Below are 121,896 nucleotides of genomic sequence, written 5' to 3'. Positions count from 1 at the left end.
CAGACAAGTACTTTCCTCAGAGCATTGACATCAGCAAAGTCCAGTGCCTTGTGGATTGTAACGTTCAACTTTGCAAGGTGCTTTTTTTTAAATCGTGACTGGTTTTGATCTTAAGTGCTACCTCAAAGGCCGTGAATTGGTTTTTGCACCTTGGCATGAACTTACAAAATCAATTGGCTGGTGGACGTTATTGCCACGTTGTTCGTAGCACCTCAAAGTTGACTACGAACTTCACAATTCCTAATTTTAATTTGAGAAAATAAGGGGGTAAACACAAGAATGTTGCCATTTGTGAATATATCCTGAAAATTAAGAAAGAGGCACTGCAAGAACTTCCAAAATGCGTTATGCGTTACAGTAACCTTATTGCAATCTAGTATTATTCACCTCCACCAAAAACTACAATTACATGCAACTACAAATGCCTATTTCACTCTTCTTTTGGTATTTTCGACCACGCAGTGGTAAAGGGAAAATTAAGTTTATGCGAAGTCAAAAACGGATGCCCAATTTTCAGCAGTTCAATTACGCCTTTTATTCAACAATTAAATGTTCACAACAAATGAGTATATTCTTTTACATTTACCACAACAAGATTTCATTAGTAAATCATTAACAAAGTTCTCCATAACATTAAGATAATATTGGCTAACCCCAATCAAGCAACAAATTACGCCCCTTTCGACGTTGACTAGAAACAATTTGTTTGAATCATTTTTGTACCACATTTATCACTATACTTGTATTTTGTACTTCATAAATGTTAAGCAACTATTCAACACAAAAAAAAGGAAATGTTCAAAATTTGGAAATAAGCAAAATTTGTGAAATCTGCAATTTTGTTATCATACTTTAGTATCTATGCTTCAATCATTTTCGGAGACGAAGATTAAATCCAATGATTTCAATATTTTAAAACACAGTCATCATTATCATAGACGTACAAACAGCAAAAAACCATGCCAAGAAATTGCGACAAATTCCACATCAATTTTGTACGAGGTACCCTGCTAGATGCTCATTCAAAAACCAAGTAATTTAACTACTTTGCCATATTCACCGATAATTGATGTAATCCCAAAAAGGGGGGGGGGGGGGAATGGAGAACTGCGTCGTTTAATGACGTCGCCGTGATTAGCTAAGGTAACTATTTGCGACGTGTTAAAAAAAAATGCTACAAGTCTTTTCGCAAAATAATGAACACACCACGAACGGCAATTGTCAAACAGTATTGTATGGGCATATTAAGACCACCATTTTACTTTCATCCATTTGTTCAAACTGTACTAGGTTCCTAACAAAACACGTGACGCACCATTAATTTTCACACGTGCTGCACTAAAGTTACGTCTTTGGTATCAATTACAGGATTCAATCCGATCATTTCTCTAGCAATCGAATATACATATATGCACCAAGTAAAACAGAACTTGCCCGCATAACAAAATAGTTCTTTAAGCCTTTGATGCAAACGTTGCGTAAATCTAGTAGTTTTTTGTCGAGTAACAATTCAGCATGTTTTGACACACACTACAATCCACCAAAAAGTACAATTTCACTTTCCTACCTTCGTTTTATGCATCGCAACTTATAGGTTCTGACAGGGGACGACTTCCTTCACTCTTGGGTGTACGTGCCTCGTGGTGAGAAACCGAAGTACCTCACTCTCCCATTTTCCATATCACCGGCAGCATACAAACTGTCAAATGCCGTGTTCCTTCCTATGCTTCAATTCTGCAACTGGCATCATATTCAAAATGTAAGTACGTCTATTTCGCATTGAAGACTCTTGATTAAATGTTCTACAAATCTCGGCAATTCATCAGGAGTTCCTGAAGACGACAAAGTCCAAACTACGTATTTTGAGATACATTTTTGCAGTGGAGCGTGAAAATTATGTGTATTGCCGATACCAAGCACACGATGCAACTCTTCTGTGCTCACGCACATACCCACACAACTGCCTTCATTTCCTGTAACTTCCAAGCAGCAGATGGCGTGATAACAATGAAATATTTCACAAATAGTCAGTGGTGCCATCTGGCGGAAGATCAGGGAATTAACTGATAAGTCGTTTTTTATCGCTATTCGGAGCGGAGCAATTTCCAACACAACGAGTTGGAGGTTGTAAGATTTAGCAATGTGAATTGCAGTAAATCGCTACAGGATGGCGTACTCTGCTGTATAGATGGAACAGACAGGATGTAATGAGTAATTAAAACTTTGAGAGTCTAGGACAAAGGTGCACCCAATTGATTCAACTCTCTTGGACCCATATGTATAGAACTCATTAAAATTGGGATACTTTGCATGAGGCTTCAAGTACCTGTGCTGGTATTAAACCATTGGTTGTTCTGCCTTTGGGAGGGCAATTAAAGATGTGTCTATGAAAGGTGCAGGAAACTCCCAAGTTGGGAGAGCAATAAGAGTGGAGAGACGCCTTGCAGATCATTACACTGGGGAACAAAGTCTTTGTTGCATTGATACCATCACTTATTCTAACCTAATTTGTGTGCACTGATTTCAAATCTGAGGTCAGTTTTTCTCTGTAAGCTCTTAGTGTTTTTGCAATTCAAATTTTTATTTTTCACTTTATCCATTTTTCAAAATTCAATCCAACATTTGGTGAAGATATACTTAACTTATTTACAAACACATGTAAGTGCATCACAATATGCATTATAGTTTGAAAATATGACAAGATAAAAGCACTTTTTGGAGTATTAGACATGTATTCAATATAGTAAAATATGAGTATGAAATTAAGGCTTTTTTAAAAAAACAAAATAACACATATGTCTACATGTAGGCAGAAGGCAATATAAGAAATTTGATATGGATAGCATGCAAAGTTTAAATAGGTTCTATTCAGGCAAGAATTTGTGCCTGTAGCTCTTGCTTTGTGAACTTGCTTAGGGCAATCTCCCTGGCAACTGTAGTCTACCATCATATTCTTGTCCTGTCGCCTTTGACATGATCTTTTATGTAATTATGTTCTTCTCGCAAATGCACTGAGTGACCAACTGGAACTAATCCATAGACATTCCTGTTGTGCAAGAGAACACACGATACTGTGCTTATGGCTATTGAGTAATAATCGCCATCTTTTGGACTATACGAGGTAAGACCTAATTGGGTGAGAAGGCCTGGGATATCATATCATAACAGTAAACAGAGTGCTTGTATTCTGAAAGGAAGTCCACAAAAATCTGCTCTCACTTTCGGAAATATGACACTTTTGCTTATCAGTGCAGTATAATCTTTTCTTCCAGCCTGCATGCTAATAACTCAGCTGCTTTCTTATGTCTAAGTGAAGAAACCGTGATGTGATATGAAAAAGCGAAAAAGGTGTGTTTTAGGGCCTTTCAGATTACGTAGTGGAAACGTTGTGAACTTATCATCAAGGTATCCTGGGTTCGTTACCCGGTGGAAGCACACAATGGTCAGAACCCACGTTAAGCTACAGGTCCAGTCCCGATTATTCTTTCTACACATAAACTGGACTTGAAAAAACATTCAAAGAATCTATCCAAGGTGTTTAGTGCATGGTCCGGGTAAATCTAAGTGTAGTTGTCCACCTATCCCCAATGTAAATACCAATGGGTGTCCTTTTTCGCAAAAGTAAAAGTTTCAAATTGCATGATAAGTATAGCATGTACAGGAATTTTGGTTTCATATTTGAAATCAGCGTTGAAAAATTATATAGAAACAATTGAAAAATCAAATGCAACAGGAAATGAGAAAAAGAATATTCCCCTGCGTTATCAACAGGAAGTGATTACATGACAGAATTTGGTCAGATTTCCAAGACTAGAAGTAAAATATTCTACAGAAGCGGCATGTCCAGAAACGAGACATTTGCTTACATTGTGTTGATGGTAGCCTAGGATAGAAGACTAGTGAATTCAGTCGTCAATGGTTCCACTTATATAATTTCATTGTTTGTGTAATTTTGAATGTGTTTTTATTTTTTTTCATATAAGTTTAAGTGAATTATTAAAATACTGTAATGAATAATCTCTTGCATTACAAATTTTTTGTATTCTTGAAAAAATCTTGCCACCAACATAAAATAATAAACAAATTTAGAATATCAGAATTGGTGTTGTAAGTACAGTTTATGTACTATATGTCTAGAGAGTAAGTGCTCTGTGGCTGTGGCCAAATCTTCGACTGACGTCTGTATGTGATATTATTTGGAATATGTAAAAAATGCCATGAGATTTGTCACATTAGATCAGACTGGACCCCCTCCATGTAGGACTGCCTTGACGGGGCGAGGGGGCTTAGTAGGGAGGTCAAATTCATCTCATCATTTCACCCATTCTTCATATCCATATCTCACGTTTTTCACCATTCCATCACGTCATTCATCTCCATATCTTTGACCTCCCTCTAAGAAACTAAGGTAGGGAGGTCATTTTCATCTCATCATTTCACTCATTCTTCACATCCATATCTCACGTTTTCACCATTCCATCACGTCATTCATCTCCATATCTTTGACCTCCCTATAACTAAGGGTCCTGCTAGAGGAGACAACCTCGATAAAAAACCCCTATCCCAAGGTGTGAGTTGCACGTGCTGATGGGACAGTGTTGGCTGCAGGGGTAGGTGCAGTCGCGAACGTGGCCTCGGGGATTTCGGTTTGGTCCTCGAGTAGCCTCCATTTTTGGGGGTAGGCCTTCCTCGGCATAGAGGGCATGTCGAGGCGACAATTTATGGACCCTCCACTTAAAAATCTTAGTTTATGGGAACTAAATCACCTTTTAACGGGGAGAAACCCTCAAAGCGTCGGGGGCCTTTGAGCCCGACGAGTTTATTGGAAAAGACAGGGAACGTCACGTCAGTGCCGCGTTACCTTGTAATAAGCATTGTGGAAAAGAAAGAGACGAACGATGAATGTACAAGCACGAAGAGAAATGGAGCCAAAACATTAAAGGACCTGTCACCATTCCTTATAAAGAAGCAAGTGGACTATGCCGCTGGAAGTGATGTCCCTGACATCAAAAAACTGCACAACGGAAGCCTTCTCATCCAGACCAGTACAGATCGCCAGACTAACCTCCTCCTTAAGCTTACGACCTTGGGCGACTTTCCTGTTCAGGTAGAACCACACCGTCAACTGAACAGTTGTAAAGGTGTTATACGTCACTGGGATCTTTTGAATTGCACAGAAGAAGAAATCCTTCAAGAGCTCTCCGATCAACATGTAACAGCAGTGCAGCGAATCAAGACCAAAAAATCCGGAGAACTTTTACCGACAGCTTCGCTCATTCTCACCTTTAAAACTACCACTCTCCCGGTTGAGGTACGGGCTGGTTATTACAACCTCCATGTCCAGCCGTACATCCCGAACCCGATGCGATGTTTCAAATGCCAGCACTTCGGGCACACTCAGCCTTCTTGCAAGGCCACCACTGCCATTTGTGGCAAATGTAGCGAGCCCGACCATGGGACCGAGCCTTGCTCATCCGGTCCCTCATGCGTCAATTGCAAAGGCAAGCACTCAATCTGGCATCGCGACTGCCCCTCTTTCCAAGAGGAAAAGAAGATCCGAGAGTTGGTTGTGACAGAGAAAATCTCTGCCGGCGAAGCAAAAAGACGTCTCCGTGAAAGTGTACGCACTCCTCTACCTGTGCCATTCGCTACAGCTGCTTCAAATGCTCTTGCCCGTCGCAGTATTGGCATCCAAACCAGCAACGTGTCCACTCAGACAACAAGTATTCCCGGAGCAGCTCACCCCGCTCCGAAAAAACCAGCAACCACTACTCGCTCAACAGAGAAGAAATTCAAGCAAGTGTATAATAAAGAACATTTTCTGAAGTCTACTAGCTCTCCAGTCAGGGTGACAGCCACCACCCTGAAACTTAAGGCGCAGCTGAAAGCTGCCCGGCGGGCGCTCAAAGCACCCGCGCCCACTACTCCTTCTTCATCCCCTTCGCCCTCTGTGTCCTTACCCGAGGACATGATACAGGACGAAGCCGCGGATGAAGAATTTATCAAGGTGACAAAGCCGAGAAATAGAGTACGCCTTAAAAGGTAACAATCATACCTACAGCTATGGCTTATTGTCTCCAATGGAACCTTAACGGTTTCCGTACACATCTCGAGGAACTGCAAATTCTAATATCTGAATTTGACCCTGCCATTATATGTCTCCAAGAGACACATTTTCGTCCAAATGAATCAGTGATTCTGAACGGATACACGCTTTACCGCACCGACAAGCTTCCTGAGGGTCGTCGTGCACACGGTGGTGTTGCAATCGGTGTTCGAGATAACATCCACTCAATGCCAATCTTTCTCACCACCCCCCTCCAAGCTGTCGCCGTGCGGGTCCATCTACCACAGCCAATATCTGTGTGCTGTATCTACATCACAAGGGAGGAGCGATTCTCTCTTGAGGACCTCCTTTGTATATTCGAACAACTTCCGTCTCCTGTAGTTCTTTTGGGCGATTTTAATTCCTACCATCGTTTGTGGGGCTCCGTTCGTACAGAGCCCCGGGGTCAAATTGTAGATCAATTCCGTGAGGCATCAGGTTTAACGTTGCTGAATGATGGGACTCCCACATATTTCAGTCCTTCCTCAGGCACACACTCTGCGTTGGACTTGTCCTTCTGCAGTCCCAGCCTTGCTCCTACCACATCTTGGAGCGTTCACCCTGATCTCTGTGGGAGTGATCACTTCCCACTCCTTCTAACTTTCGAACATCTTCAGCACTCACGTGAACAACACCCTCACTGGCATCTCAGTCGTGCCGACTGGGATGCCTTTGAGCGTGCAGTGGACCTTGAAGTCGATCTAGCGTCGACTTTGCCAGCCATCGACGCCTTAGACATCTTTGTGTCACGAGTGCATGATGCTGCACGCACCTCCATTCCACATCCCAGTGGACCTGCGAGGCGACGCCCAGTCCCCTGGTGGACTGCGGAGATCGGTGCAGCCATCAAGGACCGCAATCATGCTCTCGATCGATTTAATAGGAACCACACTGCCGCAAACCTCGAGCAGTTCCTCATTAAACGTGCCCGTGCCTGTCAGCTCATTCGAGCCAGTAAGAAGGCATGCTGGGTCCAATACGTGTCTTCTCTGACGAAGCAGGCTTCATCGAAAGCTGTTTGGACCAAAGTATGTCGCATCCAGGGGGGTGCATCTACTCCTCTGAGCGCTCTGGACCACGATGGGACGTTGTACACAGATTCCGGAGACATAGCTAATATCTTGGCCACGCAGTTTTCTGGTGCGTCCAGCTCTGTAAATTATGAACCACGTTTCCGCCGTGAGAAGGACCGTCAGGAACGACGCCCTCTAGTTTTTCGAAGTCATAACACCGAGCCATACAACTCTCCATTCACGGAACGGGAGTTCGATCAGGCACTTCGAGATTCTAAGAATACAGCTCCTGGAGTGGACAAGATCCACTATGACATGATTCGTCATCTGCCCATTGGAGCAAGAAATTTCCTTTTGACGGTATTCAACAGGCTTTGGTTGGAGGACTCTTTCCCCACTTCCTGGAAAGAAGGTATTATTGTTCCCATCCTGAAACCAGGTAAACAACGCACCGCAGCCTCGAGTTACAGGCCTATTGCCTTAACTAGCTGTGTGTGCAAGTTGATGGAACGCATGATCAACAAGCGTCTCACCTGGTTTTTGGAGGAAAACGCATTGATAAGTAATTTTCAATGTGGTTTTCGCTCCAACCGTTCCACACTGGACCATCTGGTTCAGCTGGAAACACACATTCAGGATGCATTCCTCAACAAGGAACATTTAGTTGCAGTTTTCTTTGACCTCCAAAAGGCGTATGACACAACGTGGCGTTTTGGCAGCCTAAAGCAGCTCCATTCTTGGGGCGTGCGTGGCCATATGGCGTACTTTATTAAAAACTTTTTATCTGATCGTTTTTTCCGCGTACGTGTTGGGAACTCCTTTTCGGATCTTCACGAACAAGAGAACGGTGTCCCGCAGGGCAGCGTATTAAGTGTGACTCTGTTTGCCATAGCAGTGAACAGTGTTATGGCAAACATTGTTGTCCCTGTACATGGTCTTCTGTATGTAGACGACCTCACGATCTTTTGTCGCTCACGGAATCTCGCGTCAGCTTCTCGTCAACTCCAACTGACGATAAACCATTTGGTTGAGTGGTCCTCCCAAACAGGTTTCACCTTCTCATCCGAGAAATCCGTGTGTGTTCACTTTTGTCGTCAGCGTACATGTCATTTAGATCCTGACCTGTACATGGGGAAATCTCCCCTGTGCTTCGTGAATGAGGTCCGCTTCCTGGGCCTCATTTTCGATAAGAAATTAACATGGCTACCTCACCTTTGCCAGTTAAAGTTCTCTTGTCTTCGAGTTCTCAACCTTTTACGCATTTTATCTCATACTTCTTGGGGTGCTGATAGGACGGTATTGCTTCGCCCATCTAGACTTCGCATCCTAGACACCGTCCACCATGCTGGTATACGTGTGTGCTCTGGTGCCTTTCGGACCAGTCCAGTCGCCAGTTTGTACGTAGAGGCATCTGAGCCGTCGCTGTCTCTGCGAAGACAGCGGCTGGTAATGAACTATTTCCTGCATCTTCGCTCGATGCCTTCACATCCCTCATTTCACACCATCTCAGACGAGAATAGGCTGGCAAGGTATCGGCTCCGCCCTAGTGCCACAAGACCATTTGGTGTTCGTGCAGACGAGATCCTGTCAGCACTTGGTGTTGACAGTGATCTTCCTGGCGTCTCTCCACTCATTCCGCCTCTCCCTACGTGGGAATTTCCTGCACCTTGTATCGACTTTTCTCTGACTGCCCTTCCAAAGTCAGAGACACCAATGGTTGTATACCAGCAAAGGTTTTTAGAACTTCGTGCGAAGCACCCCAATTTTAATGTGTTTTACACGGATGGGTCCAAGACAGTCGAATCAGTTGGTTGTGCCTTCGTCCTAGACTCTGAAAGTTCCAGTTACTCGCTACATCCTGCCTGTTCCATCTATACGGCAGAGTTGTACGCCATTCTAAAGACACTGGACTTTGCAGATGTCAACGGTCTGAAGAAGGTCCTTGTGTGCTGTGATTCGACCAGCGTGTTGCAGACTCTGGATTCGCCGTATTCCTGGCATCCAGTAGCGCAACGCATATTCAGACGGCTTGTGTCCTTATCTGCTAGTGCCGTTGTGCACTTCTGTTGGGTCCCTAGCCACGTGGGCATCCAGGGGAACGAAGCAGCTGATGCTGCCGCCAGGTCTGCTTATCCAGACGGCGATGTTCTCGTCCACCTTTTGCCAGCTGGCGACCTGCAGAACGTGTTCAGTTGTCGCCTTCTTGACACTTGGCAGACCGAGTGGGATGTGGAAACGGGGAACAAGCTTCACGCTGTTAAGCCCACCATAGGTGCTTGGCGTTCCTCGTCTTGTCCCTCTCGGCGAGAGGATGTTATTCTTACCCGCATGCGTATAGGACACAGCCGTCTCACGCATGGTCACCTACTGCAAGGGCTGGACCCTCCGTTGTGTCATGTTTGTAATGTGGTTTTAAGCATTCGTCACATTCTCGTTGAATGTGTCGATCTTGCTTACCTCCGGCAGACTTTTAACCTTTCCGGCTGTTTGTCATCCCTCTTGGGTGATGACAGCAGCATTTTATCAAATGTCTTTAGTTTTTTACGAAGAGCTGGACTCTTCTACCGCCTGTAAGGAGGTTTTTAGTTTGTTTCTTCTGACTTTTTAATGTGTTGTGTTTGTCTTGTGCAGGTCCTTTTACAACCTTGCACTTTTAATTTTTTCCCACAGGGCTATTTACACCCCTTTTTAAGAATTAAGTCAGAATTTTAGATAAGGGGCTATTTCCCCGTATACATAGAAGGGTGCAAAATGGCCTTTAGTGCCGATGCACCCAAACAATTTTTAAATCAATCAATCAATCAGATCAGACTGGAGAGAATAAGCTATCACAGAAGTCTAGTTCTGAGTTACAGACCTCAAGTCTATTCCAGGATGTAAAAATAAACTAATGAGAAACATCAGGTATGTTAACGAAGTTTGCAAGATTACTGAGGACTCTTAAGACACAATTTCAACTTCATTTGATTGAATGATAAAGTGGTAAAAAGCTGTCCCAGTTGTTTGAAGGTCGCAGGTTCAAATCTCTTGTAATACCAACCCTTTGTATTTCGTAGAATTATTGCTTTTGGACATTTATATGAGGGAGAATATGAAAACTCTTCTTCTGATAAATCTAAGTACTTGTCAATATCACTTGGGATGTGTTTTTCCACATAACTTCTCCAATACTAAATTACTTCCCACATGAGGCAATCAGATGAACAGTGAAATATTAGTGAGAATCTTAAGTGTTTGACGCCCAACTGTGAGGTAAAATAGAAGTTGATTCTTAAAAAGAAAATAAAAAAATTAAATATTTTTTTGAAAAAATAGAATTAATGAAAACCCATACTCCCCTCATTTACAAATTCCTGGGCACTCCGCTGCAAATCAACCAAGGATGATGTCATACTGCTGAGAGAAGCTTCATGTCGACTGTGGGAATTGTGGTCTCGGGCAGAGATTACAATGCTTGCCAATCGTTGAACTGTGCATGCTCAGCTCGCAGGCTTCTGTAAGTAAGACTGTTGAATCATACACGACATGGGCTATCCTGTCTGTGACGGAATTGCAAATTCCCTCGTTTTCAATATTTATGAGTTAACAAGAAAACATAATGTTTCATAGTTTCGAAAAACACCAGTTTAATTGTAATATTCTGTTTGCTGTATTTTCTATGAATATTAGATAGAATAGTGCAATATGGTTTCAAGACATGAGTACGAGCATATAAGCAATAAATCAAGAAGGATTGTGTGGTCTAGTCATTACGATACCTGCTCACCACACGAAGGGTCCCCGGTTCGATTCTCCTCGTACAGCATTTTTTTTTTAAATAATAGAATGCCAATCAATAAAAGTCTGTGAAATATTTATTGCATATTTGATGACAAATGTTTTTACATTTTAATACAAATTGCAAATAGTTTTGATACTGCTCAATACAAAACTACTTTAATAAATTTAAAACCATAAAATGAGACTAATAAAATAAATGTAATAATAAAAACAATAAACAGGGTATTATTTAAAACTAGTGTTGCACGTACTCTGCTATTAAATCTTGCCTCTAAATCCAAACACAGACAGAGTTTTTTTACAGTGCAGTGCCAGCCAACTAGTGTATACTTACGATGGAATTAATTATGCGACTGTTATTTTTAATAAAAATGTAATTGTTTTATGAGAGTAACTACATGATATATAACCTCTTACAAAATGTGGAAAGGCATGTGAACCAGACATGCAGGTCTTGCTTTGCGTTTCATGCAAGATCAAGAAACAGTGGAACGTTAATGTGTAATTCTCAGCAACCAGGTCAAAAATTCGAGCTGTTATTTAAAAAAATTAGGTTGAATTATGAATAGAATTTACACTGCATAGATTTCAATTTTTTGAAACTAAAAACAGAGTAGCTAAGAACATAGTAGGTTATATGAGTCATCTGAAGTATAACTGATCTTATCATTATAATCAGTGCTCGAAAAATTTTCTTCAAAGCTAGGTGCCAACTCTGAAAATCAGGTGCCAGGGAACCACCTACTAGCAATTGTGCATACTACAGATTGTTTTAAAAGTCACCCAACCTAAACTTTGAAAATGTATATCATGAAAACGTAAGAGATATTTACACCTGGTTTTCTGCACTAAACTGATCATGCAGGCTATCACTGGATTAATAAATTTATTTTAGCATTTATCCAAATAAAAGCAATTACATTATTTGAAAAAAAAAAACATTGTTAATTTGAAGAGAACATATGAGAATTGATTTTCAACAATAAATACCAACTCTTAACAATTTGTGGGATCATTTGTTGGTGTTTGACTTGTCGTAAAACAGTTGCTTTGTGAGGTACAGCAAAAGCAGGGTATTTTTCTTTGAAAACTTCTTGCACCTGAGTGTAAGAATAAGTAGTAAAATACTCTTCAGCAATGGACACGCACTGCTCCAATGAATATGCCATGCTGAATCAATTAAAAAAAACAGGCACAGTGAGCGAAGAGAATTCAGGATAACCAGGGCCAGTCTAGAATTCTCTCAAGAGTTCAATTTCGGCACAAAATCTTGATTTATGATTTTTCATGTAAATGTATGGCCAATACTTATGCACATGTTGCATGCATGTTTTGACAATATTTCGACCTGCTTGTGTTGCCATCTACGGAGATATGTCCCAAAAATGTCACTTTTTCACTCAAACCATAAAATCGTCAGTCAAAAATCCATCAAATATTGCTCATGACCAATATTGGTCGTAAATGATAGATTGACATGGTATCAGTCATCTAATTATGACCCTTCGATAATTTTGTAGATATTTTTCTCACTCAAAAGTTCATTTCTGGAAAAATTTTGACCCTGCCTTCCACCAGTTATTAATTTATCTAATTTTTTGTATGGTGTAAACTGATATTTTATGCAATGAAAAATATCTCAATCGACGAGGATTCATAATGCAGAAAACCCGGTGTAAATATCTGTTACGATTTTCATGATATACATTTTCAAACTTTGGGTTGTGCGACTTTTGAAACATTCTGTATAAGAAGCTGAGCATCATGGTATTCAAAACATCGCTAAATCATTTGAGAAAGCAGGAAATGTGGGACAAAGAGTAAGAAATTGTTACTGACTATGGAATGTTCACAACATTGATAAAAAAATGCTAACTTATGCTGTACTGCAATTTGAACTTAGAATCTTCAAAATTTCGTACATATTACAGCAAAAGATCACAGTCATCAGGCTGAAATTTTTAGTCGCCATGGCGACCTGGCGACCGGGATTTTTCGAGCCCTGATTATAATTGTGTTGTAAAATTGTTCTGAAGCCTACCTTTATCATATAATATCGATCAGTATTGTCCCGATTTACATTTCTAGTATCCATATGCTGTGTAAAAGTATAAACATCTGATTCGCCCGTATTTTAGGATTCCAGAACAATATATCTTTAGATACAGATTAAATTAAACATGTTTGTAAGTGACAATGCAAACTTGTCAACAAACTCGAAATCACCTTAAGTGATTAAGTTTAAGATAGAGGCATGTAATTTATAATCACAGTGAAATGTCTTACAGGACATTTGACAAATTGACTAGAAGTGCAGGTCCATGTTTGGTCCGCAAGTGTAAAAAGAATACAAATGCATATGGTATGCACTTCCGCATCCCATGTATTCGAGAATCTGTGGCTACACAATTAAAAAAAGTTTCACAGTGTAAATGCTGATTCGAACACACATATGTGGAGCCTCTTTGGCAACTAAAAAATAAAAAAACAACTCTAACCTGGATTGAACATGCATCCTTCAGAATGTGAAATTGTAACACTAACCACTCACCTACAACTTCTACTGGTAGGTCATTATTTACTTATCATGTACGTTTTTGAATTATTTCACCACTGGCAACGAGTATTTCTTCTCGCTCATTCTGTTTCAGATGTAGTTGTTTTTCCAGATCGCTACAATTTTTTACCTTCTGCATTTACTTTCTGGACATGTAGTATATATAGCCTAAGTGGAACTGGACCTACTGTTTAAAGTGAGATCCAATCCACACTGCATGGTGCCTCCAAAATTAAAATCTTATCCAGTAAATAAATAGATTAAAACAATAAAGAAAATATATAAATACAAAAACGTGAAAGAGAGGTCAAGAAGTACAAAATAAAGTAAGCATGTGAAAGAAGCTAATTAATATATGTTGTAAAAAGTAAGACATTTGACTGCTCACATAAGTGAAATAAGGGTGTGTCCCAAACGGTTAATATGCTTTTTCTGAAATATCCTGTCATAAATTTTGTTTCATAACATATCTCTGCTTTCAGGTTATTACTGGAATGCAAATTGACTAGACGTACCCTTCAGCAAGAGCCTTACTTAGCTTCAAGCAAAAACAACAAATTGAAATTACTTCCATTGAAATCTCTTACCTGCAGCTCAGTGCTGTTGACAACATCCTTCTCTGGGACAAAGCATAGTGGAAGTAATGTGGAATCTACAGGCGAAAGAGGTTACACAAAGTCTAATAACTCAGAGAGTTATACCATTTTCAGGGATGGCAGTAATTTGTTTGATAGCAAATGTGATATTATGGTTCATGTGCAAAATGAAACTAGAAAAATATCTTTTGTTTGTTCAATGTGTAACAAAATATTTGCTCGAAAGGATACTCTTAGAGTACATTCAAGAATTCATAGTGGAGTGAAACCCTATGAGTGTACAATATGTAACAAATCATTTGCTCACAAAATAATTCTTACAAGACATTCAAGAATTCATACTGGAGAAAAGCCATATGTGTGTTCAACATGTAACAAAGCATTTGCATGCAAGGAAAATCTTATGATACATTCAAAAATTCATACTGGAGAGAAGCCCTATATATGTTCAGTGTGTAACAAATCATTTGCACGCAATGATGATCTAAAAAGACATACAAGAATTCATAGTGGAGAGAAGCCATATGTATGTTCAGCATGTAACAAAGCATTTTTATGGAAGGAAAATCTTAGACAACATTCAAGAATTCATAGTGGAGAGAAACCCTATGTGTGTACAACATGTAACAAATCATTTGCTTGCAAGCAAACTCTTAGAGGACATTCAAGAATTCATACTGGAGAGAAGCCTTATGTATGTACAGTTTGTGATAAAGCCTTTGCTTGCCACGGAAATCTTAGTAGACATTCAAGAATTCATAGTGGAGAGAAGCCCTATGTATGTTCAGCATGTAACAAAGCATTTGCACGCAAGGAATATCTTAGAGTACATTCAAGAATTCATACTGGAGAGAAGCCCTATATATGTTCAGTGTGCTACAAATCATTTGCACACAATGATGATCTAAAAAGACATAAGAGAATTCATAGTGAGGCCTCCCCGATGGCACAGTTGTAGCATCGTTGCCTTTTAATCAAGGGGTCCCGGGTTCGATACCCGGTGGAGGCACATTGTAGTTCGGATCCCACATTAAAGTGTAGGTCCAGTCCCGATTAGCCTTACTATGCATAAAGTAAAGTTAAAACACCAAGTCAATCAATCAAGAATTGATAGTGTTCAGCATGTAACAAATAATTTTTACGGAAGGAAAATCTTATACAACTTTCAAGAATTTATAGTGGAGAGAAACCTTATGTGTGTATAACATGTAACAAATCATTTGCTTACAAGCAAAATCTTACAGGACATTCAAAAATTCATACTGGAGAGGAGCCTTATGTATGGGCAGTGTGTGACAAAGCCTTTGCCTGCCACCAAGATCTTAGTAGACATTCAGGAATTCATAGTGGAGACAAACCCTAAGCGCGCTTGCACATGTACCGTTCTTTTGCCAGGGAAGTTTTCCGTGACAACACCGACTTCGACCGTGTTTTTTCACGCACAGACACACCATGGGGTTCTCACCATGACCTTGATTAGTAACAGTAATTTTTTATTGATTATTTTTAGGATGCTTGTAATTTTAGGTGATGCATCTATTTTTCGAGATGAATTCGATGTTTAAGTAGAAAAAGTTTGAGATGATTCATTGATTATAGAGCGGAACATTTCCTTTATTTATGCCCCAGATCTTTCTACTGGTTCTTTCCATGAAATGTTCCTTACAAGGTAAACAGGAGAATAAAGAAAAGATGAATAGGAGAGAGTGTGTTTGGAAAGGCATGTTTGGATTTAAGATCTGTATGTCATTTTATTTTTAATTTCTCAAAAGATCGTTCTTTGAAGTTAATTTCTCCTTCCCAGAGGAGCAAGTTAGCAAATTATGTTAGATTTTCCCATTATGCAAATGCAGAGTGCTAGGTGTCAATAAAACTCAATTTGTGATAGGTCTAGCATCATTATGGAAGGGTTTGGATCGCTGCCTTGCTTCAAAATAACTTCAAGCTAAATTTTATAACTTGGGTCTGTGTCCTCTTTTTCATTGCCTGAGGTGCAGGGGCCTGGTATTGACTCTTGATGTGTCAAGGGGAGCTCCGATGCATTCAACCATCAAAAGGTCCTTCCAGGAAATTTGTCAAACGGAGCTACGTGTGCGCCTTTGCCATTTAGCCCCATTGTTTCTTGGTGCACTCGATGTCGAAGTAGGATATGCCATCGATCTTATCGGTACGTGTGCAAACGTGCTAAGTTTGTACAACATGTAAAATATCATTTTATCACGTAACTTTTTAGAGGACATTCAAGAATCCATACTGGACAGAGCCCTGTGGGTCATTCCATGTTAGATCGACCAATTCCAAAAATGTTTGCAGGTCACAATTGTGGATTTGGATGACACTGTCTCATTATCCTCCAAATTATGGAAAATTCAAAGCTTCTTCTTGGTTTGAACTATTTGTGTGTGAAAAAATTAAATTTTGTAATAACATAACATGTAATTTAATATTCTTATGTGATTCTTGAATATATTAAAGTAAAAATGTTGTTAAATTGATGAATATTATAGGGGAATACATACCCTCTAATACATATTATTCAATATTTTTGAATAACTTTTAATTATTACAATTTTCAAGTATCAGTATTGGTATTGGTGGGAATTGGTGATCAGCATCTATGTCAGTTCTACAGGGTGTCTACCAATCAAGAATGTCAAGAAAAAGTCAGGAAATGAACAGGTAGATCAAGAAAGTCAAGATAATAAGGTTAAGAAATTATGTTTGTTGTCAAGAATTTGGGCTATTTTTTTTTTTACAGCATAGTGAATTTACCTTGTTACATTCTTGTACTGGGATTTAATAAAATTGAATTTTTGGAAATCTAAAATTGTATTGAGTTGTGGTTAAGATTTGTTTCTTAAATGCATAAAGTTTTGTAAAAATATCAAATAAAGTAATGTGGCCATTCTCCATCCAAGATGAAGTCTGATGCATTATTTTTTACATGGATTAAAGCAAGTCTAAATTTCTTGTTAAAGTGCAGCTTCAGTTTTTATCTTACCTGTCCTGTGGTAGGGATCTTTCATTGAATAAGAATATACATTTTTTTTTACTTCCAACTATACCTAAGTAGTGGGTAATTAAATAAATGTTAAGAGAAAGGTGGTGGGAAGTCAAGAAAATGGAATGAAAGGTCAAGAAAAAGTCATTAAAAAGTCAAAATTTTTTTTTTGTTATTTTGGTAGACAACCTGTTCTAGTTGGTATCAGCTCAGCTCTAAATAAATCCAAAATTTGCCTTAAGAAACATTTCATATCCAAACATGCATATTTTGTGTACCTGAAAATCCACCCAGGAAAGTGGCGTTATATTTTCTAGTAACCCTGATGTACGCTCATGAGACACATTAGGTTGCCTCCATATCTAGCACAGAACTTGTAATCGATTGTTTACATAAAGGTAAAAGGAGTCAAGGCATCCCTTTTGAGAGAATAGACTGTCTCAAAGACAATGGGGAATAAGCTCTCGTACATTTTTCGTGTGGGGAGGTTAGAGCAGTTGGCACAGAGATTTTGACTGGAAGGTGTCGCAGTAGTGTGCTCTGTCTGTTTAGTTTTAGCAGACCTTCAAGGACATTATATTTTATCGTTAAGTTTCTGATGATAAAACGCCAAGTTTGCGAGTGATAAGCCGAAGTGAGTTGGCAAAGACTGAACGTGTAAACAGAACTTGTGATTCCGGACTCATTGTTGTAACAACTATGGAAAATGGCTCAGCCAGTGCGATCCTAGATTGACATTCTTAATTGTATCCATGGGGAAAGAAACCCATCAGTCGCAGCAAAGCACACCAGGGCTGATCGTGAAGCCGAGGTTGCAAAGAGGGAATTTCTTCAACTTCGAGACATCGAGGAACCACCAGGAAAAGAAGAGAACTTTCAGTGAACAACAAAGATTTTTGGATAAGGGATAACTATTGTCGAGAGCTCTCATGTGTTAAACCCCACAAGTCTAGTTCTGATAGATAATCCCCTGTAAAGTTTGAAGAGTATAGCTATAATCCAATCTAAAGGCCGGCAAGGTATCCGTAAGTAGGCCTACATGTTAATCTGTTTAATATTTTTATAAACAAATGAAACTTTAGATTTTTTCTTGTTTTCCTTTCGCCAAGATAATTCAAAGTACAGGTGTTGACTTTTTGTATGGGGTTTTCTCATGTTAATCAAGAACCACTGGCTTGTCAGGGAAAACCTTTATTTTTTAGTGAAATTATTTCTTAGTTTTCTACTGTAGTTAAAAGTTAGGAAACATAACTTGTTATTGTTTTCTTTCATACATTAAAATTATAATAATACTAGATATGAAATTGATCTTGATCAAATTGTAATTAAATGCAAAGCTAAGAATAATAAATAAAATCACATTTTATCATTATAAACTCATGTTACATGTGACTGAAGATACAAAAAATGAAAACATAAAGGAAAATGGTGGATTTTTTAAGTGGTGTACCACAAAAGGAATAGATCATATCCAAGCCACACGACATAATGAGACGTTACCCTAATGTGCATCAAAAATCCAACTTGTTATTCTTGCATGTTGCAGTTCTATCCTGGAAGGTTGGCTCTTTTTTCTGGTGTCCTCAGAAATTTAAGTTTCCATTCGGTTTCTGAAATAAAAGGATGTCCAATGACATTTAACTCTCACTGTTAACGTGTGTTTCTGTATGTATGTGTGTATGTATACAAGAATTATATGTAATTGTCTACTTCCTTTTTAGTGATTTTTTGTGAGGTTAAAGCCTAATTTTTTAGTTGTGGTTATCTTTTCCAATACATGTTTTCAAACCTTAAAAATACCGGGATGTGACATACATTTCACATTTGGTTTTTCAACTTTTGGAGGATACTGTGACAAGTATTGTTTGGAGATACATGTTTGACTCCTACATGAGCTTTGAGGCATCCTATTAGTAACTAGTAAAGTGTAATTAATTTGATTCTGGTTACATTTGTACTGAACGGAGTGGGGCAATTTCTCCCCTGAAAAAAAAATCCCAGTTTTTATATTAGAAATTATTTTTTCTCTGAGAGCATCAAAAGCAAGTGCGCAGTTCTAAACACAAGGATGAAACACATATTTGGCAATATGTACTATTTTGAACACTCCTATCCTGTCTTTGCCTATGTGGCTGCCAGACAAAGTTCAAATTTCATAAAAAATTAGATTTTTTAAACTTTTGTCATCTTCTACTTGTTAAATGAAATTTAAGTTTATTCGACCATAGGTGTGTAGTGTAGTCTAGTGTGTACTGAAGATAACAAGTTGTAATTTTTAACTATAGCATTCATAGTTTCCTGCCAAGAAAACATCACTGCTTTTACATTTGGGAATATTTTTCTAAGAAGTATTAGCAGCAAGTGTGCAATTTTTAATATGAGAATGGAATGCATATTGGGCAATGTGCAGGTACTGTTTTGAACCCTCACTTTCTGGTGGTGTCTACATGGGGCCTGATAAATTTTTAATTTTGTGAGGAAAATAAGATTTATTTTTTTACTTTCATCGTCTATGTGGGGAATGAAAAAATATTTTTTCGATAGGCCTGTAGCTTTGACTTACTAAAAGGACAGGATATAATTTGTAACATAGTTACCAAAATATAAAATTTATAGTTACCAAGATATAAATTATTTAAGACCTTAGAAAATTTAAAACTTTCTCCTTAAAATTCACTTGGTGATTAAGGATCTAGATTTACTGTGCACTAGTACCATGGAATAGCAAGTTGGAATTTTGACACACATTACGGGAAGGTCTGAATACGTAGTGTGCTCAACTTGGTGTGGATATCATCTGTCCCTGTTGTGATACACCATTTCAAAAATCCACCATTTTCCTGTAATTTTTCCATTCTTTTTGTATCTTCAGTCACATGTAACATGAGCTGTGTGCAAGATATGGAAACCATGTAATTTGTGTTTCTTGGGCCCACATGAGGTAACTAAGAAAGATAAGGTCACTTTCCTGGGTGGATTACAGTAGTGTTTTCAGCCACACAAAATATGCATGTTTTTTGACGTATAATGTTTTGAGGGCATATTTTATATTTTATTATTTGCTAATGTAAATAAGCTGTGGGTATTTTGATGCAATGATATTTGATTGATGTGTAAATATCACCAGACTGTGATCAATAGTTCCGAAGTTATTGGGTCCTGAAGTTAGCTTCGTTGCACATTTCTCAGATTTGGATCACCATCTTCTTACACAGGCTACAACTCTAAAACTATTTCCAAGGGGAACCTCATATTTTGTGTAGAAACCTTCCACACATGATTGAATCATCTTGTCAAATTTCATCCAAATTCAAAACTATGACCTGGAAGCCCTGATCAATCTGAAGTTGACTGACCCCATGTATGTTCAGCATGTAACAAAACATTTGCACAGATGGAATATATTAGAAGACATTGAAGAATTAATATTGAGAAAAACAATTTGTGTGTTCAATATGCAGTAAGTCAGTGAGAGAGTTAGCATATCTTCAAAAACATTCAAAAATTCATTTGTTGAAAAGCTTTTGACACAAGGGAGATCTTAGAAAACGTTCAGGAATTCATAAAGGATAGAAGTTCTATTTCTATTCAGCATTTGAGAAATATTTTTGACACAATCCAGTTCTATCAAGAAATTCAAGGATTCATGTTGGAGGCAAGCATTCTGTATTCGAGCATGTGTTTTAACATGAAATAGACAGTTTTTTTAAGTGGGAAATTGTAAAAAGAAGAAGAAGGTTTTTGCAGTGGAAAGAAGATTTAAACTCCATAGGAAATAGTTGCTGAAATTAACCTGTACCACATCATCATAACACATACGCCCATTCTGAATTGCTAGCAACATAACCTCATGTGACTACAGATATTTACAGTGTTGGCAAGTAGCAGTTACTTTTTTGAAGAAATATTACTGTAATTAGTTAGCTTTAAGATCAAATAGCTGTAACTGTAATGGAGTTTTATCAGCAGAAGTATATTTTCAACAGTTACTTTTACAGTTATGACAGTTGAATTGCTATATAAGTGTCATAAATTATTGGCGATTTAGGGCTTAAAATGAACCCAGACTCAGTTTCTGCTGTGAACATTGGACAACCATTTTATTTGTGCAATACACTACACAAAAGTCCATCCATTAATTCTTGCAAACAATAGAAAAAGACAAATGCTTGTACTAAATTTGTCTCCTATCAGTGGGTGATCAGTAGGTGCCAGGTACCAGGCATTTCAGGGTGACAGGTTTATCCTATGCTTCATCTTTAGTTTGGTAGTCCTCAAGGCCCAAGGCGATATGCATACCTTGGAAGAAGGATGGGTTTCCCCGAAGTGGAAAGATAAGTTTCTAGGAGGAGAATTCTTTCGAATTGCTGTCTGTTTGTCATTGTCAGTTGTGTGCTGCAAAGTGTCTCTTGCACATATTAAATATATACAGTCACTTGTTTCTGTAATTTGTTTTTGTGTGACCTTATGATTTTCTCCCTTGTGTAATACCGTGTGTCTACAAATGATTGGAGCAGTTTTAATTATTATCTGTATTAGATGTAATTTGTTCGAATGTGATGTTAGAGACAAGTATCTCAAAAAGTTTTGTTTCCTGTTGCAAGTGTTGTGTTTTTCCACCTTCTACCGCTAGAGTGCAACAATAGTCAAGATGGCAAAAAACAGCGAAAAAGCATATGCTCTTATCGAATTTTTTGTAAGTCACTCAGTGAAAATGATTCAGCGATGATTTAGAATGAAGATCCACCCAGTGCAAACTCAGTATGGCCATGGTATGTACAGTTTACAGCTACGGGATGCAAACTCAATGGGTCGTCCTTAAGTGCCTGAAGAAATAGTTGAGCATGTATGGGCCAGTTTTGTGTGTAGCCCCAAAAAAGTCAACAGCAACAGCAAATAAGGAATTGGATATTCCACGAGTGAGTGTATGGTAGATCTTACGGGAAACGGCCAAAGCAGAAGCCATACCACTTGCAGTTGCTGCAATCACTAAAACCTGATGACAAACTCAATCGCTTTGAGTTTGCACATGATTGCAATTGCTTATGGAAGAGCATGATGATATTTGTGATAAACTTGTGTTCAGTGATCAAGACACATTTTTTTTAGTGGCACGGTGAACAGGCACAATATGCAAATCTGGGGAACAAAAAACTCCCATGGCGTCGTTGACCATATTGACGTGCTGCATCACATTTTGGAAGAGCTAGATTATAGAGTTGATGTTTGCAGATTCCCAAAGGGGGAACATATCGAACACTCGTATTGTGTCACAAAACTTGTTGAGTTTATCTACAAAACTGTAAAGTTACTTCATGATACAATTAATAATACCTGCTCAGTAACATCGTGAAACTGCTCCAATCATTTGTAGACACCCTGTATAATAGCATCTGATAGATTTTCTTTACTAGAATGTTGGATTAAAAGTGACATAACTGCAGTATTTCAGTGTTATTATGAAAGAACTCAATTGTACTAGTTCTATAAATAAAACTGAAGAACATGATAGCAAGCAAGTGCACAGAAGAATGGGAAATAATGTAATTGTTTCTACGTAATTTAATTTATCTCAATTCCTGATAATTTGAAAATGTAAGTTAAATATTTCTGGTTATAATTTGCTTATTTACAATTATTCAGTATTTCTGGAAATTTAGAAAAATAATAATAGATTTTGGTAAGTGCTATTTGTAGAAGACGTAAATGAAAACTCAATTTCTTAAATGACAGAGTTAATATATCTCTTGTTTATATATTTACTTTGTATGAAATAAAAGCAACATCGATAATAAACACCATTGTTATTGGCACAGTTGTTTGTATTTTACTAGGATTATGAATCAGGTATAATATTACCTCTTTTTTGTTTGATAATTCTTCATTTTTTAATTATATTACATTATATAATATGCTTGGTGGAATATGATTCCTTCCTTACTTATCTTCTAATGGTTTAATTAATAGTCATTTTGTAATTGGAAGAAGATATATTAAGTCTATTGATTGTGGATGAATTGAATTACTTGGTGCGCAGGGATTATATAAATTTATAAGGAGTGGTTCTTAGTGAGTTACAACACTCAAGTAGCAAATGAACGAATCAGGGAGAACTGAAATGTCGCTCTCACCTTCATTGATAACGCATAATTACAGGTTACTATATTATGATTTTTATCATTTTCTGGTTCACAGCCCTTGAAATTGTACAACAAATTTATTTCTCCCCGTCACACTCTTTATATTTATCAAATCCCCCTTCTGAGAACATAATTTCATGACGTGAAAGTTCTTGAAAAGTTATTTTATAAAACAGTAAATATGTAGCTTCCTTTGTTGCAGCTGCATGGCCTTCGTTCATTTTTCTTTCTCGACTCACAAGAGTAAAAAAGAATGAACAAACTAAAAGAAATATTAAATCGGATAGTCTTTCTTCTCATGATATGTACAGAGCATAGGAAACTGATAAATTCGTACTTAAATTGTGATTGTCCAAGATTTTTGTAGGTGGAAATAAGTCTCTTTAATATCAGTGATTTCTATATGAGTGTCCTTTCTCTTTCTTTCACATGTACACACTATATTGCACATGCAGTGGGACTTCATATGTGGATAATGTTTTTTGAAAACATACATAATCTTTCAATACCTGGGGTCTCCCCAATGGCATAGTGGTAGCGTTGTTGCCTTGTAATCAAGGGGTCTCGGGTTAGATACCCGGTGGAGGCACATAGTGGTTCGAATCCCACTTTAAACTGTAGGTCCAGTCCCGATTAGCCTTAATGTGCATAAAGTGGACTTAAAACCCCAACTCAACTCTTTCAACACCACTGAATTAAAACACGTGATTCAGTTTGGAAAGTTGTTTTTTTTAGAAATATTTTTCGGTTGCAGCATGCATTGCCAAATTGTTAGTGTTAGCAAACAAAAATCATAACTAAATTAAATTGATTGTTAGTTCAAAAGCAGGAATTGATTGTGAAATTATGTGCACGCAGTTGAGCGTTATCGTATTGGCTATCGCCTTGTATTCAAAATAGGTCCAGAGTGCAAAGGGTACCTTCCACGTAGGTGCCCAAAAGTCAACCTCACTTCCACGCAGTACACCCTGGACTGCATTTTGCAGACGAACGAGGCTTTGGCGACTGGTCAGTATATGGTCAGTATAATTTTGTGTGTGTTGTCCTGTTTTTTTGTCCTTGTGTGTGCTGAGTGCCCGTTTACAGCCTCAGCTTTTAACAGAAGTCAGAATATTTTAAGATTTTAGTTATGCAACGTTAGAGTTGTTATTTGTAATGGTAAGGGGCTGACCCCCGTATAATGTGATGGGTGCAAAATAGCCTAAGTGCTGACGCACCCAAAATTTTAAATTCAAATCAAAATAGGTCCGTCCTGAGCTACATTTCATGTGGAGGGTGTCAAATCCCACTTTAAACTAAAGACCCAGTTACTGTAGCTGTTCTGGTCATAAAGTGACCTTGAACCTTTGTGTCAAGATGTAAATTTAAATTGCATTTTTTGACAACATTAAAAAAAAAATATGACCCATAAGTAAAGAAAAATGTATAGAGCTTTTCTTTTTCTAAGTTAAGTGACGTGACTTGTAAAACGGAAGTGTGGTTCGACCGCATTTCCCATTTTAAATTGTTGAGGTACTGCCCTCATACCCTCTAGCAGACAGGAAGAGTCACAAGCATATACATATAAGCAGGATAATATCCAGTTTTAGAAGGCTCGTAGCATTGAAACGAGGAGTCAAACAAACAAAAAATAATTAAGACATGTTGTTTTGTCTTTATGATCTCTATGCACTGTGAAAGTTTGTACGATAAGCCTTTACGTAAGTTGTCAATTCTATATTTTTTCGAGACTTGAGACAAGAACAAGAATTGCCCTCCGAAACTGAGATGATAGGATCCCTAGTGATGAGGTTGTAAACCAATTAATTAATGCGTTCGGGAAAGAGATGAGCCAGCTTTTTTTGCATTACAAAATTCAAAATATATTTCAGATTGTGATATAATGTTATATACATTATTTCCTTGTAATAATTACACAAATTCTTATTTTGCACTACATGGTTTATGGTAAATTTCGATAAATGTAAGTTTATAATATATTTTTGAAAATTTGATCAGTAACCAATTTTACAAGCAATAGTTTTCTCGTAGGCCTCCCTGATGGTGCAGTGGTAGCGTCGTCGCCTTGTAATCAAGGAGTCCTGGGTTCGATACCCGGTGGAGGTACAAGTGGTTTGGATCCCACTTTAAACTGTAGGTCCACTCCCAATTAGCCTTACTGTGCATAAAGTGGACTTAAAACAACAAATCAAATCAATAGTTTTCTCGTAACTTGATGAAAACACGCACGCAGCAGAACTCTTTTGTTTATCTTTCACGTGAGCAACACAAAGGGTCCCTGGTTCGAATCCTGGCTCGGGCTTGGTTGTTTGTGAGTGTCCATTCATCAATTTCATCACTCATCCCCATCTTCGCAAATTAGCCAAGAGGCACAAAACGCGAAGTAAAATAAACTAAATCAGTCAATCAATGAACTTGAGCAGCAGGGATATTTAATAGAAGAATTACCATTATGGAGGTTATTCCTGAGTAAACAAAAAAATAATCGATCAGGCAATTTCGATTATAGATGGCGGGGAAAGAACTTCCGGTTTGGCCAATTTTGCAATGTAAACAAGTGGAATGCAGATCGTCACCAAGCTTATTTTCTTATAAAACATCGGATACAACATGGATTACTTGAAATTTTTGAGTGATATAGAGAAACAAAGGTACCTAGAAAAGATTGGCAATTTCCCTGATCCTTTGGATGAAGATTTACGGAAAAATAGTAGTCTTTTCCAAGACAATGTTGATCTTCTACCAACAGTTTTGACTCATGTTAAGACTTCTGCAGGTTGAAATAAAGCTTACATAAATTATAAACATTGAAATACTTCAATTTTACGACAGTAAAATGTATAACTTTCGACATTGTTTAATCAAACACAGCCCCTTGAATCTTAGATTAATTTTATCGTATGGCTTAGAGAGAGCGTCGTTAGAAATTTTTGTAGGGGGTAGAGGCCAGTAATGAAAGTAGAATCGTAGAAATAATAATAATAATAATAATAATTACAACTGTTATAAATGTTATACAATAAATAATTACTAAGACTAATGAAATAAACAAATTTTATTCAAAATTTATTATTATTATTTATTAATGCTATTCGAGTGGATATCCAGCACAATAGTTACAATACTGAAATGTAAAGTTATTTTATTTTATTTTTAACTTTTGCAAGTGTCATTCGATAAAATACTTTATTTTACTCTTAAAGTTTACATTGATTACATTAAATCATAAAATTATATTTTTTGGAATTCTGGATGATTATGAACAGTTTCAGTTTTAAAATGTAGTCAACACATGTGCGTTAAACGATTATGATCTTCGAAACACGTAAAACATTTCCATTTGAATTACTCCCGTGATGTAGTGTCGATTATAGAGCCTATTCCTTTGTGTTTGTGTCCAATCTTTTCACTTTACTGCCTGAATTCACTGATTTTTCTGTATCGGATTTGTCTGAAAACTATGTATTTGTTCCCAACCTTATGTTGTGACCACAAGCCACACAATGTTTGTCGCCTTTTCTGAAGACACTGCCTTTACACCTTTGAACTCCATGCTATTCTATTGAAAACCGGAAATAAAGTTCCCGCCCGCGCCAAGGAAGCACAGAAATGTAAACATCCGGTGAATAGCCCCCATAAAGCATAGCTTTCCCTTCCAGTATTTTTAACTCTACGCAGATTTGCAAAACTGCTGTACACGTTGCCTCTCCGTGGGCTACCCCCAGTAAACTGGATGCTCGAAGCAGACAAAAAACGAGCTCTCTCTGAGTAGTGATGTATTAACATGGCGGGGCATGTTTTTCAACGCAACGCTAGCCTCGCAACTTTGGAAGTCATCTGGTTTTCCCCCTTAAACTGAAGGCAGAAAAACGCGAAAAATTGCAGGGGTTATTTTCCCAGGGTGTAGTTTTTAAAATTACTTTTAAAAAAATTGAGTGGAAATGTCCATTGTTGCGGATTAACAAACGTGAAGAAAGAACTTTTGTTGTGTGGGAACATACAAGTCATATTGCTTCGCTTTGAGAAGTGTTTCCATTCTCGAAAGAAACTCGTTTTCACTTTCAGAATAATTTGCTTTGAAACAAAACTTTCTACCGGTCTATTTCCCAAATGTTTCAGAAAAGTTTTTATCTTTTTAGTACATCTTTCTTAGGACTAACAAACATCAGAGAACAAAATGCAGCTCTGAAAAAAATTATAACTTCGACTTTGAAATATTTTGTTGAGATAGAAATCTAGTTTAACAAACAATGTTTTGACTTTCATAAGTTTTCACTTTGAAACAACATAAATAAATTCATTGTAACAAAAACTCTCAATTCTGTTCTGTATCTTGCTTGTTCCAAATCATAGTCAACGTAAATATCATAAAATATTGTCGACATGCCCAGAAACAATTTTAACTTGACAATTGCCTTAAACATAGAAGTCGCTTCCTTCGTTCGAAATTTTCTTAAGCTCCTATCACACGGACCTGGATTTCTAGTAGGAATGCTTTAGTTGACGCTGAACTGGCTACCTATTTGCTAGTTTTCTCCTTACACGATACTTGTTACACCATACTTGTTGATAGTCTTTTGTTCTCATAATGGCGGCCCCGTGAGATGTAAACAATGTATCACTTCACACTTTTAAAATACGATAACTATTCAACTGAGAGGAATATCGCTTCGTATTAAATGGTTTTAGGTAGAGAAGAATGGCACTGATAAAATACATACTTTACAATGTTTACTGTACATGCATGGAAGAATATTTTAGCTTTTTCGATTGTTAACACCGTGCACTCACCATAGATGGTGTAACTCGACATGCCTTTCGTGCTGTATGTATAATACATTGTAATTGAGTCCAATAGTGTGACGTCACAGCAGACGACATGCTGGGACTGAGTCTAAACAAATAAACACGTGCTTTTCTTCGTATTCAAATCAATGCTATTTTCCTTCGGAAGGGGTAGCTTTAATTATTGTGACAGCAGTTAAGAAACAAAATTGTGATGTGCATCGTACATCAATGTAAAGATGAGATTTCGGAGAATACGTCTATATATAACATATACCTTACAGATGAGAACGTAAAGAATAGGAAATCGTGTAAAGCAAATGCTCCAAAATGAATCTCAGCCAATGGGTGACGTCGGTTCAATCACCTGAGGCTGCTGGTTTCCCACTATCCATAGCGACAGCATGACCGATTTCAGATCGGGTCGGCTTCGGTTGTGCTCGGAAATGGGATATTTTGAAAATGCATGATTTTCTTACTCCGGTTATTCTTTACTTTATCCTCTGTAAGGTATGTGTAATATATAGTCGTATTCTCAGTAATGTCATATTTTCATTAATGTACGATACGCACCATAATTTTGTTTTATAACTGCTGTCACAATAATTAAAGCTACCCCTTCCGAATGAAAATAGCATTGAATTGGATAGGAAGAAAACAAGTTTTCTTGTTGCGAAGGTCCCAGCACGTCATCTGCTGTGACGTCACAACTAATGGACTCGATTGGAACAGCTAACCAAAATGATCCATGACATGCTTTGGTGTAAAACTGTAATGTACTATCTGTTATAAGATTTTTGGAAGCATTTACGTAGCATTTATGCTATCAAAAATGTTAATGTTAATGCTTTCGTCTAAAGCCGGCTTAAAGGTGGACGAGTAATTTGAAGAATGTTGTAGGAGAATTACTGCTTTGTGCTTTTATTAAAAAAGAAAAAGTATGAACTAGAGATTGGCTCGGAAAAAAAATTGAAATTAATGCGTACCGAACAAGCTTTTTAACTCGGGTTTGCATTATTCATACATGAGATTCGCAGGATTCATTCAAAAAAATAATAATAATAAATAAATTAATTAATAGACTTGTAATAATAAGGATTTTCATTTTCAGCTAATCTTATTTGTCATGTACACATCTCATCGCTTTGCATAAATACCTAAATATTAATGAACTGAACACGAATGCACTGCACATACCACAGACAGACAGGCCACTTTGCAAACTCTCAGATTATCTTTACATGGCCAAACTTTGCTCTGATTGGCTGTTCCACAGAATCTAGTCGATGAAAGCTAGTAGCAATTAGAACATGCCCTATTCCTCAAAAGAAGTCAGCCAGGCAGCCATGATTTCTACCTAGAAAGTCAGTTCAGCACCAACTAGAACATTCCTACTAGAAATCCAGTTCCTTGTGATAGGGGCTTTACGAAAATAAAACAAGCTAGAACTTCTTTCCACTCTCTTTCCAATTTCTTTCAGAAGAAAATTCAATCTTCAACAATTTTCTACATATCATTGAAATTAGCAAAAAAAATCACTCGAACAGAGAGCACTTATGCGTATAAATCAACGCTCTCTTGCAAGCTAACAAAGTTCTAGTGTGTGGACCTACATCAACTATAATTCTCTGTAAAGCTCTTGTTGTCCTATGTTTTGTTGATATACCGTATATTCTAAGTGGCTGTTTACAGGTCCTTGTCGGTCAGTTCATTGACACCGTTTCTTAATATCAGTTCCTTTCAATCGGTTAATTGAGGACTAAAAGTGGTAAATGTTGTAAGTGCCAAAAGCGAAAGTGTTGGGAAATCACATCATTCTGCACATCAGCCCGTAAGAACGTGCACACTAGTGACCTCTTTACATGCCATTTGAACTACTTAGAGGGTTACCAGCCACATTTCACGTTTACCACATTATAAAGCATGGCACATTTCACAGTTTAACGTGGAAAACTGTGTTTGAATTATTGTGGCACTTACAGCGTTTACCAATTTTAGTCTTCAATTATCGCCATTTCTGTTCTGTGCAGAGTACTTCACAATTACTTCTCACCATTCTTAAGTGGTTTTTATATTTCATAAGCAAAACCTCAGCTTTCTCTGATTGATTAAAATATAAGCCGATATCTTTTGATTTGTTATTAAATTTTTGACTCTACCTCGAAAGTTGTTCAGACTAATTTATCCTCACCATATTAAACTGTTTCACCCGTTTCTTGCTACAGGTCGTTTATAAATTCGAAGAAATCAAGTGCGTCGTCCTTCCTCTTTTTCCTTACTCCCTATTCTTCCCGTGCCCTAAATATCCACCCTTTCCTATTTTCTATTTTGTCCATGCAAAACATTTTCAAGGTTATTTTAGCTTCCATCGTGCACCCTCTTTTGTTCTTTACTCGCGAGTCGTTCTGTTCTGAGTATACCTGCTCTTTCCTATTGTGCCAACGCAAAAACACTTTCAAGGTCAGTTGTCTTCCTTCGGTTTTCCCCCGTTTCACAATACAAGGACCCTACTTATTCAAACAGTAACAATACAACAACTTCTCTTTCGCGTTTCAGAAATCTTTTCATTAAATATTATTTTCTATTGGGCTCCCTTTCGCTTTACAAATCCTTTTCATTAGATTCTTTTGTTTCGATTCATATGTCGCATTACAAAATCTGAACCTATTCACTCAGTATTAATACTGCGTCTTCCTTCTCATTAAAATTTCTTTTATACACTTGAAAAACAGCTGTGCTCTCACAGTTGCACTATTGTATAGAAAAAAAACAACACGGCCACCATTCAGAAATCTTTTCAATAAATGTTCTATTGTACACTTTTCGGGTAACCTTTTATCTTTGAAACACCTGTGTTATTGTGAAAACTCTCATATCATTCACCTTTGATATCCTACAATATAAACCTTCTTTCCTTTTATGTATATACCCAAACGATTCTTTTTTCATGTACTTTTCCCCTCTCGTTCTTATTGTTTATAACAAAAGAACATAATTTATTCACCCTCCACTGTCTACAACTTTTGTGAGCACGTGTGTACAACACTAGGTGGAGGGGTGGGGGGAGAACAATAGGTGTTATTTGAATTCTAGAAAAAAAACAATAGGTGATTATTGGTTGTGATTGGATTCAACCGATTCCATTCCTACTGAAACCTTGCAGATATCCTCCATCATGCCCTTAAATGTATTGTTAATTTTGTTTAAGTGTTGATTTCTCTGAATAGAAGAAGATTAAAATTGCAACTGTATTCGAAGTGTGTTATTTGGAATCTGCATTGTTTTATCTTGCCATCTGTACTTGGGAATCCAACATGAATTAGTGAATGTAAAACCAATCGATTTTCCTGCATGCATAGAAGGTAGTGTAAATTAAGGTGTTGTTACTCCTCCCCTCAAATAGAAGTGGAAAAATTGATAAAGCTGATTTAGGGGAGAGACCTAAACTGTTACCAATCTTAGGACCAATCTTAAGACCAGTGATGTGCGGTGACGTCGACACTTGGGGTATCAATGAGTGGGGGTGCCCAACGGGTCATAATCCCCCGGACCAGTATTTCTAAAAGAAGAACGTCAAGTATAGGAAAAATTGCAAAGTTAGGAATGACTACAAAAAATTGTACACATAACTTCCACCCAATTTCGAAAATAAAAAATGATTTGATTTGACTACTGAGCCAGAGATGCCGGGTTTGAATCTCGGCTTGGCAATGAGTGATCTTTGTGTGTCCCTTCATCAATTTTATCGTATCGTCTTCGCAATTAGCCAAATATGGCGGAAAGTGAAGTAAAATAAACCAAATCAAACAATCAATCAATGAATGATTTGATTTGATTCTCTTTTTTGATACATTTGGTTAATCGCGAAAACGATACGACAAAATTAATGAAGGGACAAACACAAAGAACACCCATGTCCAGGTAGGGGTTCGAACCTGGAACTCCTGGTGTCGTAGCGCGCTGTGGTAACCACTCCTCCATGGTTGGTTGATTTGGTGTTTTAAGTCCACTATATACACAGAAAGGCTGATCGGGACTAGGCCTATAGTTTAATGTGGGATCCGAACCACTATATGCCTCCACCGGGTACCGATCCGGGACCACTTGCACTCTCCCCACGGAGGTCGGCCGACAACAAAGATGAGAGGAAGGCGCTAACCATTCGCATACGTGGGTATCCGTAAAGCAAACTGCATTTTTCCTGAGTAGTAATTTTCAATTGAATTTTTGAAATACCATCTTTATATATGACTAACGTTTATTCAAAAATTTTGCATTGCTTGATTTCCCTAATTTCTCCATCTCACGATCTCGTTACTGAAGGATCCGGGCTCGAGCCCTGGCCTTTGCATGAGTGTTTCTTTGCAACCAATCTTCACCCGTTTAATATAATCAACGTTCATCGTCATGGCAGAAATTAGGTAAAGCGATGGAAGAGAGAAGAAAATACAAATAATTTCCACCAGTGCATCTGCAGGGCACTGTGAAATCAGGAGCCTAGAATTCTCTATTTATGATTGTCCCTCACGACTTTCCAAGCTCTTAGCTTCATATTCCGATTAAATCTATACAGCTAGAAAAAGCGATGGGTAACAAAACACACCTTTAAACAAACCTTTTTTCTACTTTCTTCAATGATATTCATTTTGCTTTTTGAGTTCTGGGATACATTTTTCATTTCTAATTTTTTCATTATTCACTACAGGCAGAGTAAAACACATAAGATCAAGAATACACGCTCGTCACGAATTCTGGCCTGAATTGTTCTTTGTGAGGTCCGTTCATCAGTTTCATCATATCATCACTCATCCTCATTTTTGCGATAACCAAATGTGGCAGAAAAGCGAAGTAAAATAAACGAAACCAACAACAAGAATTAGAACGCGCGTTCACTTGCCCAAATAAGTACATCCGTATTTATGATTGTTTAGCTTATCCATTTATTTTATTGGAGGCCAGGAGATTAGTATATTTAAATAAAACACTACTAAAACGAGAGCAAGAGAGAGCGTGAGCAAATATTTGTTATTTAATCATTATATATTCCATATTTTAAAAAAAGCATAAAATTTATGTCTGCACATAAAAAAAAGGTAAAGTGCTCCCCTGTGGATAGCACCATGCCATGAAGGCATATAGGGGATGTGGGGGTAATGCCCCACACTTTCTTGATCCAGTCGTGAGTGGGGGTGATGTGATCAGCATCACACCCCTGACCTCCTTTACCCACCAGGGTTTCCCCAGGTACCCATGTTATTCGACGCTGGGTGCGCAATGGGGCCGCTTCCATCGTTAGAAAAGTTCCCGCATTTGAACCGGCCGGGGATCGAACCCGGGACCTTTATCATGGTAGTCAGACGCGTTACCGACTGAGCCACCGTGGCCACTATGTCTGCACATAAGACATTCCAATTGCATAAATAATAAAAGTACATCCCATATTATACATACATATTGTACAACGTGTAAAAAGTAGTGTAAATGCAGAGAACAGAAGTACTGCAGAAAAATGTCCCCTTAGTTCTTTAGAGGATTTACAAAGGAAGCGAAGGGAATCCAATCCCCTATCTGTCCTATAGGAGATAGACTGGAGGACCTGAAAGCACAGGCTTTCAACCATTGGAGCAGGGGTGAGGGGTTAAGGGAGGTAGAGGCAGAAATCTACCCCTTCCCTTCGGAAACCCGTTTCTACCTGGAACTGTGAGGCGGAGAAAGAGCGAGCTAGGCCGCTGAACGCACCAAGGGACTAGAAGCACCTGAAAAAAAGTGTTGCATATGAACTGTGGCTTCAACAAAACAATAAATATTGTGATTTGAGATTGATTGATCTATCTCTGCTAGACTAGCTACTCCTCAGTGCACGTCACTGCTTAGGACCTTTGCACAAAAGCCAGTAGGTGCGTATCACCACACAAAAATATTCATTGACTCCTGCACATCCTCTATGGCAGAGTGGTTAGCACAGCATGCTATTATGTAAGGGGTCCCAGGTTCGAATTCCACTCTGGGCATGGGTGTTCTTTATGAGTGTCCCTTCATCAATTTCGTCACTCATGTTTATCTTTGCGATTATCAAAAGTGGCAGAAAATCTAGGTAAAATAAAGCAAATCAATGAATCAATTAAATCAAATTAAATCATTGTCTTCTTAAAGAACACCTTGTCTGTTGAGAAAACATGGTGTATTACTATGTGGTATTCCACGGTACTTGAAGTTTGTTTTAGTGATTCACAAATAGTAATTTTGCATGAATGTAATGTTTCATTCATCATTATTGTATCGATCGGAAACGCTGAATAAGTGTGCTGTAGTTACTAGTATTAAATTTTTAACACAGGTGTGCAGCATAAGGGTAAATAGTTGTTTGTATCTAATTTAGGTGTGCTGAATTACTGATTTCTAATTCAGCATCAGAATCAACCACACTATCAAATGCATGAAGCACTGGCACGAAACAACAAAATTTTAATAAATCAAGAACATAACATGAAAGTAAATAGTATAGTCTTGAAATCATTTTAAATATACCTCAGGCAAATTAAATTATCTTCACTTCATTTCAAATACTCACTGTGTTGATTGGTGTTTATGGTCTTGACGATAACTGGATATTTTCTTGCAAGATCATTGATGAATTTACACTTTCACCTCGTTATTTCATAAAAGTAAACTTAATAGTCAAAATTCTCATTACGCGTTTCTCTAACGCCTATGTATGACTCGAAATTGAACTGGCCGACATCTGTGACGTAATGGTTAGCACACCGAGCCAGAACGCCACAGGTCCCGAGTTCGAATCCCAGACTGGGCATGTGTGTTCTTTGTGAGTATCCCTTCATCAAAATCATCATATCATCACTCATCCTCATCTTCGCGATTAGCCAAAAGTGACAGAAAAGTGAATTAAATAAACCATATCAATCAATCAAAAATAACTGCTCAGACTACATGTGTTTCGCAAGTCTCATACAAGTTGGAATAATACGTACTAATGACTAGGGGTGTGCGGGAGAGAAGATTTTGTGGTTGGGATGGGAAATTTTTTAAAATCCCGACCTTCCGGACGGGAAAAATTCACAATTTTCCGACCAAGCCTGGAAATTTTCGGGACGGGAAATGTTCAAAATTTCCCGATGCTGGGGAAATCACGAATTTTACACGTAATTTTCCCTTAAGCTTTTTTTCTGAAATTTCTTAAACAAAGCTAACAATTTCTGAGAAGTGTCAAGACACTTACAATGCAAAAAAACATCAAGAATTAACCACTTTCAAAAATGACCATTTGGAAATTCCCGACTTTTCGGGATCCCGAGCACTCGGAAAATACCGAATGGTCATTTTAAAAAGTCGTTAATTCTCGAAGTTCTCTGCATTGTAAATGTCTGGAACTTCTCGGAAAATGTTAGTTTTTATTCCAGAAATGCAAAAACAATCACTTAAGGTGAAAACGACGTGTAGAATTCGAGATTTCCAGAGCTTCTGGAAATTTCGAACATTATCCGTCCCGAAAATTTCCGAGAAATTCCGAATGTCGGGATTTGAAAAATTTCCAGTCCATATCCCGTCCCTACAAAAAAAAATTGTCCCGCACACCCCTATCTACTGATGACTCAGTCGGGAAAGTGATCTTGTTCAGCTCCCAGATGCTAGGTGAGCATTGCTTGAATACTTAACGCGCCCCATGTGATATGATGATCCTTATGTGTGGAAGCATTCTCTATGCAGCATATTTGCTACGGTCGATGCTATACTCTTCCCCAAAAAAAGGAGGACATTTACCGATTTCTAAGAAATCTGCCCGGACGCCGGACAGACACCCAAAAAGGAGGACATGTCCGGATAAAAGAGGACGTCTGGTCACCCTAAGGATTGCTAAATGTGATGACCACGCAGGGTCGTTACAACTCCTAGTTAAAAGTCTTAATAATTCTCGAACCATATTTGGTAACGTTATGAAATGTATGTTGTGTGACAGAGATAGACACACATTGGGTAGGATTGTGACCAAGCAGACGATCACCACGGCTCCAAAAGTCACTGCTGAGCTGAATACAGTACTTACAAACCCTGTTAGTGTCAAAACTGTCAGAAGAGAACTCCACAAGCAGGGTATTCATGGCAGATCTGCAATTCCCAAACCACTCGTGACTGTTGACCATGCTGCTAGATGGAGACAGTGGTGCAACGCCCATAAAACCTGGACAATGGAGCAGTGGAAGACTGTAATCTGGTCGGATGAGTCATCCTTTACATTGTTTCCAACTGCTGGCCGAGTGTACGTGTGGAGAAAGCCAGCACAAGCGTACGATACAGACTGTCTGTTACTGAGAGTGAAGCATGGCGGTGGTTCAGTGATGATTTGGGCAGCCATCTCCTGGTATTCTGCCGGACCCATCATCACGCTGCATGGACATGTCACTGCCAGGGACTACATAACCATTTTGAGTGACCAGCTGCATCCTATGGTGCAAACTTTGTTCCTAGATGGTGATGCCGTGTTTCAAGATGACAGAGCTCCTGTTCATACAGCTCACATCGTCCAAGACTGGTTTGATGAGCACGAAGATGAAGTGTCACATCTGCCATGGCCTCCACAATCGCCAGACCTCAATATTATTGAGCTCCTGTGCTCGGTTTTGGAGACCAAGGTGCGAGCCCACTACCCACCACCATCGTCTCTACAACAACTTGCAGCTGCTTTGGAGGAAGAATGGTACAACATCCCTTTGACAACCATACGCGACCTGTATTTGTCCATTCCACATCGATTGCAGGCCGTTCTGCATGCCAAAGGTGGTCCTACTCAATATTAATAAAAGTAATGTGCATTTCTGCAGGTGTTTCCATATTTTTGTCCATCCCCTGTAATTTAGAACTCTATAATTTGTATTCATGTCCTGACACATATTATTAGAATAATTACATCAAGAAGTCTTAGGTGGGCAGTTCATGTAGCACGAATTGGAGAGGAAAGAAGTGTTTACAGGATTCTTGTTGGGAAACCTGATGGTAAGAGATCTGTAGGAAGACGAAGATGAAGGGATAATGTTGAGATGAAACTAAAGGAAATCAGTCAGGATGGAAAAGATTGGATTGATTTTACCCAGGATAGGGACAGATGGGAGGTTTGTGTTGCTGCAGCCATCAACCTTCGGGTTTAGAAATGCTAGAAAGTGAGTGAGTTACTTAAGCTGAGTACCTTTCAGCCTTCAAGATCTGATTAATTAAGAACTTGCAAGTAAAAAAACCACCTGTTGCTGACATGTTATGAACTAGATGAGTTGGTAGCAATGAATGGATACCCAAACTTCAACCCATTCACGTGATGTAACAGCACTGCTGTTTTTGTTTCTTAATGACTAAATAAGTCGTAATGATGTGACATGGGTTTGACGTCACTCAAAAAACAGTAAATCTTCTGAAAATACTACAGTTCCAACTTTTGCATATTGATATTGAATATACTACCGTACAAATACATGTATTCAAAATATCGAAGTGGGTTCAGTGGTTCCCGGCTGGCCACAACTATATGAAGACGATAAGAGAGTCATCATGTTGGGAGGCTCCACCTTGAAATGACTGCCTTAAAATGCATGGCGGTGTTGTTCTTTCTGGAGGAGCCTAGATATAAACTCTGGAGCAAACCAAAAATTCCTTCTTATTGGTACAAGGGATTCATTAAGTAAAGCTTGGCATGTGAGGAAAACAGCACATGCCCATCAGACTACAATGTATGTAATTTACAAACTGCATAAGGATGTATACCTTGTCAATTGTAACACAGAACCTGACTCAGGATATCTAAATTTGGAAGACTAGTGCATGCAAGGAATTAAAATAGCCCAAAACTCTCAGTGTAACAACTTAAATTGAGAGAGAACTTCACATTGTTCACCTGCATCAAAACTTTGTGCAATCTGCAGTGGGTTTTTCATGCTCAAGACCATTACAACAAAGCACAGAGTACTATACTATGTCCCGGGAATCTATGGAGCAAGCGAACGAAAGTACGTCTCTGCCCAAGAGGGGCTCGAACAATGAAATTTTGCAAGGAAACTGGATTGCGTGGATGGGCAAAAGGGACTGCAATTACCAGCTGTTTGGATCAGCATGTACTGCTTTGTTCGCTTCTCCCCTTCTTTTCCGTTATGCGTGGGATTGCTCCAGAGATTCCCAAGATAGAGTATAGGTGTTTGGTGTTGAATGGGAAATCTTGTCTGTATTATATTATCTAAATGTGAAGGATTTGAATTTAAAACCTGATCAAAAAGGGAACCGATGTAATGAGAAATTCATTACAAAATATTTTGTAAAACAAATGCCAGTATTTTCGTATCATCAAATACAATGAATGCTTTTTCTTTCAAATAATAAAACAATTTAATAGAATATCAATTACTCCTACTTTCAGAAATCAAATTGGGTTGTACATAAATTGAATTTATCTTAAAAATGTTATTTAAGGTAAATTTATTAATTCAAAAAATAGTATTTTAAGGGTTCAGTTGATCTAATGTCTTCTAACAAACATTTCGTAATGTTACCAAATATGGTTCGAGAATTATTAAGACTTTTAACTAGGAGTTCTAACGACCCTGCGTGGGTCTATGATGCCTGATCTCGATAATGCACACCATATAGTAACTTTTGCACTATGTGTAGGACTTTCATGGATTTCATTAGGGTTTTCTCCACTCCATATTCGCACATTCTGCTTATTCACATAACCAAATAAGTGAAAATCAGCTTCATCAGTCATTATGAGTCTCTCTCCAAAATTCGGATTAGTGTTAAGTCCAATCATTGTGTTACAAAGTGCTAAACGTTTTTAAAAATCAGTCTGTTTCAACTGATGGGATACCTGAAGTTTGTACGGAAACAAATGCAAATTGTTTCTCAGGATCTTGAGCACTGTTTTTTTATTGACACCAACTTCTTGTGACAACCTTCTTGCATATTTCTTTGGACTGTTTGTGATTGCAACTCTCACCTATTCAATTGTTTCTTCATTGCGCACAGATCTCCACCTACCAGTACGTTCAGCATCAGTTACACTGCCTCTGTTTCTATGGGATGCAACATATCGCAGAATTGATTTTCTCGAAGGAAAATCACGCCCACCAAACGTTGCACGGAACCTTCTTTGAGCAGTGATCACCGAGTAATTGCTAGCGCAATAAAATTCCACTATTGCTGCTCGCTGTTGTGCATTCGACCTTTCCATGTTACACCACTAAATTTTGCAAAGATCGATCTTTATATTCACCTGAAATGAAAAAGAAAAACCAAATTAGTACCACACAACTTACAATATAAATGTGGTCATTAATTAATTGTCACCCTGTACAATACCATTGTATGGTTCGAGAATTATTAAGACTTTTAACTCGGAGTTATTCACATAAAGTATTAGGCTATAGTGAGTTTTTCTACAAGACCACTATTTTTATTTTTAAAAATAGATTTATTGATATATTATGAAAGTTTACATTATTTGGAGCATTTGTGAGAAATCTTGAAGTTGACAGGTTCCACCGTTCCCGAGATATATTAAATAAAAAATATCCAATATGGCGGACTCTTTTCAAGATGGCGGCCACCAGCATGCAGATGGCGATTGGCTACTCGACTGCATCCTAAAATCGCTATATTAATCTGCTTTGTTTTTATTTGATTTATGTATTAAATATTTTAAGTAATATGTCTTAAGTGCCATTGCTCTAACCACTGAGCTACCGAGCCGGCCTGGTCTCGCCTGATTTTTTGCTATTGCTGTTGCGTGGAATCGTCTCTGCCAGTGCTACCGCAACGGGATCTGTTGCCTTTGAAACACAGTAGACTTGGACGTTGCCTGGTTCCTCCCAGAGTAGAGATGTTAATAATTGTAGATTAGGCACACACAGGAGATTCGTACGTAGAAATTTTCAGCGAAAAATGCAAGCTCGACCAGGACTAGAACCCAGGTCTCTGGCATACCGTGCCATTGCTCTAACCACTGAGCTACCGAACCGGCCTGGTCTTGCCTGATTTTTCACTATCGATGTTTTACTTGCGTGGAATCATCTCTGCCAGTGCTACCGCAACGGGATCTGTTGCCTTTGAAACACAGTATGCCAGAGACCCAGGCTCGAGTCCTAGTCGAGCTGAAAATTTCTACATAGTACATCTCCTGTATGTGCCTAATCTACAATTATTAACATCTCTGCGCTGGGAGGAATCAGGTAACGTTGAAGTCTACTGTGTTTCAAAGCCAACAGATCCCGTTGCAGTAGCACTGGCAGAGACGATTCTATGCAGGTAAAACAGCGAGAGCGAAAAATCAGGCGAGACCAGGCCGGCTCGGTAGCTCAGTGGTTAGAGCAATGGCACGGTATGCCAGAGACCCGGGTTCGAGTCCTAGTCGAGCCTGCATTTTTCGCTAAAAATTTATACGTAGTACATCTCCTGTGTGTGCCTAATCTACAATGTCTTAAGTGGTTTGACAATTGATTCTACCAAGTCTCATGCTTTTATCGAAAAGTCAATGATTCCAGACTTAGCCGCCAGACTGTGATAGAGACACACTTTATTGGTGCTCTCCTCGTTTGGAGACACATTTTATTGCCCATCTTTCATTAAAATGTTTTAAAACTGATACCATTTTAAAGCTTATAAATTAGGCTACAACTTTTATTCGAAACAATATATTGTCATTTAATTTGTTCAAAAGTTACAAGGCAAAAACTTCAGAATGTACTAAAAAAAATAACGTTTTAAAGATTATTTTTTAAATCACGGCAAAACCACCAATGTTATCGAAAAATTAAACAGAATCTTCTTTGTAGCCCATCTAATGAGGATTAAGACTAAAAAAAGATGACCTACCTAAGACCATTGCTTACGGAGATTTAGAGTGTCTGCGAAATTGATGTTTAGGGGCTGGTGCTGGGGGGATTCACTGCGGGGGGCGGGGACTTTGGGGATTTTGCACTACTAGTAGTGTTCCAACAACTGACCAAGTTCAGCTTTTATGGAATTATTCCCAACATGAAAAATTTATTGACTGGGCAATTTCCTCGATTCGCAAGTTTACCGTTAGAGGTCTCTGCATTCACTTCGCACCTTTCTCCTTTTGGGTAGCGCTGCAGGAAAAGACGCCAGCATTCATCATTCCTTCCTCGTCGAGTTATCAGAACAGCAGCATAAACTCGATTCGCGTCAAGTGACTTCTTACGATAGTATGTACTTGAACATTTCGACTCATGGTAACTGAACATTACGTTTTACTGGACCTTTGACTGTTTGTAGAAGTGCTACATTTTTCTTGTTCTACAATCTTGCCGAACATACTCGCAATTGCCTTTAAAATTGAGTAACATAAGTTTTTTTTTTTTTTTTTTTTTTAGAATCGATGTTGTCTTTTTTCCGATTGCTATTGTAATAGGATTTTCCCAAGTATGTTCTATTAGTCTATCCGCATCTATTTGATATTCTTTATTTGAAAAACGAAGTATCGTCGTAATCGCAACAAACACTGTTGGAAGAAAATGCAGATCACGATTACCAGCGTGGATTACTACGATGTTTAGTGGATTTTGGATACCGAAGGAAGGCTTTTTTCCACTTCGCCTATCCATGCAATTTGAAGGTCGATGACGAGAACTCTTCACGAGACTCGAAGGTGAGACGGAAGTTGCTCAAGGTGTTTTTGACCGGACCTATTCAACACCATCAGTTGCCATGTGGAATGTTGTTCCTTAGCGATTACCAGAACTTTAATTAAGGTGTGTACGTTTTGTGATTTTGGGAATAATAGTGCACCGAATTTTGGCTTTGGACAAGCTGTGGTACAGTCACAGACACTTCTGGGTTGTAACGTCCCTATTGAAGAAACACTGAAGCAAGCCATCCATGTCTGACCACCAAGCGCCTTGTGACTAGACAACCCAACCAGCATTGCAATTCTGTGGCTTGTATACCAGTCACGGGTATACATCTCTGTAAATTGAGTAGTGATGCCAAAGAGAAATACGAGATGAAGATTGTCGATCGTAATGTCTCGTGTTTTCGACATGGAATAATACTCAGTCCACGTTACATTCCATTATTTAATGTTGTTTGGGAACGAACCTGACGGACTGGGTTTATATTTTCACTCCTTGCATTACAGTAAATTCCATATTTTACAATTATATTAATGCTTAACAGACTGACTGGAAAAAAGAAAACATGGTGTTATTGATAGAGTGTTGGTTAGCGTACACCAGTGAGATCTAGGTTCGATCCCCACCAAGGACATTTTATTTTTATTCGTTTCTATTAGTGAAGAAGTATGTAATATTGTTTTCTAGGCATTTTGACGAAAGGATACACATCAAATTTGTTCGTTTAATCTGTATTTTCATTCTTCTAATAAGTTCTCTATCACAAGGGGATATAGAGATTCTCTATCTAGGCGATAGATATCTTCTCAATGGTTCCGTAGCTACGATTCTCCAGTCCCTTCCACACACTTGTCTTATTTATTTACTTTATTCATATCAACTCACGAAATACCATGAATCTAACGAAAACACACAGATATAGTTAAAACAAGAAACACACCTCGCGCCGAAGGTTCCAGACTCAAGTTCTGGCTTTTTTGCAAGGGTGATTATTCCTGTGTGTCTGTTTATCATCTTTGTCTAAAAAATATTCCTCATTATTGCCGTGATTAACCTAGGGAGAGACCAAAGCGACTGAAATAACAAAAGTGCAGAAAATGCAAGACACATCTGCCTAGGCATGTTATGCCTTGGGAATTAGCAATCTGAAAATTAACTTGCGTCTCAGTTGACTACTCACAAAAGAGTTTCGTGTTGTCTCGTTTGGAGTGTTGGTTATCGTGTTGGACTAGCATGCGCGCAACCTGAGTTCGAGCCCAGCCGAAGGGAGGTTCTCTTTTTTTTTTTTTTTTTTTTTTTTGCCTAATTTCATCCAATCTTATTTATTAAACTGACGTTTCTGCAAAACCTTTTGAATTGCATGCCACTTCGTATGTTGGTAATCTGAAAGCAGCAAAGATGAAAATTTGATGTTCCGAAGCGACGATATATTTGTGTATGTGTTGAGAAAACACAGTTACTTATTAGCGAAAAGCATGCAGCCACGTGATCATTGAGAACGATACCTAGTTGTCAGTGCTAATATGGCAGTAGCTACAGTCTGTCAACACACACCACCTTTCACGTTCCCCGTAAAATGATTACCTTTCCACGTTTCAAAATCATGAGTGCTGTCTAAAGCAATACTTTGATACTTGCGTTTGCATGTTCGAATCTAAAGTAATACGATTTTTTTTTACCCAGCAAATGACATGGAAACCATTAAAACTGTTTGCAATGTGATATTGATATCATATATGGAAAGAATAAAAATGGAGAATTTCGCTTAAAACAACTTATAAATATATTAAATTATGTGGATACCTGATCTGAAACATACGATGCACGATCAGAGAGCCTGAATGTTGCATTGAAAACTGCAGAGAACAATGATTGACTAATGAACAGTGAAAGGTTTTTCCATGCTCCAATGGGATTTTATTTATAACTATAAATAAACAAGGGAGAAGGACACAGGTTGGTATTATGAACTAAATTGTAAACTAAAAGTTTTAATTGAAGAAACAAAACACGTTCACTGGTAAAAATAGGGCATTCAATTTCAGGCACGTTACACTAATTTAGGGTTACCAGATCGCTGTAAGGAAAATGTAGGACATGTTGACCCAAAATGTAGGACATTAAGTCAAAATGTAGGACACAAAACATTCCCAATAAATAATACATATTTCTATATAACACGTTGGAAAGTAGTTGAAAAATGACACTTTCCAGTTTCAAAAAAATGAATTCTTAATGAATTTTTAAATGTAAAATTTCAAAACTTGTAATCATACTAATCAATGCATCTCTTACTACATGATTTAAGTGGTCCTTCTCGGAGGAGACAATTCTTATCAAAATTTCAGGTTTAGTCAAACTATATTTATTACTTATGTTAAAGTGGACAGTCAAACTCTTTGAAATTATAGGGACCAGTACCAAATATTTTACGGACATTATGAAAAAATAATTTCTCTCATGAGTCTGTAGTGCTGATTGTAATGAAAGTACTCTCTCAACATTTGAATTATGACCTGTTATGGCAAACAAATATTCAGCATTTACCGTAATTTAAAATGGTTCCAGAAGTTTCATCTTGGGTAGTTTTTAGTTCAATAACAGTGTGTCTACAAAAATAACAAATCCAGAAATCTTGACTTTTTCTGGACTTTTCTAGATCTTTTTCCCGTTTTTCTTAATGTTTATTTATTCGATCCCTACTTAGATAAAGTTGGAAATTAGTAATTAAGAAAATAAATATTTATTTAATGAAAACCCCCTACCAAAGGGCCAGTTAAGATGAAAACTGAAGCTGAATTTAATAAGAGAATTAGATCTGCTTTCTCGTATTAATGCATCCTGAACTGTGTTTGGCAGACAAGCGAGGCTTTGGCGTCTGGACTCACAGCCAGTATAATCTTATGTGGGGCTTGTGTCTGTTGTTCCTATATGTTTGTGACTATCCCTTCATCCATCTTATCTTACCACCATTCATCCTCATCTTCACGATTAGCCAAAGGGACAGAAAAATGTGAAGTAAAATATACTAAATCAACCAATCAGTCATTATGGCAAAAATTCTTGACCACAAGAATAATTTATTGCCTTTTAATTGACTTCTTGTTGATTTCTTTACTTTTTCTTGACTTCCACGACTTCCTTGACTGGCAGACATCCTGAATAACTTTGCTCTATATACCCCTGCTTTACAATCAAATTATATTGAATATTGAATAACAACACCTTGTTCCATCAGTATAAACCCTAAGGCAAAAAATTCTGCTCAGGCATTGAACAGCGATGTTATCAGAATGTGGTCCCAATACTTTGTTCATTAATTGCTTCCGTTTTCCCGTTTGTTTAATAGCAGGACAAACTTTTTATTTTTGGACAATGACTGAATCGAAATATATTTTACTATTGAGTTTGGAAGCACAGTCCATAGACTTGTAACTTGTATGATTTTTTTCTGTTACATATTTTCCTAATTAATATTATGTGATGCTCAAAATGTAGGACATTTATAATATTTTTCAAATTCCTCCCGGACGAAGGACATAAGGCTAAAATGTAGGACATGTCCGGGAAAAACGTCTGGTAACCCTACACTAACTGAAAGAGTATTTTCAAAAGTAATAGTATCACTCGTTTTTCACCTTTTTCTCAGTTGTCACACATGTCAATTTCCTCTATATTCTCTGTATTCTCATTGGGACAAACACACACATCCATGCCCGAACCGAGTATTGGGAAGTTTGATACGCGGTTTAGGCACAAGTGATTGGAATCCCACTTTAAACTACAGATCCAGTTTTCTTACTGTGCATAAAGTGGACTTAAAAAAAAAAATGGAGGTAGCGTGGTAGCAGATACGTTTCACGTAAAAAAGGCTTTGGGTTCGATTCCCATTTTATTGCCCTATTTTCTTTTTAAATAACTGGAGCAACTAATTATTGCATTTTATTTAATAATTTATTGGAGTAAAGGTTAAATACATTTTTACTTTATTTTTGGGTGGAAATCTTTACTGTTTTAAATTTTATTTGTAAAAATTATTTTTTACGATAGTTTTTTCACATTTCTCATCATTTTACAAGCATACTCAATAAAATTCAACAATTCGCACAGCAAATAAAATAAGAATGTTCGCAATAAATAAATTGAAATATATAGTCGCTCGAGTTAAGAAAAAAATTGGAGGCAATCAAACGGGAATCGAACCCAGTATCTCCTGCGTGTCAAACTAACACGCTACCACCCCATCACCTGGTCTTCTGTCAGTCGGACAATATAATCGTCTTGTGAGTAACGCTTCCTAAGTTTCTAATCTTTGAAGCTCTTGTAATTTTTGTTGTGTGTCACGGAGTTATGTTTACTGCAACATTTGAGCACACAATCCAAAGATACGTAAATTATATACACAGAAAACATGGGTTTTCTGCACATAATTATGCAGCATGCGCTCTGTCAAGGACTAGAAGGAACCTCGCAAAAGTTACCGAAGCTTCTCTGTGGTGCTGACAGTTGGCCCCAGAGTCACGTGGTTTCTGCTTATCAGTCGACATGACCTTGTGCCTGCAGAACCAGCACACTGAAGTGAACGAAGGTATTTTACATGATTTGTAAGCTGGAACAAAACATGCCACGCGTTACAACAGACAGAGATTTGCCTTCAGCTTTGGGACAGACAAACCACACTACACATACAGGCAGAGTATAATGTAAGATAAAAGGAAATTATTTCTCCGTCTCCTCAAACTGACAATTTTATTGCCTTTTTTGGAGTTATTTGACCACAGAAACGGATTATATTATTGAAGTCGTATCTCATGTGATGGCTTGGTTCAGTATGCTGATCAGGTTTTCTGACAAAAGCAGGACGAGCTACCCAAGAACAGTAATTTTCTATCTTTTATATCTGCTTCCTTCCTCATCCGGTATAAGGCAGACGAGCACATACCACAAATATGGAAGAGAACTATTGCTAATTTGGTAACTTGTTTTGCAATTGAATTTCTGTCATGAACAGCTGCAAAGAAACAAAGGCTTTCCTTTTTAAAGATTACACTGAATAATTGTTATTTGATTAGGAAACTAAAAATGACTTCAGTATCTCCATGCAGTACACAAGAGATTCTAAACACACTTTAAAACATACTACTGTTCGTTTCAACGTATTATTTCAACAAAGAAGACACAAAATAAAGGGCATGCTCAAGAAAAAAATATGTTTCTGCGATTATCAAGTGCATTACGTGGTTAACATCAAGTTTGGATCTGCCAGTTATCCAAATGTTATTAATTTTGAAAATAGTCTTTCAGTTAGTGTCATGTGCCTGAAACTGAATGCCCTATTTTTAACAGTGAACGTGTTTTGTTTCTTCAATTAAAACTTTTAGTTTACAATTTAGTTCATCATACCAACCTGTGTCCTTCTCCTTTGTTTATTTATAGTTATAAATAAAATCCCATTGGAGCATGGAAAAACCTTTCACTGTTCATTAGTCAATCATTGTTCTCTGCAGTTTTCAATGCAACATTCAGGCTCTCTGATCGTGCATCGTACGTTTCAGATCAGGTATCCACATAATTTAATATATTTATAAGTTGTTTTAAGCGAAATTCTCCATTTTTATTCTTTCCATATATGATATCAATATCACATTGCAAACAGTTATTAATGGTTTCCATGTCATTTGCTGGGTAAAAAAAATTCGTATTACTTTAGATTCGAACATGCAAACGCAAGTATCAAAGTATTGCTTTAGACAGCACTCATGATTTTGAAATGTGGAAAGGTAATCATTTTACGGGGAACGTGAAAGGTGGTGTGTGTTGACAGACTGTAGCTACTGCCATATTAGCACTGACAACTAGGTATCGTTCTCAATGATCACGTGGCTGCATGCTTTTCGCTAATAAATAACTGTGTTTTCTCAACACATACACAAATATATCGTCGCTTGGGAACATCAAATTTTCATCTTCGCTGCTTTCAGATTACCAACATACGAAGTGGCATGCAATTCAAAAGGTTTTGCAGAAACGTCAGTTTAATAAATAAGATTGGATGAAATTAGACAAAAAAAAAAAAAAGAACCTCCCTTCCGCTGGGCTCGAACTCAGGTTGTGCGCATGCTAGTCCGACACGATAACCAACACTCCAAACGAGACAACATGAAACTCTTTTGCAAGTAGTCGACTGAGACGCAAGTTAATTTTCAGATTGCTAATTCCCAAGGCATAACATGCCTAGGCAGATGTGTCTTGCATTTTCTGCACTTTTGTTATTTCAGTCGCTTTGGTCTCTCCCTAGGTTAATCACGGCAATAATGAGGAATATTTTTTAGACAAAGATGATAAACAGACACACAGGAATAATCACCCTCGCAAAAAAGCCAGAACTTGAGTCTGGAACCTTCGACGCGAGGTGTGTTTCTTGTTTTAACTATATCTGTGTGTTTTCGTTAGATTCATGGTATTTCGTGAGTTGATATGAATAAAGTAAATAAATAAGACAAGTGGGTGGAAGGGACTGGAGAATCGTAGCTACAGAACCATTGAGAAAATATCTATCGCCTAGATAGAGAATCTCTATATCCCCTTGTAATAGGGAACTTATTAGAAGAATGAAAATACATATTAAACAAACAAATTTGATGTGTATCCTTTCGTCAAAATGCCTAGAAAACAATATTACATACTTCTTCACTAATAGAAACGAATAAAAATAAAATGTCCTTGGTGGGGATCGAACCTAGATCTCACTGGTGTACGCTAACCAACACTCTTATCAATAACACCATGTTTTCTTTTTTCCAGTCAGTCTGTTTCCTTCCTCAACACCTGAAGACGAAAATGCATCTTAATTTCTCTCATAATTGTTTCATTGCCTATTAATAGAAACCACGTATGTCAAAAATAGACACATTCTTTCTGTGAAAAATCCCATGTTTCGCACATCGTGCTTCTCCATTTACTGTTATTTGGACATTCACTTGGAAGTTAAAACTTAGCTTTGTGTGTTTGTTTTCACGTGCATGTGTGTGAGAAGAGTGGTGTGTACGTGTGTTCGATATTTTTCTGGGTATTATTTTCATTCAAAGCATTAATATAATTGTAAAATTGTGACTGGTATACAAGCCACAGAATTGCAATGCTGGTTGGGTTGTCTAGTCACAAGGCGCTTGGTGGTCAGACATGGCTGGCTTGCTTCAGTGCTTCTTCAATAGGGTCGTTACAACCCAGAAGTGTCCGTGACTGTACAAGCGTGTGTCAGAACTTATAAATAGTCGTCCATCTATAAACGCCAAAGTTGTCTAAGCTTAGTTCGACGATACAGTTATTTATGAAAGATACAATTGAGAACGAGAAAGCCCGATTACGTTAAGAAGGTAAGCGAGTCCACGTTGCGAGTTCGATCCTTTTCCTTTGCTAAACAATTAATATTTGAATACCAAGTACTTATTTCCATATCGAACATCTAGTAGTTTTATGATTACGTTGGGCAGATACATTATTTGTTGCGTACGTAAATTTTGATGTGTGGAATTTAATTATTTTATCTTCTAATTAATTTTACTTATATATTTGAGATCAGACACTTGTACTTGGTACGAAGAGGCAGTTTTAGATGCTTATATTAATTTTTGTGGATTTTTGCCTTGCTGCTTAATTTTCAACCTGCTAGAAAAATGACTTGAATCAACGAAAAGTTTTATAACTAAATCCATGTTAAATCGTAATCTCTTGTACACTTCTCCAAATGGTACTTGACCGCCCTGAAAGATTTCCAAGTCCAGAAACCGTTAATTTGGCAACATAGCTGTGCAGAACCAGCAGAGAGTAGCCAACTCGACTGCACATCCCTCTACTAGGCGAGGAACCCTGTGTGAAAGATTTACATTCTTGTTTACAACAAGGAGTCAGAAACTATATTCACCCAACATATTATTAGAGAACAAACTGAAAACTCAAGTATGGGGAATAATTTAAGAGAATACTTGGAATTCGGCATATTAAAATTGGGATCAGAAAAACTGCTGTGACGTTGGAAACACTGCACTCGCTCGTGGTCCACCTAGAGTAAGTCGCTGTCAAGTTTGAACACAAAAGGGCATAATTTCGAATAGTTTATGCACATTATATAAGAACAACACCTTTGCAAAGTACTGTGCAATGAGCGAAAAGTAACATTTCTCGCAATTTCGAGTGAAAATGTGTTCGTCGGGTAGAAAATTGGTAGTTTGCGCAGTATTGGTAAAGTCTCAGATATTTTTTTTCCAAGAAATTAATGTTCGCTGGTTCAAATCCAGAACCTTTCATATTTTTTTTTAAACTTTTTTTTTGTAAGTATGGCATTCAGATACATTGAGTATGGAGTTTAGTAATTAAGTTGAATAATTTAGTTTCAGAATGTTTGCAAAATGTAATTCGGTTTGGAATTTGACGAATGTTTCCAGCAGCTCAATGTATTTTTTTTTTTTTTTGGTAAGGTACTAAATCCACTCAATCTAGGCATGCTACATATGAAATGTCTGCAACATGTGAAAAGTCTTACGATCCCTCACACACGTCGAGCACAATACCGCTACACCACAGGTGCCACTAGTACTAAACATGTAGTTTAAAGAGTGACAGTCCACTATTTAGGTTCTTTAGTTTAACAAAATCTCATATTCGTATCACTATTAGTTATGTGAAACATGCCGGGAATTACTCATACATGTGCAAATACTGCGTTCGTGTGTTCAGAAGTTCGAAGTACTGAGAAATGTTGGAGAAAGAAGAAGGACCTTGCCTTTTCTATCCCACAAGTGGCTAAAGTTAAATTATGTCCATATATTGATTGAGAGAGAGAGAACGGCACCTTACTATCTCAGCTGGGTATTTACAATTCCATCTTGTGTGATTTGAGAAATACGGATACGAGATGTCAAATTAAAGGACCTAAATAGTGGGCTGTCATTTTTTAAACTACATGTTTAGTACTAGTAGCACAAGATGAAAGTGTTAGAGGAGGAGGTCTAAATATGTTTTTATGTTGTCATTTTTGGAGGAAAAAAAAATATATAATATAGGCTATCAAGCACCTGCCTTTAAAATACATATCTATGAAATATATACTTAAATGTAATAGCATGCTAAAGTGTAGAAGGTGTCCATCTTTTTTTTAAATAAAAAGCAATTTCCAAAAAATGGTAAAATGAAAAATTTCAAAATTGTGGTCTAAATATGGGCTTCTAGTGGCAATATAACAAAAAGCAATTAAAATTTTTAAAAACACGTCATTTATTGCTAAAAAATTATTATTATATGTATGCATAATCTGTTGTTTTGAAAATCACGCGGAATGGGAAAAATCAAAATTAAGAAAAACATCCAAATATTTGTTGAAAATATGATCTCAACATTAGACCTCATGTCATAGCCCATATTTAGACCAACACGCTATTTTTCTTCTTCAATTTATTTTTACTCTCTGTGGTACGTACATATTTTACAAACAAATCATGGCATTATAAAAGCCCGCATTTGTCTTATGTACCGCTAATATCATAACCTATACAAAGCAGATGAGAATTCAGAAAATGCTGAGTTAAGACATACCTGCAAAAAGTTTTCGGAGGTCGCAATTCTATAACAGCGTCTAAGGCCGAAACTAACCAGCACTTTTTCTTGCGAATTGGTGCCGCAACCTTTGTCCTTGACAGATAACCAGTTCCAATAGCCTCTGCCAGGCAGCAGCACTCGGGAGCGCTGATAACTCCAAAACCCATATTTAAACCTTCGCCCATATTTAGACCTTCTCCTCTACCTGTGGTGTAGTAGTATCGTGCTCGGCGTGTGTGTGACAGGGGTCGTAAGGTCGATCCCCAACCACAGCAAATAATTTTTCAGAAGGCTAGAAGCATTTGATGAAATATTTCTTCAGATTTATGGATATAACGTTGATTTCTTCCAACACTTGGAAATCTTAAATTCCAGACAGCTATCTAAATTGAAGCAGACAATCTGATACCATGTGACAGGTGAAGAAACCACATAGGAAGCATAGCTTAGTCACCGCTAGGGCTCGGAAGTTGATGACCTGTAGAATAATCTTAATCTTCTACGACACATTACCACTTACTGAACTACGACGACTGTACACCAAGTTACGGCTGTATAAGCATGCAGCCAGTCGTGCGGGATTGCTCGGATCAGTCACTGTATCGAATCTTGGCATCAGTCACAATTCGGTCTGCAAGAAGCATCTGGACATCATTCGCCTACCAGGTATGAACAAGTGTAAATAACATTTAAATTCAACCTTCCATATCTCTTCCCTCTTAATCGGAGCAGGTTCAACTAACAAGTATAATTAAGCGCTACCTAAAATGTATTATTGAAGCATCCCTGTGACCTCAGATCCCAGGTAAGACGGGATTACAACAAAAAAATATATATATGTGTGTGTGTGTGTTTTCTGGTTCTAGCTAAAGGGAAATGGACTGATATCAGATTTAGCATTGTTCTGAAGCCTCAGAAATCTTCACCAACTTCCAAGCTCTAGTCAGCACATTCATTGTTTGGCCAAATACTTTCTGTTGTAATACAACAATTTAAGTATTGTTCGATCCAAATTGATGAATGTTTCTTTTGCTTTTCAAATAAAAATTAAAATAATTACTTCAAATGAATGGTAATAATCAAGGATATCTTGTGTAAATTAGTTTCAAAATAATGTCAGACTTTTCACATGTAGCATGCCTAGATTGAGTGGGAATTTAGTGCTTTGAAATAAATATCTCTATAATTACTGAACTCCATATTCAATGTATCTGAATACCATACTTACAAAAAATAAAAGTTTTAAAAAAATATGGAGGGTTCAGAATTTAAACCTGCGACCCTTAATTTCTCGAAAAAATCTATCTGAGACGGGAGTACTTTACCAATACTCTACAACTTCGCTTGTAGCAAATGTCTTAAAACGTGTTCATGACTGCGCAAAATACCACTTTTCTATCCGATGAACACATTTTCACTTGAAATTGCGAGGATTTTACTTTTCACTCATTGCAAAGGTGTTGTTATACAATATGCATAAACTATACGAAATTGTGCCCTTTTGTGTTCAAACTTCACAGCGATTTACTCCAGGTGGGCCACGAGCGAGTGCAGTGTTTCCAACGCCACAACAGTTTCTCTGATCCCAATTTTAATATGCCGAATCGCAAGTATTCTCTAAAATTATTCCTCATACTTGAGTTTTCCGTTTTGTTCTCTATTAATGTCTTGGGTGAATATAGTTTCTGACTTAATGTTATAAACAAGATTGTAAATCTTTTACTACAGGGTATCTTTCCTAGTAGAGGGACCTGCAATAAAGTTGGCTACTGTCTGCTGGTTCTGCAGAGCTATGTTGCCAAATTAACGATTTCTGGACTTAGAAATCTTTCAGGGCGGTCAAGTAACATTTGGAGAAGTGTACAAATTTGTGTTATTCAGTTTTTGATTTTTTAACGTACAATAAACCAATTGAACCTAACACATGCTATTTTTCTGGAGTATGATTAAAGTTGTTATAAAAATAGTTGGTATAATATGTGAGTGGTAGATTTATTATTGTGGGGCGTTTATCCTATTTCTATATATTTCGTCCTTGTCTTATCAGCACTAACCCCGTAACAAGCCAAATTTTGTATTCGTGGTTCCTCGACAGATTGTCACGGTATTTTTCCTCTGGGGTTTATTTCGGTCAGCATGTCATCTAATTTTTCTACGGATCGAGGAACGACGTTACAAAAGTCTGGTACCAGATCATGGTCTTTTTCTTTTTACCTGTTCAAAACTTAAAACGCGAAGTTGATGTTTTTTTGCCCACCCTGTTGGATTTAGGCGATTGGTTTGGGACGTTGAGTGTACCTCTTACTGAATATGACTATTATGTACCCTTTTGTTTTCAGCCTTATTTATATAACTTTTGAGTGACTTTCTTTTACTTCAATTCCCCCCCCCCCCCCCCCAATTCAGTTCGGTTTACTCTTATCCAAAATTTACATGAGTCACGTTATTTGATATTTTGTTGTACTAATATATTTTTCTATGTTTAGAGCAGATTTTTTATAACCTTTCCAAATTTTTTTTTCAGTCTATAAGTAGGGAAAACACTCGATTTTTTTTACCACTTTCAATAAACTGTTATTTTTTTTCCTCACTATTTTGTTGAAAACGTTAGATTTTGTGTTTCGTTCATTGGTATTTTTTTAAAAAATGTCTGTGGTTTCACCTTTTATTAGACCCTTTGATCTTTTGAATTCTCCCCCACAGCCATTACCAGCGATGCAAACTAACAATCTTATTAATAGCCTTCTACTTCCTCCAGATGATACTCCTGTAACAAGTTACATTCGGTATTCCTTGACAAATGAGATTTTGAAGGATTTACCATACATTGATGGATCGGATCCTCATAAAATTGTATTATTTTTACCAACTTTGTATAAAGCATTCTCATTACAATCATTATTGTTTATGGCATATAGATATACCTCGGGTATATGCCATTTGGTACGAAATTTTGATGTTAAAGTACCCGTGGCCAATTTTGATTAGGATAGTTTTGGCTTCGTTTGACAAACTTTCAAACCTTAAGAGATTTAATTCAGTTTTATGTGACCAATGAACAAAGGACAAATGACACCTTCGGGAGGTTGACATCTGTTTTCATATTTTCCCTTTAGATTAGACACAAGGGATGCTATTAGCAACCATGATAAACGGACTCAGCATGACTACCCGTTTGCATCTATTGTGTTATTCACGTCCTACGTCAATTAATGAGTTTATTAGGATTGCCCAAGAAAGATGGCCCATGGAACTTCGCGATTTTTCTGGGATTGTACAACCATCCGTAGGTTCTAGAGCCATACAAGTTCAAGTTAATGAGGATCGGCTGGAACGTGTTAATGTTTCGATTGGTGTTAGTAAATGTATGGGGCAGGAGCCGGAGTGGTTTTCAGTTCCTCAAACAAGGGGTAATGCTTTTACTGAACCTATAGATGGTTTGGATTCAGTTTTTACTGTTGCCCCAAAACTACACCTTCAATGTTCGTTTGCTGAGGAAGAAAAATGTATTCCTGTTTTGACTGCCAATATTAATTCAACACCTTCCCGTTTGTTGTTAGATTCTGTGAGTTCCATGTCACTTATATCAAGTGCCTCTTTTCAGTACTCTAATGCAGAAATCACCTGTTTTGCGCGATGCCACACAGGATTTACAGTAGATAAATAATCAAACAATTAATTTAAATTCACGCACCTTATTGTCATTGTGTATGCGACATTTAACTTGGAAGTGGTATTTCTGGCTTTCAGACTTGCTTCCCTTTCCTGTCATTTTAGGATATGATTTTTTGTCACATACAAATGCTAGATTATCTTTTGAGGAGCGGATGCTTTTTTTTTCCATTTTCTTCGATTCCTATACATTTTGATTCTTCAAAGAAAGAAAGGAGTTCTTCGGTTCCTCCTCCTTCTTCTCCCACGGTTACAGATTTGATTCCCCTCCAACTTTCTGAATCTCCGGATCTTATCTTCAAACGCTTTTGGTTCAATATGATGACGTTATTACAGAAAAAGTTGGTATATGTAAGCTAGATCCCATGTCAATCCTGGTGATATCTGATGTGCCGTTCAGATGTATACCCTTCCAAGTAAATCCAAATCAAACCTCAATTCTGCGTCAACAAATTGATGAGCTTATGGAGCAAAATATTGTGGACGAATGTAGTTGTGCTTATTCTAGTCCGTGTTTTATGGTAGATAAAAAGATGGTTCTTAGACTAGTATGCTCTTACATGCAGCTAAATAGCCTTATAGCATATGATAACTTTCCTCAAACCCGAATTGATTTGATTTTTCGACATCTACAATCTGCAAAAGTATTTTCTTGTCTTGATTTATGCAAACGTTTTCACCAGATAAAACTAGACGATAAAAGTAAGGATTTAACGGCGTTTGTCACGTCTTTTGGTCAATACCGCTACACCAGGGTTCCTTTTCGCATTAACTTAGGTACGCTATTGCTGACTTGTGCCTTAGACAAAATTTTATGTAAAATTAAATATAAATGTTTAGTCAACTATGCTCATGAACTTCTGATATTTAGTCCCGATAAAGCTTCTCATCTGGAACATTTAAGATAGGTTCTTCAAGCATTACACGAGGCAGGCTTGACGGTTAACCCGAAGAAATCCACGTGGATGCAACGACAAGTAAAATATCTGGGATGGAAAATTAACCTTGGATACTGAGAGAATTTCTGCCATTCAACAGATTCCCCCTCCTAAGAATATTAAAGTTATACAGAGGATCTTAGGAGTGACTGCGTACTAAGCAAAATTCATTCCTGCCTATGTTGAACTAACTAGTTTCCTATCTGACAAAGAGAAAAAAGGAGTTTGTTTCGTTTGGACGGAGGAAGATCTGTGTAGTTTGACCATTTGAAAAGCGTTTTTATAAAACACGCTGTACTTGCCTTATCTGATTTTTCAAGAGAATTTATTCTGCAGTGTGCCGCTTCTAACCTTGCTCTTGGTGCTATCCTAAATCAACAAGAATCTGATGGGTCATTATGACCAATAGCTTTTGCTTCTCGTAAGCTTACTGATCTGGAACGCAAGCAGTCCATATATGAAGCAGAGTGTTGTGCCATTGTGTATGGCTTTAAGAAGTTTGAAACCTACCTTACAGCTAAGCCTTTTATTTTACAAACGGACAATCAGGCCCTTTATTGGCTTTTACGTCACCCTGAGCAGTATGCAAAATTTAGCCGTTGGTTATTATATCTATCTCGTTTTTCATCTTTAGTGGATCATATTCCATCTAAGTTGAATCCAGTAGCAGATTATCTTTCGCGCATGTATACTCCAGATGAGTTTCAAATCTCTCAACCCCCTATATCCAGTATCGCTTGTGCAGCTCCTATGTTCGAGATAATACCTTTTGATAAAGCGGACATAATACATCTTCAGGCCCAAGATCCAAGTCTTTCTCTTATTATTCAAGAAATTCAATCTGGTAAAATGGTGAAACATTATCGTTTGTTTCAATAATTGTCCCACAATAATAAATTTACCACTCACATATTCCCAACTATTTTTATAACAACTTTCATCATACTCCAGAAAAATAGCATGGTCAGGTTCAATTGGTTTATTGTAATTAAAAGAACATCAAAAACTGGATAACACAAATTTGTACAAGAGGTTACGATTTAACATGGATTCAGTTATAAAACTTTTCGTTGATTCAAGTTTTTCTAGCAGGTTGAAAATTAAGCAGCAAGGCAAAAATCCCCCAAAATTAATATAAGCATCTAAAACTGCCTCTTCATACCAATGTACAAGTATCAGATCTCAAATATTTATTAAAATTAATTAGAAGATTAAAATAATTCCACACATCAAAATTTACGTACGCAACAAATAATTTATCTGCCCAACGTAATCATAAAACTACTAGATGCTCGATATGGAAATAAGTACTTGGTATTCAAATATTAATTGTTTAGCAAAGGAAAAGGATCGAACTCGCAACGTGGACTCTCTTACCTTTTTAATGTAATCACGCTTTCTCGTTTTCAATTGTATCTTTCATAAATAGCTGTATCGTCGAAGTAAGCTTAGACAACTTTGGCCTTTATAGACATTTTACTACCGAATCCAGTGAAATCCAAGCTGTACTTTCTCAAAGCTTTGGTTCTGATAAAACTTATTTTTTAAAAACACGTTTTTTGGACGGCCAACTATTTATAAGTTCTGACACACGCTTGTACCACAGCTTGTCCAAAGCCAAAATTTGGTGCACTATTATTCCCAAAATCACAACAAGTACACACCTTAATTGAAGTTCTGGTAGTCGCTAAGGAACAACATTCCGCATGGCAACTGATGGTGTTGAATAGGTCCGGTCAAAAACACCTTGGGAACAAATTGAGCAACTTCCGTCTCACCTTCGAGATTCGTGAAGAGTTCTCGTCATCGACCTTCATATTGCATGGATAGACGAAGTGGAAAAAAGGCTTCCTTCGGTATCCAAAATCCACTAAACATCGTAGTAATCAACGCCGGTAATCGTGATCTGCATTTTCTTCCAAATGTTTTTGTTGCGATTACGACGATATTTCGTTTTTCCAATAAAGAATATCAAATAGACGTGGATAGACTAATAGAACATACTTGGGAAAATCCTATTACAATAGCAATCGGAAAAAAAGACAACATCGATTCTCAAAAAAAAAAAAAAAAAAAAAAAAAAAAACTTATGTTACTCAATTTTAAAGGCAATTACGAGTATGTTCAGCAAGATTGTAGAACAAGAAAAATGTAGCACTTCTACAAACAGTCAAAGGTCCAGTAAAACGTAATGTTCAGTTACCATGAGTCGAAATGTTCAAGTACATACTATCGTAAGAAGTCACTTGACGCGAATCGAGTTTATGCTGCTGTTCTGATAACTCGACGAGGAAGGAATGCTGAATGCTGGCGTCTTTTCCTGCAGTGCAACCCAAAAGGAGAAAGTTGCGAGGCGAATGCAGAGACCTCTACCGTTTAACTTGCGAATCGAGGAAACTACCCTCAAGGGAAATTTTACTACATGGAGAATTTCCTGAGGGGAAGTTTATCGTAATGTAGGGGGATGACGTAAACTGGCTTTATATGATGAAATCACGTCATCGCCGTTACAGACTGCATTTTAGATTTAAGCACCAGTAGACTACCATAAAAACGCGTTACATCAAAATTTAGCTTATTCAATTCTTATTTATAAGCTTTACCATCTTTTAGTATACCTTCAATATTTTATCATCGTGTGAGAACAATAAAGTGTTATCTTTGTGTTTTGCACAGTGATGTCTACTAAGCCGTTTAAACTGGAGGCTATCACGTAAGTCCGCACATTTGGTGTTGCCATGTTCATCATACATTATCATTCCGTTGAATATAAATCTGTACAAGAATCATTGTGTAATCCAAATTGACAATGATAATGGGTGCTCAAACAGCTTGAAAGAGTTTGGAAACAAGACCAAATTGTTTTTGTGGAACTATCGAATATTAAGAAAAAATACTTTCACAAAATTGATAACTTTTTTTGGCGATTTAAACTGTATTTAAATTTCATCGAGATCGGACCACAAGTTCTTATTTATAGATTTTCAAAGAGAGAGGTCATTTGGAAACCACACACACAAACACCTTTCTGTTCTCATGATGATAAACAGAATGGTTACAATAGTTTCACACAAAATTGAATGAGGTTAATTGTGATGTGACTCGTTTCTATGTATGTCTACTGGTTAGTTTTTAATTGCAGTCTAAAATCGAGTATCCATAATATTAAATCAAAAAGTAGCTGGTAATTTGCATTTAGAAAATGATGGAGAATAGCTTGCAACTGTTTTAGGTATTACCGTAATACACTTTTTCTAAAATTGTCTTTAATAACATATTTCTCCTTTCAGGTTATCACTGGAATTCACATTGACTAGAAGTGCCCTTCAGCAAGAATACATGAATTGTGATACACATTCATATCTTGGAGAGACTTATTCAGATTCAAGCAAAAACTTCAACTCGAGATTACTTCCATTGGAATCTCCTCTCTGCAGCTCAATGCTGCCGACAACATCCTGCTCTGGGACAAAGATTAGTGGATGTATTTTGGAATCTACAAGGAAGACAGTATGTACAAACTCTTCTTACTTGGAGAGTTATGCCATTTGCAAAGATGACAGCAATTTGTTTGATGATAAATGTGATTCTAGAAAAAAATATTTCATTTGTTCAACGTGTAACAAAGCATTTGCGTACAAGGAAAATCTTAAAGTACATTCAAAAATTCATACTGGAGAGAAACCCTATATATGTTCATTCTGTAAGAAATCATTTGCACGCAATGATGATCTAAAAACACATACAAGAATTCATACTGGAGAGAAACCCTACGTGTGTACAATATGTAACAAATCATTTGCTCAGAAGACAGATTTAAAAAGACATACAAGAATTCATACTGGAGAGAAACCCTACGTGTGTACAATATGTAACAAATCATTTGCACAGAAGAAACATCTTACAGGACATTCAAGAATTCATACTGGAGAGAAGCCCTATGAGTGTTCAACGTGTAACAAAGGATTTGCACTCAAGGGAAATCTTAGAAGACACACAAAAATTCACACTGGAGAGAAACCATATGTGTGTACAACGTGTAATAAATCATTTTCTCAAAAGGAACTTCTTAGAGCACATTCAACATTTCATACTGGAGAGAAGCCCTATGTATGTTCAGTATGTAACAAAACATTTGCACTCAAGGGAAATCTTAGAAGACATTCAAAAATTCATAGTGGAGAGAAACCATTTGTGTGTTGAACATGCAGCAGATCATTTAAAGATTTGACACATCTTAAAAGACATTCTGAAATTGATATTGTTGAAAAGCTCTTTCAGAGAACATTCAAGAATTCAACGTGTAACAAATCATTTGCCCACAAGAAACTTCTTACAGGACATTCAAGAATTCACACAGGAGAGAAGCCCTATATATGTTCGACATGTAACAAAGCATTTGCATACAAGGAAAGTCTTAGAGAACATGCAAAAATTCATACTGGAGTGAAGCCCTATGAATGTTCAACGTGTAGCAAAATGTATGCACAGAAGCAAAGTCTTAGAACACATTTAAGAATTCATAGTAGAGAGAAACCATCCAAGAAGACAATAACTGTTTGCTCGACCATTTTTAAAATTTACATTTTGTGGTAACCTCTGTGCAAAGGTAGGGATTATTTTTCTTATACTTGATTTCATTTAAAAATGGCTTCCATTTTTGTTTCATGACTTGTGACATTTTTGGCCTTTGCAGACAGTTACGATAATTATGAAAACTAAGCTGAGAATAACGACGGAGAGATGGGGTAAAAAGCATTGTTTTCAGTACATTTAAAGTTCTGTACCTTTTTTCACAATCTCTAATTTAGGACTAAATTGATTCCATTTTAAAGAAAGATCAAACTTCAGGATTTAATTTAAGTAGGGAAGCAATGTTCAGGGGGAATCTCCGAATATGCCCAGTAGGGTGTATCGAAAAAAACTTTTTTTCTAAATGTTAAGGTGGCTAGTGCGGAAAAGTGGTCATTTGTGACCAAAAACACGTCTGATTTTTTTCAGATTTTTTGGAGGTCGTTTAGGTGGCGCGCATCGACCTTGAAGTTTTGATAGTGATTTGGTTATGCAACACGCACAACAATTTCACAAAAATGTCATTATTTGGCTATTTCATGTCTTTTTTTCTGTATTATGGTAATTTATTGTTTTGTTTATGGCAAATATGTTACATTCATGCCTCAGGGGTGGTTTCCTAAGCTGTTTACGTATGTTTTTGGTCAAAAATTGTCAATTTGAGGCTAAAAATTCCATTTTTTCTCTTGATGGTTTCCAATTGGTTTCGACTTTGTGTTTTATTCGAAAGTTTTCCGATATAAAAGACTAAATAAAATATTTTGGCTTTCTAATTGCTAACAGTTCCTCAATTACTGTCCAGCGCTTCGCTTATTTTCATAGCTTATAATGCTTTGAAAATAACCCAGAGCTCACCACGAGAATTGCCTTAGCAATTATACGTACTCCAGAAATGTTACAGATTAAACTGAAAATGAGTTAGCAATATGCAGATAATAAGCTAACATTATTACGTTATGATACACCACAAATACCACTTGGAGCAAATCCCAGCTATCACTGGTAATTCCATCACAGACAGCTGGTAATTCCGTCACAGTGATCTTCAGCCATTCCATGAATATTGCTGCACATGTAAGTGTTACAAATGTGAGTAGTACCAAAACGTACCTTTGCAGGAAAAGTTTTACTTCCGTGTATCATTAACCGAAGTTTTTATGAGAAAAACTGGAAAATTGTGACGGAATTACCATTTTGCTTTATGTATTAAAAGAAGTGTATATCTCAGTTTACATACATAATAACGTAGCGAAGTACACCAATTTGTACTTCTAGGGCACATTCAGGGTGGTATTTGTAGGGGGAATTTCCCCCCTCTGGGTACTTGTGTCCCCCCTCTGCTTGATATTTTTTTCCGTGGGGGAAATGTTATATGGCATAAAGTCATTGTCTCATGCTGTCCCTAGACAGTCGGTAGAATTCCTCCCACTGGAAATTTCTTAAATACCACACTGGGCACATTTATCTTACCGTACTATCATATTAGTTCTTCTTGCCATATACAGTGAGTTCGTGAATCGTTAAAATGCGTAATTAACATATCATGCCATGTATATTGTGCCCGTCTTAAAAATACTGTTTCTAACCACTTGCCGTATTGTTTTTAATGAAACAACGGCATGTTCCATTAACTACAAGTATAACTCTTGTATGATAGGGAAAGGTGGTACATTTTCGATCATTTTTCATAAAATCAGTTCCAAGAATTTTATTATGACTATTACAGAGAAACAATTATATATGTAATATATATATATATATATATATATAATATCTGGACATGAATACAAATTATGTATAATTATTATGATAACATAAACATTGCATATAATGTATTATATATTAAATATAAATATTTAACTTGACTGAAGTTAAAGATGCTATTAAAAGGCTAAAGAATAACAATTATAATAGAATAAAGCGAGAAGTTAACCGTGCGTTTGGAAGTAAAAAAAGAGCTTACTTGAAAAGCAAAATTAACGAAATTGAAACAAACAGCAAAAACAAAAATACCAGAGATTTATGTAAAGGTGTAAATGAATTTAGAAAGGGGTGGCAACCTAAAGTAAACTTGATAAAAGATAAAGACGGTGATTTTCTAGCTGACCCAAGCGATATTCTAAATAGATGGAAGAACTACGAGGGATGATCGGGAAAAAAGGTTACAAAGCATATAACTTTTGTTTTATCCACTGTAACGTAACAAAAAATTATGTGTAAATGTTTGTCTTGTTCCGAGTTTGAGGACTTCGGATTCTGACCATGTATACCCGAGAAGTGGACATTTAAAATGGTGACTCGTCTAGAAAATTGGTCAAGAGTAGAAGTGAGGGCAGTGGTGCGGTTCCTGTGGGCCAAAAACACTACACCTGCTGACTGACATTCATAGGCAGATTGTGGAGGTGTATGGGGAGGGGACAATTTCAAGGCAACATGTAGCGAAGTGGTGTCGTGCCTTCAAAGAAGGACGGACCAGTATTGTTAATGACAACCCTGGACACAGCGGTAGGCCTAGTACCTCAACCACTGACGTGAACTGTGCTCTTGTGGATGAGTGTATTTGTGAGGACAGAAGAACATTACGCTCAATATCAGCTGAGCTGGGACTACCATTTGGTTGGCTGGCCACCATTATCTGACATGTGATGATGTCAAAAGAGCTGCCTCACGGTGGCTACGAGAACTTGGCGCGGATTTCTGTGCAACCGGTATGGAAAACCTCATCTACCGTTGTGACAAGTGCTTGAACAAAAAAGGTGATTACATCGAGGACTAGTGTTGAGTGCCGTCCATCATCAGGTGTGTTGATCTTCCAGCTATGTCTAACACATATGCCATAATAGGCTTTGTAACCTTCTTTTTCGATCATCCCTCGTACTTTAATGACCTTTTAAATGTTCATGTAGGAGATAAATCAGAAGTAAATGAAGTACACAGCAGAACCTTTAGTTCTAGAACCTAACTTGACTGAAGTTAAAGATGCTATTAAAAGGTTAAAGAATAACAAAGCACCTGGCATTGATTTAATACCAGCTGAGTTAATTAAATATGGTGGAAATTCGTTAACATGTCAAATTCATAAATTAATTTGTTTAATATGGAATAAAGAAGAAATCCCTCAACAGTGGAAAGAATCCATAATTGTTCCTGTGTTTAAAAAAGGTGATAAAATGAACTGCAATAATTACCATGAAATTTCTCTAATCTCAACAACATATAAAATATTATCTAACATTCTTTTAACAAGACTAACCCCATATGCTAATGAAATTATAGGTGATTATCAATGTGGATTTAAACGTAACAGATCAACTACAGATCAAATTTTTCACATCAGACAGACACTTGAAAAAAAGTGGGAATATAATCAAAATGTCCATCAGCTATTCATTGATTTCAAAAAAGCATATGATTTGGCCAACAGAGATAAATTATATAATATATTAGTAGAGTTTGGAAAACCTAAGAAGCTTGTTAGTATGATAAAAGTATGCATCAGTGAAACAGAAAGTAAAATTCGTGTGGGTATTAATGTGTCTGACAAATTTACAATTCATGATGGGTTAAAACAAGAAGATGCGTTATCTCCATTGCTCTTTAATTTTGCCTTAGAATATGCTGTTAGGAAGGTAAAAAAAACTAAAGAAGGACTCAAATTAAATGGTATGACTCAGTTGTTAGCATATGCAGATGATGGGGATGATATAAATACAATTAAGAATAATGCTAAAATATTTTTCAAAACTGCTAAAGAGATAGGTTTGGAATTAACAAAGAGAAAACTAAATATATCCTTACAGGCCGAAACCAAGTGTTAGGTAATAATCAAAATCTAATTATTGATAACAGCTCATTTGAGCCAGTTTCCAAATTCAAATACTTAGGAGTAATATTAACAAATGAAAATTATATTAAAGAGGAAATAAAAAGTAGGCTTAATTCAGGAAATGCTTGTTACTTCTCTCTTCATAAACTTTTGTCTTCTCGTTTAATATCTAAGAAACTAAAAGTTAAAATATACAAAACAGTAATTTTGGCTGTAAACATTGAAAGAGGAACATAAATTGAGAGTATTTGAAAATAAGATCCTTAGGAAAATATTTGGACCTAAAAAGGATGAGGATACAAGTGAGTGGAGAAGGTTACATAATTTGTATTCATGTCCAGATATTATTAGAATAATTAAATCAAGAAGACTTAGGTGGGCAGGCCATGTGGCACGAATGGGAGAGGAAAGAGGAGTTTACAGGTTTCTTGTTGGGAAACCTGATGGGAAGAGATCTGTAGGCAGGCCAGGACGAAGATGGAGGGACAACGTTGAGATGGACCTAAAGGAAATCGGTAGGGATGGAAAAGAGTATATAGATCTTGCTCAAGATAGGGACACATGGAAGGCCTGTGTTGCTGCAGCCATGAACCTTCGGGTTTCAGAAGGCTAGAGAGTTAGTTAGTTAGTTCTATTACAGAGAAAAATACAATATCATGGAAATATGTGCAATTCTAGGAGTATTTAAGATGTGTATAAAGTTAAAGTAGTTTCTATAATATGTGAGAAAAAAATCATTTTTCCAATGTGTCTTTTTTATCGAAATTGTACCACATGGTGGTGCAATTTTGATCACAAGGGGTACTATTTTGATCACACACATTTTTCACACTTGAACAGTTTCTTTCCCTTCTCACCCACACAGATCTCGTGAAACCAGGTGTGGCAAAGCTGACACTGGATCCAATCCCCCTTTTGTATTGATTTTGTATCAAGACAATGTAGCAAACAGAAACCACACTGATCGTTGTTCTTTCTTTCAGTTTCAAGTTCTCTCTTCTTGATTGCCGAGACTGACTTTGCTGTTGATTGTTTCAATGATCTAGGCAATGAGGTTTCTGATGTTGATGGTTCTCCTGCTGATTTGGTGCCTACTTTCGTATCGAACAAAGCTCTTTTCACGTTGAAGGTGTAAATCAGATGTCAGATCCAAATTGTACCTTTCAGCATGATCGAAAATGTACCGAAAATATTATCTTACTTCCAAAAAATATCAATAGATGGTGACACCAGCCTAAGAAGTGTTTTAAGAAAGACTGAAGAGGCATTCGGTGCAAAGTGACCTCATTTCTCAATCATTGCTCAAACAGTATATTCTTGCAAGCAATTAACTAAAATTTAAAACGTGCAGGAACAACCTATGAGTGCACCAGTGGCGTATGCTGGTTCTAACGAGTGGGTAATCTCCAACCCTTGATCCTCAAACTCCAAAAGTTTCCGTGCAATTTATGTCAGGATCCATATTGGATTTAGGAATATTGTGTCGGAATGTTTGTCTTATTGCTACGACCACAATCAATTAATTCTCGTTATTGCAGTTTAATATACGTGTAGAATTTCAAATAATAAAACAGGACAGTATTATAGAGCTATAAAACAACAACCTGTGAAATATAAAATGAAAGACGTGCACTAGTGAAATAAAAACCCACAATATTAATTTAAGTGCAAAATTCAACTTACTCCAGGACCAGATTACTTGTGCTGTACTACATCCAAAGCACGCTGTTTGTCCAGTTGCACGTCAATACGTGTCTGTGCGAAAGATTGCAGCTTAACAAAGGAAGTTATGTGACTTTTGGATTTTTCATGTTTGACACAAGCGTTGCAAAGATTACAGTATCCGCCACGCGTCCATACATTCTTTTCAGCCCCGAAAAGTAAGCACGGCCAACAAAAAAGCAAAGCTTATTAACACTTATACTTCCTGTCAACCATGGTGTTTTGTCATAATTTACTTGCAAAAATGCCTCACATATTCCCGATTTATGTCTTTGTGTGTAGAAATAAGTTCAAGCGATGGCACTGGCCTACCTGTATTAACAATTTGCAACTTCTCCTGAAAAGATCTTGTTCCAAAAGGTTTCACCAGCAAATCTTGTATCACATCCATTACCCTTTAACACAGCACTATCACGACAAACACTAACAGCTAAATAAATAATAAACACGAAGCACAGCACGAAGCCAACGACTACACGCATTCAGTTTCACACGCCAAACTTCTGTTGTTGTGTTCCTGGCTCAGAATGAAATTCCCTATGAATGATAAAAAAAAATCCCTTTCCGAGCTCGAAATGACAGGTTATAAAAGTTCGAATCATTGCAGGCCAGAGCCAGAATTTTATTTCAGGATGGGGATCATCCCTTATTAGCAGCCGCCACATAAAGTTGAAACAGTGGGGTTAGAAGTCTTGAAGATGAATCTCAGATTATTACAACGTATTATGCAAGGTGTTTAATCCTGCTAATGAAGTAAAATTAATTACCACTATACACTTTTTAAATTAGATATTTGTAGGATTTCGGGGAGGGGGATTTCAGCACCCCGAGTCCTCCACCTGGCTACGTGCCTGATGTGTTTTTTCGTTTTATGTTTAATTCGTTCATCTTCATCACTATTAATCTAAAGAGGCGGAATATAGCAACTTAAATTAACTAATATATATATATATAATTTATATTTGATATCTTTCCCTTTAAAAAAATCAATCACTATTTTTGTAAATACAAGGATGGGGGGAGTCAGCATATAAGTGCTTCAATTGCTTAAGCTTTGAATTTTAATTTAGTTTGCGTCATCTTCAATATTTAAGCTTCTTCCTTTTGATAAATTTATGTTCAAGTAACAGAAATCAGCAAGATAGAAGCAAATGTAAAGTGAAAATTAGCGTAGAATTGTTTTGCCCATGTTATTCAATTTTCCTGTTCTTCGCATTCTACCGGGTATGTTTTCCCTAGTTCAGCGGAGGGAACGGCAAAAGGCTCTGAAGGTTGAGAGTGCGACCAGTGGACTCTCACAAGATGGAGGTTACCCTGTGCATGAAATCATCGCACCTGAGAAGCAGTGTTTCCTCCCCCTCTTTCCTCTCTCCTCCCTCCTTGCCAAGGGTTGTAAGATGGTTGTAAGGGAAGCGGGAGGAATGACGTCAGGGTGAGATTCCCTGAAGTCATTCCACCGGCTGGAGAAAGGTTCCCGGACATTCAGCGGCAAACGATTGGAAGCATTCGCTCACTGGAAGCAAATAAATGTATGCATCGAAATTGGTTTGGAAGAATATTGCGAAGGACTGTGTATGTGTATATATATATCTTTTTTTTTTTTTTAAAAAAAAGAAATACAGCCGGGTCATCTGCAATTACCTAGATGACCCAGAGTATACGCTGCTGGAGTGCACTTACCTTTCATGGAACAATTTTTTTGAAGGTGGCTTCTTCTTGACAAACAACCAATATTTACTGTGCAGCAACGAGCATGGAACTGATATTTACTGCCATATTGTATAACAGGGTTGCCAGCCTTGGAATGCAATATATCGCTGTATTTATTTCGGATGATCGAAATTGTACCTATATCGAAAATGTACCACCTTCCCCTATCATCTTCATTTTTATGTACACTTCTCCAGATGTTCTTGACCGCCCTGAAAGGTACCTATGTAAGTCCAGAAGTCGTTAATTTGCCAACATAGCTCTTGAGAGCCAGCAGAGAGTAGCCAACTTTACTGCAGGTCCCTCCACTTGGCGAGAAACCCTCTGGTGTAAGATTTACTTACATTCTTTTTAATAATATGAAGTCAGCTCATATTGCTCAACATATTAATAGAGAACAATGCGGAAAACTCAAGTATGAGGAATAATTTAAGAGAAGTTGATGACAAATCATGTTTTCTGAGCCTACAAAACAATGCGAAACCGAATATCAGTCCATTTGCCTGCAGCTAGAACCAGAAAACATTATTTCCTTGCGTTTGTCGGCCTTCTTTTGGCTTTTAGGTCATTTTCAGTAGATTTTGCCTCTTTTGTTACATTTTACATACATTTATGGCTTATTTTCCTCCTTCCTTTTGGTTTCGTGAATTTTAAATGCATTTACTAGCATAACTTGTAGATTTAAAATTCCTGTCATGGTCCTTTTGGCAAGTTCGTCATAAAAAAATATATGGTCAGTGGAAAAGCATAACTATGATTTTCAAGTTTGGCAATGTATTAAATAATTAATTGTGATAAATTTATTTTTCCTAATCCAAACTTAAGATGTGAACCCTACTTTGAGATTCCCTCTATAGGTGTGTTTCACCTACGTCACAAACTGTTGCATTGTGGGATCGAGCAGCCATGATTGTGGCAGGTTCTTGTAACACAGTACAGAGTTTTCCGATTGTTGATTAGAATACGCCGTCATGGCGAGAATAAATCGTGCCAACATAAATGAACAAAACAAACCATAAAGAGCGGTGGGGGTGAACATTTATTCTCAGGTACGTTCATATATCGCATTTCTCTGTAACTTTTAGTACAAAAAATGGTTTGAACTGGTGTTGTTTATCACACTTGCAAGTAGCATTTCCTTGTTATAGTTTTATTTGCTAGAAAGGTGTTGATAAGTTTGACGATAAAAATTAATGATATATCAAAGTATCTCAAATTGATTTATTTTTTTGGTTTATTTTACTTCGATTTCCTGCTATATCTGGTTAGTCGTTAAGATCAGTCATGCTCAGGCCGAAATTTGAATCCGGGACCCCTAGCATCGTAATGCGTTGTGCTAACCACTCCGTCACTGAAGCCTGCATATCCCAAATTGTTAATGAAAGGAGTGAAATTACTATTGTTGAACAAGTCAACATTTGAAATTGTTGCGCTTGAACAAATGTTAAGAGGAAACATAGAAGATAATGGCTGAGTCTTGGAATTTTCAGTTAATCTGTACTCAAGGTCGTCGATGACCACTTTCTCCCACCCCGAGCGGGAAACAGGTTACTTACTGGATGCAAATATTTCAAGCAGAATCCGAACCACTAATAAATACGAAAACAAGCTGATTCCATGTAGCTGGTTCAAGTAAATAAACACAGGGGAACTACAATTGGTCTTTTCGTTGCATTTTTATGCTATGTTACCGATATTTTACACAGTACTAACAACAAACGTGCACTTTGTGCAGGTGTAACGAACGCTGCGTGGTGAGTATTTCCTTGCAGACGACAAGCAGCTTTGCCGAAAACTTGGCGGCGGTGTGAATCTTGACGTCACATGAAACCCACCTATTATCGCTTTAATCTGTGCTTTTAAAATAAAATTAGTCACAATATCAAAGAAGATATAATCTTATGTACGCCAAACACAAATGTATTTTCAGTTGCTGGTCGTCTACTGTATCTTGGAAGATCCATTCTCAAAGGAGGTGAATGATTTATACATTTCGCCATCTGAAATATTTTCTGTTGAGGTTGAGAATCGATCTTACGACCCCTGTCACACACAGTACCACTACATTACAGAAACTACTTGTACTGAACATGTAGTTTAAAATATGAAAGTCAACTATTTAGATCTTTTTGTTAAACACTATTAGTTATGTGAAACGTGCGGGAAATTGCTAATGGATGTGCAAGTAGTTCGTTCGTGTGTTTACAAGTTCGAAGTCCTGAGAAAAAACAAGGCTTTTCGATCTCAATAGTGGGAGAGAGAGAAATAAACCTCACAAATAAAGCTGGTATTTACAATTTCATTTTGCGTAATTTGAGAAATACGGATACGAGAATTTGTTAAATTAAAAGATCTATACTGTGGGATTGTCATTGTTTGAATTTTACGTTCACTACTAGAGGCATCTGTTGTGTAGTTGTAACGTGGTCGACTTGTATGACAGGGTTCGTAAGATTGATGCCCAACCCTGGCAGAAACTTTTTCATAAGGCTAAAAGCTTTTCACGAAACATTTCTTCAGATTCATGGAAAACACGTTGATTTCTTCCAAGAAACCTTAAATTCCAGACAGCTATCTAAATTGAAGCAGACAATCGGATACCACGAGACAAGCGCAGAAATCAGATAGGAAGCATAGATAGACATCGCTAGGGCTGGGAACTTGACGACTTGTAGACAGTGGCGTAGCAACATATCGCGAGGCCCTGCGCGAGATTAGAATGCGAGGTCCCCCATCTGTACTTTAAATTTGAAACGTCATAATGAATCTATACGTCATGAAATTTTCATATTTAAATAATAGTAAATTACTGACGAAAATGATATTTAATAATTTCACTCAACCTAAAAAAATAGTATTTCTCTGTTCTCCGGAAGCTGAAATCTGAAGCTGTATGAAAGAAGGGAGAACTGCTAATATATTACATGCCCTCCTTGAGTTGAAAAAAGCAAGCATTTAAATACTTCACACCTTGCTCCGTGGCAGTTGGAGGTGCTTTATTTTTAATTTATTAAAATTGGGAGCGCAAAGTCAAGAGAAAGAAGAAAAGACAAGACAAAATGCTTTTTATTTAAGAAATGAAAAAAAATGGGTAAAAATGTCCAAGCAAGATATCGTGAATTTTTGCGTCAATGTTTCATATGAGAAAACTACAATAATTCTTACGTTTTTCTGACCCCCTTAGGCTTAGAACCTGCCTCACTGTATGTTACGCCCCTGATTTGACGTATTCATTCAAATTATAACGATTATCTAGAATTTAAAGCCAGATAAAAAGAGAAAGTGTTAATTTGATTGACCAAAAAATGAGCCTTTTCAATGTTGTTTCTCACTTGCATTTATTACATTTTTGGTATTCACCTCCTTCGAGAATGAATCTTCCACGATACAGTAGACAGCTAGCAACTGAAATACATTTGTGTTTGACGTACTTAAGATTATATTTTCTTTAATATTGTGACTAATTTTATTTTAAAAGCACAGATTAAAGCGATAACAGAGGCTAGCACGGGAATCTCAAAGTAGGGTTCACACGACGTATCTTAAGTTTGGAGTAGGAAAAATAAATTTATCACAATTAATTATTTAATACATTGCCAAACTTGAAAGTGATAGTTGTGCTTTTCCATTAACAATATATTCGTTTAATGACGAACTTGCCAAAATCACCATGACAGGAAATTTAAATCTGCAAGTTATATATTCAAATGCACTTAAAATACACGAAACCACAAGGAAGGAGAAAAATAAGTCTTAAATTAAGGAAAATTTAACAAAAAAAGGCAAAAACTGCTGAAAATGACCTAAAAGCCAAAAGAAGGCCGACAAACGCAAAAAAAATGTTTTCTGGATCTAGCTGAAGGCAAATGGACTGATTTTCGGCTTAGCTTTGTTTTGTAGGCTCAGAAAAGAAGATGATTCTTCTTCAACTTCCGAGCTATAGTCAGCACATTCCTTGTTTGACCAAATACTATCTGTTGGAATACGAGAACAATTTAGGTATTTTCGATCCAAATTGATGAATGTTAGTGCGAGAAGGAATAAACAAATACATAGAGCTGCTGCAAACATTCGTCGATTTCAACACCGAATTATTTCTTGTAAACATTCTGAAACAAAATTATTCAACTTAATTACTAAACTCCATGCTCAATGTATTTGATGCCATACTTACAAAAAAAATACTAAAAGGAAAAAAAGAAACGATAGAAAAAATTGAAGAGGTTTGGATTTGAACCCGCGACCCTTAATTCTTTGGAAAAAGATATTTGTGAGGCGAGTACTTAGCAATACTCTACAACAGTGTTCCGCAACCTTTTTTTTACTCACGGCACACCCCAGACGGGCCTAGACTCAACACGGCACACCAAAATGTCTGTCCCCTCAAAATCACATGAATCTTAATATAATTACGAAATATTACGTCGTTATGTAATCAATTATTATTATTATCATTGTTATTATTATTATTATAAAACATGAATAGACTTATGCATTTATTAAAAATTTATTAACTTTAATTCACTGTAGAAAATACACATTTCTAATACGAATTTTAAAGTAAATAACTCTACTCATACCTTCAATGTGATACTTGAGCCTGCTTAGCTGCACACAGACGGCTGATTCGTAGCGGAATCGTTGACAAAGCAAGCCTCATTTCTTCATCGATGGATTTGAGTCTCTCTGACTTTGATGTTTTAATTGCAGTCAACGTCGAGAAGCCCAGTTCACACAAATAAGTAGTTGAAAATGGTAATAACACATTAACTGCCATCTCGGAGATAGCCGGGTATTCACTACTTATTGACAACCAAAATGTATCCAAAGACACATAAAAAATTTTAATTTCAATGTTCTGTCTGCTTTCAAATCTGCCAGTTCCTCTTGTAAGCGTAATTTTTTTGGAAGATATTTCGAATCCATACTGAATGGATCACGAACCCAGTCAAAATCTTCCAACGCTCTCTCCAAAATATTTTTTGAAAGTCTGCTGCAAGAGTGCTAAATGTTCTTTAATTAAGTCCATCAACAGCTGGTTATCGTCAGCAAGGGGCCATACAGTTTGGAACATCTCACACGGTCCATTTTCAGTTGTCTGTATCCACAACTTCAACTTATTAATAAATCCTTGAATCTTATCCATACTAGTCAGAATATTTTCGTTTCTACCTTGCATTTTTCTGTTTAGTTCATTCAAGTGTACGAAAATGTCGGAAACATATGCCAACTTAGATACCCATTCATCATCTGCAAATAAATCCGCATACTCATGTCCTTCAATAGTCAAAAATGAAAGTACCTCCTCTTTAAGTTCAAACAATCGCGTTAACACTTTACCTCGAGATAACCATCGTAGAGTCCAGCGCAGATATTTCTGCCGTGCGATGCGCGAAACAACTAAAGAAGCAGTGTTGCTAATGAGCAGATAGAAAAATCGCTGCAGTGCGCCGATGCACAGCTGTTACGTACAACAATAAAATTAGAGAATTCAGGTCTATCTAACGAGTTTTAAACGTCATGCATTATACCAGGACTAGGATTAATATGTACTAACAAGTGGCTTTGTATGTAGCTACATACATATGGACTAAAAATTCGCAAAATATGAACTAACACATAAGTAAAATTACCAAAAATGCTGCAAAGAAGACTTCTTCATACGATTCCTTATTTGAGTGATTTCAAACAAAATAAAAAAAATATATATATATTATTTTTCATTGCATTAATGCACTGGTGGCTTTCTAACTTTTCACTCCCAAAACCCGTATACACTGGTATGGAACTGCAACGGCAGATAATAACATGCCAACGTGTTAAACCGCTACAATTGCACCATAACACTCCTCCTCAAGCAGTATTATTATTTCCTCTCTGAGATCGGCGACAGTCAGTTGCCTTTGTTGTATATTTACAAAGGATGCCGGCTTCCACAACAATAACAAGTACATATACTGCCACTAGACGATAAGCTGCTCGGCTTTTTCTTTTGTTATGAACCAGGGCCGGCGCTAGTCATTTTGCCTCCCTGGGAGGTGGCGGCAGATGCTGCTCTATTTCGACCCCCCCCCCCCCCCGGTCATTACGCAGCAACGGAAAATTGAAAATCAATATATTCCTAACTAAAACATCAAAATATAAAATAAATAATGAGACTTCTTATGCTATTTCAATACTATTCAGCGCAAAAGAATATCTCTCTCGATCACAGTTTTCAATAGGCTTATTTTTTTCTTCTCTTCAAATTTTGCCGCTCTGGGCGATGGCACGATTCGCCCTCCCCTTCCGCCGGCCCTGCTATGAACTTGGTCACCCATCAAAGCATGGCAATTTTAACACAGAAAACAATATGTACCGCATTAAGCAGCAAAAATGACAGCCTCCTCTATGCAATTTCTACAAGAACACGTGCCGGAGCCAGAGTTGAAATGATGTTGGAGCCACATAATTTATTTATTTTGAATAATTCCAAAATTATGAAATATGAACAATTTGTGAATTAAACCTGTTGAAATATGTAAAATTAAGTATATTTTCCTTAAATATGTAAAAGTAAGTATTTATTAAAGTTATTGGGATGCTAACACCATGACTGGCTTCCTCCTTCATGAACTCGTGCACATTGCTTAGAATTTCCCGAGCTTGGCTATGCAAGGTTTTTGATTTCAACTTCGACAGAACTGGAGGCATTATGGAATTTAACGTTCATTAGCAAACACACACGCAATACACGCACAAAACGTCAAACCGGTCAAATACTTAGTATAAAATAAAAATATGGTGCTTCCAATCCAACAAAACTCACCGCCACTTTACCTGCCTTTCGCCTTCCGTGACAGAAATAGTGCTTCATTATTACAGTTGACAACACTAGTTACTAGCTAGCCAATGAACATGCACTGCATAAAAGAAGCAACCACTATGCCGTGCTATATTGCCACATTACCGTCCCTGCCGAGCGGTGGGAACCGCGAGCTGGAGCGCTATTCAATTGTTTTCAATGATGTTTGTGCGAGTGTGTCCAGGAATGGAATGACAATATGGCAACAATAGCGAAGGTTTTCGAGCAGGGTAGAACACGTGATGCTAAGAGAGAGGGAGACGAAACGAAAATTCATTTCTACGCAACGGCAAATTTATATGTGATGCACTCTACTTCTGCATGTAGCAGAAGTGTAGTGTGCTCTGATCCCATTTCATGACACAAAACGTTAAAAAGCCGCATATTTAGGGGCCGCGATTTGATGAAGTTCACTACTTTTACTACTTCGTCCATCACAATTTTCAGAGGAGATGGCAAAGACTTAGCAGCAATGGCTTCGCGGTGAATGAGACAATGGTCGGTTCGTAAGTTAGGATTTACTTCGCGTACTTTACCCACGAATCCTTTCACTCGGCCTGTCATAGAAGTCTGTACAAACACTAACGCAGTCCTCCCAATTCATTACGGACCACATATTCATTAGTCGTACGAAATATTTTTCACCGGTTGCTCGCTCGGGTAGTTCTTTGCAAAAAAAGAAATTACTTGCAATTACATCCCCATCAACATACCTTATGTAGGAAAGAAGTTGTGCGTGACCGCCAATATCGGTGGACTCGTCGATCTGAAGTGAGAACTTTCGACTGCTCTTTATTTTCTCCTTCATAATGTCTTCGATGTCACTGGACATGTCACTAACTCGGCGGCTGATTGTGTCAGCAGAGAGAGGAATTTTTGAAATTTCAGTAGCAGCTTCTGATCCTAGGACTATTTTTACCATTTCTTTACACGCGGGCATTAACAACGTTTCTGCTATTGTGTGTGTTTTTTTGGCCTTTACGATAAGTTCGGCTACCTTATAGCTAGTTTCCTGTATTTTTTGCGAAACACGTACCGACGTAGTCATGAGCGTTACTTGTCTTTTATTTTGTTCAACAACCGACAAAAATAATTCACATCTTTACTTAACAGAGAGGAATGTTTTGTTGACAAATGTCGTTTTAATTTACTGGGAACCATAGCAGCATTACTGAGTTTTTCACCACACACAACACACTCAGGGATTGGGCATGTTTTGTCACCACACCAAAAAAAAAGTAAGGTAAATAGTTATCACTATATTGCCGGTGAACTACTTTCTGTTTCTTTTTTTCGGGCTCGATGGTTTCACAACTTGCACTCGAGGACGGACCACTCCGTACAAGGAACTTATCCATATCGAAAAAAGAAAATAGTAAGACTGGTGTAGCAATCCAATAGTCGCACTACTGCAGAGCTGTGATAGAACTGAACTGAAATACTATAATTGTTGTCTGACAATGTGTGGGTCCTTCGACGAAGGAAAGTGCAATAAAGTTTAAGAAGCGCCGACAAACAGGCACAAAACAGCCAGCCGTACACAAAAGATCCAGTGTTACAAACAAAGAACTCGCTTGAATAGCTCTATTGTATGATTGGTGCGGGCCACTAAAAGGCTTGCTAAAAGTCTTACGCGGCTTTCTTTGCGGTGAACACAAAGCTTGCCGCCTGTAACCCAGCAAACCGGCCCAATATTACAGGCGAGAATACATATAAGATGAGCAAACTATAACAATATTGAGTAAATAAATTACATTTAATTTCTATGAAAATATAACAGTTATCAGCAAGAATAAACAAGCACCTTCTTACTTAAAATCGACAATTAATTTCTTACAATATTATAATAGTAGGTAAAAGTTCGCGTCACACCTTTTACCTTGTTACGGCACATTAGTGTTCCGCGGCACACCGGTTGCGGAACACTGTCTACAACATCGCTTGCAGCAAATGCTTTGAAACGTTTTAATAATTGCTCAAGCTACCACTTTTCTATGCGACGAATACATTTTCGCTGTAAAGTGCGAGATTCTTGAATTTTCGTGCACAGTACTTTGCAAGATGGTGGTATATTTTATTTGCGTAAGCTATTCGTAATTATACCCTTTGTGTTCAAACTTGGCAAGCGATTTCCTCCAGGTGTACTCGAGCATGTGTATTTCCAACCTCACAACAGTTTCTCTGATTCCAATTTTAACATGCGGAATCGCAAGTATTCTCTTAAATTATTTCTCATACTTGAGTTTTCCACATTGTTCTCTATTAATATGTTGAGCAATATGAGCTGACTTGATATTATTAAAAATCATGTAAAACTTTCACCACAGGGTTTCTCGCCTAGTAGAAAGATCTGCAGTAACGTTGGCTACCCTCTGCTCGTTCTCAAGAGCTACGTTGTCAAATTAACGATTTCTGGACTTATAAAACTTTCAGGCCGGTTAAGTAACATTTGGAGAAGTGTACAAAGCTTTTCATTTTTTGAACTGGAGGTTGACATTTCCGTGGAATTGCCCAAGCATATTTCATACCTTCGTTTGCCGATGAAACAAGCGTAACTGTACTTTATCGAATCTGATTCTAATTGTGCAAATGCATGTTCATGGAGTTACATGAGTGTAATACGTACAATAACAATTGCCACGAGGACAAATAATATTCAAACTGAATCGAGATAATTGTTTTATTATTCAGTACAAAATAAATAATAGCTGGTTACAGAAATTCCCAATAAGGTAAACAATGTTTTATATTGTAGTTACACGTAATTCTTCGTAGCTATTTGAAATGGTTTTTTTTATTTTAATTTTGGAGTTAACTAATATTTGTAAAAGGAGAAAGCAAATTGATTATCATGTAAATTATTCGCTATGGTTTGCCGAATCTTGAAATGTTGCAACAAATGTCCTACTTAAGTACAAAGATGATTTTTACACATATATTAAAGACGAAGCCAAATTAATGCATCAAACGTTGGACAAGATAATAAATATTCCATGCATTGAAATTACGATATTTTACTGCTACAGAATGTACAGTGTTATTACTACTTTTGGTGTTATTGTAATAAAGGTTTAGAATTTGAATCTTGGAGTTTATGTAAATGTTCCGTAACGCAGTAACATTAGTGACTGCTTGAAAATTTGGTGAGAAGAATGACTAAGTCGAGTATCCTGCACCAATGTTTATAACATGTGTATATTTTATTTTGGAGAATTTGAATAGTAAAAATTGTATCTTGACTGTCATGTTGAGTACACCTAACCAGGTACTCATAACAATATTGCTCCAAAATATAGATTTATATCAATATTATTACCTTAATATAATCTTACTTCCTGGTGCAGTTACGTTCACTAAACACACAATTCATAATTATATGTATATAGAATATTAATAATAAATGCAGGTTAGAAGAGTTAGTGAATTACATAGACTTGTCACTTGTATGTAGTAACACAACAACGTGGGCATGTTATATGATACTCTATTCACATCAACGTGTTCTCGGGTGTTACAATTTGTGTCTTTTGAGCAGTTTCGGTTTGTTACCTTTGATCGCTGTAGTGCTTCCGTAATTTTCTTCCCCTCCTGTGCGTTAATGTAATGTGGAACGAGGTTCTCAATAGGTAAGAGGTATATCTATTGGTACTTGTTTACTATCCTTCGGACACATTTATTTATTTTTACAGAACAAACTACTTACCGTAATAAGTTCCTGTAGCATTGTCGAACATCGGGAAGGTGTTTTGTGTAATGTGGGAATGTTTCATAGCTGAAATTCATGTTGTTCGTTGAAAATTAATTCTCCGACGGAGAATAGCGTGATGCTGATCACATCACCCCCACCCACGACCGGATCAAGAAAGTGTGGGGCGTTACCCCCACACCCCCTATACGCCTTCATGGCGTGGTGCTATGCACAGGGGAACACTTTACTTTTTTTTACGGAGAATAGCTAGCCCCACGAACCATTGGCGCGTGGATAGGTTAGTTCTGTTAGGTTAGGAAACATAGTTAAAATTTGGTGTCGTGTTAGTATCAGGATCTAGAAATTGGAAATAATTGCGAACCATTGGCACTAGCCCCACGAACCATTGGCGCTAGTCCCAGGAACCATTGGCGCGTGGTTAGGTTAGGAAACATAGTTCAAATTTCATCAAAACAACGTTGATACACCTTCAGGAATGTTCCGCGAAGCAGATACGTAAGTACGAATGTCAAAAATTGACGAAACGAAAAAATTAGAGGTGTCCGAAGGATAGTAAATTTTTACCTATCTATTTTCCTTTGTTTTGCTACAATTTTAGCTGATCACGACAATAAGGAATTAGGTAAAATCCATGAAGTGGCATAACAAGACCAGGGCATCAAGCTAAAATATTTGTTGACTTGTCCATTTACAGAATCCGCTTTTCAAGGCATAATCTCGCACACTTTGATATTCTTTGTTACTTTGAAATGCAAAAAAATGCTTTCTCCAAACATTAAACTTACTCCCACGTTCACTTCCAGTGTTCTAAACCTCTTTCTCAGCCTACTGTGCAACTTGTAAAAATCATGATACACTCGAAAATGATTTTTCATGTCGGTTTTGTTTATTGTTTGGTTTATTTTACTTCGCTTTTCTTCCACTTTTGGCGAATCGCATTGATGAGAATACGTGATGATGTGATGAAATTAATAAAGGGACACTTTTAAGGAACACCCATGCACAGTCTGGATTCGAACCCAGCACCCCTAGCGTCATAGCGCGCAGTGATAACCACTAATTCACGGAAGTCTGAAATATACTGTCTGAATAATTTGAATGCTACAGATTCGAGTCCTATACTACTTTTTATGTATCATGAGTAAATGCTCTGAAACTTTGATAGCACTTTAATGAGCAGTGGATGCAAATAAAGCAAAGTAAAGAAGTAATATAGGCGATATAAAACAGGTTGGCAACAATGGTTTATTCTGCGGAGGTTCAAATCAGAATGCGTATATCCGCCATATTGTCACGCCATGGAGCTACGCGCGAGCGAAGATGCGCGGCTTCAAACAAAAGCACATTGTCTCTAGTCTGGTACCTTGAGGTCTGTGTGGGAACCTAATAAAAAAATTATATTTACAGCGTCAAGAATATTCTGTGAGAGGTACCTGCAAAAAAAATGAGATTGATATTCCATGGATAACAATGTTAGAACAAGGGGGATGTTTGGTAAAAAGAGGAAAATTTATTTTATTAAAATAAATATTTACTTTTAACGAAGATGCAATTAAAATTATTGTATTTCTTAACCTTTTACACGCCGAATTGTCTTTGGATTTGAAATTAATGAGTTTATCAGTAATTTGTGTCTCTTTGGTGTACATTAAAGAGAATTATTCAAAAAAATTGTTATTTTTTATTTTCTCTATATGTAAACTGGAGTGTTCCCAATTGGGAACATTGGCGTTTCATGTGAAGTATTATTACAGAGTTTTCTAATTATAATTCTACTGGACCAGCATGTTTTCCGTTTATATATTAGGATAGTAAATGTACAGAAATATTACATATAAGCTTACAGAGAGTCAGACAACAATACAACCTTCAAAATACAAAATACTAATACAAATACATAATAGGATAACATAATTGTATAAAAATGAGAAAACATACTTGTGCAATTTTACTCAAGGAGAAAAGGGTTATTTTATTGAAAATGTAGCAATACCAAATTTTAAATACATGTAGTTTACACATTTGAAAATGAAAAAAAATACACACACACACAGAATGTCCTAAACTGGTGATAAGCCATGGAAAGCTGGGAAGCAGTGTAAATGCATATTTCTTGCACACTCGCGACATTGTAGGCGAGCATTTTTTTTGGCAAAATGCACACCTTCCTTGTCCTGCTTCAATCAGAAAATGACCATCAGTTTTCCTCATAGACCCTGGGATTTCAAATCGTGGTCCTGGCCTCGAAGATGTTCGTGGATTTTTGCGAATAAGGAAGCTAGCTACTTCTCTTCGAAAATCCAAGTGATTCTTTGAACTCTTCCCATGAAGTTCTTGCTGCAACAACTGCCACATTCAAAGCATTGGAAAATAAATTCCACAACCATTTTTTCCCTCGCAGCTGAGGTATGTAGCTGAACAGCATACGGTCGAAGACATCGACGCCCCCCCGCCCCCATTCCTTTATTGTACTTTCGTACTAAGTGAGGTTCAGGAACATCAATCCTCTTCTTTGATTGTCGACAGTACCGCTTTGCTGTTCCTAATGGCAAGTGTGTCTGGTAGTTGGATGCCAAGGTGACTACGGAATTATCATTCCATCTACACATGTAAATATCACCATCACATCGAAAGTCAAACTCTCCTCTTTTCTTTTTCTTCATTTCATTTGTTGGAACCAAGGGACATCTACCAGTCCTTCCTTCTCGTACTGTACCTATTGCTTTGAACCCCTTTATTTTCAGCTCTTTCAGCAATGTGTATGAGGTAAAGAAATTATCAAAGAAAACTTCAACTTGCAGAGGATGAGGGACAACATTCAATAAGGCTGTCACCACTCTAGTCCCAAGTGGAGAGTTAGATTCATCTTCTTCCTTTCCTTGATAGATTTTCATAACAAGGATATCCATCACTTGATTTTGAAACCGAAACGAATCGGTTTTCCCTTTATGAACATCTTGCAAGAATGATGCCCATAATAGGGAACCATTGATTCGTCGATGCTGAGTTGTTTATGAAAAATTCCATATTGCTGAAGATTGTTGTTTAGCTCATCACATAATGGTGAAATTTTTCCAAGTTTATCATCTTGTTTCAATTGAGTATTGTCCATAACGTGGAAATATTTCGTTATATCCCGAAACATCTGCCTGGGCATCGCAGTTGGGACAATTGGTACAGTCACGTCTTCTGCTGTTGACCAGTACATATCTTCCCTTGGAACATTGTGATAACCGCTGATTAGAAGCAAACCAAAGAACTGAGCTATGTCATGTTTGGTGAACGACACAATTTTGCCCTTTTGAGCTGCATATAGGCACGTCACTGAAGAGAGATGCTCGAGGTATGTCTCTGGTAAAATTTTATGAACCAACTCAATAGGTTCCAGTGACAGTAATTCTGGGTGTTTGTCGGATAAGCACTGAAATGAATCATCGCAATGGAACGAATTGTTTTCTATAACCGTAGACTTCTTCCACGAAGGATGTCCTACCTGTTTACTTGATGCCCCTTTAGCCTTTCTTGATGTGGTTGGCTGAAGAGACTCCGGAGTAGATTGTTCCACGTTAGTTGTGACAACCAATTCACCACACACATCTGAAGGAACCACTTCTTCCAAAACGTTGTCATCAATTTTTTCCTCATCGGTAAGATCTGCAGTTTCTTCTGGAGGCAACTGACAAATATCCACTTCATCTCCAATGTCTTCAGTATCGTGATCTAAAATTTCATTCAAATACTGAAAAGCTGCTTCCAATGTTAGGAAACGATTCGATGCCATGTTGTTCGTACAAATGTTGTTGAAAGACTGAATTTTATAACAACGAGACGGCATGAATCAACAGAAGCAGCTAACTGAACGTGGCACAAAACACGCCGGGATATTTGTTATACAAACAATGTAAAAACAATTATTTCAAATGTACTTGTAGCCAACAATAAGCATGATTTTATTTCCATTGTTGACCAAGTTACAAAACAATCTTGCCTCAAAACTGTGAGAGAGGAAAATTTCTCTTCAGTTTTTTGTGCGAGTTATTTGTTGTCTGTAACCATTGTTCATGCAAAACGCCAATGTTCCCATTTGGGAACATGATAATATACTTAGGTCCAGACTAATAGAAATCAATGAAAAACCCATTCTAATGCATTTCATGTAATACTAGCATTATGTTCTGTCCGATATTGTACAAAGAAGAAAAAAGTAATTTATTAGGGTGTAGATAAAAAATATATAATATTATGAATGCAATTTTAACCATTTTTGTGTAATTTCATAGTGTACTATCCAGACGATAATAATGAAAATATTAATTAAATGTTGTTAATAGTAAATATACACCTTAAATTAATAGATGAAACAAGAAAACTTCGAAAAAAAAAATTTCAGTATAGTTTTAAATTGAAAATTAGTTGATGTTCCCAATTGGGAACATTGGCAGGTAAAGGGTTAATTACATCGTAACGTTCCTCAACGGAACAGGGATCGAATCTGGGTAGAGTAGTTCATTCATTACTCATCCTCAATAATGGCGTGCTCACTATTCATGGAGAGCTTAATGATAAAGTGCGAGAGGTGATAAATACACATGTTAACGACAAAACACAACACTTAAGTTTTAAGCCCTCAAAGACTGGACCAGCATAATGATTAGGTATACCTGTCTCTGTCTGCTAGATGAGAAGTTCTAGGGTGAAGAGTTGTACTTGAGACCGTACGTTGCGTAGAGAGTCTGACTTGCGACTCACCCGATCGTCTGACTGACAATCGTCGCATTGCTTGTACTGCCCAAAGCTCACTGCCTGACCGACTGGCCAAAGCTCTCTGACTGACCCCTCACCCTCCGTTGTTCCACTTATTTATTGCAATCGAATTTGACTAAGTAATGTCGAGTCAGTCCTGTAGCTTCTTCCTTGATTACACCTGGGTCATTCCATGTCAAATCATCCAGAATTTTGTGAAAATGTCACCCACCATCTCCGATTTTGATGAAATTGAGTATACTTATAGAACTTTTGATGCTGATTACAAAAATGACAACTTTTTTGAGATTGGTCAAAAGGTTCAGAAATTACGCGTTCTTAAAAATCTCTGTGTACTCCACATGCGGCTCCACTTCGAATGACACGCATTAGGCTATAAATTATAGTATCTTCTCTCAGGTTTGCCGTAGAAACTTCAAGTTTGATTTCTTTTGCTCAGGATATTGTACGCTTTCATTTAAATAAGGTTTCTGATCAGTGTATCAATAATCATGTATTTTATGTATATTTTCATGTATTTTTTTAGAAAAATAAATGACTAACTTCAAGAGCGAATTTCGTGCAATGCCCCCACTTCAATTTCACCCAAATTTTATATGCAGGTAGCTGAGAGTGGGTACTAATGCTTGATCGAAAAATTGGGATGGGCGGTTCAGAGACAGGGTGATAAAAAAATCATTTGCATTAAAAGTTAATCTTATTAAAAATGCTTATGTATTAGCACAAAGTCTGAAGTACAATATGTTTTGAGGTATAACATTCAAAATTTTTGTTCACTATGTGTGAAGGTAAGCATAGGCGTAACCTGGTGGGGGCAAAGGGAATCATTTTTCCTATCCAAAATTTATAGATTAATTAAAACCTACAAGTTAAATATATTTTGTGAACCCCCTGGCACTTGAGGAACAAACAAAAAAAAGAGTAATTATTGTGATTTTTCAAATGTATTTAGCAAATAATCTTTGACACTATTTTTATGGGACTGAAAACTTTGATTCTCTCAACCAAAGATAGTTCCCAAGTTACGCCCTGAAGATAGTACCGAAAAATACTTACTCGATTGTATTCTATGCATTGCCAAAATTTCATGCACTATAAATTGTGCCGTTCACATTTTCTGTTCCCAACTGTAAAAAAAATATATCTGTACCTTCTCTGGATGCTACGTAAAAAAAAATTCTTGGAATTGCTGGCCTGTCAAGGAAGCTATACTTTGTTGCATGCTAACTTCATCCACGCTTTATGTCAATTCATATCTACTTGAATGTGAAAACTTCAGTGTTTTAGGTGGACTGTCGAGCTAGAAAACAGTCATCGTTGAAGGAGTGGATCTTTGGATTTTGTTGAAGTTGGAATGGAGGAGAAAGAAATAGGTGCAAGTGGAATCAATGACACCATATTCAAAATACCGTGGTCAGCATAGGTATATGAAGACATACGGATTATGTACTAGAAACACAATTTGTAATTTTTACACAAATCAATGATCATTAACTGTAAGTTTCTTTCACAGTAACTGTAAAGTAACTCAGTTACTTTCAAAGTACCAGTAACTGTAACAGAGTTACTTTTTAAATATGTAACTGAAACTTGGTTACTTGTAAAAAGTAACTTACCGAACACTGTAAATAACCTGTAGCCTAAGTTCAAAACAGTGCATACTTAATCTTCCTGGTGCTGTTGTATAGTACTTTGCAATCACTGACACATTGTACTGCGGGTTGTTATCATTTCACCTTACGTGATCAATAAGAAATGTATGCCTCTAATACTATTTCTATGGAATTGGTACTTCATTGCTGAACTCGTTACTTGATACCTTGATGTCTATACAAGTCTTCTAAGTGTTCCAACCACCCCATCACAAGGAGATTTTCTCTGGTATGTGGCAAGAAAAGCTCCATTTGGAAAAACTTCAATCAGCACAAATGTGTATTATTAATTCTTACTTCATATTACGTATCTCCGTGAAGAATATAAAAAAAATTCCATATTGAGATAAAATGCACAAAAAGAAGAATGTTCTCGAAGAAAATTTGCTAAGCTTGGGAATGCTAATGACTATGATTATAATTTTTTAAAAAAATTGAAGACAGTTGAAACTAACTTAGATAGAGTGGAACTTCGATTTTACGTTGTTCAGGGGACCAAGCTGAAAGAACTTAGAATGCGAGAAAATGTAAAACCGAGGAAAAATTGCTATGTTGGACCACCAATATTGAATATAAAATGCAGGGAAATGTAAAATCCAGGAACTTGAAATCGGGGTTCCACTGCAATTATTATTTGTAGGTTTGAATTAATGTATAAATTTTGGATAGGGAAAATGATTCCCTTTGCCCCACCAGGTTACGCCTATGTTTACCTTCACACATAGTGAACAGAAATTTTGAATATTATACCTCAAAACATATTGTACTAGACTTTGTGCTAAATACATAAGCATTTTTAATAAGATTAACTTTTAATGCATATGATTTTTTTATCACCCTGTCTCTGAACCGCCCATCCCAATTTTTCGATCAAGCATTAGTACCCACTCTCAGCTACCTGTATATAAAATTTGGAGGAAATTGAAGAGGGGGCATTGCACGAAATTCGCTCTTGAAGTTAGTCATTGATTTTTCTAAAAAAATACATGAAACTATACATAAAATACATGATTATTGATACACTGATCAGAAACCTTATTTAAATGAAAGCGTACAATATCCTGAGCAAAAGAAATCAAACTTGAAGTTTCTACGGCAAACCTGAGAGAAGATACTATAATTTATAACCTAATGCATGTCATTCAAAGTGGAGCCGCATGTGGAGTACACAGAGATTTTTGAAATCGCGTAATTTCTGAACCCCTTGACCAATCTCAAAAAAGTTGTCATTTTTGTAATTAGCATCAAAAGTTCTATAAGTATACCGAATTTCATCAAAATCGGAGATGGTGGGTGACATGGTCTGGATGATTTGACGTGGAATGACCCACCTGTTTACATGTTTACACTGTTGGTGACCCGGTAAGCTAACGTAATGTCTGACAAGACATTCCTTAGATATTTCCTGTCTGGAATACAACGGCTGGTGTCTGGGTTTTAGAGCTTTTTCCATACTGACATTTTCCTATTATTTGTGGATTGTTACGATCTATCTCTCTCTCTCTCTCTCTCTCTCTCCCCCCCTCTCTCCGTAGAAGAATTCCTTGGGTGAATTCGTTATTAGCTATGCGTTATCCAGCCTTATAAGGGTTGCTTGTATTACAAAAACACAATACGAAATACCAATACAATACATGATATATTGGGCCCGTTCCGAAAGTCGCACGTCCCTTTGGAGGTATGTATCCTTTCCCAAAGGGAGATAAATGTGTAATTCAATAATTTCCCGATGATGGCGCAGGAATCAAATATATATTAAAATTACCTTTAAATATGTAGAGTTCCAATTTTATTCTATGGAATGTAAATAATATGTAGTTCAGCCATTTCCCGATGATGGCACTGGAATCAACTATATTAAAATAATAAAATTACGCTTTTAAAATGGAGATTTCCAATCTTATTCTATGGCAAGCAAATAATCTGTAGTTCAGCCCGATGATGCCGCTGGAATCGACTATATTAAAAGTACTCTTTTAACATGTAAGTATCCAATCTTATCCTATGGACGTAAATAACCTGTAGTTCAGCCATTTCCCGATGAAGGCGCTTGAATCAACAATATTAAAATTACGCTTTTAACATGGAGTTATCCAATCTTATTCTATGGGACGTAAATAATATGTAGTTCAGCTATTTCCCGACGATGACACTGGAATCAACTATATTAAAATTACGCTCTTAATACAGCGCCTTGAATAACGTAGTGTGGAAAACGACCCAAGAAACTGGTTCCCCGAGACGATGACAAGTAGATGGCAGTGCGATCGACACAGCAGCTAATCTTGTTATGAAAGTAATGCGGCTTAGTTAGTTTTTGGAATATATTGTGTAGATTTGTTTCTCTAGAAAGGCGGTAAGTGAATTGATGGAAACAGTTATATTTGTGGAGTGATTTGCAGTCACGAAATGGTATTAATTTACACAGAAAAGTAACATAAATACGTTTTATGTGCAACGCAACACGAGCATCAACATATCGCATGTGAGGCTGGACGTCAAACGTTGGATTGTGTACACAAGTTTATTTTTGTATACTAATAAAATTGAAATAGTGTCATGAAGGGGAAAAAATGTTTCGTGGCGTACATATTATGAAATCATTTTCCCGAAATGCAGATATTCGAAAGAATTTAATTTCATATTCCATGGAGTTGAAATAGCCGATTACGATGTACCTTGTCATCTCTATCAACAAATTGCTTTACATTCGTGTCGATTGGTAAGTAGAACTTTGGTGTTAAGGACTGTGCATTTTTACTCGTGACTTGGCTGTAAAATGTCTACCTTGTACTTGATGAAAATAAACCGCAAATTAATTAAATTAATTAATAATAAAATTAATTAATTAAAATAAACGAGTATTGTCTGTGCGAATTTCCATAAAAATAATATTTGTGACAATGACAATATTAATGAACCTTTCAGGATAATGCATACACAATACTAATTCTCGCAGCAATTGTCATGTTACGTGTTACAATCCATACCTATGTTTTCTTCCGTATTGTTAATAAAAAACTCAAGGACAGGTCATGATAGACGGTTCATAATATTCTTTAATATTTTCGCGACTACTGTACCAAATATCATAACAATTTTCTGATGCAAAGAAATGTTACAAAGAAAAGAATCAGACGTTGCAGCAAAAACCCCATTTACTTCCATTATAAGCAGTCGAGCGCTGTACCCCGGTGTCAACACCAGCGCCTCTAGCGGATTTCATTTTCCAGTGGAACCAGCGAGAGAGAGCAAAACCATGCCGTTTTCCACACTACGTTATTCTAGGCGCTGTACTCTTAACTTGAAGGTTTCCAATTTTATTCTATGGAACGTAAATAATCAGAAGTTCAGCGATTTTCCGATGATGGCGCTGGAATCAACTATATTAAAATTACGCTTTTAACATGGACGTTTCAAATCTTATTCTATGGGACGTAAATAATCTGTAGTTCAGCCATTTCCCGATGATGGCGCTGGAATCCACTATATTAAAAGTTCAACTACATGTATCCCAACGACATTTACAATATTCGAGGGACAGAATACTTAAAAATTGTTGTTTCAATCGAAGGTAAGGGCGTGGTGTAGTGGTTAGAGTTCTCGATTGGGCTGCTAGCGGTCCCAGGTTTGATCCTCCATACTAGGTGTGGAGAGCATGGTAACTATATTTGTAATAGCAGTGTATAGTGGCTACATTTTCTGCATATGGAATTTATATAAAAAAATAAACAAATAAATGAATTGACACACATTCAAAGAGATATTTTCATGTATAAGATCGTGAATTATGATACTCTAACGATAATTGTGTACTGCTTCAAAGACATTGACAAATATTAATGAAATAACTATTTATATTTGTGGCAATTCAGGACATACTAATTTTACCCCTTTTCGCACTCGAGTTCAATGCAAGGATACCTCCGCAAATATTGAATGAAAAGTTTTCATCATGTGCAATTCTCCATTAAATGTTTTCGCCGAGTCGTACTACCTTCGTTTTCTTTGTTACAAACAAGTATTGTTTACACATTACAAGTAGGAGGAGAGTTGCATCTACATTTCACATTGGTCAGCTCCTTCTAATTATTTTCAGGAGCGAAAGCTTGTAGGGTAGTGTTTACCGTTCAGGACTGTCAATCTGATGGTCGTAGGTTCAAACCCTTCCTTTTCGTAAGTTTTAGACCTATCCCATTTTGTTCATTGTCCACGCCGTGTGAAACGGAATAATTCAGTTTGGAATTAACGATGGGGGGAAGGGAAATATTAAATTACAAAATCTTCATTTCAACGAACCGAGAAGTGGACAAAAATTGGATAATTCTTATAAATTTTCAAATTACATTCATGTTTTTAGTGGTATAATCGCAGGTAAAATCAAAGATCTTACATGGAAGATTTTACCTTGCTCTGAACTAAGCCAAAAGGCATTTCGAACCGATCTAATACATTCTCCAATACATTTCAAAATGTTATTGAATGTTTCATGTCGATAATTTGACCAATGCATCAACTCTTGACGCTGAGACGATATTTTCTGCAACTACCTCTTCTCTTCAGTCCCTTCTGTTCTTCTCTTCTCCTTCTCCTCTCCCCTTCTTCTACTCCCCTTTTATCTCATATCGCCTTCCCTACTTTTCTTGCATCTTATCTCCATCCCACTCATCTCCACTCCTCGTATCTATCTCCACTCCTCGTATCTCCTGTCTTAGATTTCCGACTCCACTGCACTCTTCTCCTCTTCTTTTCGTTCTTCTCTTTTTCTCTCCTTTACTTTACTCTCCACTCCCCTCTTCTCGTCTCCTCTTCTCTCTTCTTTGCTACATTTTCCTCATCTCTCCTAGAACCTTTTTCCATTTTCCTCACTACATCTCCTCTCCTCGTCTATCCTCTCTTTCTTGTCTCCTCTACTTTTTCTCTTCTCCTTTCGCTTCCTCTTTCTCCTCTCCTTTGTCACTTTCGTTTTCTCTCATCTCTTTTCCTTTCTGTAGACTCATCAGCGATGAAATACTAGAAAACCTATTTTTTTCTTTCAGAAAGAATTTTCTCACTTGCGATATAATAGTGATATTTTTAATAATTTTATACAATATTACTTGTTTTTATTTTGTTCGCGTATTTTATAAATATCTATTGTGCATGTGGCAAACCTGAAATTGAGCCTAACTCTACACGCAACCCACCAACGCCTTGTGTAAATTGGGTTGCCTAGTTTAAAATGTCGTTGTCCTAAAACTTTTGAGAGACACTGTACAAGAGTTTTGAACACCTCCATACCTGCACGGCAAGATTTTGCTCAACATAAGGCAACATCAGATAATTTATGATTACGTAAACGGGTATCTCATATTACTGATCCAAATTTAGTTATTACGTGCGTCTAAGAGAACAACTTGTCTCAGGAAAATCAGAAAACATTCAAGATTATCAGAGATTTGTATGCATAAGTCACGGTTCCAGGCAGAATCATAATCACTCAATCACCCAAGTTATTCTCTAGGAAGTCGATTTTCATTTACAGCTCTGTTTAGAAGAAGTATAACTTGCACATGTAGCTCAATATCGGACACACTAGACGGAGCAGAACTAAGCCTGAAATCTTCTTCATTAAGTTTTAACCTAATGTACGAATTTCCATCGATTGATTTTGTTTATTTGACTTAGCATTTCTGCCACTCTTGGCTGATCGCGAAGATGAGGATGTGTGATGATACTTTGAAATTCAAGAAGGGACACTCGCAAAGAACACCTATCCAGGCCGGGATTCGAACTCGAGATCTGTGCCATCGTAGCGCGCTGTGCTAACTACTCCTCCACGGAGATGGGAAGAAGAAGAAGAAGACGAAAAATGGTGACATTATGACAGTGGGACAGCAGGTGGCATGCTCTGTGAAAATGTTACCCTCTCATTTCGAGCATTACTTATCCTCTCTTTTTTTTGGGTGATTGGTAGAAAAACAAACCCTGCCTGGATACGTTTTCGGAGTAGCCGAAAATCATGTCAGCAGCTGATAGTTTTAAACAAGGCCATTCCATAAAATTACATATATTTTCCATATTGGAAGCGGCCCCGGCGTCCACCCAGCGTCGAATAACATGGGTACCTGGGGGAAACCCTGGGGGGTAAAGGCGGTCAGGGGCGTGATGCTGATCACATCACCCCCACTCACGACCGGATCAAGAAAATGTGGGGCGTTACCCCCACACCCCCTATACGCCTTCATGGCGTGGTGCTAAGCACAGGGGAGCACTTTACCTTTTTTTCCATATTGGAAATAAATATTAATTTGTCTCTTGATTTTAGGGTGTCTTTTGAAGTGCCTATTTTTGTCATATTTGTGCCAATTTTGTCTGTGTATTTGAGGGGTATTTAGTGGTTTTAAATCTGCACCCTAATAGTTAAACATTATACACATTAATATCTATTGTTTTGCGGGCTCGGTTTATAAACTAAGAAATGGACTTCTTTCCAATTTACCTTCAATTATATCCATAGAATTATAACTACACACTTTTCTGTATTTTCTTCACATAAGCATATTTCTCAACATTCATCCCTTAAAAATCAAGTAATGTAATATTATCATAAATTGATTGTGTCTTAAATAAAAATGAGAAGTTAGCCAAATAAAAATGAGAAGTTAGCCAAATAAAAATGAGAAGTTAGCCATATTGCAGTGGTTTAGAGGCCAAACATGTGACACATACATAAAATGTAAAAACTTTCACTGTCAGACTCGAGTAAAGCAAAGTGACAACAGGAGAAAAAATAACTGATCCTGGTGTGTCTTAGTACCAAGTTTAGTTTTAAAGCACCCAATTATCCACTATGTGTTAAATCAAGCGTACGAAAAATTCGATTTTGTAAGATGTAAGATTGACTATGAATATGAACTCAAAATTGATTTTAATTACTTAAATACAATTAGTCGTATGACTAACGATGATATACCATATTTACCCCCTTTCCGAGAATAGTAGCTACTTTTTTCATTCTTTCCCTAAATATATATATTCTCCGTAATTTTCCCATTTACAGCTTTTATGCTGGTTGTTGCATTGACTAGTTTCATCCACAGACCGCGTATGATATATTTTGGTCATCCGACGATTCAGCTAAAGGCCGAATCACACGGAACTGGATATCCAGTTAGTTGGCGCTGAACTGGCTGCCTGGCTGACTTCTTGAATGGTTTGGAGGAATATGACATGTTTTAATTGCTACTAGCTTTCCTCGACTGGATTCTGTCGAACAGCCAATCAGAGCAAAGTTTGGCCATGTGAAGATAATCTGTGAGTTTGCAAAGGAGCGTTTTTGTCTGTGGTTTCCGAGTGCTGGCTGTTTACAACTCTAGTGGAGGCTAAATGAAGAAAAAATTACAAGAAGCATACAAATATGCAGAATATTAAAACGTAATATTTCTAGAGCATGGACACTACTATAAAAGTTTACTACATACAGGCGCGTGCCCAGGATTTTCGTAAGGGGGGGGGGTTATGAATCCAATACATTTTCCAGTTCACATTTCAAATTTCTTGTAATAAATTAGATAATTAATATACTTGGATTTTACCCCAATGAACGCAATCAATGTATTTGCTATGGATGCTTCATGTTTTTATTGCATCATATAAAAGCACCTGCTTGAATATTTCCAAATTATTAATATTTTATATTTAATTGCTCAAATATAATTTTTAAACAAAAAATATGTACACTCAACATTGTAACAACATTAAAGAGATTAAGACAACTTGATGTCTTAAAGACAGTAATAAATAAGGTACCTCAGTTCAACAATTTAAATTCTGAAATTTAGGCATCGAGGTTTCTGTGTGAGTTCTGACAGTATGTCGTCACAAGTAACTTTTATATCCCGGTGAATGTTCAGAGCAGCTAACCCATTTAATCTTTCTTCGCAAATGGTATGTCGAAGATAGGTCTTCAACCGCCTCAAAGTTGAGAATGATTTATCATTTGATGTTGTTGTTACCGGGATTGTACATAATATGCGCAAACGTGTTTACCCAGGGAAATATTGCTTCACTGCACATATCAATTGCTTCAAGAGCATTTACTGGACGTGTTTGCATTGCTGCAAGATGACGATACCACAGTCTCATTTCAGTGGGAGCGTCGTCGCCTTGTAATCAAGGTGTCCCGGGTTCGATACCCGGTGGAGGCACATAGTGGTTCGGATCTCACTTTAAACTTTAGGTTCAGTCCCGATTAGCCTCACTGTGCATAAAGTGGATTTAAAACATCAATTTAATGAACATTGTACTTGTTGTGGAGATGATTTTGCTAAATATTGTGTACATTTTTGGCATTGTATTATTATATTATTGGTCAAAACATTTGTTTGACAGTCGACAAACAAATACGAACCCCTTCAGTAATTAACATTTTCTACTACAGTGTCATTAATGTGTCATATTCATTTTCATATTAGGTCTATGGAGAGGAATTTTGTATAATGTTAACGTTATGGAACTGCGCAACCGTTGAAGGGGCCACTCCCCCCTTCCCCTCCGAAGCCCAGTACCGCACCACAGGATCTGTCACTGAGCCCGACAAAATCTTGCCACACAGTGCTCGAAATAGAAATTCGTAGCCGAAAAGGGAGGGGATATTTGATCGATTTTGGAGATACGAGGGGGTACATCCTTGTATGGATCAACATGGAGACAATACAGTAGGTGGAGGATGCTCAATATGCAAATTATTCTAATTGGGGGTATGATTTGTGAAACTTTCTTAACTGGAGGCAGCATCCCCTACTTCGACCACTGATGCCAGAAAAGATGCTTTCAGAAAATGAATTTATTACTGCACACACATATTACTTATTGTATTTGTTGCGTTTGTACAAGAGAAATATTCAGAAGATTTGTAAGGAATATTTACTGTTAATAGGATGCCTATCTAGTCTATCCCGTGTCGTAATACAAATTTTATCCCTTTCCTACAAAATAATAAAACTCTCCATGGCAACCGTGATTTTATAATGTGGTTGCGTACATATACACTGTATAGTAGCACCAAGCTTTCTGGGACCTCGGAAAATACGTGCCACTGCTCCGACGCCAGAGTTTCAAATGCCTTGGTGGATCTATAAGATAGGTAATATCGTTTTTCGAGGGTTCGTGAACAAAACAAAAAGTAAATGATTGTAAAGTCCATTTTATATTCAGATACGTTAATCGGGACGGGACTTAAAGTTTAAATCGGGATACGTACCACTGTGCAATGCACCTTCACAGGGGATCAAACCCAGGACCTCTTTGATTACACCACCATCGGTGAGGCCCCTGAAATCATTGAGGGAACTTGTTCATCTTCATGTTATCTCGCCCTGCGAAAGTTTATTGGTGACATCCTACACACGTCTTCCAGACATACACACGCGGGCACCCCCCCTCCCTGCACACACACGATTGTATGCTTACAGCACATGCTGTGGCCTCCCAGAAAAACAATTCTAAATCCGCCTATGGATATATCTGCTATCAAATAATGAACGTCACTTACCTCGACAGTTCCTTGACATAATTTTGAAACAAGGTTTGCAATATCTTCTGTTATGCCTTCTTGTTGAATATCAAGAGTCTGAAAGTTCGCACGTTTCACTCTTGCAATTCGGATGGAATTCCTCTGAACTTAAATCGACCATTTCTGACGTTCTATTTGTGGAAGGTGAAGCTTCAACTTCCATTTTTTGTTTCTTTTGGAAATAATCTAATACGTATTTCTCCTCTTTTCTCTATCCATCTTTAGTTCCACGTCAAAAATCTATTACACACGCAGAAACGTAACACACAACACGACCACTTCGACTTGCTACCTTGCAGACTGCAACTCGCTACAACCCCAGTGAACACCAGGACTTGGGACAAAGATACCGGGCGGTCGAATGTCTGAACCATGCATCCAGCTTGGTCCAGCTCAAATTACGTCACCAGTGTTGACAGCAACCAGTAGTGTCAGTGTCAGTAGTGTTGGCAACTGCTAAATTATTTACGCACAAATTCAAGTGAGATCTTTCACACATGTTACAAGAAAATTCAATAAACTGAAGGCTGGAAATTGGTTGAGAAAAAAATATCTAATTTGTAAAGAGCACAAGAGTTACCCCCACACCCCCTATACGCCTTCATGGCGTGGTGCTAAGCACAGAGGAACACTTTACCTTTACCTTTTTACAAGAGTAAAACGTATAATATTTTGGCATATTAATTGCTTTTATTTTGCTGACTGGGCCAGTTGGGCTATTGTTGCATCCTTCACCCCTCCCTTCCTCCCGGCATGCTATTGTACAAAACATCGCTTGCCTCCTTCGTAAAACCATGCTTCGCTACTGCCTGCAACAATTATTATTATTATTATTATAATTATTGATATTTTGAAATAAATATGCATCCAGGTGCGAAATAAGATTTCGACTTACTTTGCCTACTAATTGTAGTGATTCAAATCTCACAGAACTTTGCTCTGCTGGCATAAATGGTATAACAAGGGGGAAAAAAGGAAAGGAAAGTTAGCAGCACTGTCGTAACAGGAAAGGGAGGGTCATTCTCCTAAGAGGGCCATCGTGGGTGAAAGAAAGGGGAGGAGGGATTCCTTCAGTTCGCATTCCAAGGGTTACGGCTCTTTTCTTGACCATACTGAGAAGGAAATTCTCCTTTCTTTTCAGTGACTAAGGAATGAATGAATGCTTGTGCATTGCTGTAACTCAACTCCAATATTATCAAAAGTAATTGAAGAAGCAAATACATTTCTCATTGCCAAATGTAAACATTTTACAATATTGGCGATTTATGAAATAAAATGTATTTCCGTTTTGAATTTTTTTAAATTACGAAACCAATTGGGGGGTTTAACCCCCACCAACCCCCCCCCCTGGGCACGCCACTGACTACATACCTTGTTTCATTCCATAAATGAAACTTGATTTATTCTTTATCACATGTGAGATCAACCGCCCTGGGAGTCAAACCCGGGCTCCTGTGTGGTAGTTGGACACCAATTTAGAACGCCAATGTGTTGGACATTTGGTCGATTAGTCGATCCTACTACATTTTTTCGAAAGGAAGACAAGCGGGCAGCTTCACATCCGAAATTTCACTTGGCCGGTCAAAGTGACGTGACGGAGTGGTTAGCATATCGCGCTACGATGCCAGCTGTCCCGGGTTCGAATCCCGGTCTGGACCCAGGTGTTTGTGAGTTTCCATTGATAAATTTAATCATATCATCACTCATCCCCATCTTCGCAATTAGCCAAATGTGTCAGGAAAGCGAGGAAAGTGAACCAAATCAATCGAAATTTCACTTGCAATGTATGAAAACAAGATCTCAAGCATTCCGTGATCCTACCGGAATGTCGCGTTTACAGAAGCTAACTATGAGATCACTTCTCAGACTAACTCTACTTCAAACTAGCGGACAGTCATCAACTGTCCACGATATCAACAGAGTAGGGCAAGGAGAGGCAGATGTTTCTTGAAAATGCGTGGAAAGTTACCAAGGAACGAAGTAAAGTCGGTACATTACAAAGGCTTATTATGGCCTTTCCCTTCATTGCAGGTTATGAGCACAAGGGTTGACATCTTTTTCGTTCATCTCGTGCCAGAAAAGGGACAAACAGTAGAATTTTGTTTCCTGAAATTTGAAAAGCCTGGGTATTGTCCATCCTGAACCATAAAATAATTAACCCAGAAAGTTCTAGCTACCTGCAGTGAAATCTTCTTGTTTGTGCCGTTTCGGTGCGGCTGACAACCAGAGCCAGATGAAGAGAAGATTTTGTGGGAGGGGGTGACCTGGTTTAGGCCCCTGGTGTACAGGAAACGTATGTGTGTTATCAAAAGGTTCCCTACTTCCCAGAAAAGGACAGGCCATAAAATCATTAACTGCATTTCCTACCAATACATCTGTTTGTGTTCAACCAAAGTGTGTCACTGTAGGATCAGAGCACTTCGAGTTCTGTCGGTTGCTGGACTTCTTCAGTCTGTTGTCAACATGGTGCCAATCAGAGTTTCTTTCTGCCAAGATCGTTCCACCTATGAATCTGCTCTTCAGCCTGAATTGCAAAAGACATGTTGTACGGAGGAAAGTTGTACCGGAAAATTACCTTCTTAAATACAATGAAAGCTATAAAACATCCACAGATATTTATTTGGGGGTGGCCCCTCTGATAAAACATCAGTATTCTCAAATTTCTTCGAACGGACTGTGCAAAACAATGTAATACTCCATTAACTGAAACTGCTGTGGAACACAAGGAAAATGCCTCATTAAGCAATCACTGTGCCTTTGTTAACTTGGTAAGTCATCATGGCACTATATATTAAATAATGCTGATGGATTAAATGAATAAAGTTTGTTAAATGGCAACGACTTCTTACCACAAGAATATAATTATTCTTTACGGGTATCTCCTTTAACGATTGGAGGTTCGACGTGGTTAAAGATCTCCACACCTGTAGGTAGGATTGTGGGAGGGAGACTGGCAGTCGGGAGATAGACCAAGGCCCTTCCAGGGCTGTCGAGCCACGGGTTATTATTTATTTATAGATGCTTAAATATATGTGCAACCACACACGTATGTATTTCCAGTGACTTATTGTACTTGACTCAATAAAATAAACTTATTGTCTGAGGAAGATTCATACAAACCAAAAATAGCTAAAATAATAGTAATAATAATATACTTGAAAATGACAAAAATGTATTTACTTGTGTAAATTTTCGATTCTTCGAAACGTTTGTTAAGGAATTGAGTTCAGTTGGTGTTTTTAAGTCCACTTTATGCACAGTAAGGCTAATCGGGCCTGGACCTACAGTATAAAGTAAGATCCGAACCACTATGTGCGTCCCCCCATGTATCGACCCCGGGACCCCTCGATTACAAGGCAACGACGCTATCACAACGCCATCGCGGAGGCATCGTTTGTTAAGGAGGATTCCCAAAATCAGTCTTCACGAAATCGAGAAAATAATATTCATACAGTTTGTGATGATTATTACTTTTAACACGTTGCGTGTTTTAGGCTGTCTCAATATTAGAATACGTAGTTATTTGGTGCAAATAATACTACTTGTCCGGAGATTTGATAATATACATAGGCATCCTGCAACCATTATACTTATTTTAGCGTGCATTGCGCTCTAATTCTTGACTATTTAAAATTGTTTGCATATATGTGGTTTACCGAAGCACAAAAGGTCGTTCTTCAATCTGGTCACAAACTACTCAAGCTGGAAACATTGTTTTGACACAACGGCAACACCCAACCCTGCATGTTGTGGACCTGCGAGGGGTGGAAAGACCGCTCCCTCAAAATTCCGAATAACATCGAAGTGCAAGGTTCTTACACTGACATTCACTATAATAAGAACGAGGAAAACGAGTAAGAACTGTATTGTTTAGGGTTCGTGCCACTCAGATTCAAGAATAGTGTTTCAAACAGAAAGCAAGATTTACTGAAACACTGTTTTGCAATAATTGTCATGAAAGTAAAATTTTCAGCAAATGTAGAACAGTTTGCCGGGGCCACGTGAACATTTCGGGGACCAGTGCCTCGGCCCCCCTAACGAAGTCCCTGAACGCAACTGATTGTAGGAGATCAACATTGCCTTGGAAAATGTTAGTATTGTCCCTTATATCTGCATCCAAAGAATCCGGGAAATTGCCAATCTTTTCTAGGTACGTATGTACCTTTGTTTCTCCATATCACTCAAAAATTTTAAGTGGCCCATTTTGTTTCCGATCTTGTATAAGAAAAAATAAGCTCAGTGACGATTCTTTCTAACATAAATATATATTTTAAGAAGTTAGTCAAGCATTTACTTTATAACTAGGAAAATATATCTTCTTGCCATTATGTTTTACATTTTTAATTTGTTTAAAACATGTTTTTTTTCGGTTTTTGTTTATCCAGTGTAAAGCTTAGGGCAACCAGATGACGATCGAAATTCTTTAGGGACAAAACAGGGGTGTTCCGCCTCTAGCGGATTTTTCGGCCAACACAGGACACACGCACTCCCTTTATATATTGGTATTCTTTTGATATCCCTGGACCGTATGTAGTATTATTAGAGGGGTTGAACAGAAATGTTGGCAAACTCTCTGCCGGTAGTCTCGGCAATAGGCTGAGAAATGCTGACATTCCAAGTAGTTATGCACCCGCGTTGAGTCCGATAAATCAATTGATTGGAAAAGATCGATCAAAGATCAATTGATGACCAAGCAGTGTGGGCAAGCAAGGGTGGGGGTTTTGAGTGTTTTGATTGGTTGTTGGGAAAAAGGGGCGGGGCTTAATGATATGGACTTCCTGTTGTTAATGAGGAGATTGATAAGTGTTTCCGGTCTGGAGTTGAAGGGGGGGCGTTTTCGGTTTGGGGGCTTTGATAAGTTTGATATTGCGGGAAGTGTTTCCTGTTGTTAATGAGGACTTGATAAGGGTTTCCGGTGTTGATGGGTGGCTATTTTTGGGGGGCGTTTCCCGTTTGAGACCGTTGATGAGTCTGAGATTCCTGGAAATGGGTGTAACGGTTTTCTGTCTGAATAGAACATGTCCGAACATGTTTTGGGCGTAGGTTTGGATGAATTTGCAATTTCTGGGTGGTGTAACGGTTCTGTGTGAACATGCCCGAACATGTTTTGGGCGTAGCCTTGTAGTTTGAAGTCTGTTTAACGGAAATGGTGACGTAGGAGAGAAAAGGGTATAAATAGAAAGGATAGAGGATAATAGTATCATGTGAGGATGGATGTAAGCGGTACACGTTTGTCTGATAATGGTGTGAATTTCTACGAGATCAGCTACGAAGAGTTCTGGGAACTTGTTCGGTCTTGCGGCGATCTGGACAGCGATCGAACGGCCCTGGATCGGTTGCTGAGTTATTTCCCGTTTATGTATGTAGCGATACCTGAATCTCCCTGGTGTGGATGTCACGTGGTCAACGGCTCAGGAAAAAGACTTCACCGTCGCTGCGAGACTTTGAAGGAGATAGAAGAGAGGAAAAGAAGAGGTGACGAGAGAACAGGATTTCCGAGTCACGGGTGTATCTGCGAACTACGTCGCAGGAAGAAAGAGTTGGGCGAAGCTTTGAAGAAGAGAGTGAAAGAGTGGCTTTCTCTGTTGGCAGACAGAAATTCCGTGTGGTGTTCTGGCTGTGATCGTCCATTGTTACTTAACTTAGAAGGTCATCCTTGTTTCCCTGTGGTTCCTCCCGAAGGTTTCGATTTTCGCAGACGGCTGTTCCCCGACGATCCTGAGGATATTCTGGCTGAACCTTTATCGCCGATACCGAGGACCCCGTCACCTACAGTATCTGATTTTGAGAATATTCTGGCTGAACCTTCATACCCGATGCCAAGGACCCTGTCACCTACAGAACCCGATTTAATTCGTTTTTACCTCGTATGAGAGTGTTTACTCACCACGATTGCTGGACTCGCACCGAGCCGTATGTTATCGATTACCTATCAGTGAATTCGAGATACAGAACATACAGAAAGTGGCCTATAGGATTATGCCAGACTCCGGAAGAATTAGTGACTGCAGGATTTTACTATTCAGGCTTTAGCGACAGGGTATTATGTTTTCATTGTTCGTACGGACTTTGCGATTGGACATCCAAAGATTGTCCTATTCTAGGACATTACATGTTGATACCCCAGTGTCCTTTCATACAGAGTGTTGCGGCGTTACATCGTAACTCCAAGAGCTGCAAGTATTGTGACAGTATAGAGACTGTTGAGAAAACATCCGATAAACCTAGTGTGGATTCCGTGACAGTGTGCAAAATATGTTTTGAGAATCCATGCAGTGTTGTAATTCTTCCGTGTCGACATTTTGTTTCCTGTGGATTCTGTGTTTCCCAATTGGACAAGTGTGCCGTATGCCGGGGCAGCATTGAAGATACCTTAACTGTTTTCACCTGTTGAACAAAATGGAAGCTTGTTTTTTGGACGTTCAAGGTCTTCGCGGAGCAGGAGGAGAATTTGTGTGGAAAGAAGTGGGGATTTTAAAATTTCCTTTCGACAGCGCATTTGACTGTTTAGTGAAATCTCCATATGGTTTTCACTTGTTGAGTGAAAAGTATCGCAGGGTGAATTACTGGCTCCGTACCAACAAACACGGTCTGAACTGGGGAGATGGGTGGCTACCGTATGAGAAATTAGGAGACGTTTTATATTTTATGCTTGTGAATCAGGAAGTGTACGTCAAAGGTATGGAGAAAATTAAATGGTTGGAAAAATTACTTGGAGAAAAACGTATGGGTAAAATATCTGTGCGCAACATCGAAGAACTTGAATGTCCAAAGTTGGATAATGTGAAAAAGACTGCAGGAAAATGCAGAGAACATAGTAAATGTGAGAACGTGAAAAAAAATTGTGCAGTTGAAAATGTCTGGAAGATGTACAGTTTCTATTGTAATAAGTACGAGAAATAAAAGATTTTTTGAACATTTACAAATGTTTTATTTATAATTGTAGATATAGGTTAACAATATAATTCGATCACAATGTGAAATATATTTACATATGGACATCGATAATGGTAATTTTACACAATACATGAAAGTAACAATGGTTTATTTACAATATGAAATACAATGGATAGTTTACAACAGCAAATATATAACAGATTTTATTTACAATACCAATGTGTGTCCAAGATTGTTCTCAAGATATATTTCAATCATCAGTTCGTTGTACCAAAGTATTGGGTTGGTGCGAATGAAATGTCCGGCCCAGGTGCGTCATTGCCAAAGGCCAAAAAAATCAAAACTACAATACCTGGTTAATTAAAATAGTCGCCGTCTGCAGCCACACACTTTTGTCATCGCTCAGCCAACAATTGGATTCCATGGCGAAAGAAGTCTGGAGTCTGCGACGCAAAGATCTCCTCAACGGCATGTTGCACCGCCCGATCATCAGCGAAGGTCTTCCCTGTCAGGAAGTGATCGAGATGCCGGAAGTGATGGTAGTCAATGGAAGAGAGGTCGGGAGAATATGCTGGATGAGGAAGGGTTTCATATTGTAACTCATGGAGAGCCTGCACCGTCCTTTGCGCGACATGTGGGCGAGAATTTTCGTGCAACACGAGGACACCATGTCTGTGGACCATTGCTGAATGCTTGTGGGAAGTTTGTGGTGCATTTCATGGAGTTCAGCACTGTAACAATTTGCATTGATGGTTTCACCTCGCCTGAGAAAGACATTATGGATCACACCCACCATAGACCACCATACCAGCAACAACACCTTCCGTGGGTAGAGAGGTGGTTTCGGAAACCGCCCTGGACGTTGATCACGATCCAACCGTTGTCCTGATCGTTTATGATTGTCATAGCAGATCCATTTTTCATCTGAAGTGACAATCCGATGCAGGAAACCATCCAGGTTATTCCTTACACTCAGAGAACTGCACACCTCCAGACGGCGAGTCTTGTTGACCGGTGTCAAATCATGTGCTACCCATGAGTCCAACTTTTTCATTTTACTGATCGCAGGGAGCCGCCAAACGACAGTGGTATGGTGTATGCCTAACTCGTCTGCAATGGCACGAACACTTTTCCGAGGGTCCGCTTCCACGGGGTTCCTGAGGAGCGCATCCGAACATGATGTTGGTCGATGGTCACTGGGTTCATTTTGCAATGCTGTGTCACCGGAACGAAATTTGACAAACCAACGGCGAATGGTGCGTTCATTTACCATTCCTGGCCCAAATGCAGTGTTAGTGTCTTTGGCGGCTTGCTGAGCAGAATGTCCAAGTTTGAATTCATAAAGACAAATCACTCGCAATTGTGTGTTCTCCATGGTGCACTATCAGATGACCCTGTTCAGCAACACACAACCTCCTGACTGTCTGGGTGCTCCAGCCTGTTTGCTGGACGTATACAGAGTTTATGACGTTAGACCTGTGACCTCAGTCAATCCCTGTGTTGTGTGGTTGAACTGAGTTTCCGACCAGACGTCAAAGCGGACATTTCATTCGCACCAACCCAATACATAAAAATAGTTCAGTACATCGGGTACTTCTTTTTTTTCTGAAACCATATTCTTTTTTACACAATATACAAAAGCCTCCATTTCGGGTTGTAATTTATGATAACATTCGTTCATTAATTTTTGCAGAGGTCTGAAAAGATTACACAAAAATAAATGTAGTTCAGAGGCTGTGAAAATAAAAGCATCCGGGCAATGATGTTGATACATCGAGATGCAACGTTTCCCGAAAAAATTTACACCACTAACGGTGATATTTCCAGTAACCAAATAATTGAATCGTCGACCAGTGTCGACGTAATTTAGTAAGTCAGATTTTAAAGCACACAGTTCTCTAATCTGTTTAGAATCGATGCGTACGGGTGATATCCCCTGTTGCGAAAACTCCCACACTAAATTGAAAGGGGATTCCTTTTCGAATCCTATGGCTACGTACTTATTTTTTCCTTGTTCAGAAAATATGTGTTTGCAAGATAGAGATCTAAACATGCATCTACGTCATGTAGTTTAGGACACTCGATTTTGTCTGTGGCAAAACCAATTTCCCTACGTCTCTTTATGAAATCACAGTCCGTAGTCACATCCATTCCTTCGTCAGCCGTCTCGTTCTTGATAGCAACGGTTTCTAATTTAATGGGTTGCACACGTTTGCGAGGTTTACGTTTGGAACCATCATCCTGATGGGTCATGCGTGTCACAAGTTTGTCGTGTTTCTCCATTATAGAAACAGCAGGAGGTTCCATGGTGTGTTCACTAGAACTGTCTCGATGGCACTGAGAGAAAGATACGCAGCACACATTTTAAATAGATTTCTTCATGACACGAGCCCGGATCGTGTGGATGGAACAACACGTTTGTTCCCCTCTGGGACACTTGGAATGGGGTAAACATTTGAAGATCTGACGAAAACGGTGCAGGATATATCCATCTTTACTGATACCTGGTGGAAATGTCTGGATGAAATCCTTGGTTGTAACGTGACATGCTTTGTAATAAGCATACACGCAACAGTAATGACCGCATGTTGTGGCCAATATCCCCTGTAAGGGAATGCTGTTGTAAGTCCAGACCGAGGAATGACTGTTCAGGAAAGTTACGAATTCTTGATAGAAAGGATGAAATCCGTATGAATCGAAATACTCAGCCACATTGTTTTTGTCGAAATAGAAGGCCACCCAGTGTGTACCCCGGGAGTCGGACTTGTCAGTGTTTGCGATGATCAAGGCCGGCTTAGGAAACGTCCGAGGTAAAAGATCTCTCGGGTAAACACCGTAAAAAATGTTTCTGGTGGAACAGTTACGAGATAGAATCTGTCTGATCTGCGACGTGTTCATGCTGCTTATGTTTTCAATAATGTATAATAATGTGTCTGTCTTTGGTCATTTCTATGCTTCCAGGGCTGTTGTCAAGTAGTTCGGGAAACGATTGTATGTTCACAGGTTTTGAAGTTGTCACTTTCGAAGAAACACTACTATGCTTAATAGTACGGGTTATCACTTTGGTAGGTTTTTCCATCACAAGCAGTATAATGTTTACATCGGAGCTGTTTCGGTAACACTGTGAGTCAGAAACACAGGCACACATATTTATGGAAAATTCGGTCTCACTGATGAAGGATGACACTTCTATCTTTAGGTATATCTACTGCAGATTCAAATTCAGCATACAAAAGGCATGTTATAATTTAGGGCGTGTCATTTAAGGACGGAAAATTTTCTTTTGCGAATTTGCTCAATGAGGGGTTCTGAAAATATGTTATTGGACATGAGGAATCCAAATCTGCAATTATTTTTATGATTGGTTGATGATTAGCTTGGTAAATTGAGGTTTGTTTGAAATGCACTAAAAAAAAGCCAAAAACGTGCATTTTGAAGCGAAGTTGAAGTTTTTAATCATTTTATACAAGCGAAAATATAATGAAATTTTGTTTCCAGCTGTAACAACATATCGTTACTTTATCTTATAACGTCCTATTATAGTAAAAAAAATAATAACATTAATTAGAATTAATAACAAGTTTCTGTTTTGATTCATTTCTTGACAAAAGCCGACGACCTGCTTCTTGACCTCTGATGTAGCCCTCCCTTTTTTCCTGCGTATACACTTTTCCAGCAGCCTCTGTGACTTGTTTCGCACATCTTGCAATCCCTTGACCATGACAAGGATACTGAGGAACTTGCATAGGCTTGTCAATAAATACCTTTATTTCTGTCAAGGTCATTTCGCATGTTAATGGAGGTTCATAAATTCCATCAAATCCGTCTAACAACTCCAATAAGTTTGAAGCAGAGGTGTTTATAGAAGGTGTCTTCCTTGGACGTACTGAAAGGTCTACAAATGTATCATCATTGCCACCTCTCAAATCGATGATCCTTTGGAATTCCAGCTCTCCTTTCTTCCATATTATTTGAGCACAGCAGTGTCTGAATTAACATTTCACTAAATGCATACCACGCTGAAAGCTTAACAGTCGGCTAAACAGCATTTACTACAGCCTTGTTTTGCAGCCTAAGCTGTTGCAATTGAAACAACAAATGACGTGGGTCTTCTATCCACAAATGTTTTACTTTGATATTGAACCAACACGGATAGTACACACCAACGATGTATTCCACAATCAGCCTTAAATTCTCGAGGTTTTTGCCTTTTGGGCCATGTTTGGAAACCCACAAGCGACAAAGTCTGTTTGCTGTTGTAAGCCACCTTGAATGGCTCACTGGTCCAATTTCAAGAAGTGCCAGATTATTGGGAAGTTTACATGCTCTTATGGCCTGTGTAATTCTATATCCATACGCTTGATGGGTTGACAGATCCTTCACAATACTGTCACTGAGTTTAATTACAGGTACAAAATGTAAAGTGTTATCCTGTTCTTAGCACCACGCCATGAAGGCGTATAGGGGGTGTGGAGGTAACGCCCCACACTTTCTTGATCCGGTCGTGAGGGGGGGTGATGTGATCAGCACCACGCCCCTGACTGCCTTTACCCCCAGGGTTTCCCCAGGTACCCATATTATTCGACTCTAGGTGGACGCCAGGGCCGCTTCCAACGTTAGAAAAGTTCCCGGATTTGAACCGGCCGGGGATCGAACCCGGGACCTTTAGCATGGAAGTCAGACGCGTTACCGACTGAGCCACCGCGGCCCAATAACAGGTACTCCAATTGAAATTTTTGGAAATTTAGGATTAATATCAAGCTCTGTAGCTGCATCTAACATTTTACCAATGTCACCTGTCCACTTGTTGTTTGACAAAGTCTTCCCATCAAGGGCTGTGATTAAATGGCGAAGAGGTAACTCGTTGGTGTGAAGAGCACAAACTAGCCAGTTAAGTTTGCGGCCTAGTTTGACTTCTACCCAGTGCATGGTGCCACCTTCCCAGCCGGTATTAATATTTGTTGAATCACCTCCAATTGCTTGTATTGTTTTATCAATACCTTTCTCTTTCATGAAATTCAGTAAATTGTCAGCAATTATTTAAGCTGGTTTTTCATTCTTTAAGCTTTTCTCAGGTGTAAAGTGATAAAGGTATCTCCCACCTGGCTCACTACAAACTGAATAATGTTTTTCTTTCATAGTACTGGTAAACTGCTGCTCTGAATTTTCAGCCTTCAGCATAACTTTAGTTGAATCTTCACGACCATCGAAAAATATGCAACCAATTTGACCCTTCTTACAAATTTCTTCAAATTCATTATTCTGAGCTCTCTTTACTTTATTGTGGTCAACAACAAGTTTCGTGTTTTCTTCAGTGATCAAGCCGATATCAATAAATGCAGCGGTGGTAATTTTGTAGCTGTGGCACGAAGACCAACACCGTATCTGATGCTCTGCATAGCAACATTAGGTATATCTGATGTATTGTGCTGTTTCTCTCCATTAGAAGTTGAAGGAGCTGCTAAATCATAATTTGATTCACTTCCATCTTCTGTATCAGATTCTTTTTCCTCATGTCCAACCCCAGAGGAACTTTCTTCACGTGATGGAGAAATCATTCCTTTTCATATTCAGCAAGTCTTTATCTCTCAACTTCTCCTCGCTTTTGCTTATTTATCAGTCTGTTATGTTCTGGCAAACCAATTTGGTGTGGTCCAATAGAACCAATCTTGTTCCTCTGGCCTTTAATGAAAGCAAGTTCTTTCACTGGGATATTCTTGTCTTTAGAGCATGTATAATTAATGTGAGCTTCTTGTGTGCAATCTGTAGCACAGCCAAATTCAGAGCACATAATGATTTCACATTTGCAATTGAGAATGTCAAAGAGCTTGTCAAGTTTTGAAGCAAAATCTTCTTTAATGTCTAACTTGCCCCTTCCAAGAGATATGTTTTTTGCTTGCTCCCAACTTTCTTGAATCTTTGCTAATACTGTAACTTTTGAATTCACAACAGGGAAAACAAAAGAACAGTTTGCTCGTTCCCATTTTTCAAGTATTTTAGGATATATTTCTTTTGCAACACTGGCAGCTGGATAGTTTCTCATATCCTCACTACTTTGTTCTCTCAGCAACAGTCCATATCTTAACACGTCTCGCAAAGTTGGTAATTCAGAAGGCAACATGTCTCTTCCACTTCCAATAAGGTTGCTCATATGTGTGAATGTTCCCTGTCTTTTTCTCTTCTTTGTAGTCATAGTGAAGCAGTTATCACTGGTTGTAGAAAGAAAAAAGATATCACATACCGTATCTGCCACGCCACAGCCACACTGTCATTGACACAGTTGACACCGATTGCAACTCAAAATAGAAATTCTTCAGTCTCTGTTGAAAAAAAGAAAGGAGTATAATATTAATATTAATAATACAAAATATAACATAATAATAGTAAAATATTAATAGTGCAGATAACTACAATAACTTGTAATCAATTTTAGGCACTTATCAACATCTGTTTTCATGAAAATTTGGGAATAACCCATACGTTTAAATGACAGAAAAATTTTAAAAAATGTTAAAAAGTAGGAACTTTTCACATAGATATTTACCAAGCAAGACCTAAATATTTACAAGTAACCAAAATATATTTCAAATTACCTAATCATACCACAACTTTTTAACACCCCTCAAATCAGGATTTTTAAAGATGAAAAATTCAACACGCCATTTTCCGTCAGCTGAGGAGTAAACTGCATCTCGGCTCCGATGATGCCTTGTTCCTGGAGACTGGTGTGCATGTCGTTTCCTGAAGAGTCAGGCGTTATGTCGTAAATCAGGAAAAAGAATCCGTTCTCGAACATTTTCCGTGTGATCTGGTGTCCGTAATTGGCGTGGTGAATGCCTGTACCAGAAAATAGAGTTTGATAGGCACGTGTTATCAATCCGGTGTTTCCTCCTGTAGTGATCCGTAAAGGTTCGGAAGGTACGAGTTCTCCATTTTTCACAAGATGGAAAGAAGATAGGTTATAACTTCTAAAGTCGAACGGATTTTTCTTACTGTCTCCGAGAAAGCTGGCGGTGGATACCATAGCAAAAAGAACAACATTCGGAAAAGGACCTTGAAAAGCATTATCGATCGAAATCTGCTGCGTTCCTGCGACGTAAGAATAAGCTTTGATGACGCTTCTGGTGAACGGATAATGGGCAGGAGCGTAAGTGAGTGCTCTGTCTATGGCCAAACTGGTGGTAGGAGTAGGAATGATGTAATTTATTTCGAGAACAGCCTTTAAAATTTTTATTCTGACTGTAGGTGATGTCTGGTCTCCCCAGATGTAAAAAGCGTCACGTGATCTAGCTAGATCGATGCGTACTTCAACACCGTTGAGCAGGTATTTAGACTGGTGGAAGAAATCTATGTGAAGTTTTCCCATAAGGTCGACCTCGGCTGTCACTTCCGTAGGATTACCTGTCGTCGGAACATACTGGAATTTTTTTTTCCTTGTGGTGAAACCTGTGTTGTCGGCAGTGATTTCATCTTGATGTTCAGGTGTGTCCAAATACCACAGGGCATTCGTGAGATGCGTGTTTGCGGCATCGCTTCCGTAATTGATAGCTGCTTCGAAGATCGCTTTATGTGCGTAATTGTTATCGGCGGTTGTTACAGCAATGCCGTTGAGAGTCACTGTACATTGGGAAAAGAGTGAATGGAGAAGATAATTCACGACCCCTCAGTTTTTTGTGAGGGCATTTTCTGTTTCGGAAGCACTCATGGGACTTCCATCCTGTTTAACCATTTGCGTTTGCAGACGGAGATAGGCAGATGAAAGATCGAGAAAATCAGTTCCTGCCCCCGGTATGACAAACTGAATTATATATGGAAGCGATAGGTTTGTAGGTGGCTGTGTACGTTTTTCCCACATTTTGCTGAATAGGTTTTTTCCGGAAGAGGTCGAACTGCGAGATCATGCACATGTTATCCTCCATCATTATCCAAAAATATCTTTCCCTGAGACCTTCTGTTTGATTTTTCTTTTACGTGTTCTCCTTGATTTTGCGGATGTTTTCCTTCGTTTTTTGGATGCTCGTTTTTTACGGATCGTAGATGTTCTAATACGGGTGGCTGAACGTTTTAACATCAACTGAGCAATTCTTGTTGCAGGTTTTCTTCTTATACCGGAACCTATCAGAGAGTCGATTTTCCGTTGTGCTTTACTTTGAAGATTTTGACCCGCTTCATGTACCCGTTGACGAACAATAGTTTTCGGAGTTTGTTGGCTTGTTGCAATGTCGGTGATAATGTTAGCTCCTGTTTTTAAAGCTTCTCTTCCGATCGTCTTTGCACCGCTCCAGAGTAGAGGTTTCACCATTCTAAACAGTCCTGCGAAAAGTGACCCCAATCCTCTCCCTTTTTGATTTCTAGTTGAACGGTAGATGGGGCCAATTCCTCCACGGATTTGGTTACTGTAATATTCGGTCTGCGAATTCATGGTGATTCATTCGCTTTTCGACAAAGACTGAGAGAAATAGCGGTCTACTGTTTTTTAAAAGGACTTTGCTTTTCTACGAAAATGTAAAACAGCGATTGTGGGTACGGATCCAGTTCTCAAAGGTAAGAAATTTCCTTTTCTATCGTACAACGCAAATTCTATTGTTTCGAAACAGGCTTTATCCAGAGGAACGTAATGAATCGGGTCGAATGTTTGATGGGCTACGGGTACTGTGCAAGACGTATTTGTGTCCGAACACTGTTTTCGGGTAAGACGCAAGAGACGTACCATTTCTCCACCGACCAATTGTTGTTTCACCAGATCGGAGTAAATAAATATATATGGGTTTTTATCCACAACACTATTGGACATTGCGTGCGTAGAATAAATAGATTTCAATATGTCATATCGAAATTTAGCATAGTCATCAGTTTCGTCTATGGGTGTAACGGTATTTGTTGGAGCATCGTCAGGTTCAGGCTTCGGAACCCCTATCACGGATAGAGGTTTGTACACGGCCTCTTTGAAGAAAAACCTGAGATGAGTAGGAACAGCTACATTAGCAGGGTCTGTTTTCAGGAAATAAATCAGATCCTCTATCGTATATGTTGTTGCAGGAAAATAAAATGGTTGTTCGTTAATATAGTGTGTGTTATCCGTACAGGTAGTAGATCCAAATGTTCCCCATTGCGGTTCCGTCAAAAAATGCCAGAATTTCTCGAGAACGGATCTCATTATTTCCAGGTCGTCGGGGAGAGATTCGATGATGGTAGAGACTAGGTCCTCAGCACTTGCATATGTCCGAACAGGAAGAGTTAACATTCCAGAATCAGTTTCCAAAACATTGTCGTATAGAGTTGAATAATGTAGTTCTGCCAATCCGACTTCCCACAATTCTGGAGACAGATCGATCCGTTTAGCAAGTTTTACGGTGAAATGGGTGAGTGTGTTGTCTGGAAAATATTCCTCCGATGCAGATGATAGGAGGTAAACGTAGAAATTATCGTCCATTCTCGCCGAACACAGAGGACTCACTGGACCGCAGTACCGTTATATTTTGATATAAATATGTTTTGGAAATTATTTTCCCGATAACTGTTTTACGGAAGATGCCTTGATCCATGAATCGAAACTAGGCGGATATCCGAGCCAACGAACCAGGTATTCCAAATTTTTTCCTTTTCCCCGGGTGTTCAAAATTTTATCAATTTTATACTCTTCGTCAGGATCCGAATAAACTTTCTGCAGTTCATGTTTGTAAAATGTACCTTTTACAGGTTCTTCATTTAAGTCGTCTAATATGTATACAGGTACAGGTGTTCGCTGAACAAGGGAATGGATTTTGAAAAGTTCTCGTGACCACATTTGTTCGTATCCTTTCTCAAAGTGTCCTTTGACGACAGAAATTCGTACAATATCAACTACATTAAGATCTGAAGACCTTTGTGAAACATGTTTGTCAGGTTTGTTAAGACGTTTCCACACAATGTAAATGTTTGTTTCGTTGACATCTCGAGGGGCCATTCCTATGGAACTGTGGATTGCTGTATTGTAACCTTCGAGAAGTTGCGGTAAAATATCTACATAACGTCTTGTCTGTTTTGAGGTGAAATATTTCCACATCCGTTCTTTTAATGTTCTGTTGAAACGTTCCACTACAATCGCTTTCACAGGATAATTTGTTGCTGTCGAGAATTGTACATGTTCATTTTTTAAAAATTTCTGGAATGTAGAATTTGTAAATTCCGTTCCTTGGTCGGTCTGTAGTGTGACAGGTTTCCGTCTGTTTTCTTCGAAAATAGTTTTGAAAGCTTCGGTTACCGAATTGCTTGTTTTATTTTTAAGCGGTAATGCAAAGGCATATTTTGAAAATACGTTGATCACTGTCAGAAGATATTTGTATCCGTCGTTATGTTTTTGTATCGATGTCATGTCGTTGAGATCAGCTTCCTAAAGCATGTCTATGTTCCATACATTGTAATGATTTCGAGGAAACCTTTTTCTCGCAGGTTTGTGGAGAGTGTAGGTTTCCTGATGCATCAGCCATTTTTTCACCGTATCGCGGGATATATTTTTATCCCGTACCGCTTTCCACAGACGATCCACAGATGAGAATGAAGCATGGTGTCGGGGATCGTAATATATTTTGGTGAGAATGTTATTGTGTTTCAACTTAGAGACTCCCATGACCGATCTCTCTGTCTACGGCTTTTTCTCAGAGGAACCAGTTTGTAAGCGTCAGGTGTTCTCAGAAAAGGTGTAGTTTTCCTGGAAACACGGACGGTCACTTTCTTCTTCTTCTTCTGTCGATGAGACGGTCCAGGGCTTTCCGTTGGCGACGATGAGAAGTTCAACGTTTTCGGATCCGGAAGTGTTTTTTCCTGACGTTCGTCTATCAAATGTTGTGCCGTGGATTGGTACTCATCGATGATATTCTGTAACTGATGACGTGTATTACGGGGTAGGCTAATGTCTCTGCCAGATTCTGAGGAAAATACGTCGATTCTGGTGAAATAGTAGAAGAACCGTCGTTATCTTGAACAATAGGAATCTGTAATGGTTCTTTGGATTTTCGACTCAGCCATAAATTCTCGTCCAGTTCCTTTCTGTAAAGACGCCATTTTTGATCGTCTGATATATTTTTCATTTTTAGAATATCATTCATCTTCTTATCTAGAACGGATAATTTTTGAGTCACAGACAATTCGGAACCACGAATAGAGGCCAGCATAGTCTGCATTTTACCTACCCACTGCCCGCTTGCCCGTGAGGACAGGTATACCTGCTAGCCTGCCCACGGCAACGAGTCGACTTGCGTCTTTACCCGTGTTCTTCGTCTTCCAGGTGCTCTGCGCTTACAAGGTAACTGGGCATTCAACAAGACCCGGGCGCCTGCAAAACCTGCTGGAAGGAAACAGCCCTCCGGCAGCGTGTCGCTCCAGGTGTTTCATCACCACGTGGACAGCTTCAGCCAGTGTTGCCTACTTACGTAGCTCGTAAATCCTATGAGGTCCTAGGAGGAGCTCTCTCCTCCAAGGAGAATTTATATACTTAGCGATTTCAGTTCAGCGTAAGCAGTTTTTATCTTATTGCCAGGAAATGCACGCAGTATTACAGCTTCATTTATTTAAATGAATGATCGAGCAAACAAAAATCTCCTCACTGAAAACTAATTGCTTTTCATTGCATGGTGCCTTAACCAGGCACGCAGTGGCGCAACCAGAGGGGGTAGGGTGCATTGCTCACAAGCTTGGACGGAAATTAAGTCTAGCGGAAGAGTCAGGGTGGGGGTCAAACATTAAAGTACAAGAAAAACAGACTAGCAGAATTTAAGAGTAGCAGGGCTAAAGGGTACTCAAGATGGAATTAATTTTCATATTTTTCTTGCATTTTCCTTCCAGACGGCCAAGGGCACCTGCAGAGGGGGAATGGAGGGGTAATTGCAACCCCTTGATTTCAAATTTTATGAAAGTAGAAATATATTATAAAATATTATCCAGTCTCATCAAGTTCAATGCTGTAGCAAAGGGGTAGCGGGAGTCGGCCCTGAGCGCCGAACGATCTAAGTGAGAAAAGTTTTAAAACAGAGAATGCTATGGCGGCCCGTGATATTATTTGCTATTAATGTTGCTTTGTTACGAGTTGGATGAATTGATTATGTAATACGTCGCTCCATGTGAAAAGAAAATATTGTAGATGGAAATTTTACATGCCATATGTCTGTACATTCGGAATGCATTTATCATGCACTTTCTTTCTTTCAAAAACAGTTTGTGTGCTTGTTTTCCATTATTAGCTAATGTGAAATTGACGTGTTGAAAAAAAATATTTCTAATCCTCTGTTTCAACACAAATGCGCGTGAGAACCGACTTCTACCCCCTTTTTGCGTGATTTATGAGGATTATAATGCCTTTCATGCTACTTTATTACTATTATTGTGATTGTTCTTGTTGGCACGTTTATCCAAGTACTTGGCCCTACCCCCAAACGAGGGTAACGGCAATGGCCCTGGCTGGCTACGGCCCTGGTGTTCGCAGTAGAACAGTGTGTTGTTCGACTCGCGACCTCAGCGTCGAACGTGACATGTTTCAGTCCTGTCCTATATCACTTATATACGTATATTGGTTGTTTACGACATATACTTATGGATCCTGTGCCACGGAAAACCTATTTCAATGTGTGTGTGTGGGGGGGGTAGCAACATTCGTAAATCTCATTTCATTGGTGATGTGGCTTACGAAGCTCCGAGTTCTCTTTTTTAAGTAGTGAAAATCTATTGCAGTTGGCAACACTGCAGAACGGTGTGGGCCCGGTGCAGTTTCTACTCGAAGCAACTACGTCATGTAGAGGGAGGGGTCTGCAGTTGATGGAAAGAACGAACTGAGACCTACTAGGTATCGTAAGACTGCGGGTACCCGCCGGGTCTACAATGCCTGCCAGGAACGATCTGTGCAGGTGGGCATACAAGCTGCTCAAGCGAGGGTGTTGCGCAGGTTGCATGGCATTTCAGGAGCGATGTCTCGCGAACGGGTCTGCTCCAGGTCTTGTGCAGGCCTTTAACCACGAATACGTGCTAACTGTTCCGGTGAAAGGACGATCATTTTTTTGTAAGAAGATGTCATTTCTCAATGAGGAATGAGAGTACCGAGAAGACCTGATAACAAGGAGCCTAGAAGTAAAGGTAGAAATCCTCCTTTCTGAACAAGAAGCTTTCTGCGTTTCTCGATGTTCACTTTATGTTTCACTAGATTGCGTATGACCGACTTGTAAGGTGTCAGACGACGTTTTGCGGACGGTTTAATTTTCACGTTTCCTTTTAAAACGTTCAGGCAGCATTCGCTGATGAAACGTATCGTTTTTTTCGGAGCACTTTTCAATAATGATTTACGGATTTTGGGCGGTGAATTTTTCAACACGTGCAAGAAAGGTGAATGTTTCTTGAAAGAAGTGGAATGTCTATTCCTGTTAGAACGTGAGTTGGTACGTGTCTTCCTCGTTTTCCTCATCTCGATGTTTTAAACATTCCTGAGGAAGATATACAGTTGAGTAATTCTGGTTGAAAACGTCTGTTTGATCACGTAAAGGATCCGGTGTTGACTGTGAGAGATCGATATACAAATAACTGTAAGGTTGCGTGGTAGCATCTATATATACTTTTTCGAGTTCCTTCATGCGATGAGGATGAAGTTGTCGTGCAAAAACAGTGAATTGGTTCATATCTCGAGGATTTTTAAAAATAACAAAGTGCTTCACGTTCAACGAAATGTCCCTGCAATTTTTTCCTTGGTGGAAAAGATTCTGTGTTATGAACACCACCGAAATGTTTTTGTGATGGCTGCCTTTTGTGAAAAGGTAGGCGACTTTTTCTCCTTGTGCAACCATCATAAGATCATCCAGGATTATGAGAGTAGGAGTTTTTCCGTTCCACGACTGCCAATCGACGATACCTTTATGATATTGCACATCTCGAAGACTTTGTGGAATACTGTTCTCCTGATCGTAACACCATATGATTTTCTTGACGGATCCTTCTACAAGATGAACGATGGAATCGACCATATTTGTCACAAAAGTAGTTTTTCCGCTTCCTGATGCTCCGCAAATTATCATGGTGAAAGGATGAGAAAGTTTAGGAATCATGCTGAAGAAACGTCTTACAGATTCTGAAGAAAAATGAAGGTCTGGCAGTCTGCAAACACGTTTTATATCAGCCCACGAAGGGTTCGAACTCTGGACCGTTACAGACATATTTTAGTCTGCACAGTATCCGAAAGGAAACGATAAATGTTCATGGTTGAATTGTCGTTTCAACACTACTGGCTGAAACAGCTTTTTTCATTTGTACTGATGACTTGGAACTGTTTTGTTCTTCTGATTCGGAAAATATTTTCGACCATAACTTCAGGTTTCTCATTGTTTATCATGTCGCACATGGTATCGAAATTAATCAATTCTGATGTGGAGGTATTCAATGTAATCCCTTTCACTTTACAGATATACTGTGCTTCGGAGAACGGTTTTGTTATTTTCATGCTGTAACTTTTCGGTCCCGTTGAAACAAACTGTTCACAAACCGCATCGGTGCCGAAATCTGCCAATTCATCGGTGAGTTCTCCTAGTGCGTCACCTGTCTGGGGATGGTATTCCATTTCAGGACTATCTATGTAAATTACTGAATCTGTATCACAATAACATACCCTGTCACCCAATTTTTCTAGAAGTTTATAAAGTTTCAGACGAGCATGACATGTTGTGAAGGCAGCGATAGGAACGTTTACTTTCCTGTTCTGACTGACCGCCTCTTCAACATATTTCCAATTCACTAAAACGGTGTCCTGATTGATGAATACTACTCCTCCAATTATGATATTTGGGTCAGTCATTTTATCGAGGAAATCCTTCGATTCCTTGATGATGGTTATCTGGGAAAGATTGTCCCGTTGGCAGAACTTGCCCCATAAAGAATTAAGGCAGAGTTTAGCCAGAGTACGTTTCCCGGGATTGACTTCGATACTGTTTTCTTCCAACAGAATACCCTCCTTATCGAAATATTCCTGTATGTATTTCTGCTTATCCTCGTCGTTCTGACACCATGAAGGCCACCCGCTCGCTTCCTGTTTTATTTTCAAGAAGGTGTTGACATAACCAGAAAAAAGTCCTCCAGTCTTTGTGACAGGATCGTACATCGATGTTTCATACTTCCACACTTCCGACACTGACAGTACTTTGTAGCCTAAACTGCAAGCTTTACGCACCTCGGCTATGACCCAAGTTCCTGAAAGTACACGTTGATCATCGGAATGGCTGCATGTACCTTCACATTTTAATCTAAAAGCACATTCCTTGCACAATACAAACATCAGTTCTCCGTGCATTTTTGTAGGTAAAACAGGATGTGAAAGGGTTTTCGGTGGCAGAATAGTACATTTGATGAGTCCCTCCATGTTCAAAACCTCATTTACCGGAGGAATAGAATTTCCTAGAAATATTGTAGGATGTCCGACAGGATAGGCACAGTATTTGTTCACATAAGAGTACAAACTTGTAAAATCTTTGTACTGCAATTTCTCGTTTTCCTTGATCTTGTAATAAGTCCTGACTGTTTCAATTCTTCCTCCATATAAGGCGTCTCGTGGATTTAAAGGAATGCAGCAGACAATAGGATGTGTCGATAGATATCTATTCAGTTCAGGATCTGCTTTCAATATTTTGTTGAAATCGCATTCCCACATAGTGACGACATGGTATCCTTCAGAACGTAAAGCCGCAAGTTTACGACATGTTGTCTCGTATCTGAAGGCTGCAGTGTTCAACATGTCACCGTGTTTCTGACTGTTACTATCCTGATCGGTTTCATCGTCATCTTTCGGATACATATCTCTGTTAACGGATATGCAACGTTGACAACCATGCCAGTAACAGCCCAGGGCCTCATACACTGTCCTCGTCTCCTCGTGATAACCGTCCACTCTGTAACGTCCTCCTATGACATATTTTTCACGAGTACGTCCACCGTGAAGAAGTATTACATCATTCTGTTCTTCAACGTAGGTTAGCCATTTCAATGCAAACTTCGACATCTGATCTGCATGATGGTAACCTCCTTTAGGAATTATTCCTATAGTGTTAGCAGGCATAAATTTCTGTCTGTAAATTAGTGAACAGGCAGATGCTATTGTGAGGCAATCCTTGAAAATGTCTATTTTGCATATGTCTAGGAAATTCTGTCTCAGCTTTAGACATCCTTGTCTCAACAGGGTAACATCCTTGATGCAGTATTGGAGAAGTTGGTTTCTGTTGTTGAAAGGTATGTTTCGCATGTATTCGGCGTCATACCAAAACATGAAACGGTGTTGATCTTCAACTGTTTTCATGTATTCATAACCATATGCAGAAGGAGGAGGCATCGGTCCAATGTAATTTCTGTTCTTGTAGGTGTTCCACAAATGCGGATAATATCCTTTCTGAACAGGCAAACCGAAAAGTTTCGAAAAGCCTGCAAGATTTGTCTGAACGTAGTTGAGGCTGTCCACAAAATGAAGATTTTGGTATGTCATGCTGATGATTTTGGTACCATCTAAGATGACACGAGGTTTCATTTCTCTCTCCAACATTCTCCGTAATAGAAATGTACAATCGTAACCTCGTGCATTATGTGCACAGATGGTTATGTCGGAAAACTTATGCTGCAATTCCAGATAGGACAGAAATGTGTCTACAGGATCATCCCAGAATATAAACTCTCTTGTTCCACAAACAGAACACGGAACCGTTAAATCCTCTTTTTTGTAACATGCGTGACAGGCCGTCTGCACCACAATAAGATTCGGAACGTGAAGAAAAGTTTTTTCTTTCTCAAGATAAGGAATGTCAGTGTATCATTCAAAGTCGTAAAACACAAATAGAAATTTTGAGTTCTGTTTAGGTTTCGGTATAGACATGTAACAGAAATGATTTACAGGTTTCACACAATTACATACCGTACAATATTTCATGTTGCATCTATGTACTTTCTCATATCTATTGTTCGTGAGAATAATTCTGAAACATCGGGGACACTGTTGGATTTCGCTGCAGACAGTACCGTTTCGGAACGGTGTTGAAACATGATTCGTGAAGCAGTTCTCATTTTTGAAAATTCTGTTACATGTTTGACGAACACCCTGTTCAGGCACACACGGTGGAGTTGAACGGCACATAGAACATAATTGTTTACACAGATGGTTATGAGCTTTCTGAAATATGAGTTCGTTACACCCGCGACATTCTTGTTTTGCCGCAAATGCTCCAACACGGTTCAATATCACATCATAATGCTGTCTGAGGTTATCGTAGAGAAGGTATATAAATTTGGAAGCGTTTTCAACCAGTCCTTCAAACAAAACATCTTTAACATCACGAAGATTGTTGTATTCAATAATCTTATATTCTGGGAGAACTTGCTGAAATTTTCTCAGTTCGGGAATTCCACTTCCGGCACATGTATTATCTGTCAGATCTACATCTGCTTTTCGCATAATTTCGAAAACAGGTTTGAGAAGATTTCTGTTTTTTCTGTATTGAGTATAGGAAGGATCGTTATCAGCATAGGCTTTCCCTATGACCAGCGCTTCAGCTAAACATAGTGTTTTTTCTATTTGGCACACCGACGATACTTCTTTTCTGTGTACTTAACATATAATTAGGTAAACAATATGTTCGAGTACCCCCACCACCTCCGACAGGTATATTGACATGGTCTGCTCGTAAAATTAAGTGGTCAGTATCAGTGAAGGTTTTCGCACTTTGCAATATTTTGTACACAATGTTCCACACCATATCACTATGCAACTGATCACATCTATGCCACCCGATATAAATATCTTTCACAGTTGGGTCAGATATGTTAGACAAAGTTAAACCTATTTTGTCTTCATCCTTGGTGTCTTTTTTAACATATGTGAGAAGATTTTCAACACATTCGCGAATCCAAGTGTGAGGATCGACATTTTCTGGAGGGTGTGAGAAACTGAATTCAACACGTCGTCCCTTGGAACGGAATTTAGGATATTCACGTTCTTGAATGTTATGTAATGTTATATTCCCTATCTGTTCACGAGACACTGAAACACGTTTCCTTTTCTTTCCTTTCCCAATTGATACAGAAGCATTCTTTGATGGCTGCTCTGCTGGTGGCAAGGGGTCTGGTCTCCATGACGGTCCTGGCAAAGGCTCCGGGTGTGATCTGGATGCAGCGTTAGTTCCTGTGTCGGATGCTTGCTTCTCCTTGGTGACTCGGGATACAGAATCGGGTGTCGACGGGGGGTCTGGGGACTCTTCGGGAATACCTGTCCATCCTTCTCCAGAAAGATCGGGTGCGGATGTTGTCACTGTCCGTAGTAAGTGGTCATACTCCTCGACCAATGAGATATTTTCTCCCGCGATGATTTTCTGAGCAATGTTCGCCAACACTTCCCGTAATTGTGCAGGTGTTGTGTAATATCCGTCACGATATAACACTAACAGATCGTCAGCGGATAACTGTACGTCCATGATCGTACAATAATTATTTCACGAAGACTGTCTTGTGGAGAGAACGCCGTTCTTTATATACGCAAGCATGACGCAACAGTTATCTCCTATCCTAACGGTTCTACTGACCCTATGTGATTATCCCGGAAATGATTAACAGTCTTCACCACATATTTTCCTCGTTGATATCGCTATGTACCGGTTTTCTTGTTTATCTGTAAACAGAGGAAACAGGATGTAGATAAATTCTTAACGAAGGAACGTGTGAAATGTTTATCTATCGACAAAGGAAGAAGGACGTAGATAAGGAAATAGCTCGGCTCCTAATTGAGCTGGACCGGAAGTAATTACATATTCGGAATCTGCACGGCAAGACCAGTCATTTGAATGTAACATCAAAGCTCTCCGACCGGAAATAAGGAAAGTAGGAAACCGCTGGACCTAGGGGGATGAAACCCGGTTCATCTCAAAGAGCATGTTTTTCTGAGAAAAATGACGTTTGAACCATCCTCCTATCTCAATTAGGAGCCGAGATACAGTGATTTTAAGTTTTCGCAAAAAAAAAAAAAAAAAAAAAAACCCACGAAATTTTTTAAAAGGCTCTAGCTCCTCCCCTAATCGTCGTAGAGCGAATCTGATTATATATTCGTAATCTGCACGTCAAGACCTTTCAGTAGAGTGGTCGGAAGGTGGTATACAATTGAAAATAAAGAAAATAGCAAACGGGCAGTGCTAGAACAATGAAACTTGGTTCACCGGAAAGAGGACTTCACTCCGAGTCCAACAAGCTATCAATCATCCTCCTAGCCTAATTAGGAGCCGAGATATTCGATGGTCAAGCTCAAAGGTCAATGGTGAAGGTCAAAGGTCAAGGTCAAAGGTCAAGGTCAAAGGTCAAGTTATATATATGTATGTTATACTTATATATATTCTCTGTGAAAGCTTATAGAAGTTCGGATCCCCTTTAAAACTATAGGTCCGATCCCGATTAGCCTTACTGTGCATAAAGTGGACTTATAACAGTAAATCAATAACCCCATTATAAAACATATATATCCGATATTATAAAATACATCTTCATTATGGGAGACACCTGCCTCAACTAATAACATCCATATTGGTAGACTTTTCCTACCGATATTACAACACTGGTTCATAACATTACATTCGGAAACAGAAAGAAGAAACTTTAAAACTGTAGGTCCGATCCCAATTAGCCTTACTGTGCATTTCCCTGTGAAAGCTTATAGAAGTTCGGATCCCACTTTAAAACTGTAGGTTCGATCCCGTTTAGCCTTACTGTGCATAAAGTGGACTTATAACACCAAATCGATAACCCATTATAAAACATATATAACCAATATTATAAAATACATCTTTATTATGTGAGACACCTGCCTCAGTTAATAACATCCATATTTGTAGACTTTTCCTGCCGATCGGTTCATAACATTACATTGGGAAACAGAAAGAAGGAACTTTATATTAGAACAGTTTATCTCAACACTTCTCGACCGGGCTGTCAGAGAGCTGTATATTTAATTAGACCCTTATTATTTTTCTATCAGAGTCTGCCAAGCAATCAACCACATGCAGCTATTAGATATCTCGCAACTGTTGACACCAACTTGATATGATACTGCGATCCAAATTTACCGGATATGCCGATTAGCCAGCAGTGAGTTCATCTCGCAAGTGTTGACACCAATTTGATATGATACTGCAATCAAAGTTTACCAGATATACCAATTAGCCAGATTCAGCAATTAACTTACTATCTTGAAAGGCGATATGATACTGGAATCTGTCTGCGGCAGCTGCATATGTTTCTCTACGATCATTTCACACTTGGAAATTGTTAACGAAGGATCAGAATGGAGAACGGGGACGATGTAAGTACCTTATTTTAATTTCATTTTGTCAAATAATAAGTTCATATTTATACATCGCAACCTTTATAGGTGTCGATCATCAGTTTACAAAATATATACACAGAAATTCTTACACATAATGAAACTCTACAGGTGAGTAATTATATAATATCAGTGTTGCAACAAATCAATAGTGCCGATCATCAGTTTACAAAATATATACAGAGAAATTCTTACACATAATGAAACTCTACAGGTGAATAATTGTATTGCAACAAATCAATAAACTTCCCATCTATCACTTCGAATGCAACCGCAGAAAATTGAACAGTGTGTTAGTGTATTAGTAATGTTAGTTCTAGCTGTTCAATTTTCTCTTTTTCAAAAGCTCCACCATTCTCTTCTCCATTCCTTTCTCTTCGTCCCCCATTTTCTCCTCTTCTTTTTGCTGTCTGACACCTTTAAATAACTCCATCAATTCAAAGCACACTCGAAGAGATAGATGGGAAGG

General features: G+C 38.0%; 1 protein-coding gene across 1 annotated transcript; it reads left to right on the top strand.

Moving 5' to 3' along the window:
• The first annotated feature begins 4,750 nt into the window (after positions 1 to 4,750).
• LOC145990451 (uncharacterized) lies at positions 4,751 to 60,956 on the top strand. The gene is given in 4 exon segments (XM_083126144.1): positions 4,751 to 5,346; positions 51,896 to 51,950; positions 53,922 to 54,004; positions 59,119 to 60,956. Coding segments are annotated over 4 exon segments (1,647 nt in total). The 3' UTR covers positions 60,032 to 60,956.
• Positions 60,957 to 121,896: the final 60,940 nt, after the last annotated feature.

The sequence above is a fragment of the Lepisma saccharinum genome, chromosome 7, assembly GCF_977018435.1.
Source record: "Lepisma saccharinum chromosome 7, izLepSacc3.1, whole genome shotgun sequence".
Lineage (NCBI taxonomy): Eukaryota > Metazoa > Arthropoda > Insecta > Zygentoma > Lepismatidae > Lepisma > Lepisma saccharinum.
This window is presented reverse-complemented; position numbering and strand designations above follow the sequence as displayed.